Genomic DNA, 117,801 nt, shown 5'->3' with positions numbered 1-117,801 from the left:
GGTCATCAAAAGTCATACCCCCCCACTCTCAGTTTGCTTCTGTAATGAATACACCCCATTTCTCTATCCATTGTGATGAAGATGGAAGATTTGGCTTGGTATAATTTGTACATAGCCATGTTAAAAAATGGTCAGAGACTCCAGTCACCCAAGTCATAGAATGTTTTCTCTGATACCGCACGGCAAGCTGTACCGGAACGCCAAGTCTAGGACCAAAAGGCTCCTTAACAGCTTCTACCTCCAAGCCGCAAGACTGCTGAACAATTAATCAAATGGCCACCGGACTATTTACATTGACACTCCATCCCTCCATTTGTTTATACCCTGCTGCTACTCGCTGTTTATTATCTATGCATAGTCACTTCACCCCTACCAACATGTACAAATGACCTCGACTAACCTGTACCCCCGCACGTTGACTCGGTACCGCCCTGTATATAGCCCAGTTATTGTTCTTTTTTTGTGTTACTTTTTATTTGTTTACTTTAGTTTATTAGGTAAATATTTTCTTAACTCTTCTTGAACTGCACTGTTGGTTAAGGACTTGTAAGTATGGTAGTCTACACCTGTTGTTTACGAAGCATGTGACAAATACAATTTGATCGGAGTGTAATGTGTGTATTTATTTGAGATTAACCAAGGGCCACACTCAGCCCTGCCTTTGGCGGGTTCTTAATGTCGCGTGGCCGAGTATTTGGCTGAATTACGCATCCCCGTCCCCGAGAGAATATGTCACGTGGTTTCACGAAAGCCAATCAGTGTCTGCGGAACGAGAGACCAAAGCGCGTTCCCGTGTTTGCGGAGGAGAAGAGCATATAGCTTAAAGAGGTGCAAACGAAAACACAGCCAAAATTGCATTTTAACCAGCAAATCCTTTAAAGAAAACTCATCAAAATGTCGGAGGAGAAACCAAAGGTAAGGCTAGCCGTCTATCAGCATGTGGTGGGTATGTAAGGTGATTAGAACAGTCTAATGTCAAATAGCGCCTGAAATATGCAATAAAAAATGGCCCGGTTTGCACGTTTGTCTGAATCGGCGCACTGTTTGTTTCGTAGTTAAATGAATGGAGTGCTGCCTCCGGATACGATATTTAAGTTTATCAGATATAAAAACTATTAGAGATGTTATACGAAATATTTCGACCAGATAATAGAATTGTTGTAACAACTAACACTTACATTTCGAAGTTGAATACACCGATACCGTTTGCGGGTTTTTCTTTGTGGAAGCCATACCACGCTAGCAGCTAGCTAGCTAAACGCCGCAAGGCAAGCGGCACAAAATGTGACACCATTTGGAAGCCGTATTCGAGTGATTTTTAGATGCATTCGTCGGCATCCACTTATTGAAATGGCTAAATAACCTAGTTATTGCACTGTTTATCTTTTAGGCCAGTAAACACGCATGGCGTTGGCCAGGCGCCGGTAAGACCAGGTAAAGCTAGCTAGATCATAAGTGGTCTGTACGAAATGGTTCCTAACCACTGATTGATAGTGTTTGGATATAATTTGTTTTCGATTTGAGGCAATAGGACAAGCTGAACGTGGATTTTGCTGTGGATAACGCCCGGGTCAGGTAGCTGGCTGCCTCAGTCACAGCCTACAGGTTCCGCGCATTCCCCAGAACCAGTACCACCCACAAGGAACCCTAATTCACTGGACAAGAACACTACCTACCCCATGTCCAGATCTTACCAGAGACGTATGAGGAGGCCTAACAGTGGTTGCACAACTCATCAATTGTTTGGCTCTCCAAGACCGATGCATTGCAATGAAGACTGAAACTACATTGTTAATCTTTTAATTGCTGTTTGGTTGTGTTTCAGGAGGGCGTGAAGACTGAGAACGACCACATTAACTTAAAGGTAGCCGGTCAGGACGGCTCTGTGGTTCAGTTCAAAATCAAGAGGCACACTCCGCTCAGCAAACTGATGAAGGCCTACTGCGAACGTCAGGTCAGCACAGTAGCTAATCAGACACCTTGCCCTGCTGCCTCAATGGCGAAGACTGGAGCAGGGGCACACTGAACATTGCTCATAGAAATATTGTCAATAGAGCCGACCTGATTCCTAATACTATAGGAATATCTGTCCCATGTATTTCTAATGTGTCCTCTCTCTCCTGCAGGGGCTCTCGATAAGGCAGATCAGGTTCAGGTTTGACGGACAGCCAATCAACGAGACGGACACACCTTCACAGGTACACTGCACAGACAACTGGCAGCTCTCTCTAAACACCCTCTACTCACTCTATTCTCTTATCTCATTCTTAATCACTCTAAAGCACAGCTTCTCTGATGCCATTATCTTGTCTCAACTAAAGCACACCTGCTCTCAATTAACTTGATTACTTTCTCACAGAACTTCCCACTCACAGAATCTCCCCCCTCGTGGAATCACTCTTTACTAGATCCCTCTCTCCTTCCATCTCACATGTTAATTCTCTCTTTAGCTGGAGATGGAGGATGAAGACACCATAGATGTTTTCCAACAGCAGACAGGCGGCCTCTGCTAATCCCCTCCCGTTACAGTGATTGACATATCCAAACCACGCCCACTGCTCCTCTTCAGCTTCTGTGTTCCATTGTTGTTTTTTAAATATGTCTGTCTCGGTTTTGTCCTGAGGGGAGTGGGATAAACTTGCCCCCTAAACACTGATTTACGGTCAGTTATTAGTTTACCCCATATTGGATGAGGTTAAGTTTAGGACACAATGAGCTGATCCTAGATCTGTGCTAAGGGGCAACTTCTACTTTGAGGCTTCCCCATCGTCTGTTTCCTTGTTCTTATTTTAAAAGATGTCTGGCGCAGTTTTGGGTGGGGGTGCTCCCCTCAAATGTCTGTCTTAGTCAACATTGATCTCTTCAACAGTCTTGGACAGCTTCTGGGTCTTTCCAATGCTAAGAATCATGGGTTTTGATCTAGAAACAACTCCCTACACCTAAGCCACTTGTGTAGTGTTTTGTATTTATCCAACACCTCAAATCTACAAAAGGCCTAGGGGTTAGGGGTGGCTTCTGGATCCTCCCAATGGTTTGACATGGGGGGCGCCCAAGTTTTTGTCGAGGGTGAAAACCAAGGGTACATCTCAAGTCTTGTGTTGCCTCCATCTGGCACCGATGTGAACATTCAGGCTAAGGTGGATGCTGACCATGGAATAAGCTTTCACTTGTCCAGTTCTTTAGTGTCAGTTTTACAAGAATGAAGGAGAGAAGACCCATTGTCACAAGGAAGCTACTTTTACTGTTGAGATGCACCCCTAGTTTTTTAGAGGGCAGTCAAAAGGGAATATTCCCTGATTCCATATGGGATTTTTTTTTTTTTCAGTGGTCTTATAGCAACCCTGTCAGTGACTCTGCTTTTGGTTTTTGGGTGGGGGTTTAAGGTGGGAAGGAGAAGTCATCCTTAAACACTGATACAGGGTCAGATAATTTGCATCCCCGTAATGGTTAATGTTTTGGGGGTCCCGGTTTTCTGATCCTAGATCTGTGGTTAGGGGCTACGTCTACTTGGAGCATAAGGGGAGGGGCAGTTAAGTTCTTTACCCACATGTTTTGTCATATGGTATTAGTTTGGTTTCTCTACTGATTTGTACATTGTTTGGCGTCTTTTACTACTGTAAACAATAAATATAGTTTGGTACTCAGGCTCCCTGTCCTGCTCCTCCTTTAAATGTGTGTCAGGTAGAAAACGGGCTTATTCAGTGGACTACCAATTACACATACAATTCATGAATTGTATCTTCAATGTATTGTCTATAGTCGTTATGTTCTACCTATTGTGTATCTGTTAGACCCTATCCAGCAGTATTTCACAGTATGGTCACACATGTTTTCTTAGCTGCATAAAGAGACCGGCAGGGGGTGCTACTGTTTATTGTAAATCTCCTCCGAAATCCACTACACTCCCTTGAATAAGCTGCTGTGTTCTCGACGGACTAGATGAACACATTTAAAAACGATATACATTCAAATTCATTTTTACCACTTTGAACTTGTATTTTGGGATTCCTCTGTAAACGTCATCCTTGCGGCGGAGAATAATTAAATGTATTTGCGTTTGTTTCTTCTCGATAACCTTTGACCTTTTTCAAAAGGAGGAGAGGACCGAGGAGTTAGCAAAACCAATTAAATTACACCTGTGCCTGCGGTCAGCCATCTGTCAGGATGTTAGATCACTCTGTGATTGGCTGATGCAGTCAGATTAAGCACAGTCGATTGATAGCCTGATGGGATAGAGATACAAGAAGGGAGAAAGTTATATCATGATCCTGTCAGATCCTGTAGCATTTCATATAAATGGCTAGGAGAAACACACTAGACTAGTCTCTATATGACACTGTCCTCCTGCCCAGTGATCCACCAAAGCACACAAACCTGCTCTTGAAGAAAAGGCTAAACAGAGCAGTAAAAGGTATAGAACAGAAAGAGTGAACACCCCTCCTTTCTCTCCCTGATCTGTATCAGAATGGCTATTTGAAGCCTGGGCATGGCCGAAATACACGCGCACATTAGTCCACCCTCCCGGGTCTGCACCTGGGAGTTGTTCCTAGTTCCCCTCTACAATTTTTATTACATTTTCTCAATGTAATATTAGCAAATCTGTTATGAAAGCATGTGTCTTCTGTAAATAAACTCAACAAAAGAACACAATGCACAGTCATCCACTCAGCTACTACAATAATAAAGGTCCTAATAACAGGGATCTTGGTTAATATGGTAATAGCTTGGCTGGTATCAAGCACTCTATTGGTGGAGCAGAGATCACCAGTGGTATGCATGTTTTCAAATGTATTTATTTTCCTTTAAAAATGACTTATTCGACTCTATGGTGTTTATCTGATGGGATAGAGATACAAGAAGGGAGAAAGTTATATCATGATCCTGTCAGATCCTGTAGCATTTAATATAAATGGCTAGGAGAAACACACTAGACTAGTCTCTATATGACACCATCCTCCTGCCCAGTGCCACTGACACGGCCTGCAACGAAAACATGCGGTCTCTCCTTCACTGCAGCCGAGGTGAGTAAGACATTTAAATGTGTTAACCCTCGCAAGGCTGCAGGCCCAGACGGCATCCCCAGCCGCGCCCTCAGAGCATGCGCAGACCAGCTGGCCGGTGTGTTTACGGACATATTCAATCAATCCCTATATCAGTCTGCTGTTCCCACATGCTTCAAGAGGGCCACCATTGTTCCTGTTCCCAAGAAAGCTAAGGTAACTGAGCTAAACGACTACCGCCCCGTAGCACTCACATCCGTCATCATGAAGTGCTTTGAGAGACTAGTCAAGGACCATATCACCTCCACCCTACCTGACACCCTAGACCCACTCCAATTTGCTTACCGCCCAAATAGGTCCACAGACGATGCAATCTCAACCACACTACACACTGCCCTAACCCATCTGGACAAGAGGAATACCTATGTGAGAATGCTGTTCACCGACTACAGCTCGGCATTCAACACCATAGTGCCCTCCAAGCTCGTCATCAAGCTCGAGACCCTGGGTCTCGACCCCGCCCTGTGCAACTGGGTACTGGACTTCCTGACGGGCCGCCCCCAGGTGGTGAGGGTAGGCAACAACATCTCCTCCCCGCTGATCCTCAACACTGGGGCCCCACAAGGGTGCGTTCTGAGCCCTCTCCTGTACTCCCTGTTCACCCACGACTGCGTGGCCACGCACGCCTCCAACTCAATCATCAAGTTTGCTGACGACACAACAGTGGTAGGCTTGATTACCAACAACGACGAGACGGCCTACAGGGAGGAGGTGAGGGCCCTCGGAGTGTGGTGTCAGGAAAATAACCTCACACTCAACGTCAACAAAACTAAGGAGATGATTGTGGACTTCAGGAAACAGCAGAGGGAACACCCCCCTATCCACATTGATGGAACAGTAGTGGAGAGGGTAGCAAGTTTTAAGTTCCTCGGCATACACATCACAGACAAACTGAATTGGTCCACTCACACAGACAGCATCGTGAAGAAGGTGCAGCAGCGCCTTTTCAACCTCAGGAGGCTGAAGAAATTCGGCTTGTCACCAAAAGCACTCACAAACTTCTACAGATGCACAATCGAGAGCATCCTGGCGGGCTGTATCACCGCCTGGTACGGCAACTGCTCCGCCCTCAACTGTAAGGCTCTCCAGAGGGTAGTGAGGTCTGCACAACGCATCACCGGGGGCAAACTACCTGCCCTCCAGGACACCTACACCACCCGATGTTACAGGAAGGCCATAAAGATCATCAAGGACATCAACCACCCGAGCCACTGCCTGTTCACCCCGCTATCATCCAGAAGGCGAGGTCAGTACAGGTGCATCGAAGCTGGGACCGAGACCCTGAAAAACAGCTTCTATCTCAAGGCCATCAGACTGTTAAACAGCCACCACTAACATTGAGTGGCTGCTGCCAACACACTGACAATGACACTGACTCAACTCCAGCCACTTTAATAATGGGAATTGATGGGAAATGATGTAAATATATCACTAGCCACTTTAAACAATGCTACCTTATATGATGTTACTTACCCTACATTATTCATCTCATATGCATACGTATATACTGTACTCTATATCATCGACTGCATCCTTATGTAATACATGTATCACTAGCCACTTTAACTGTGCCACTTTGTTTACATACTCATCTCATATGTATATACTGTACTCGATATCATCTACTGTATCTTGCCTATGCTGCTCTGTACCATCACTCATTCATATATCCTTATGTACATATTCTTTATCCCCTTACACTGTGTATAAGACAGTAGTTTTGGAATTGTTAGTTAGATTACTTGTTGGTTATTACTGCATTGTCGGAACTAGAAGCACAAGCATTTTGCTACACTCGCATTAACATCTGCTAACCATGTGTATGTGACAAATAAAATGTGATTTGATTTGATCTAATGCAAAGGTTTTTGTAGTACAGCTTATTTCTGTATCTAAACCCATACAACTCCACCTTGGGTATTCATCTTGCTCTCTCTTTCTCACACACTCTCAGAAGAGTATGTGAGAGACACAGCTGGCTTCCGTTCTACTCTGTGAAATGATTGACAGACTGGTTAGTGATTTGCATAGGCCTGGAAAATAAGAGAAGGGGCTGGACCAGACAGAACTAACTCATTAGGAGCCTGCCTGTCTGCCTAGGGTGAAGTCAGATGATGTAGAGTAGTTTAGATCCAGGCTTCACTTTGTCATCTGGACTCTGTTGGAAGATTATGTTTTCTACAGATCCTCTCTAAGGACCATCTCTAGACACACCTCACACTTTCTACAGACACTCTCTAAGGACCATCTCTAGACACACCTCACACACAAACGTATATGCTACCACACACATACTCACACACACACGTGTTGGAGATGAGCATCAATTGGTGTTCGGATCAGTCACAGTGCTTGCGATTGGCTGGAGCAAGCTGTTATGTCATCTCTGATGCTGCTGTTGCCTCTGCTGCTGTTCCTCAGGTTAAGGGTCATCAACTCAGCTGCAGAGACATAGAGACCATGCAGAGGTACATTCTATTCTATTAAATGCGCTATGAAAATATCTGCGTGTGTGTGGGTGTTGTAACCTATCCAGGGACACATTTGATTGTGACACATAACACTGTACTTCCAGTCAGATAGCGGCTCTCTCAGGTTATACTGTAGAGTGGCATTAAACACACCACTATCTCTTTCTTTCTCTTGTTTGCAGTAGGGATGCTAGTTCAAATAGTAACTCCTTACATTTTCCCTGACACCCAAAAGTACTGAATGCTTAGCAGTACAGGAAAATGGTCCAATTCACACACTTATCAAGAGAACACGTGGTCATCCCTACTGCCTCTGATCTGACAGACTCACTAAACACAAATGCATCTTTTGTAAATTATGTCTGTGTTGGAGTGTGCCCCTGTTTTTCCGTACATTTTAAAAACAAGAAAATGGTGGTGTCTGCTTCCCTTAATATAAGAAATGTGATACTTATGTATATTTTAGCAGTTACATTTAGAACCAAATACTTTTACTCAAGTATTATTTTACTGGGTGACTTACTTTTACTTGAGTCACTTTCTATGAATGTATCTATACTTTTACTGAAGTACGACAACTGAGTAATTTTTCCACCACTGTGAGTTTGTGTGTTTGTGTATGTGTGTGTAAGACAAATAGCAGTTGTGTGTGTGAGAGTGTTTGGCGTGTTTAACTTGATTTTCCAAAACTTTGAGATGCAAATCACTCATGCACAGATAACTCTTCTACACATAGATAATTCTTCTACACGTATGTACAGATCATGCCAATAGCCTATCAGACATTTCCCAGCCATCCAGTAAACTCTGACTAACCTTACCTGATATCATGAATACTCAAGAAACTACAACACACGATCTTGCTGCTCTCACCACCTAAAGCAGTTTCCCACTATTTAGGAAATGCTAACTATCTCTCTCTCACTCCCCCTCCCTTTCTTCCTCACTTTCTCACTCTTTCTCTCTTTTTTTCTTGCTTTCTCTATCTGTTTCTTTCTCTCTCTCCGTAGACCTGCTCCCCCTAGACCTTCTGTCCCGTGTTCTCCCCAGGGCAGGGGTGAGGGGGTTAACGAGGGGGGGTGCATCTGATCCAGTCTGGGGGTGTGAGGGATGTCCTTCTGTCCCGTTCTCACCCTTCCCTGGACTTCCCGTTCACCCAGCACCTCGTCAACTGTCACCTCTTCCCCAGAGAGTTCTCCATCGTCACCACCCTGAAGGTCAGCCTCGTCGCCCCTAAGGTAAGGGCCAGGGGTTCGAAACACCTGCGGCAGCATTACAGCAGGAAGTGACATCATCGATGACGTGGGGAAGGTTCAGTTAATTTTTTTATATTGCCTCTTCCCACTGTTTGATGGTTACCACATTTCATTTACTCCATTCCAGACATTATTGTGAGCCGTCCTCCCCTTAGCAGCCTCCTGTGATGAGTTGCAATACTAGTAACTGGGGCGGCAGGGTAGCCTGGTGGTTAGAGCGTTGGACTAGTAACCGAAAGGTTGCAAGTTCATATCCCCGAGCTGTTTACAAATCTGTTGTTCTACCCCTGAACAGGCAGTTAACCCACTGTTCCTAGGCTGTCATTGAAAATAAGAATTTGTTCTTAACTGACTTGCCTAGTTAAATAAAGGTAAAAAATAACTCAGTTGCAATTATCTCTTCCTCTCCCTGCCCCCTCCCTTCCTCTAGGTAATACCAACCACACCATAGACAGTGTGGTCTACAAGTGGGACCGTGGTACGCAGCTATTTGAAACACACCAGTACAGTATATAACTTTAACATTAGTCACATTTGTTGCCTATCATTTTGTGAAAATTATTTATTGAGGTAATAGAAATGTGTAAAAAAAATACATTGTTTATACCACTTGAACCAACGTCCAGAAACCTTAAAGAGAGACTTCAGGATTTTGGCCATTTTTACATTTAGTTAATCTTTATTTAACTAGACCTTTATCTACTTCCCCAGAGTCAGATGAACTCGTGGAGACCATTTTTATGTCTCTGCGTGCAGTTTGAAGGAAGTTGCTCGTGTTTGCGCAATTGCTAACTAGCGTTAGCGCAATGCCTGGTAGTCTATGGTAACTGCTAGCAAACTAATTCTAACTTCCACCTACTGGATGCAGAGTGAAAGAGAGTGATCTGGCTCGAGGTATTTTACTGGTTTGTGACTCACCGACACCGTCCCAGGTTAGAGGGGAATAAAACTGCCCAAGAGTTAACACACAGGAACTTTAAACACACTGAGGAAGATGAACATTGGGATGAAAAGTGAGAAAGATAGTGGAATGGTAATAGTTCTGTTGAAGGAAATGAAAGGCAATGAATATACTGTACATATGATAACACAAGAGCATAATAACAGTAATAAAGGTGTGTAGAAATGGCATATAATCCCTGAACATGTTTATAGGTTACAAGCTATACATAATGCAACAACAACTAACTATTAAGAACAATACCAACGCCATCCCACAAGTCCAGAGATATGAGTGAGTCCAGTTGTTGATTGGCAGAGACAGATGTTGCTCTCTGCCGCTGCTTGAGGGAGACTGCAAGTATTGTGTGACCTGCAGTGTCAAGAGGATGGGTAGATGTCCTGCCCCCTAGTAACCTCCCTAGCAACCTATCAAGGCACAGGTCAGAGTTTTAGAGGCAGGTTTATGGTTCCCCCTAGACTCTCGGGCTCTGGTTGTGGTGGATGGGGAGGGGAGTTTGCTCAGGGTTGTGAGGTGCTAACAGTCACCGACAGGGAATTCTTAACACAGAGACAAAAATGCTATCCACAAGTTCATCTGACCCTGGGGAAGTAGACAAATGGCTTCATTGCCAAATTCCCAAAGTATACCTTTAAAATGTGTGGCTTGTGTCAGTGCTTTTACACAAAAACTGAACAGGTGGTTAAAAGACCAGCAGGTTTGTAGCTACGTACGAACCTTCTTTAAGATTGCCAGCAGAAAATGCATCACATTTCAGTTCAGATTTACCAGTTGTGTGTGTTTGAGACATCCACCGGATGACAGACAAGCCATGTTATAAAAACTACAAGAGGCTTGATGCTCTTGCAAAATCGAAGAGAAGACTTGGTGGACATGTAGTTTATTCAGCCGAGGTGCCAACCTGTGATTTCAAAACGACACTACAACTACCACAATGCCCCACTCTACCCTTTGGACATTATGGCTGCGCACTGTTCATCAATGGTGCTTTTATTTACGTTTTTTCGTTTTTTCTCTTATTTAAAACAGAGGAATGTAGACAGAGTTTGGTTTCGAGTATAACTTTCTAAAAAAGCATCAGGATATTTCTGGAGTTAAAGCTCTATTTGCGTCAGGAACGCTGAAACACGTTTTGCTTGATAGCTAACGAGTCAGATAGCCAGGTAGGTCTGTCACCGGTCCGAATTTAGCTGTTGTAAACTCGGTTCACACTAAATTAACTCGTGTTGTAAAGGCAATGATTGTATAGCTTGTTTGTTATCCACTACAATAATTGCTTTTACTCGAGCACAATACGGGAACGCACTATTTTTCTATTCATAGCTATGTTTACCCCTGTAAAGTCGTCTTATTTCAGAGTCAGCCCCACTACTATCAACAGAGAGCTAGGCAAGACCAAGATGAGATAGCAAGAGGAGTCATTGGTTAGCTAGCTACGCGATCGTGAACACAATTAGACATTCAATTCAGTCCCCAGAAGGTGCGTTTCACAGGAAAGAGAAACACAAGACGCATGCCCAGCCATGTTTGGGAGTCTTTTCGAGGAAGAGGGGGAGGGATATTCTCTGGCTCCCTCAGGAGGTAGAGTTGTAAAGGGGGAAGGGGAGCCACCTCCACCCCGGGGAAGAGTGAACCTCAGTGGGATTAAAAACCAGGGAGGGACGTGCTACCTCAACTCCCTGCTCCAGACCCTGCTCTTCACCCCGGAGTTCAGAGGTGAGAGGTCAAGTCAGGTCACTTGGTGTTCTGTCTTTGGTTCATACTGTATTTGAAATAGTGTGTGTGTGTGTAGAGGAGCTGTTCAGTCTGGGTCCAAAGGAATTGGGCTGCCTGGAGGACAAAGACAAACCAGAGGCCAAGGTAAAGAACCAACCATGGGAGTGTGTGTTCCTCACTGTGTTCATGTCTTTATTTGTATTGGTGTGTTTGAGTAGTACATTAACTCTGTCCCTCAGGTCAGGGTTATTCCATTGGAGCTCCAGAGGCTGTTTGCTCGTCTACTCTTGGTGGACCAACAGAGTGCCTCTACTACTGATCTCACTGACAGCTTCGGATGGAACAACAGCGAGGTAGTGTATGTGATCACGAGCATGTGAACGAGCGTGTGTATGAATGGCGGTGTGTGTGACGCAGGGACTAAACTAGAGAATGAGGCTTGCTTTATATAATGCTACATCGCTTTCTCCTACAGTATCTTGCTTACCACTCTCTCTCATCTCTCTCCCGTAGGAGAGCAGGCAACATGATGTGCAAGAGTTGAACAGGATTCTTTTCAGTGCCCTAGAGCACTCCCTAGTGGACACCAGCGGTAGTGCGTTCATCCAGCGCCTCTACCATGGCACCACTGTCAACAGCATTCTCTGCAAAGAGTGTGGCAACATCAGCCAGAGACAGGTTTTTATTTATTGAACCTTTATTGAACTAGGCAAGTCAGTTAAGGACAAATTATTATTCATAATGATGGCCTACCAAAAGGCAAAAAAAAGGTCTCCTGCGGGGACGGGGGATTAAAAATATAGGACAAAACACACATCACGACAAGAGAGACAACACCACATAAAGAGAGCCCTAAGACAACAACAGCATGGCAGCAGCACATGACAACACGGCATGGTAGCAACACATGCCAACAACATGATAGCAACACAACATGGCAGCAGCACGACGTGGTAGCAACACAAAACAGGGTACATACATTATTGGGCACAGACAACAGCACAAAGGGCAAGAAGGTAGAGACAACAATACATCACACAAAGCAGCCACAACTATCAGTAAGAGTGTCCATGATTGAGTCATTGAATGAAGAGATTGAGATAACACGGGTACATGTGTTTATCTGTACCTGCGCGTATCTTTGTGTTGCTTACACCTCATTCTCTTGGCTCTCTCTTTCCCTCTCAGGAGGACTTCCTGGACTTGACGGTGTGTGTACGTGGTGTGTGTGGCCTGGAAGGGGCGCTCTGGGACATGTTTGTGGAAGAGGAGATGTTTGAAGGCAGTAACCTCTACCGCTGTGGCCAGTGTGACCAACTAGTCACTGCTGCTAAGGTTAGTAGGAGTATTGGCATGGATTTAAATTGTACTTGTTTATTCTAGAATTGGTACTGATTCCAGGACTCTCTCTCCCTTGCTCCCTCTTTCCCTCCCTCTCCTCTGTTCTCTCTCTCTCCCCCTCTCCCTCTGCAGTCTGCCAAGCTGAGGAAGCTCCCTCCCTTCCTGACAGTGTCTCTGTTGAGGTTTAACTTTGACTTTGCCAGGTGCGAGCGTTACAAGGAGACTGGTCGCTACACCTTCCCTCTGACCATCAACCTCAGGCCCTTCTGTGAACAGGTACTGGACAACCACACACATGGATCTGCATTGCTTCACTGCCACTTACTCTTGTTTTAACTAAGTCATGTAGAGTACATATAATGTCAAACCATTTAAGAACATGTTATGTCGCATTATAATGACTATGCTATGTCACCCTCTCTCCCAGACTGAAGACGAGGACTCGGAGTACTCCTATGAACTCTTCTCTGTCATCATCCATAAGGGAGGCTGTTATGGCGGCCATTACCACGTCTACATCAAAGACATGGACCACCTCGGCTTGTGGGAACCGCCGGTGAGAGAGCGCGGGAGGGAGGAGGAGAGAACAACAATTGCATATCAGACAATCGAGGCTTAGAGTATGTCACTAAATATGCTAATAGCGAATTGTTTGTTTGTGTGTGTCTTTTGTATTTCCGCGCTTGCGTTTGTATCAGGAGGAGGATACCAATCCCAAGGTTCAGAAGAAGAAGGAAGTGAGAGCGTATACTGAGCCGGAGAAAGACGACCCTCTATCTGTACTCTCCTCCATAATAGCCCAGGTAACGCAAAGCATGCTGGTTCAACCCAATGGAACGAGAGCACCACGGGCCACATCATCAGTAGGTCCAGTGACTGTATCTGATCTTAATGTGGTGTTGTTTCCCTCCTGGCCTGTAGGAGGAGAGCAGGAGCGTGCTGCTGGACCAGCTGGGTCAGAGACTGATGGACAAGATCGGTTCTTCCTGGAGCAAGAAGTACAGGAAACTCCACGGCCCCATAGGCAAGGTAGGACATGACTGATGGGCGTCCCCCAAGAGCTCCACAACGCCACATAAACACTTCGCTTTCCTTATCTCCTCTACATCGTTCTACATGTTATCCTTCCACTCATCCCCCTCTCCCTCTCGCCTCCTCTCTCCCTCTGCAGTTCCTCCAGAACCACAGTGATGTGTTTGTGTTGGTCAATAATGGCACTTGGGTGGCCCTGAAAGACAACCCCCCTAGCCCGGTGACCCAGCCCTCCAGCCCAGCCCACCCAACCCCTGGCTCTAGCTCTACCCCAGACCCAGTCCACAACAACACAGCCAACCACCTACCAGAACCAGGACTGGAGACCGAACCGAAGACGGCACCAGAACCACAGGTACACTAGTTAGACCTCTCATGGTTCTGCTTTAATGATGGTGTGTCTGCTATGTTGATGCTGCAATTGGTTAGGTTTAAATCTCTATTCTGTCTCTCTCTGACTCTCCATTCATCCATGCATCTTTCCATCTCTCCACAGGGCAGCCACTGGTTTGATCTGAATGACTCCACAGTGACGTCGATCCATGAGAGAGACGTAGAGAAAATGTACCAGGGAAAGGAGAGTGCCTACATGTTGTTCTATAGGAAGACACTGCTACGCAGGCCTTCTGGAGGTACGTGGGTGTTTGTGTGTGGGAGAGAGGCGTAAGAAGGAAAGGGAGGGAGAGAGTGAGCGCAAGGAAAGGAGAGCCACATCCAAACTTGATGCGAGTGGGAGAGGAAGAGAGATGGTGAAGGAGAGACATGAAAACGTACACAGTCTTTCAAATTAGATTTTCCCCCTGGCAGCCCTGAGGAATCCTGGGTATCAGGTTCCCCCTCACCTCTTAGAGATGGCTGAAGAGGAGAACAGAAGACTACAACAGAGACGGTACTCACATGTACACACACACACACACACACATAAACGAAGACTAGAAGCACAAGCATTTCGCTACACTCGCATTAACATCTGCTAACCATGTGTATGTGACAAATAAAATTTGATTTGATTTGTATTTTGCAATGTTTTGCGGCTATCTGTGTGTGTGTGTACTCTGCTATAGGGAGGAGTTTGAGGCCAGCAATAACAATGTTGAGCTGCGTCTCCACCTAGCGCCATGCTATAGGTTGGAAAACGGAGCTCTTAAGCCAATCAGCATAGAGCAGAAAGAGGCCACCAACCTCACCTTCGACCGCTGCAGGACCATAGGAGACCTGCGAATGATCATCTACCAGGTGACGTCATCCCTCCGACTCATTAACGCACTTGGCACTGAGCAAAAAGCTCAAACCTGTGTGTGTGTGTGTTCAGAAGCAGGATCTCTGGGAGGGGGATATGGCTCTGACTGTGGCCAGAAGTCTGCCAGCCGGCCTTCACCTCTACAACACTCTCACAGGTGAGACATGCACACACACACTTAAACACACACACATTTGCAGCATGTCCATTCAGTGAGAGTTGATTCTGAACTTTAGTACGTGTGTGTTTCAGATGACGAGGTGTCTCTTTACAGTGCAGGCATCTTGTCCGGCACTGATCTGTTTGTGTGGAACGGCAGAGAGGTGAGGAGACACTCGAATCAACACAATCCACCGTTGTACATACTGCTACTGGACGTCCTAGAACCAAAACGGCTGTCGGGTCATATCATATCCCCTTTATTTCCTCAGGTTTGTGGGGCGACTGTCCAAACAGGAGCCGAGTGGGAACCAGTGTTGCTGACCGTGGTTCGCCCCTCTCTGGGAGAAGAAGAGGAGGGGGAGGGAGGAGGAGTGGGAGAGGAAGGAGGCTCGGGGCTGACGAAGCAGTCGAGGGGTTTCGCTGGGAGGGTGACTCTAGGAGAGGTGAGGGAGGCATTAGGGGAGCCACAGGAGAGCCTCCTGTGTCAGGAGAAGAGGGGAGGGGAGGGAGGGGGGGCCAGCGGGTGGAGGGTATTCCCTCCTGGAGACATGCAGAGGACCCTGAAGGAGCTGGCCTTGAAGGATGGAGACGCACTGCTGGTGCTGGAGCCACAGACACAGGACAGCAGGTGGGCAGCGTGGTGTGTGTGTGTGTGCGCGACATTGTGTCAGTCTGTGTAAGTGACTGACAGACATGGGGTGTGGTTGGTGTGTTTGCTATGGCTGTGTGTGTAATGTCTCTCTCCCCCAGTGTGTTCAGTGTGAGTGGTGATATGGTAACCGTGACAACACCATCAGACTGTCGCTGGCTTCTGGTGGAATACCGACCAGAGAGAAGAAGAAGAGGAGGGGGGGAGGAAGAGGAGGAGAGGATGAGGGCAAAGGTCCCTGCCTCTGGAAACATGGTGAGCTAGCAAGTGTGTGGGTGCGTGTGGCTGTGGTATGTGTGTTTAGTATGTTAATGTGTGTGTTCAGTATGTTAATGTGTGTGTTTAGTATGTTAATGTGTGTGTGTTCTTTTCTAGCTCCTATGTGAGGTGAAACAGAGGGCCATAGCGGAGCTGCAGCTACAGGAGCATCTAGCAGGTCAAATACTGTTACTGTTACCACTCCTACTAGCAGCAGCTATAGGTCAGATACTGATACCACTCCTACTAGCAGCAGCTATAGGTCAGATACTGTTACCACTCCTACTAGCAGCAGCTATAGGTCAGATACTGTTACTGTTACCACTCCTAATAGCAGCAGCTATAGGTCAGATACTGTTACCACTCCTACTAGCAGCAGCTATAGGTCAGATACTGATACCACTCCTACTAGCAGCAGCTATAGATCAGATACTGTTACCACTCCTACTAGCAGCAGCTATAGGTCAGATACTGTTACTGTTACCACTCCTACTAGAAGCAGCTATAGGTCAGATACTGATACCACTCCTACTAGCAGCAGCTATAGGTCAGATACTGTTACCACTCCTACTAGCAGCAGCTATAGGTCAGATACTGTTACCACTCCTAATAGCAGCAGCTATAGGTCAGATACTGATACCACTCCTACTAGCAGCAGCTATAGGTCAGATACTGTTACCACTCCTACTAGCAGCAGCTATAGGTCAGATACTGTTACCACTCCTAATAGCAGCAGCTATAGGTCAGATACTGTTACCACTCCTACTAGCAGCAGCTATAGGTCAGATACTGTTACCACTCCTACTAGCAGCAGCTATAGGTCAGATACTGTTACCACTCCTACTAGCAGCAGCTATAGGTCAGATACTGTTACCACTCCTGCTAGCAGCAGCTATAGGTCAGATACTGTTACCACTCCTACTAGCAGCAGCTATAGGTCAGATACTGTTACCACTCCTACTAGCAGCAGCTATTGGTCAAATACTGTTACCACTCCTAATAGCAGCAGCTATAGGTCAGATACTGTTACTGTTACCACTCCTACTAGAAGCAGCTATAGGTCAGATACTGATACCACTCCTACTAGCAGCAGCTATAGGTCAGATACTGATACCACTCCTACTAGCAGCAGCTATAGGTCAGATACTGTTACCACTCCTACTAGAAGCAGCTATTGGTCAGATACTGTTACCACTCCTACTAGCAGCAGCTATAGGTCAGATACTGTTACCACTCCTACTAGCAGCAGCTATAGTTCAGATACTGATACCACTCCTACTAGCAGCAGCTATAGGTCAGATACTGTTACCACTCCTACTAGCAGCAGCTATAGGTCAGATACTGTTACCACTCCTACTAGCAGCAGCTATAGGTCAGATACTGTTACAACTCCTACTAGCAGCAGCTATAGGTCAGATACTGTTACCACTCCTACTAGCAGCAGCTATAGGTCAGATACTGTTACTGTTACCACTCCTACTAGAAGCAGCTATAGGTCAGATACTGATACCACTCCTACTAGCAGCAGCTATAGGTCAGATACTGTTACCACTCCTAATAGCAGCAGCTGTAGGTCAGATACTGTTACCACTCCTACTAGCAGCAGCTATAGGTCAGATACTGTTACCACTCCTAATAGCAGCACCTATAGGTCAGATACTGTTACCACTCCTACTAGCAGCAGCTATAGGTCAGATACTGTTACCACTCCTAATAGCAGCAGCTATAGGTCAGATACTGTTACTGTTACCACTCCCTACCATTACTGGTTCACCAACTTCTTCTCTGATAGAGTTCAGTGTTGTCCGGGTCTCTGGCAGTCTCTATGGGGGTGCCACAGGGTTCAATTCTTGGGCCGACTCACTTCTCTGTATACATCAATGTTGCTCTTGCTGCTGGTGAGTCTCTGATCCACCTCTACGTAGACGACACCATTCTGTATACTTCTTGCCCTTCTTTGGACACTGTTAACAACCCTCCAGATGAGCTTCAATGCCATACAACTCTCCTTCTGTGGCCTCCAACTGCTATTAAATACAAGTAAAACTAAATGCATGCTATTCAACCGATCGCTGCCAGCACCTGCCCGCCCGTCCAGCATCACTACTCTGGACGGTTCTGACTTAAAATATGTGGACAACTACAAATACCCAGGTGTCTGGTTAGACTGTAAACTCTCCTTCCAGACTCACATTAAGCATCTCCAATACAAAGTTAAATCTAGAATTGGCTTCCTATTTCGCAACAAAGCATCCTTCACTCATGCTGCCAAACATACCCTCGTAAAACTGACCATCCTACCAAACCTCAACTTCGGTGATGTCATCTATAAAATAGCCTCCAACACTCTACTCAACAAATTTGATGCAGTCTATCGCAGTGCCATCCATTTTGTCACCAAAGCCCCATATACTACCCACCACTGCGACCTGTACTCTCTCGTTGCCTGGCCCTCGCTTCATACTCGTCGCCAAACCCACTGGCTCTAGGTCATCTACAAGACCCTGCTAGGTAAAGTTCCCCCTTATCTCAGCTCGCTGGTCACCATAGCAGCACCCACCTGTAGCACGTGCTCCAGTAGGTATATCTCTCTGGTCACCCCCAAAACCAATTCCTCCTATTCCTCCTCTCCTTCCAGTTCTCTGCTGCCAATGACTGGAACGAACTACAAAAATCTCTGAAACTGGAAACACTTATCTCCCTCACTAGCTTTAAGCACCAGCTGTCAGTGCAGTTTACAGATTCCTGCACCTGTACTTAGCCCAAACAACTACCTCTCCCCCTACTGTATTTATTTATTTAGCTCCTTTGCACCCCATTATTTCTATTTCTACTTTGCACATTCTTACACTGCAAATCAACCATTCCAGTGTTTTACTTGCTATATTGTATTTACTTCGCCACCATGGCCTTTTTTTGCCTTTACCTCCCTTATCTCACCTCATTTGCTCACATTGTATATAGACTTATTTTTCGACTGTATTATTGACTGTATGTTTGTTTTACTCCATGTGTAACTCTGTTGTTGTATGTGTCGAACTGCTTTGCTTTATCTTGGCCAGGTCGCAATTGTAAATGAGAACTTGTTCTCAACTTGCCTACCTGGTTAAATAAAGGTGAAATAAAAAATACTGTTACTGTTACCACTCCTAATATCAGCAGCTATAGTTAAGGTACTGTTACTGTTACCACTCCTAATATCAGCAGCTATAGTTAAGGTACTGTTACTGTTACCACTCCTAATATCAGCAGCTATAGTTAAGGTACTGTTACTGTTACCACTCCTAATATCATCAGCTATAGTTAAGGTACTGTTACTGTTACCACTCCTAATATCAGCAGCTATAGTTAAGGTACTGTTACTGTTACCACTCCTAATATCATCAGCTATAGTTAAGTTACTGTTACCACTCCTAATATCATCAGCTATAGTTAAGGTACTGTTACCACTCCTAATATCATCAGCTATAGTTAAGGTACTGTTACCACTCCTAATATCATCAGCTATAGTTAAGTTACTGTTACCACTCCTAATATCATCAGCTATAGTTAAGGTACTGTTACCACTCCTAATATCATCAGCTATAGTTAAGGTACTGTTACCACTCCTAATATCATCAGCTATAGTTAAGGTACTGTTACCACTCCTAATATCATCAGCTATAGTTAAGGTACTGTTACCACTCCTAATATCATCAGCTATAGTTAAGGTACTGTTACCACTCCTAATATCATCAGCTATAGTTAAGTTACTGTTACCACTCCTAATATCATCAGCTATAGTTAAGTTACTGTTACTGTTACCACTCCTAATATCATCAGCTATAGTTAAGTTACTGTTACTGTTACCACTCCTAATATCATCAGCTATAGTTAAGGTACTGTTACCACTCCTAATATCATCAGCTATTGTTAAGGTACTGTTACCACTCCTAATATCATCAGCTATAGTTAAGGTACTGTTACCACTCCTAATATCATCAGCTATAGTTAAGTTAATGTTACTGTTACCACTCCTAATATCATCAGCTATAGTTAAGTTACTGTTACTGTTACCACTCCTAATATCATCAGCTATAGTTAAGTTAATGTTACTGTTACCACTCCTAATATCATCAGCTATAGTTAAGTTACTGTTACTGTTACCACTCCTAATATCATCAGCTATAGTTAAGTTACTGTTACCACTCCTAATATCATCAGCTATAGTTAAGGTGCTGTTACCACTCCTAATATCATCAGCTATAGTTAAGGTACTGTTACCACTCCTAATAGCAGCAGCTATAGTTAAGGTACTGTTACCACTCCTAATATCATCAGCTATAGTTAAGGTACTGTTACCACTCCTAATAGCAGCAGCTATAGGTCAGGTACTGTTACTATTACCACTCCTAATATCATCAGCTATAGTTAAGGTACTGTTACTGTTACCACTCCTAATATCATCAGCTATAGTTAAGGTACTATTACTGTTACCACTCCTAATATCATCAGCTATAGTTAAGGTACTGTTACCACTCCTAATATCATCAGCTATAGTTACGTTACTGTTACTGTTACCACTCTTAATATCATCAGCTATAGTTAAGGTACTGTTACTGTTACCACTCCTAATATCATCAGCTATATTTAAGGTACTATTACTGTTACCACTCCTAATATCATCAGCTATAGTTAAGGTACTGTTACTGTTACCACTCCTAATATCATCAGCTATAGTTAAGGTACTATTACTGTTACCACTCCTAATATCATCAGCTATAGTTACGTTACTGTTACTGTTACCACTCCTAATATCATCAGCTATAGTTAAGTTACTATTACTGTTACCACTCCTAATATCATCAGCTATAGTTAAGGTACTGTTACTGTTACCACTCCTAATATCATCAGCTATAGTTATGGTACTGTTACTGTTACCACTCCTAATATCATCAGCTATAGTTAAGGTACTGTTACCACTCCTAATATCATCAGCTATAGTTAAGTTACTATTACTGTTACCACTCTTAATATCATCAGCTATAGTTAAGGTACTGTTACTGTTACCACTCCTAATATCATCAGCTATAGTTAAGGTACTGTTACTGTTACCACTCCTAATATCATCAGCTATAGTTAAGGTACTGTTACTGTTACCACTCCTAATATCATCAGCTATAGTTAAGGTACTGTTACTGTTACCACTCCTAATATCATCAGCTATAGTTAAGGTACTGTTACCACTCCTAATAGCAGCAGCTATAGTTAAGGTACTGTTACCACTCCTAATATCATCAGCTATAGTTAAGGTACTATTACTGTTACCACTCCTAATATCATCAGCTATAGTTAAGGTACTGTTACCACTCCTAATATCATCAGCTATAGTTACGTTACTGTTACTGTTACCACTCCTAATATCATCAGCTATAGTTAAGGTACTGTTACTGTTACCACTCCTAATATCATCAGCTATAGGTCAGGTACTGTTACTATTACCACTCCTAATATCATCAGCTATAGTTAAGGTACTGTTACTGTTACCACTCCTAATATCATCAGCTATATTTAAGGTACTATTACTGTTACCACTCCTAATATCATCAGCTATAGTTAAGGTACTGTTACTGTTACCACTCCTAATATCATCAGCTATAGTTAAGGTACTGTTACCACTCCTAATATCATCAGCTATAGGTCAGGTACTGTTACTATTACCACTCCTAATATCATCAGCTATAGTTAAGGTACTGTTACTGTTACCACTCCTAATATCATCAGCTATATTTAAGGTACTATTACTGTTACCACTCCTAATATCATCAGCTATAGTTAAGGTACTGTTACTGTTACCACTCCTAATATCATCAGCTATAGTTAAGGTACTATTACTGTTACCACTCCTAATATCATCAGCTATAGTTAAGGTACTATTACTGTTACCACTCCTAATATCATCAGCTATAGTTAAGTTACTGTTACCACTCCTAATATCATCAGCTATAGTTAAGGTACTGTTACTGTTACCACTCCTAATATCATCAGCTATAGTTAAGGTACTGTTACTGTTACCACTCCTAATATCATCAGCTATAGTTAAGGTACTGTTACCACTCCTAATAGCAGCAGCTATAGTTAAGGTACTGTTACCACTCCTAATATCATCAGCTATAGTTAAGGTACTATTACTGTTACCACTCCTAATATCATCAGCTATAGTTAAGGTACTGTTACCACTCCTAATATCATCAGCTATAGTTACGTTACTGTTACTGTTACCACTCCTAATATCATCAGCTATAGTTAAGGTACTGTTACTGTTACCACTCCTAATATCATCAGCTATAGGTCAGGTACTGTTACTATTACCACTCCTAATATCATCAGCTATAGTTAAGGTACTGTTACTGTTACCACTCCTAATATCATCAGCTATATTTAAGGTACTATTACTGTTACCACTCCTAATATCATCAGCTATAGTTAAGGTACTGTTACTGTTACCACTCCTAATATCATCAGCTATAGTTAAGGTACTGTTACCACTCCTAATAGCAGCAGCTATAGTTAAGGTACTGTTACCACTCCTAATATCATCAGCTATAGGTCAGGTACTGTTACTATTACCACTCCTAATATCATCAGCTATAGTTAAGGTACTGTTACTGTTACCACTCCTAATATCATCAGCTATATTTAAGGTACTATTACTGTTACCACTCCTAATATCATCAGCTATAGTTAAGGTACTGTTACTGTTACCACTCCTAATATCATCAGCTATAGTTAAGGTACTATTACTGTTACCACTCCTAATATCATCAGCTATAGTTAAGGTACTATTACTGTTACCACTCCTAATATCATCAGCTATAGTTAAGTTACTGTTACCACTCCTAATATCATCAGCTATAGTTAAGGTACTGTTACTGTTACCACTCCTAATATCATCAGCTATATTTAAGGTACTATTACTGTTACCACTCCTAATATCATCAGCTATAGTTAAGGTACTATTACTGTTACCACTCCTAATATCATCAGCTATAGTTAAGTTACTGTTACCACTCCTAATATCATCAGCTATAGTTAAGGTACTGTTACTGTTACCACTCCTAATATCATCAGCTATAGTTAAGGTACTGTTACTGTTACCACTCCTAATATCATCAGCTATAGTTAAGGTACTGTTACTACTCCTAATATCATCAGCTATAGTTAAGGTACTGTTACCACTCCTAATAGCAGCAGCTATAGTTAAGGTACTGTTACCACTCCTAATAGCAGCAGCTATAGTTAAGGTACTGTTACCACTCATAATATCATCAGCTATAGTTAAGTTACTGTTACTATTACCTCTCCTAATATCATCAGCTATAGTTAAGTTACTGTTACTGTTACCACTCCTAATATCATCAGCTATAGTTAAGGTACTATTACTGTTACCACTCCTAATATCATCAGCTATAGTTAAGGTACTATTACTGTTACCACTCCTAATATCATCAGCTATAGTTAAGGTACTGTTACTGTTACCACTCCTAATATCATCAGCTATAGTTAAGGTACTATTACTGTTACCACTCCTAATATCATCAGCTATAGTTAAGGTACTGTTACTGTTACCACTCCTAATATCATCAGCTATAGTTAAGGTACTATTACTGTTACCACTCCTAATATCATCAGCTATAGTTAAGTTACTGTTACCACTCCTAATATCATCAGCTATAGTTAAGTTACTGTTACCACTCCTAATATCATCAGCTATAGTTAAGTTACTGTTACTGTTACCACTCCTAATATCATCAGCTATAGTTAAGGTACTGTTACCACTCCTAATATCATCAGCTATAGTTAAGTTACTGTTACTGTTACCACTCCTAATATCATCAGCTATTGTTAAGGTACTGTTACCACTCCTAATATCATCAGCTATAGTTAAGGTACTGTTACCACTCCTAATATCATCAGCTATAGTTAAGGTACTGTTACCACTCCTAATATCATCAGCTATAGTTAAGTTACTGTTACCACTCCTAATATCATCAGCTATAGTTAAGGTACTGTTACCACTCCTAATATCATCAGCTATAGTTAAGGTACTGTTACCACTCCTAATATCATCAGCTATAGTTAAGTTACTGTTACCACTCCTAATATCATCAGCTATAGTTAAGGTACTGTTACCACTCCTAATATCATCAGCTATAGTTAAGTTACTGTTACCACTCCTAATATCATCAGCTATAGTTAAGGTACTGTTACCACTCCTAATATCATCAGCTATAGTTAAGTTACTGTTACCACTCCTAATATCATCAGCTATAGTTAAGGTACTGTTACCACTCCTAATATCATCAGCTATAGTTAAGTTACTGTTACTGTTACCACTCCTAATATCATCAGCTATAGTTAAGTTACTGTTACCACTCCTAATATCATCAGCTATAGTTAAGGTACTATTACTGTTACCACTCCTAATATCATCAGCTATAGTTAAGGTACTGTTACCACTCCTAATAGCAGCAGCTATAGTTAAGGTACTGTTACCACTCCTAATAGCAGCAGCTATAGTTAAGGTACTGTTACCACTCATAATATCATCAGCTATAGTTAAGTTACTGTTACTATTACCTCTCCTAATATCATCAGCTATAGTTAAGTTACTGTTACTGTTACCACTCCTAATATCATCAGCTATAGTTAAGGTACTGTTACCACTCCTAATATCATCAGCTATAGGTCAGGTACTGTTACTATTACCACTCCTAATATCATCAGCTATAGTTAAGGTACTGTTACTGTTACCACTCCTAATATCATCAGCTATATTTAAGGTACTATTACTGTTACCACTCCTAATATCATCAGCTATAGTTAAGGTACTGTTACTGTTACCACTCCTAATATCATCAGCTATAGTTAAGGTACTATTACTGTTACCACTCCTAATATCATCAGCTATAGTTAAGGTACTGTTACCACTCCTAATATCATCAGCTATAGTTAAGTTACTGTTACTGTTACCACTCCTAATATCATCAGCTATAGTTAAGGTACTGTTACCACTCCTAATATCATCAGCTATAGTTAAGTTACTGTTACCACTCCTAATATCATCAGCTATTGTTAAGGTACTGTTACCACTCCTAATATCATCAGCTATAGTTAAGGTACTGTTACCACTCCTAATATCATCAGCTATAGTTAAGGTACTGTTACCACTCCTAATATCATCAGCTATAGTTAAGTTACTGTTACCACTCCTAATATCATCAGCTATAGGTAAGGTACTGTTACCACTCCTAATATCATCAGCTATAGTTAAGGTACTGTTACCACTCCTAATATCATCAGCTATAGTTAAGTTACTGTTACCACTCCTAATATCATCAGCTATAGTTAAGGTACTGTTACCACTCCTAATATCATCAGCTATAGTTAAGGTGCTGTTACCACTCCTAATAGCAGCAGCTATAGTTAAGGTACTGTTACCACTCCTAATATCATCAGCTATAGGTCAGGTACTGTTACTATTACCACTCCTAATATCATCAGCTATAGTTAAGGTACTGTTACTGTTACCACTCCTAATATCATCAGCTATAGTTAAGGTACTGTTACTGTTACCACTCCTAATATCATCAGCTATATTTAAGGTACTATTACTGTTACCACTCCTAATATCATCAGCTATAGTTAAGGTACTGTTACTGTTACCACTCCTAATATCATCAGCTATAGTTAAGGTACTATTACTGTTACCACTCCTAATATCATCAGCTATAGTTAAGGTACTATTACTGTTACCACTCCTAATATCATCAGCTATAGTTAAGGTACTGTTACCACTCCTAATATCATCAGCTATAGTTAAGTTACTGTTACCACTCCTAATATCATCAGCTATAGTTAAGTTACTGTTACCACTCCTAATATCATCAGCTATAGTTAAGTTAATGTTACTGTTACCACTCCTAATATCATCAGCTATAGTTAAGTTACTGTTACTGTTACCACTCCTAATATCATCAGCTATAGTTAAGGTACTGTTACCACTCCTAATATCATCAGCTATAGTTAAGGTACTGTTACCACTCCTAATAGCAGCAGCTATAGTTAAGGTACTGTTACCACTCCTAATATCATCAGCTATAGGTCAGGTACTGTTACTGTTACCACTCCTAATATCATCAGCTATAGTTAAGGTACTGTTACCACTCCTAATAGCAGCAGCTATAGTTAAGGTACTGTTACCACTCCTAATATCATCAGCTATAGGTCAGGTACTGTTACTATTACCACTCGTAATATCATCAGCTATAGTTAAGGTACTGTTACTGTTACCACTCCTAATATCATCAGCTATAGTTACGTTACTGTTACTGTTACCACTCCTAATATCATCAGCTATAGTTAAGTTACTGTTACTGTTACCACTCCTAATATCATCAGCTATAGTTAAGGTACTATTACTGTTACCACTCCTAATATCATCAGCTATAGTTAAGGTACTGTTACTGTTACCACTCCTAATATCATCAGCTATAGTTAAGTTACTGTTACTGTTACCACTCCTAATATCATCAGCTATAGTTAAGGTGCTGTTACCACTCCTAATAGCAGCATCTATAGTTAAGGTACTGTTACCACTCCTAATATCATCAGTTATAGGTCAGGTACTGTTACTATTACCACTCCTAATATCATCAGCTATAGTTAAGGTACTGTTACTGTTACCACTCCTAATATCATCAGCTATAGTTAAGGTACTGTTACTGTTAGCACTCCTAATATCATCAGCTATATTTAAGGTACTATTACTGTTACCACTCCTAATATCATCAGCTATAGTTAAGGTACTGTTACTGTTACCACTCCTAATATCATCAGCTATAGTTAAGGTACTATTACTGTTACCACTCCTAATATCATCAGCTATAGTTAAGGTACTATTACTGTTACCACTCCTAATATCATCAGCTATAGTTAAGGTACTGTTACCACTCCTAATATCATCAGCTATAGTTACGTTACTGTTACTGTTACCACTCCTAATATCATCAGCTATAGTTAAGGTACTGTTACTGTTACCACTCCTAATATCATCAGCTATAGTTAAGGTACTGTTACCACTCCTAATATCATCAGCTATTGTTAAGGTACTGTTACCACTCCTAATATCATCAGCTATAGTTAAGGTACTGTTACCACTCCTAATATCATCAGCTATAGTTAAGGTACTGTTACCACTCCTAATATCATCAGCTATAGTTAAGTTACTGTTACTGTTACCACTCCTAATATCATCAGCTATAGTTAAGGTACTGTTACCACTCCTAATATCATCAGCTATTGTTAAGGTACTGTTACCACTCCTAATATCATCAGCTATAGTTAAGTTACTGTTACTGTTACCACTCCTAATATCATCAGCTATAGTTAAGGTACTGTTACCACTCCTAATATCATCAGCTATTGTTAAGGTACTGTTACCACTCCTAATATCATCAGCTATAGTTAAGTTACTGTTACTGTTACCACTCCTAATATCATCAGCTATAGTTAAGGTACTGTTACCACTCCTAATAGCAGCAGCTATAGGTCAGGTACTGTTACTGTTACCACTCCTAATATCATCAGCTATAGTTAAGGTACTGTTACTGTTACCACTCCTAATATCATCAGCTATAGTTAAGGTACTGTTACTGTTACCACTCCTAATATCATCAGCTATAGTTAAGGTACTGTTACCACTCCTAATAGGTGCAGCTATAGTTAAGGTACTGTTACCACTCCTAATATCATCAGCTATAGGTCAGGTACTGTTACTATTACCACTCCTAATATCATCAGCTATAGTTAAGGTACTGTTACTGTTACCACTCCTAATATCATCAGCTATAGTTAAGGTACTGTTACTGTTACCACTCCTAAAATCATCAGCTATATTTAAGGTACTATTACTGTTACCACTCCTAATATCATCAGCAATAGTTAAGGTACTGTAATATCATCAGCTATAGTTAAGGTACTATTACTGTTACCACTCCTAATATCATCAGCTATAGTTAAGTTACTGTTACTGTTACCACTCCTAATATCATCAGCTATAGTTAAGGTACTGTTACTGTTACCACTCCTAATATCATCAGCTATAGTTAAGGTACTATTACTGTTACCACTCCTAATATCATCAGCTATAGTTAAGGTACTGTTACCACTCCTAATATCATCAGCTATAGTTAAGTTACTGTTACTGTTACCACTCCTAATATCATCAGCTATAGTTAAGTTACTGTTATTGTTACCACTCCTAATATCAGCAGCTATAGTTAAGTTACTGTTACTGTTACCACTCCTAATATCAGCAGCTATAGTTAAGTTACTGTTACCACTCCTAATATCAGCAGCTATAGTTAAGGTACTGTTACTGTTACCACTCCTAATATCATCACCTATAGTTAAGGTACTGTTACCACTCCTAATATCAGCAGCTATAGTTAAGGTACTGTTACTGTTACCACTCCTAATATCATCACCTATAGTTAAGGTACTGTTACCACTCCTAATATCAGCAGCTATAGTTAAGTTACTGTTACTGTTACCACTCCTAATATCATCAGCTATAGTTAAGTTACTGTTACTGTTACCACTCCTAATATCAGCAGCTATAGTTAAGGTACTATTACTGTTACCACTCCTAATATCATCAGCTATAGGTAAGGTACTGTTACCACTCCTAATATCATCAGCTATAGTTAAGGTACTGTTACCACTCCTAATATCATCAGCTATAGTTAAGTTACTGTTACCACTCCTAATATCATCAGCTATAGTTAAGGTACTGTTACCACTCCTAATATCATCAGCTATAGTTAAGGTACTGTTACCACTCCTAATATCATCAGCTATAGTTAAGGTGCTGTTACCACTCCTAATAGCAGCAGCTATAGTTAAGGTACTGTTACCACTCCTAATATCATCAGCTATAGGTCAGGTACTGTTACTATTACCACTCCTAATATCATCAGCTATAGTTAAGGTACTGTTACTGTTACCACTCCTAATATCATCAGCTATAGTTAAGGTACTGTTACTGTTACCACTCCTAATATCATCAGCTATATTTAAGGTACTATTACTGTTACCACTCCTAATATCATCAGCTATAGTTAAGGTACTATTACTGTTACCACTCCTAATATCATCAGCTATAGTTAAGGTACTATTACTGTTACCACTCCTAATATCATCAGCTATAGTTAAGGTACTGTTACCACTCCTAATATCATCAGCTATAGTTAAGTTACTGTTACTGTTACCACTCCTAATATCATCAGCTATAGTTAAGGTACTGTTACTGTTACCACTCCTAATATCATCAGCTATAGTTAAGGTACTGTTACCACTCCTAATATCATCAGCTATAGTTAAGGTACTGTTACCACTCTTAATATCATCAGCTATAGTTAAGTTACTGTTACCACTCCTAATATCATCAGCTATAGTTAAGTTAATGTTACTGTTACCACTCCTAATATCATCAGCTATAGTTAAGTTACTGTTACTGTTACCACTCCTAATATCATCAGCTATAGTTAAGTTACTGTTACCACTCCTAATATCATCAGCTATAGTTAAGGTACTGTTACCACTCCTAATAGCAGCAGCTATAGTTAAGGTACTGTTACCACTCCTAATATCATCAGCTATAGGTCAGGTACTGTTACTGTTACCACTCCTAATATCATCAGCTATAGTTAAGGTACTGTTACCACTCCTAATAGCAGCAGCTATAGTTAAGGTACTGTTACCACTCCTAATATCATCAGCTATAGGTCAGGTACTGTTACTATTACCACTCGTAATATCATCAGCTATAGTTAAGGTACTGTTACTGTTACCACTCCTAATATCATCAGCTATAGTTACGTTACTGTTACTGTTACCACTCCTAATATCATCAGCTATAGTTAAGTTACTGTTACTGTTACCACTCCTAATATCATCAGCTATAGTTAAGGTACTATTACTGTTACCACTCCTAATATCATCAGCTATAGTTAAGGTACTGTTACTATTACCACTCCTAATATCATCAGCTATAGTTAAGTTACTGTTACTGTTTCCACTCCTAATATCATCAGCTATAGTTAAGGTGCTGTTACCACTCCTAATAGCAGCATCTATAGTTAAGGTACTGTTACCACTCCTAATATCATCAGTTATAGGTCAGGTACTGTTACTATTACCACTCCTAATATCATCAGCTATAGTTAAGGTACTGTTACTGTTACCACTCCTAATATCATCAGCTATAGTTAAGGTACTGTTACTGTTAGCACTCCTAATATCATCAGCTATATTTAAGGTACTATTACTGTTACCACTCCTAATATCATCAGCTATAGTTAAGGTACTGTTACTGTTACCACTCCTAATATCATCAGCTATAGTTAAGGTACTATTACTGTTACCACTCCTAATATCATCAGCTATAGTTAAGGTACTATTACTGTTACCACTCCTAATATCATCAGCTATAGTTAAGGTACTGTTACCACTCCTAATATCATCAGCTATAGTTACGTTACTGTTACTGTTACCACTCCTAATATCATCAGCTATAGTTAAGTTACTGTTACTGTTACCACTCCTAATATCATCAGCTATAGTTAAGGTACTGTTACTGTTACCACTCCTAATATCATCAGCTATAGTTAAGGTACTGTTACCACTCCTAATATCATCAGCTATTGTTAAGGTACTGTTACCACTCCTAATATCATCAGCTATAGTTAAGGTACTGTTACCACTCCTAATATCATCAGCTATAGTTAAGGTACTGTTACCACTCCTAATATCATCAGCTATAGTTAAGTTACTGTTACTGTTACCACTCCTAATATCATCAGCTATAGTTAAGGTACTGTTACCACTCCTAATATCATCAGCTATTGTTAAGGTACTGTTACCACTCCTAATATCATCAGCTATAGTTAAGTTACTGTTACTGTTACCACTCCTAATATCATCAGCTATAGTTAAGGTACTGTTACCACTCCTAATAGCAGCAGCTATAGTTAAGGTACTGTTACCACTCCTAATATCATCAGCTATAGGTCAGGTACTGTTACTGTTACCACTCCTAATATCATCAGCTATAGTTAAGGTACTGTTACTGTTACCACTCCTAATATCATCAGCTATAGTTAAGGTACTGTTACTGTTACCACTCCTAATATCATCAGCTATAGTTAAGGTACTGTTACCACTCCTAATAGCAGCAGCTATAGTTAAGGTACTGTTACCACTCCTAATATCATCAGCTATAGGTCAGGTACTGTTACTATTACCACTCCTAATATCATCAGCTATAGTTAAGGTACTGTTACTGTTACCACTCCTAATATCATCAGCTATAGTTAAGGTACTGTTACTGTTACCACTCCTAAAATCATCAGCTATATTTAAGGTACTATTACTGTTACCACTCCTAATATCATCAGCAATAGTTAAGGTACTGTAATATCATCAGCTATAGTTAAGGTACTATTACTGTTACCACTCCTAATATCATCAGCTATAGTTACGTTACTGTTACTGTTACTGTTACCACTCCTAATATCATCAGCTATAGTTAAGTTACTGTTACTGTTACCACTCCTAATATCATCAGCTATAGTTAAGTTACTGTTACTGTTACCACTCCTAATATCAGCAGCTATAGTTAAGTTACTGTTACTGTTACCACTCCTAATATCAGCAGCTATAGTTAAGTTACTGTTACCACTCCTAATATCAGCAGCTATAGTTAAGGTACTGTAATATCATCAGCTATAGTTAAGGTACTGTTACTGTTACCACTCCTAATATCATCAGCTATAGTTAAGGTACTATTACTGTTACCACTCCTAATATCATCAGCTATAGTTAAGGTACTGTTACCACTCCTAATATCATCAGCTATAGTTAAGTTACTGTTACTGTTACCACTCCTAATATCATCAGCTATAGTTAAGTTACTGTTACTGTTACCACTCCTAATATCAGCAGCTATAGTTAAGGTACTGTTACTGTTACCACTCCTAATATCATCACCTATAGTTAAGGTACTGTTACCACTCCTAATATCAGCAGCTATAGTTAAGGTACTGTTACTGTTACCACTCCTAATATCATCACCTATAGTTAAGGTACTGTTACCACTCCTAATATCAGCAGCTATAGTTAAGTTACTGTTACTGTTACCACTCCTAATATCATCAGCTATAGTTAAGTTACTGTTACCACTCCTAATATCAGCAGCTATAGTTAAGGTACTGTTACCACTCCTAATATCATCAGCTATAGTTAAGGTACTATTACTGTTACCACTCCTAATATCATCAGCTATAGGTAAGGTACTGTTACCACTCCTAATATCATCAGCTATAGTTAAGGTACTGTTACCACTCCTACTATCATCAGCTATAGTTAAGGTACTGTTACCACTCCTAATATCATCAGCTATAGTTAAGGTACTGTTACCACTCCTAATATCATCAGCTATAGTTAAGGTACTGTTACCACTCCTAATATCATCAGCTATAGTTAAGGTGCTGTTACCACTCCTAATAGCAGCAGCTATAGTTAAGGTACTGTTACCACTCCTAATATCATCAGCTATAGGTCAGGTACTGTTACTATTACCACTCCTAATATCATCAGCTATAGTTAAGGTACTGTTACTGTTACCACTCCTAATATCATCAGCTATATTTAAGGTACTATTACTGTTACCACTCCTAATATCATCAGCTATAGTTAAGGTACTGTTACTGTTACCACTCCTAATATCATCAGCTATAGTTAAGGTACTATTACTGTTACCACTCCTAATATCATCAGCTATAGTTAAGGTACTATTACTGTTACCACTCCTAATATCATCAGCTATAGTTAAGGTACTGTTACCACTCCTAATATCATCAGCTATAGTTAAGTTACTGTTACTGTTACCACTCCTAATATCATCAGCTATAGTTAAGGTACTGTTACCACTCCTAATATCATCAGCTATAGTTAAGTTACTGTTACTGTTACCACTCCTAATATCATCAGCTATAGTTAAGGTACTGTTACCACTCCTAATATCATCAGCTATAGTTAAGGTACTGTTACCACTCTTAATATCATCAGCTATAGTTAAGTTACTGTTACCACTCCTAATATCATCAGCTATAGTTAAGTTCATGTTACTGTTACCACTCCTAATATCATCAGCTATAGTTAAGTTACTGTTACTGTTACCACTCCTAATATCATCAGCTATAGTTAAGTTACTGTTACCACTCCTAATATCATCAGCTATAGTTAAGGTACTGTTACCACTCCTAATAGCAGCAGCTATAGTTAAGGTACTGTTACCACTCCTAATATCATCAGCTATAGGTCAGGTACTGTTACTGTTACCACTCCTAATATCATCAGCTATAGTTAAGGTACTGTTACCACTCCTAATAGCAGCAGCTATAGTTAAGGTACTGTTACCACTCCTAATATCATCAGCTATAGGTCAGGTACTGTTACTATTACCACTCGTAATATCATCAGCTATAGTTAAGGTACTGTTACTGTTACCACTCCTAATATCATCAGCTATAGTTACGTTACTGTTACTGTTACCACTCCTAATATCATCAGCTATAGTTAAGTTACTGTTACTGTTACCACTCCTAATATCATCAGCTATAGTTAAGGTACTATTACTGTTACCACTCCTAATATCATCAGCTATAGTTAAGGTACTGTTACTATTACCACTCCTAATATCATCAGCTATAGTTAAGTTACTGTTACTGTTTCCACTCCTAATATCATCAGCTATAGTTAAGGTGCTGTTACCACTCCTAATAGCAGCATCTATAGTTAAGGTACTGTTACCACTCCTAATATCATCAGTTATAGGTCAGGTACTGTTACTATTACCACTCCTAATATCATCAGCTATAGTTAAGGTACTGTTACTGTTACCACTCCTAATATCATCAGCTATAGTTAAGGTACTGTTACTGTTAGCACTCCTAATATCATCAGCTATATTTAAGGTACTATTACTGTTACCACTCCTAATATCATCAGCTATAGTTAAGGTACTGTTACTGTTACCACTCCTAATATCATCAGCTATAGTTAAGGTACTATTACTGTTACCACTCCTAATATCATCAGCTATAGTTAAGGTACTATTACTGTTACCACTCCTAATATCATCAGCTATAGTTAAGGTACTGTTACCACTCCTAATATCATCAGCTATAGTTACGTTACTGTTACTGTTACCACTCCTAATATCATCAGCTATAGTTAAGTTACTGTTACTGTTACCACTCCTAATATCATCAGCTATAGTTAAGGTACTGTTACTGTTACCACTCCTAATATCATCAGCTATAGTTAAGGTACTGTTACCACTCCTAATATCATCAGCTATTGTTAAGGTACTGTTACCACTCCTAATATCATCAGCTATAGTTAAGGTACTGTTACCACTCCTAATATCATCAGCTATAGTTAAGGTACTGTTACCACTCCTAATATCATCAGCTATAGTTAAGTTACTGTTACTGTTACCACTCCTAATATCATCAGCTATAGTTAAGGTACTGTTACCACTCCTAATATCATCAGCTATTGTTAAGGTACTGTTACCACTCCTAATATCATCAGCTATAGTTAAGTTACTGTTACTGTTACCACTCCTAATATCATCAGCTATAGTTAAGGTACTGTTACCACTCCTAATATCATCAGCTATTGTTAAGGTACTGTTACCACTCCTAATATCATCAGCTATAGTTAAGTTACTGTTACTGTTACCACTCCTAATATCATCAGCTATAGTTAAGGTACTGTTACCACTCCTAATAGCAGCAGCTATAGTTAAGGTACTGTTACCACTCCTAATATCATCAGCTATAGGTCAGGTACTGTTACTGTTACCACTCCTAATATCATCAGCTATAGTTAAGGTACTGTTACTGTTACCACTCCTAATATCATCAGCTATAGTTAAGGTACTGTTACTGTTACCACTCCTAATATCATCAGCTATAGTTAAGGTACTGTTACCACTCCTAATAGCAGCAGCTATAGTTAAGGTACTGTTACCACTCCTAATATCATCAGCTATAGGTCAGGTACTGTTACTATTACCACTCCTAATATCATCAGCTATAGTTAAGGTACTGTTACTGTTACCACTCCTAATATCATCAGCTATAGTTAAGGTACTGTTACTGTTACCACTCCTAAAATCATCAGCTATATTTAAGGTACTATTACTGTTACCACTCCTAATATCATCAGCAATAGTTAAGGTACTGTAATATCATCAGCTATAGTTAAGGTACTATTACTGTTACCACTCCTAATATCATCAGCTATAGTTACGTTACTGTTACTGTTACCACTCCTAATATCAGCAGCTATAGTTAAGTTACTGTTACTGTTACCACTCCTAATATCAGCAGCTATAGTTAAGTTACTGTTACCACTCCTAATATCAGCAGCTATAGTTAAGGTACTGTTACTGTTACCACTCCTAATATCATCACCTATAGTTAAGGTACTGTTACCACTCCTAATATCAGCAGCTATAGTTAAGGTACTGTTACTGTTACCACTCCTAATATCATCACCTATAGTTAAGGTACTGTTACCACTCCTAATATCAGCAGCTATAGTTAAGTTACTGTTACCACTCCTAATATCATCAGCTATAGTTAAGTTACTGTTACTGTTACCACTCCTAATGTCAGCAGCTATAGTTAAGGTACTGTTACCACTCCTAATATCATCAGCTATAGTTAAGGTACTATTACTGTTACCACTCCTAATATCATCAGCTATAGTTAAGGTACTGTTACTGTTACCACTCCTAATACAGCCAGTATTATTATGGTAGATATATGTTTGTTGTCTCTTCACTGGTGTGTGTATCTCTGTCCAGGTGTGGCATGCTGTCTGAGGCAGGTGGACCGTACAGGGAAACTCCTGCCCCCAGGTACTGTAACACCCAATTATGCTCACACATAAACATATCTAACTCTTACTTCGTCCTAATTGTATGTATGTATTGATGCAGGGCTCGACATACAGGGCTGCCTGCTGGCCCGGGTAGGTTTTGGAAGCCCTCCAGGCCAGTCAAACCTCCACGTCAATGCCCCCCCCAAAATAATATTGTAATAATTATATTTTCAATCTAGGTTATATGTATAATTGTTGAAAAAAACGACAAAATTCCCAAAGCTGTTAGTTCTTTATGTAGATTATCACACGCTCACTGACTAGTTCATCTGTCGGGCAGCAAGAGTGAGCAGCTCGCCACTGGTTGTTGTGTGGAGCTGCACACAGAAGAAGGACAGTAGTAGGGTTGTTGGTAGGGTATGAAGGAAATATGTTTCAACTTAGCATTTACTGGTAGATATTATAAGGCAACAATGGGTATGAAACACAGGTATTTAAGATGTTTGGCTTGGTTAAATCTTTGCAATGCACAGTTTTGTCATCATGCTCTGTTTGAATGAAAGTTTCTCAAGGCTTTCCATAACCTTCCCAGGTAAATGTTGACTACACAGGAGGCCTACCTGGCACAATTATTTCAGGAAGATTTGTATGAATAGGGTGGGCATTTGTTTTGCAAACTCTGCCATCACATGTATATTGTAGGCTCCATGGTACAGTAGCTCTACACCGCTAGACAAACACAATGGTCTCTTGCAAGGTGAGCAATTTAATTTTTAAAAAAACTTTTGGGATTTTCCCCAGATCTTAAAAGTGGTCTACCGATGTGGTTTAAGCATTGTTGTGGATTTAAAATATTCAATTTTTGTTGTTTTTCTATAAATAAATAAGAGTGATTTTGATAGTGAAAACCTGAGAACTCGGAAACTGGGGAAAATGTAGCTAAAGATAAAACAGATTTTATTGGCCCTACAACTGTAGCCTGCTGACTGTTCAAAATCGCAGCAATAACAACACCCTTTTTGAGATTGCGAGATGTTTTATTTTTCCATCCAATCAATTTAAATGTGATATTGTCAAGTAAATTGTAATTATTTGTGTATGGAGGGTAGGTTATTATGGGCTAGCTTGCTCAGCCCGCAAACTAAAGATAAAATCACCTGATATAGATTTTGTGGGGGAGGGGGGGGGCAGTAGCTTTCAGTTGGCAATGGCCCGGTGTGCCACTGGCAATTTACCTGAATGTATTTACCTGAACGTTAAGCCGTGTGTTTGTGTGTGTTGCCTTCCACAGTGTGTGAGGAGCTGAGTGTTCGTGACGCTGGGGTTAGGCTGATGACCTCCCTGTCCCTCTGTCCTGGAACGGCCCCCAAAGACACACAGCTGTTCCTGTACTTCAGTGTGGGGACAGCACCCTCATCTGGCTTGGAGGGGGAAATCATTGTAGAGCGGTCCAGCACAGTTAAACAGGTGGGGAATGACTGCTGGTATGCTGGTTGGTCGGTCTATCTGCCTGCCTGCCTGCCTGCCTGCCTGCCTGCCTGTGTCTGTCTCTCTGTCAGACAGTGTATCTGCTTCTCTGCTAATGACTGCTAATCCTATCTATACATTCTATTGTAGTGTCTCAAGAAAATGTTGGAGTCAGCAAGACTTGAAGGTAAAACTATTGGATTATAAGTGTGTCCCTTCTCTCTTGTGTGTGCATTTGTGTTAATTTTTTTATTTATTTTAATTTTTTATTTGACCTTTATTTAACTAGGCAAGTCAGTTAAGAACAAATTCTTATTTTCAATGACGGCCTAGGAACAGTGGGTTAACTGCCTGTCAGGGGCAGAACGACACATTTGTACCTTGTCAGCTTGGGGATTTGAACTTCCGGTTACTAGTCCAACGCTCTAACCACTAGGCCACCCTGCCGCCCCATGGTGTCGGGTTAATGGTGTCGGGTTAATGGTGTCGGGTTAATGGTGTCGGGTTAATGGTGTCGGGTTAATGGTGTCGGGTTAATGGTGTAGGGTTAATGGTGTAGGGGTAATGGTGTAGTGGTGTAATGGTATGTGTGTTGTGTGTACAGGGGACGGGTGGCATCTAAGGAGGCTGGACTGGTGTGAGGAGGTGGGAGAGGCTTTGATGGATGAGGTGAGTAACCAGAATTATAAAACTGGTTGTTTGGATGCTGATTGGTTGATACAGGGAGTTATTCACGACAATCCCCCAGGTAATGCCTGTTAACAGCTTAATTTGAATTAGCAAAGCTCCTTCAGCGTCCCACAGCCCAGCCAGGCAAATAATAAGCTTGATCTCCCTGGGGAAAAAATGTGTCTCAACAGTTGAGGTTTGTCTAAAACATATATATTTTTTATGAAAACAGGTTGTTCATCTTTTTTATATGCCGGCAATTGTTTTGTTGAAGCAATAAGGGCCCTGGAACCCGGGATTATCAGTGAATAACACCCTCCTAAGGGCTGTTCCCTTTGACCTCTGCTTAGCGTCAGGCTTAAGAACAGGCCATAGTCGGGTGTTATTCTCACGATAATCCCTGGGTCCTAATAAATGATTGCTTCAGCGAAATCAGGAAGTGGGATACATTTTCCGCACTCTTTTTCACTAACTGCCACAATCTCTCTTGTTTCTTTCCCAGGAGGCGTCTCTCTCAGAGCTGAAGATGAGTCATGGAGACGCTCTGGTGATTACTGAGGGACGACTTCCTCCCAAGGTACACTCAACTTCCTGTTCTCTTTCAACCCCATTTACTCTCTACAGACATGTATTCCCTCTCTCACGTCCCCGTTCTCTCTCTCAGGGTTTTCTGAAGCTGTCAGTCTGGCTGTATGTGGAGCCGAGCGCCTACTCTGTTGTCTCCATGGAAACAGAGGTCAACGGCATGGCCGCGGGGTCCACGGAGGGTCAGAGGTTGGAGGATATGACTACAGGTGAGACACACACACACACACAGTATGAAACTAAGTCCACTGGTTAAAATGTGTGTGTGTTTAGTGGGCGGGGCCATGGTGGAGCTGAGGACTGTGGGACAGGTGGAGATCTCAGAGGAGGCTACACTGGAAGAGCTGAAGACTCAGGTAGTGTGTGTGTTGATACTGCTCCTTCCAGTCTGTGTCTGTCCATGCTGTGTGTGTTAATACTCTGTGTGTTAGGTGCTGACCCTGCCGGAGCTGCAGTATGTTTGTGTGCCCACTCCTGCGTTTCTGCGTGTGTGGCAGCTGGAGGGACAGAGACTAACCCGTATCCTCAGAGGACAACAACACACACTCAGGTACACACACACTCCTCCCTCTCACTTCTGTCCATCTCCTCTCGCCCCTTTCTTTTTCTCAACAAGTATCTGTTCACAGGAAGTTGAAGTTGAGCAGTGGGGTGGAGTTTTGTGTGCAGCAGCTACTGAGAGAAGAGGATCTTGGGTAAGCCTGGGGTTATTCTACTCTCATTGGTCAGTTAAGCAGATACCGGAAGCATGATTTCTGATCTGTTGTTATCTCCCTCCATCTTATTGCCCCATTCCTCCCTCTCCCAGTCCCAAGGAGGTGTTGCTGCGTGTCCAGATGGGGGTGCCAGGGGAGAGGGGTTATTACCCTCCAGAGGACCTGGTCTGGGATGCTTCTCGAGACCCTTCCCCCAGATCGCTACGCTCTGCCCTGGCCTCAACATACGGCCTCTCTCCTGACTCCCTGCTACTGGCCAAGCACCAGCCACACACACACACCTGGGAGACTTTCTCCAACTGGGTAAGAGATGTGGAGGGAGGAAGGGAGGGAGCCTGATGTTTTGTTGTCACTCTCCTGTGGTTTATTTTATGACTCTTCCTGGCGCTTGTTGATGATGCGTGCACACAGAGCCAGCAGGTGTCCAAGCGGAAGAAGAAGAAAAAGGCGGAGTCTCTGCTTGGAGCACCTTTCCACCTTAAAGATGGTGACATCATCGGTGTCAAGGTAACAAATGCACCTCTGTGGTTCATCGTATTGGTTGCTTTCCAGCCTGCTCTGCTTTAATTGGTCAAAACTTGCTTATTGAATGTGACATGGTTTTCTGATTTAGATAATACGTCGACAGTAACATGGTGTTTTTCTGATTGGACAGAACCTGTTGATTGACAATAACCGGGACTTTAGCACACAACAGGATGAGCAGAGGTTGAGGGAAGAGAAGGAGCAACGCAGGAAAGGGTGGGGCTTCTTAAAATATCCAATGAGACTCAGGTCACAGTGTTGGCACTGCTTTTCGTGTATGACATTAGCTTTAGAAGAAAGTGTATTTATAGTTAAAGTTAATATAAATACATAAGTAAATGTCTACAGTTTATTTTGATACTATTTCCTCTTTACTCCTGTAGAGGGCAGGGTGTGGGGGCTGAAGTTGAGACCAACCGAGGGGTGGGACCAGAGAAGAAGATGGGGCCAATCAAGACCAGGAAGACAGAGGTGGCCCTGTCAATCAACGTGGGGGTGTTCCGATAGCCTCGCCTTACACACACAAACACATGCGCACATACAGACTTTCTCACCGTGGCATTGCTCAACATAATGAAACATCTTCGGGACGTGTTTGTGTGCCCCCCCCATACATCTGCTATCTACTGCTAGTGTAGGTCTGGTGGTGGGATGACTTACTGGTTCGCTATACAGACCTCTGTCTACTCAATGTCACGAGCTGCAGTCTCTGACTTTCCTTCCATCTCTCTGTCACTACACCTGGATCCCTTCTCCCCTCTACATGAGATCCAATAGGAACCAGTATTTCCACTCATAGTACTGGGTGTATTACATATATATTGGTATGTATTTACAGTATCTGCTGACTAGTTTGCAATGGTACACACCATAGAGGTATAGATATGTACCAGTAGATTATAGATAATATATACACCTATATTTCTAATAAGAGTTAGTGGATTTATATCCATGCCTTAACATGGACGAGCCACAATTCAGCTCAGTCCAGAATAGTCCTCCCTACCTCATTTCTCTACCTCTCTGTTGCGCCCTCTCTCTCTCTCTCTCTACCTTTCTTTCCCTCCTAACTTCATCTTCGCTTCGTGGTCTCACCCTCTCGCCATTTTCCTTACATGGGAAAGAGTCCAATTCTTTTCTCTGTATCCCATCATGCCTCTGTACCAGAGTTGATCACGTTAATCATACGATAATTATGTTTGTTTCATGTGCATGCGGTGGGGGTGTGTGGTCGGACTTCAGGGAGTTACAATAATTCATGGATCATTTGACTAATACGTCATACATAACTTTTAATCGAAATGACGGTTGGACAATGAATACGAGCGACTTTGTTTTGGATTATGAGATTATGGTTTCCTAACTAATCTGATGTTTTTATTTGTTAATTTGCTGTAAGAATAACTTAAGTTAGTTTTGAGTACAGTTTGACTTCTACTTGTGGTGAGGGTCATTGCTAAGAGGCAAGGTTTGACAGATGTGTTTTGGATTAAATACAGAATAAAACCGATCAAGATGCATGTTTGCAAATCTTGTTTTATTTCTTTTGAAGTCATGATGCATGTTTACAGACCTTTATCATTTGCATATTCTCTGTAGCAGCCACGAATCATAGTAGGCCTACACATTTGAATTTACAACTTGTTGCCAGTACCAAGAAGCAAATTCTCCATAAAACCATCATATTTGGCTATACCAAAACAATGCTTATCAAACATGCTGAACAATTAATCAAATGGCCATCTGGACTATTTACATTGACTGACCCCCCCCCCCCCCCCCCCCCTGTTTTTACTCTGCTGCTACTCGCTGTTTATTATCTATGCATAGCCACTTTACCCCTACCTACATATACAAATGACCTCGACTAACCTGTACCCCTGCACATTGACTCGGTACTGGTACCCCCTTTATATAGCCTCGTTATTTTTATTCTGTTACTTTTATTTTATTTTTTACTTTAGTTTATTTAGTAAATATTTTCTTAACTCTTTCTTGAGCTACATTGTTGGTTAAGAGCTTGTAAGTAAACATTTCACAGTAAGGTCTACAACTGTTGTTTGTGATAAATACGATTTGATTTGACATAAATGATGTGGGTGTGTGTGAAACGGACCTGTCCTGGGTTAGGTGGTGACAGGGCCGTGGGAGACATTGCTTTCAGCATCATGTTGTGCATTCTGCATCAACATCAGCTCCACCATGTCTAACACACACATACATGAAAATGAACATTATGCACACACACGCACACAAGTAGCTGTATTTGGCATTTGTGTGTGTGTGTTTACCTTTGATGCTCCCAGACCGTGGTGCATGGTTTGGCTGAGGAGGGGGCATCTGTTGTATGAGGGGCTGTTGCTGTGGTAACTGCTGTATGAAGGTAGTAGGCTGCTGGGGCAACTACAGACCAAGAGAGAAATAGCATCAGCTGTCTGTGTAAGAGAGAAATAGCATCAGCTGTCTGTGTAAGAGAGAAATAGCATCAGCTGTCTGTGTAAGAGAGAAATAGCATCAGCTGTCTGTGTAAGAGAGAAATAGCATCAGCTGTCTGTGTGTAAGAGAGGATCAGAATTAGGAGTAACATCAGAAAACACAGTCACACAAAAAGGAACAATCAGGGTTTGCTTGTACTTCAACGTTTCATTACAATATTTATTTTCAAACATTTTATAGTCTTACTGGTGGATAGGGCAGACTCTGCTCTGCTGTCCTTGTTGTCCCTCTCATTCTCCAGTCACTGTGGACATGAAGACAAGCAGGAGGGGAGTAGTCAGCAGTCAATGAGGCCATGAGCAGCCAGAACTCACAACATCAGAAAAGATTGCCTCTTTTACTACTTTTTGTTTCACTCATAAGTTAAAAACATGGCATTTTTGTCTATCAAAGTAAATGATCAGATGATTATTTGATATCCAGCAGCCTGAGTTTGAGTCGGGTCATCTGGTCAAGCATGAGATTAGTCATTCGGAGAGTACTGTATTCTTCACACTGTGAAGTTGTCCACACACACACACACACAATAAGTGACTGAGGGTCACCACTGTACACACCCCCACTCCCCCGTCCCCAATTTACCTGTAGCTCTTTAGCCGTACGTCACACACCTTTCGATCAGCTTTCAGTCTCTACGCCAAACTGAGACCACTTACCTGGTTACTAAGGGACGCCTACTGCTTGGTTACCTTTCCAGGGGCCTGTTGCACAAAAGTAGAATTAAGACATCCGGGATAAATGACTCAGCTGAGCTCAATGAAGCCAAAACATGTGCGTCCAGGCTTAATTGGTTGCACAAAGACCAAGCCAGGATGAGCAGACACGGATTCATTAAGCCAGGTGAAACCAATCCTGGATAGGTGCGCGCTCACGGCTCACTCAAATAGACCCCGCCACAGATCACAGATTAACTGATTTACCATGGCAACTAGAGCCGCGTACTTTTCCCCGTCGGAAGCACAAATCCTCATGGAGGCATACGAGGAGGTAAAAGATATAATTAAGAAGAAAGGCAACACCGCCACAGTGATAAAGCAAAGAGAAAAAGCGTGGCAAAGTATTGCAGACCGCCTGAATGCGTAAGTAGTGCACAATTACACACTCACCGCTCCGCTGAAACATCACAATTACAATTCAAATATTTAATTCACATCTCCAAAAATGCAGTTGTACTGTAATTATGAAACGGTTAAATTTGTTATTGAAATGCACTGCAGATATGAGTGAAATTGTGTAAAGTAACTCCATCACACTGTATAAAGCTATGATAAAAAATTTGATATTTTTACTGAAAACAAGACAAAAATACCAAGTAATTTTTTGCAGTGTGACTCCATTAAATGTGTGTGTGTGTGTGTGTGTAGATTAAACATGAACGGGCCAAAACGGACATGGCAGCAGGTCAAAATCAAATACAAGAACATTCTGCAGAATGGTATGGTCCCTGACTAATATTTAACAAAGCACAAGCATATATTGTACCCAGAAGGTGCCTGCTCACACATTGTCTGTACTGTTTTAGCAGTGAAAAAGAATACCCACAGACAAGGCACGGGTGGTGGGTCACCAAAGGCTGACCTTACCCCAGCAGAGGACATGGCCTTGGAGCTAAATAAAGGCAGGCCCGTCTTAGAGGGGATCCCTGGGGGGAAAGAGACGAGCATAGGTTCCTCCCAAGATGCCACCCGCTTCATTCAAGGTATGTCCTTCCATCTCTACATGGGATACAACCACATTCATATTGAATCAATTTGGACTGTCTGACTTTGGTTTACCTATTGCCTTGCAGTGTCTGGCAGCACTGTGTTCCTGTTAGAGCCACCAGCACAAGCACCAGACGATGCTGATCCAGTGAGTACTCCATCAAAGGCATACTGTAGGCCTGGCATGTCTTGTCTACTAGCTTCAATATGAATCCGATTAAATGTGATAGGGTGAAGGCCCCAGTGCAGCAGCAACAGCACATGATGGAGACGATGATGAGGAGGAGACCATCTCTCTGGATTCCAGAAGGCATGAGGTATCATGTTAAGACTGTGAAAGTACTATTTACTCTACAATGGTGAGGAGTCCTCATCAAAATCAAAAAATCTAATTTCTTTCACAGGACCCAGATGCTATACAGTGGGAAAACCAGCCTGGCAACATAGTGCGTATTAATAAAAGGACACCACATCCTGCCAAATTCCAGCTGCGCTAATTGTATTGTGTTCACAGAGCTCACAAGCTATCAGAAAGTTGTATGGCAACCACCTCCGGCGCCAAATAGAACTGGCAGACATAGACATTCAGTACAAGAAGAAAAAGATGGAAAATCTTGCACTGGAGTTCGAAATAAAAAAGAGGACAATTAGGAAACTGGACCTTGAAATAAAAAAACTTGAGAGGGAGGTGAGATATGCCTTCAATGTACACTGTATGCTAACTGTAACACAAATGTATTAATCATTATTTTTCTTTCCTCCCCCAGCTCCAAGAAGATGACACAGCTCAAAATAAAAATTAGGTATATTCTCGTAAAGTCAAGTGAGCCATGACATATGAGCTCTTATTGTGAGCACACAGGACGGTGGCATCTTTCTAAGTTTTTTTTTATTTTCCCAGCAATCAGTACAACCAAGTCATCGTTATAAGGCATCGCCCTCTTTTGCCCACCCCCCCCAGCACCAGGTGTGGCCACTAGCCTATATGAAGGCCCAAAATTGTGTGTTCCTTTCTGCTCTGACAATGGCATGCCCATTCGTGCGAGATGTGGTGGATGAAGAAGCACTTGTGCTGAGGAGAGCCTTCAGGCGAGAAAGGGTCTTCAGGGACCGGTTGGACCCACTGGCCTTCCCTGATGACCATCTATATGAAAGATACAGGTTTTCTGCAGATGACATCAGGTATCTATGCAGACTACTGGGTCCCAGGATTAAGCACCGTACTGCACGGAGCCATGCACTGTGGTGGAGCAAATGGTTTGTGTGGCCTTGCGCTTTTTTGCTAGTGGAGCCTTCCTGTACTCAGTGGGGGATGCAGAACAGCTGAACAAGGCCACAATTTGCCGCACAATAAGGAGTGTGTGTCTGGCTATCAAAGCATTAGCAGATGTCTTCATCTCCTTCCCTGCCCACAGAAGACTCTGACATCAAAGAGGAGTTCTATAGGATTGCAGGTAAGAGGATCTACAAATTACAGGACAACTGTTAACACATAGTAGGATACTCATTACTTTGTGTGACAGGTTTCCCCAATGTCATTGGTGCAGTGGACTGCACACACATAAGGATAAAAGCCCCCTCAGGTGCCCATGAGGCCGATTTTGTGAATAGGAAATCCTTTCACAGCATTAATGTTCAGGTGAACATAACTTTTTGATATTGTCCATTGACGAACACTCTGCATTGCCAGTGATGTGCATTGATTGGTGTAATATTCCTCATCTTATGATTTCAGATGGTCTGCAATGCTGACTGTGTGATCAGCAATGTTGTGGCAAAATGGCCTGGCTCAGTCCATGACTCCAGAATCTTTCGGGCCTCTGAAATCTATCACAAGGTAAGCCACACAACCCCTATTTATAACCATCATGGCTGTGTCAAGAATATCACTGTGTTTATGAGGTAGTAATGATGAGATTTTGTGTTGACAGGTGAATTCTCTGGTGTGTTGCTGGGAGACAGGGGGTATGGCTGCCAGCCTTTTCTCCTGACACCTTTCACAGACCCCCAGGAAGCACAGCAGGCCTACAACCATGCCCATGCCAGGACCAGGGCCAGAGTTGAAATGACCTTTGGCCTCCTGAAGGCACGCTTTCACTGCCTTCACAAATTAAGGGTCAGCCCTGTTAGGGCATGTGATATTACTGTGGCTTGTGCTGTCCTCCACAATGTGGCCTGCCTGAGGAAGGAGAGGGCCCCCAGAGTGCCACCAGCCATGGACTGGGACAATCCGGCAATCTTCCCTGATGACGACAGTGGTCGGCTGCTGAGGGACCAATATGTGTTGAATTATTTTAGTTAGTATGTGTGCTTTCAATTTTGGTTAAATATGTCCTGCGGTGGCAGAGGAATTTGGGTTTTTTTGGGTTCGTTTTTTGACGAATTTGGCCTCTTATGATGTTTGTGCGGTATACTGTGTGTAATACAAGGCTGCAGGGAGGCTACTGCATCCATTCATTTGTCTGTTCAGTTGATGTGTATGGATTTGTCCTGCGTTTATTTTAGTGTGCAGACATGCAGGGTGTGTTATACACATTCAAAGGTCTGTATATGTATCATTTTGTATAATATGCTTGGATTCTGTGCTTTCCATCTTGTAGAGTCACTGTGACTTCAGTTTCGAAAGGAGCTGATGGTTTACCTGCTTTGTTTTGTCCTTATTCAATAAAGGAACATAATGTTACACATTGTGTTTTTATATTCATATGGAATGTGTATTTGTTTATATGACAGAGTACTAGGGCCACACTGAAGAAAAAGGATAAAGTCATAAATTTATGAGGCTGGTTCTTTCTGCAGAAAAGCTACATATTGTTTTTACAGTTTTGATACTTATGACAATGTGATACTTAATATTCTGGCACATCAGCATGTCTTTGTTTATGAAACCATACTGAAGTACAATTTCACAAAATGCCCCACATCTGTCATTTTAACAACTGTCCTTTAAAACAACTGGTTACAATATTATGACTTGTGTTTTTTTCCCCTCTGTGGCCCTAATATTCTATCATTTTATATATAGCCTTATAGTCTATGGGAAACTAAATTATCTAATAGCAACATCATCTAAAAATCTTTTTTTTATCCAAAATCATTGCAATTAATGATCAAACGTTTAAATAATAACAGTGGGTCTAGTTATATGTGATAACAATGTATAGTGAGCAGTGAAATAACTATTGGTTTCCATTTGTGGTGACTGCTGACTGACATTAGGGATGAGATTAAATAGATCCTGGAATTTAGCCTGGTCTGGAGCAGGCTAGCTCTACAGAATAAATCTCCATGGTAATTTATACCATAACATATCCTCCTGCCCCCTATCCATCTTTAGTGCAACCGGATTACGGATCAATTGAGCCAGGATCACCAAGATATCCTGGCTTAATCCTTTATCCTAGTTTTGTGCAACAGGCCCCTGGTTTTGGTCTTGATCCTAGGTGATTGTTTACCATCTGAGCCTACACAAGCTGTCTATTTCTCTTGAACAACAACCCAGTCAGGTAATTAAAGAAATGTAAAAGCAAGGGTCAGTGAAATTGTTTGGGATAAGAATAGAAAGTAATATATGCAATCAACATACAGACTGGTAGAAATTGGTATAAACTTGGGTGGTCATTTAATCATACCAGATTGGCACCCAAATAGGGTCTGGAATGAGAAGCTCTGGGCTGAAAATTTATAAATTGAGTCTTTATTTTGGAGAGATTGGAAGTCTTCTCCTGTCCAAAAAGTTGGACCTGGACCCAGGGACAAACGTAATCATTTGGAGGCCCCGCTCCACCCCTCCTCGTTTAAAAAAAAGATTTATAGTAAAGACATCATTTAACTGTAAAAATATATGACCTTTTATCCCCCTCGAGTCTATGGGCCCGGGGCTAGGTTTCTACTGAGCTAACATATGGAATTGTTTTAAGATGGTCATACCAGGGATCATTTAGCTATTTACTTTAGATTATTAGGACCCATGTAGGTATCAAAAATATATTAGATTTTATTTTATTTTATGGAACATTGAATTTGGCCTTACTGCTGTTTTTGTATTATTTATTTATGCCTCAAGCAGAGATTTTTATTTCTCTTTAATGGTCAGTCCGCCTGTGCCCGGACCTGAAAACAATCAGACCCATACCCGAATGGACCCGAGGACAACCCGAGCAAGACACGACCCATACCCGAATGGACCCGAGGGCAACCCGAGCTAGACACGACCAATACCCGAATGGACCCGAGGACAACCCGAGCAAGACACGACCCATACCTGAATGGACCCGAGGACAACCCGAGCAAGACACGACCCATACCTGAATGGACCCGAGGACAACCCGAGCTAGACACGACCCATACCCAAATGGACCCGAGGACAACCCGAGCAAGACACGACCCATACCCGAATGGACCCGAGGACAACCCGAGCAAGACACGACCCATACCCGAATGGACCCGAGGACAACCCGAGCAAGACACGACGCATTCCCGAATGGACCCGAGGACAACCCGAGCAAGACACGACCCATACCGAATGGACCCGAGGACAACCCGAGCAAGACACGACCCATACCCGAATGGACCCAAGGACAACCAGAGCAAGACACGACCCATACCCGAATGGACCCGAGGACAACCCGAGCTAGACACGACCCATACCTGAATGGACCCGAGGACAACCCGAGCTAGACACGACCCATACCTGAATGGACCTGAGGACAACCCGAGCTAGACACGACACACACCCTAACATACCAGAGTGACAAAAAAAATGATCCGCCAAGTTGCTCTTCTTCTTTCAGTCAATAGATTCACCTTAATAGCTTAAAATAAATATGCTATAGGTCAGAGGTATTCAACTCTTACCTTATGAGGTCTGGAGCCTACTGATTTTCCGTTCTACCTGATAGTTAAATACACCCGTCTGGTGTCCCAGGTCTAAATCAGGCCCTGATTGGAGGGGAACAAAAAAAAGTAGTGGAACTGGTTTTGAAGTCCAGCGTTGAGTTTGAAGGCTATAGCTCATATAGAGCCATGATCGTGTCCATTCGGGCCCACTCTGGTCTATCGGCTGTAGTTACATAGACCCAAGACCAGATGACAATCAAAGGCTGTGTTTACACAGGCAGCCCAATTCTGATCAAAATTTACTGGGTGAGAGGGGCTGGTTTCGGTGCCAATGCACCACACAACCAATAAACAAAGCATACTGACTTCGTGCACTTCAATGTCATGGTTTGCATTTTCAACACCACAATAAATAGACTAGTCCCCAAGTCCAGAACAGAGGCTGGGAAATGCACAGTATTAAATAGAGCCATGACTACATGGAACTCTGCCACAACAGGTAACAAGTTTTAAAAAACAGATAAAAGAACACCTTACTGCACAAAGGGGACTGAGAAGAGACACAGACATGTTATATATGCACTTTGTATTAGTCCTAGATATTGTGTGTATGTACTGATATGTAAACTATGTGTGACATTTGAAATGTATTTCGGTCCTTGACTAATAATGTTCTGTACTATGTCATGTTTATGTGGACCCCAGGAAGAGTAGATGATGCTTTTGCAGTGGCTAATGGGGATCCTAATAAATACCAAGTGTCAATCTGGACAAACAGAAAATACATTCCTCCCTACCTTGTAGGCGTACTCAGTATAGAATGTAGGACTTGACTTTTTGGTGTTTTGTAACAGATGTCTCTTTCCATTCATCAATTTGGCTGCTGCACAGTTTGGATTGGTTGATTTTATTTGTCAGTAAAAAAAATCTGATATTGTGGTCCCTATTTTTTTAAAACATAAATACATAGATAGACACAGAGAGAATCGTGAAAAAATGCTCATCCTCCAGATAGGTATGAGGGGGGAGTTTAAGTTCAGTTCTTACAAGCTTGTTTGGCTGGTAGCTTATTCTTTAGATGTTTGGGGCTGCTGGTGAACCGTGATGCACAGGCATATTCAGTGACACTGGACTTGCACATTAGCTAATGTTAGGTTTCCATCCAATTGGAAACAGATTTTTATGCGAATATTCAAAAATCTGAATAAAACAATATGCCTAGGGCCTCCCAAGTGGCGCAGCAGTCTAAGGCACTGCATTGCAGTGCTTGAGATGTCACTACAGTCCTGTTTCGAGCTGGCTGTGGCTGGGAGACTCATGAGGCAGCACACAATTGGCCCAGCGTCTTCCAGGTTGGGGGGAGGTTTGACTGGCCCGGGATTTCCTTATTCCATCACGCTCTAGTGAGTCCTTGTGGAGAGCTTGCAAGCTGACTTCAGTCACCAGTTGGCCAGTGTTTCATCTAACATATTTGTGTGGCTGGCTTGCGGGTTAAATTAGCAGTGCGGGTTTGGTGCTTGACAACATTAAAATTGTAACAAATATTTATAGCCTCTAGAAAAGAGAGAAGCTTAGGCCCAACCCGAGAGAGAGGTAGAGAAATGCCATTGGCATGCTACGACACCAACATGCATTTCTTTATGTCAGATGGCTGCTGCGTCTGCTATACAGATATACATACCAAATATTTAGATTAAAAAAATAAAGATAAGTATTATATTGTTAGATTACAGGAGTAACTCGCGTAGGCCTGAAACAGTCTTCCTCCCCTCAAGTTCACCTGTAGGAGTCAGTTGGAGCTCTGGGGCGCAGTGCCGTCATATCATAGGCCTGCAGTGGCTAAAGCTTAATAATAGCCACACCATACCAAACCTTCACAAACATTTCTAAACTTGATTAGCGTAATATCAAAAGTAAGTTCAACCATTTTTTATAGGGAAAGTATGAGCAGAAGAGCAAATGTAAACGAGGGGAAAAACGCACTACCCTCCCATGTGCTCAATAAAAAAATAACAACACCCCCCAAAGCAAAAAATAATAATAGTTTGACAACCCTCCCTATATTTTTTTTTTTTTTTTTTTTTTTTTAGAAGTAAAGGTGGAAGGTCACCGTATATTTTATTTTGTCCTAAAGGCATTGTGACAAAGGCAGATGACAACTGAGAAAATACGTGAAATTTGACAGCTTAGTTGTTGTGCTAACAGAAATCAACCCTCCCTATTTGTCCCACCCCTCCCCCAGTACATTTCGATGTGTCTATTTTGACCAATCAGATCAGCTCTGAAAAAGACCTCACTTGAAAAGAATAGAGGGAAAAAAATCAGAATTGTGCTGCGTGAATGCAACTAAACCGGAACCAACCCGCATAAGTTTGAAATTTGGACCCGGACCTGGTCTCGGGTATTCGTGTCCGGGTGGACCCATGAAGAGCTCTACTATGTAGTTAGTGGACAAAATCCATAGTCAAGATACCTCAGTTGATAGTTGAACTTGTGAAAGGCAACGCTATGCTGCTACTGGTTAACTCATTTCCCCCGGGCATTTAGTGCGCCGTTTGCATAGGTGGAGTAGTTGGTTTAAAAAGCTTCATGATCCAATCAAAAACAGGCACACATTTTTAAAATAGAGGTGTATGGGTGGACTATTTCTGTGACTCTCTACATGTATTGGCTAATTCCCTTTTCAATCAAAGTTTAGCTTCACCATTCAGTCCTCTGATTGGTTTGTAACTTGTCAGTCAGGGACCTGTAGAATGTGGGAGGGAGTTTTTTCAATGTAAACAGAAAGAGAACATGAATGCTATTGGCTGGGAAATTCGCTCCGAGTGTGTTGATTGGCCATATTAGCGGAGGAAACTTGATAAGGGCGGTGCTAAAACGACATGGCGGCCATATTGAATTTCATATTGACAGTTGTTCCGAAGATTTTCCATCCGCGGTACAAGAAAGTAAATGGTTTTAGTGGAATAATCAGCGATTTCAGGACATTTGTCCGTAACCTTTAATGGTTGTGTTTCAATCAAGACATGGACGAAGATGAACGACAGAGGAAAATAGAAGCTGGAAGAGCAAAGGTTTGTAACGATTTATGGGTAATGCATCAAAGTAACTATCTAGCCAACAAGCTAACCTAGCTAAACGTATCAGTATCAGCAACATTGTCGTACAATAAAGTAATAGGTTGCAGTTGCTTGATAGAGGGCTTTGAGTAAGTTAAAGTTTTAGCTACAAATTGAATCGCTAACAAAGCTAGCTAACTACATTACATGTAACTATGGTTAGCCGAGTCTAAACTAGCTACAGTATAGTTACTAGCTAAACACTTTGCTATTCATGAATTATAATGCCCCACTTTGTGGCTTGCTAAACAAATGTTGGTATTGTTCTATCGTTGACTCACCAACCCAGCTGACGTTATACTGCCCATTTTAACTACCCTATTGTCTCAGCTACTATTTTAATAACTTACTTTGATAAATGACTTAACTAAATGCACCCAGATTACTACTGTTTATTAATTTAGTTAGTATTTGGCTTGTTGCTGTAGAAACGGACTCCTATTCAGTCTGCTACCCTTCTGTTTACTGACTAGTGTGGGCCGCTTACTGGGAGAGTATCAGAGTAATATAACGACCCTATAATCCTCGCAGACCTTAGCGAAAATGTCTTGACCTGTCACCTGAGCATCAATTCTTGCACTCAGCGCGCATCAACCCTACCGTTCCCCACAACGGTGTCTATATCGCTTCAGGTATGGCCTCTGCTTGGGGTGGCATTCTCCCAGCAGTTGTTGTTAATTTAGATAAGCATGTGCTATAGATTATGAGGAATCTGACCGCCTCACCAGAGTCTTGAACGGATGCATGACCTACCTATTTTTGGCACACCTCAAACCTGGGCGATTCTCACAGCTGAGTTGGTATGACTTCCTTCACAATAACTTCATTGATAAACCATTGTTATACCTTGTGACAGAAATCCACCAACACGCAGCGCAGTCAGTTGGTAAGTGGTGTGAGATACAGGCTCTTGGGTTGTGGTGATTCTGTCTATTGATCTAGAACAGGGGTGGCCAACCTTCATCCAGGAGAGATACTGAGTATTATTCAGGCTTTTGCACCAGCCCTGCTACAACACATCTGATTCAGCCAATCAAGGTCCTGGTGAGCAGTTGATTAGAAGCAAAAAGCCTGTGGTAGCTCTGCATGCGGAGGGTTTGCCACCCCCTGGTCTGTCTATGGGCTCTATTCATCTGTTTTGGGATGTTGTTGACTAGTCACTGTCTTTCATCGCTGTCTTGCGTCTCTATCTCTTTTTCAATTGGATTCTTTTTTGTGGATGGGACACATTTATAAAACTTTGCAAATAGAAATGCACCACTCAGAGACTTCTGTTCATTTATTTCCACATGATTGGACTTGTCCCCCTAGACACTGATCCACCAGCAGTCTTCAGTTGTCCCCCTAGACACTGATCCACCAGCAGTCTTCAGTTGTCCCCCTAGACACTGATCCACCAGCAGTCTTCAGTTGTCCCCCTAGACACTGATCCACCAGCAGTCTTCAGTTGTCCCCCCCCTAATGGTTGAATTAGTGGAGGGCTCTCTGGTATCATAGCAGATGTGTCATTGTGAACACACACCATCAGATGGTGCCATGACACTAAAGCTGGCCTCTGGTCCTCCAGTACTCCCAACAGCACACATTTTTAATGTAACCCTAGACAAGCACACCTGATTCAACTTGTCAATTAATCATCAAGCCCTCAATGAGGTGTGTTTGAGGGCTACAACGAAACTGTGTACTGTTTTTCGGGGTACTTGAGAAACAGGGTTGGGAAACATTGGTCTAAAATAGTATAGAAAAAAGGGTGCAGTTTCAGACATAATCGAACACATTGGATCCCAGTAGGCCTTCTTGCAGTTAGCATCCCAACCCTGACATGGCACTTCTGAAGGAGCTAGTATGCCCTCAAATATAGCAACAGTATTAGAAAAGTTGAAAACGAATCAACAAATGGGCATGACATAGGCTGCAGTAGGCTTTTTCATGCTTGTCTGAATTGTGAAATCGTCAGTTGGCCACTTATGGCAGCTGTTGCTATGGTGACATGCCACGTCTGCATCAGTTTTCTTTTGCTTTGAGGCAAACCAAGCTCCCGTCTTCAGTTTGAACACAAATAGCCTACATACGTACACACACAGCTGCCTGTCTGATTGTATTAGTGTGTAGAGCAGCATGTTCGACTACAGCCAAGTCTAGCCTCACTTTAACACAGATACAGACACAGGAGGCTGTGGATGGTGAGTGGGTGTGTACAGTATCTGCTGAAAGCTGGGCAGACTTCAATCGAGTAGAACCGCCCACATGTAGAGATCAGGCATACACACACACACACACACACACACACACACACACACACACACACACACACACACGTGGGTCAGTAGCACTGCTCAATGCAACATGAGTCCTGGGGCTGGACATGGCATGGGTCGGCTTGTTACGGGTTTGCTTGGGTTAGAACAAAGCACGTGCTACCACCTTGGCACACACTTTGGGCTCGGGACAAAGCTCCTCCTGCGTTCTCTGCATTACACTGCCATCCCAACCCTCGGCAGGAGGTTGAAGTGTCATATTGAGACTAGTGTGCTTGTCTGCCGTGTGTGTTTGTCTCAACTGTGTGTGATTGATAGATTGGTCTGATGGTTTGAAAGGGAGGGAGTGTGAGGGAGAGAAAGGCTGTGGGTGGGAGGGAGAGAGGGGGAGGGAGCGAGAGTCAGAGGTGGAGCGTTATACGAGGGTCTCTGAACCACTGTAATCTGATTTAAGCTGCTTATAGAAGAGGGGGGAGAGAGAGAGAGAGAGACCGGGATGCTGAAAGAGATGCAAAGTGAGATTGGATGCACAATTACACTGACTAAATCAGTGCACTTGGACTTCAAAATGTAATGTTTTTCTGATCGCTCTGTTGGGAACCTTGTTGTCCAGTGATAGTGGTTTTGGGAGATCTATGGAGCGATGCTGGGAGGTTGACTGTTAGGACTAAGTGGAGACTGTGGCTGGTTGACTGCTTTGGACTGGCAATGTGCTGGGGCTTTCATTCTCTCTGCTGGTTCAATCAGGGATGTTACCTGTGTGCTGGGAAGATGATCTGAATCAAACTCTTGTTCTTGCTTATTGGGAGGATGAAACCTTCACCCCTTAAACCTATAGCCTTTTCTGACTTCTTAAGTCACTGGGATGATTTATTGAAACTTTGACCTTTTTATTCCCTGATCAGAATGATGGATTTGAACTTTGATGGACTTTTGGTGGACTCTAACCCCTGACTTCTAAGTTAACCCCTGACATGCTGATAGTGTGGTGGTGTTCAGCCCTCCTGACCTACTTGTCCCTCTACCTCTCCCTGTCCTTCCTGCGTAGCTTGCTAGCTTCCGACAGAAAAGGGCGAAAGGGGACGGTCAAGTCGCGCAGAAAAAGACGCAGAAGAGGAAGGGCCCGTCTCCAACGCAGAATGACGGCCCAGCGCAAGGTCGCCCCCTAGGGATGGACCTCCAGACAGACGGCAGCGCCACACAGCAGGACGACATGTGTAACAATGAGGTGAGCCTCTGGCTGAATGAATGAAAGGAATGTAAATATCCACACTGTTGCATAGGCTGACTCTATAGTTTAATGCAGCATTTCGATCATAAGGTCTTTGTCAGATTTGATTGTATGCCAATCCCAACTCTATGAGCATGTATCTTTCCATGGGTCAGAACATGTCATTCGTTTCTCTGTGGAGTGAAAACGATTCAGAAGACTGATTGGCTACGATGTCTGACCCATATGTCTCAACGTATGGATGTCAACTCAGCAGCCTCCTATGCTTTAGCAACCCCCCCACATACAGGGTAAAAATGGGTCACTAAACACAAAGATGCTTCTGGCGGCTGGTTGTCATAGCAACATGAATGTGATTACTGTCAACTCTATGTACAGGCTTTAAAGGGGAAGTCCATCTAATTTCATGGAAATAATAAAGCAAGCCATCTATTGAGTTTGTTCAATGAGGTGTGTTTGTGCAATGCTAGAACAAAAGCCTGCACCATCTGCATCACCATACAGCTCTCAGTGACTAATATTAGATGGTCACGGCGGCTTTAAATGAATAGTCCACCCAAATTATCAAACCTGTCTAATCTTATAGGTAGCCAAGCAGGTAGTCTATGAATATGTGCAATATGACTAGGTTTACTTACCCCCCCAAATGTAACCCTTTAGGAACCACAACGTTTTGGTGAGACAGATCCGAGCCAACTTCCAGAGTTCCAGGGGCACTTGGAGCAACACCATCCCCAGGAGGGAAGCAGTGTCCTGGGCGAGCAGGCGGTCGGTGGGCAGCCTGAGGAGATGGAGGTTGTGGGAGACGAGGTCCTAGTGGTTCACACTGGAAAAGATCAACTCAAGGTACTTAACCGTACATACATACAGTTTATTTAATCAATAAGGCCTGAGGAGGTGTGGTATATGGCCAATATACCACGGCTAAGGATACAGTGCCTGGATACAGCTCTTAGCTGTGGTATATTGGCCATATACCACAAACCCCCAAGGCGCCTTATTATAAACTGGTTACTAACATAATTAGCCAAGTAAAACATTTTTTAATTTTTAATTGTCATACACATGGTATACGGTCTGGTATACCACGTCTTTCAGACAATCAACATTCAGTCTTTGTCTATAAATGAGGAAATATGGAAAGCTTTTCCTTTTGAAGAGGATGGATGGGAGAGAAACGGATTGAATTCGATTTCCATTATTGCTGGAGAAATTACATAATCGTGTTATAAATACGTACCAGGAGAAATGGGTTAGCTGTGTGTTCATATGCATGCCCTGCAACAAAAGTTACACACACACACTTCACTTGTGTGTTGTACCTCGTTTCCCTCCTCCAGGAAACAGTAATTATATTCTTAACTTTATGGTTAGATGCACTTGTTTGACACACACCACCCACAAACACACACATACACACCACACACACACCACTCCTAACTGGGTTGGGTATTTTCTCGTTTGGAATCATTTGTTCTCATGCTTTTTACCCATAAGAACCCAGGGCTGCTTCTGAATAATTAGAGATAGAGTGCCTTCAGAAAGTATTCACACCCCTTGAGTTATTCCACATTTTGTTACAGCTTCAATTAAAAATGGATTAAATAGATTATTTTTCTCACCCATCTAAACACAATACCCCATAATGACAAAGTGAAAACATGTTTTTAGAAATGTTAGCAAATTTGTTGAAAATTAAATAGAGTAATATCTCATTTACATAAGTATTCACACCCCTGAGTGGTTGTTTACCATTGCTAGAAAACCATTTTCAAGTCTTGCCATAGATTCTCAAGCAGATTTAAGTCAAAACTGTCACTTGGGAACATTCACTGTTTTATTGGTAAGCTACTCCAGTGTAGATTTGGCCTTGTGTTTTAGGTTATTATCCTGTTGAAAGGTGAATTCGTATCCCAGGGTGTCTGGTAGAGAGCAGACTGAACCAGGTTTTCCTCTAGGATTTTGCCTGTGCTTAGCTCCATTCCATGTATTATTATTTTTTATCCTGGAAAAACTCTCCAGTCCTTAATGATTGCATACCCATAACATGATGCAGCCACCACTATGTTTGAAAATATGGAGTGGTACTCAGTAATCTGTTGTTGGATTTGCCCCAAACATAAAACTTTGTATTCAGGACAATAAGTGAATTGCTTTGCTACATTTTTTGCAGTATTACTTTAGTGCCTTGTTGCAAACAGGATGCATGTTTTGGAATATTTTGGGGTTCCTTTTCACTCTATCAATTAGGTTAGAATTGTGAAGTAACTAAATCTACAATCCTACATTTTCCCCTATTACAGCCATTAAACTCTGTACCAATAGGTGCCCTTCTTTGTGAGGCATTGGAAAACCTCCTTGGTCATTGTGGTTGAATCTGTGCTTGTAATTCACTACTCATCTGAGGGACCTTAGAGTTAATTATGTGTGGGGCACAGAGATGAGGTAGTCATTTAACAAATAATGTTCAACACATTGCACACAGTGAGTCAATTCAACTTATTATGCGAGTTGTTAAGCAAATCTTTACTCCTGAACTAATTTAGGTCATAACAAAATGGTTGAATACTTATTGACTCAAGACATTTCAGCTTTTCACTTGGAAAAATTTGACTTTATGGGGTATTGTGTGTAGGCCAGTGATGACAAATCTTAATATAATCCATTTTAAATTCAGGCTGTAACACAACAACAATGTCTAGTGAATACTTTCTGAAGGTACATCTTTCTCTCTGCTCTGTCTCCCTCCCTTCCTCCCTCCCCAATTTCCCTCTCTTTCTGCTCAGTCTCCTCACTCTGCTCTGTCTCCCTCCCTTCCTCCCTCCCCAATTTCCCTCTCTCTCTGCTCAGTCTCCCTCACTCTGCTCTCTCTGCTCAGTCTCCCTCACTCTGCTCTGTCTGCTCAGTCTCCCTCACTCTGCTCTGTCTGCTCAGTCTCCCTCACTCTGCTCTGTCTGCTCAGTCTCCCTCACTCTGCTCAGTTTTCCTTTCACTCACTCTCTGTTCAGTCTCACTCTGCTCTCTCTCTCCATCTCTGCCTGTTCCTCTCTCTCTGTTATACTTTGCATTCCCCTTGCAATCAAATATTTGCCGTTTAACAGACACTTTTAATCCAAAGTGATCAGAATCAAATGTAATAAAGTAAGGTGTTAAGAATAAAATGTGTGTTTATGTCTGTGTGCGTGTGTCTGACTCTGGTCTCTCTCTCTCTGCAGCAGTTACAGGCAGCAGTAGAGAAGCGTAATGAGATCATCAGCAGACTGAGCTGTAACCTGCAGGAGGCGCTGGAGAGCAGAGACCAGGTACAGCAGGAGGCCTTCTCCCTCACTGGACAGATACAGGCCCTGAAGATGCAGCTACAGCAGGTACACACACACACACACACACACACACATACACTTCAAAAAGTCTAAACACTCTTTTTTTTTTTTTACTGCTAGCAATGAAGTAGTGAATGTAAGCTCTTCGATGTCCCTGTTTTCTTTTCCAGACCTCTCAGTTCTTTCGCTCCAGGACACAAGGGGGCTCTGAGCTCTCCCTAGCCCAGCAGAAGGCCTCCCAGCCTGACCACAGCTCCTACGACCTCTCCTCACTCCCCAACCACCTGGAGGTCCCAGTAGCAGAACCAGGGGAGCAAATACGCACACTCCGAATGGGACATGAACAGACTGGAGCTGGGTGTGAGAGCCTAGAACAATGTATTGATCCTGAGATGGATGCAAAGATACACACATTGAGGAGAGAGCTGCTAGAGGAGAGGGAGAAAAACCAGCTCATGCTTTCCCAACTAGAAGAGGAGAGGACAGGGAGGGAGGAGGAGAGGAGAGAGATCCACCAGTACAAGGAGGAGAAGGAGGTGTTGAATAGGGAATTGCAGGAGCTAAGGAGGAGACTGGAGGAGGAGGCGAGGGAGAGAAGGAACGAGAGGAAGGATGAGCGAGAGATCAGGGAAAGACAGGAAGAGGAGGAGAGGAGACTTGGAGAGGAGGTGCAGAGAGTCAGACCGCTGTTGGGGGAGAGAGGGAGAACGAGGGAGGAGTTGGGATTCAAGGCTTCTAAAGACAAACTGAACCAGCCAAAGGCCAGTGTGGAAGAGGAGGAGGAGGAGGGAGAGGAGAGAGAGGAGTGCCTTCTGGACGTGTCCCTCCCCACTGATGGCACCCCGCTGTTGGAGCGCTACCTGTCCTCGGCCCTCCCCTCACACTCGTGCTGGGCCAATGAAAGTCTGGAGGAGTGCAGCCTTCTGGGAGAGCACAGCATTCTGGACAACTCTGGCAACTACAGGTTAGAGGGACATTGCTGTGCGTGTGTTTTTGCCCTTATGGTGGATTTTCCCCCCATATGAATCACCTCTCCTAATCTCTCTCCTTTCAGTCCTCTCATCTCTCTCTGCCTCCATCCCATCACAGGTTTGAGCTGGACAGTGATATCGTCAGTGGTGGTGACCAATCCCAGCTGTCCTTTTCGCAGGAAGAACAAACTCACTTTCCCGTCCCACCATCCACTGCACGGTCCCCTGACCCTGAGAACGAAACCTTGCCCTCTTTTGCCTCCCAGTGGCAGAACAACCCCCTCTCTGTCTCACGAGACACCAGCGAGACCTCTGAGAGACTTAGTGAGACGTCAGAGAGTCAGGAGATCTCAGACCTGGGCAAGGAGCTGCTCATCCAGCAGTGTGGAGACCTCAGGGAGGAGGTGGCTCTGAGGGAGAGGGAGAAGGAGGTGGTGATGGAGGAGTTGAGGAGGAGCGCTGAGGATCTGGAGGAGGCCAGGGCCAGGTGAGTGTGATATAGTGTGTGCCTGTCTACCATAACTTTGTGTGTTGGAGAACTTACAGCTCATGTTCATCGTGTGTGTAGGTGGGCCCAGGTCTCTGAGGAGCTGCAGGAGGCGCACTGGGAGCTTGAGGAGGAGCGGGAGAAGAGGAGGCGAGCTGAGGAGGAGGTCAGCCTGAAAACACACGAGGAGGACAATCTGAAGAACAGACTTTGCACCTTACTGGAGGAGAGAGAGAAAGATATGGAAAGTCTCATCTCCTCTCCTTTCCTAGAGGAGGGAGGTACCTTCCTCCCCAGCCAGGAGCGAGTGATGGAACAGCTAAAAGAGGAAAAATCTCTCCTCCTCTCTCATCTAAAACAGCAGGAAGAGCTGCTCTCCTCTGTCCGGTTGGAGAAAGGAAGCAACAAGGAGAAAGAGGGGGAGCTGAGGGAGGTGGAGGAAGAGAAGAGTGTTCTCCTCTCCAGGTTGAGGCAGCAGGAGCAGCTGGTCTCCTCTCTGCAGGAGGTGAAACAGGCGGGAGACTCGGTCTCCTCTGAAGTCCATGCTCTGTTTGGACGACAGCTACAGTCACTACAGGTAGCTAGGAGCTTTCTTCTTCCTCCCTCATTACTTCTCCCTCTTTTCACTTTTTCCTCTCTTCTTCCCTCTCCTCCCCTCTTCCCTCCTCATTCTTTTGTTTCTACTTTTTCTCACTTGCTCAATTCACTATCATCCACTAGCTAATCCTGGTGTTTTTCTCTCTCTCTCTCTCTCTCTCTCTAATTGGTTTGATTGGTTCTAATTGGGTCCAAGCTAATAACCTCTCCTCTCCAGACCCATCGTGACCAGCTTCTAGCCCTGCTGGAAGAAACTAAATCCAGGCACAAAACCACCACTGCCCTCCTAGGTCAGAAAACCCTGGAGCTCGACACCGCTCAGAAAGAGATGCACAGAGTCCAGAAGGAGGCGGAGACAGCGAGGCAGGAGGTGGAGGAGAGGGAGAGGAGGATAGAGCAGACGGAGAGGGAGAAAACAGAGGTAGAGTCTGAGTTGCTGTGTCTGAGACAGAACCTGTGTAACCTGGAGGAGGTGCAGGCCCAGGGAGTGAGGGAGAGGGAGGAGGGCAGAAGGAGAGAGGAGGAGATGGACAGAACCATGCGGAGAATGGAGAAGGTGATGGCGGAGGAGCTGGAGGAGTTCCAGAGACAGCTCCGAGACAAGGAGGAAGAGGTGAGGAGGAGGGTGGTTGTGATGAGGAGGAGGAGGATGATGATTAGACTATATGTATTTGGACCTGTTCAGGAAGTACTGAACAGACATGATATCTCTTTTTCAGGTAGAGGAGGAGCGGGAGAAGTGGGAGGAGGAGAGGCAGGAGAAGGACGGGGAGGTGCAGGGGGTGAGACGCCTGCTGGAGGAGCAGCGGAGGGAGAGGGAGCAGGAGGTGAAAGCGCTCCTGGAGCAGCAGATGCGGTCTGTGGAGGAGGCCACAGAGAGACTGAGAAGATCTCACAGTGAGGACGTGCAGGAGCTGCAGGAGAAACACCAGGAGGAGGTGTCTGAGCTGAGCGGCCGTCTGGAGAGAGAGCTGTGTGAGCAGAGACACAGTCTGGAGGAGGAGCAGAAGAGACAGATCAGCCTTATCAAACAGGTACACACACACACTACAACAACAACAACAACCTATTCACATACCTGTGTTCTGCTAGTCACCCCCCGTCGTTTTCTGTCTCCAGGTGAACGAGAGAGAACACCAGAGGATGCTGTCGGAGATGATGTCACAGCAGAGGGAGGAGCTTAGCCATTTGAAGGCAGAGCTATCAGGGGACCAGAGGGAGAGCATGGAGGCAGCCCACCAAGCAGAACTACTACAGATACAGGTACACACACAACTACCCCTACCAGGTTTTCTGTTAGACAGTTTTTATTAAACTGGCGCCGGCCAGTTGTCCCAAAAAATAAATAATAATCATTGCAAAATGATTTTTTTTTAAATGTAAATACATTTGACCGGTTATGCTTATTGGTCTACAGGTAAATTTGCATAATTTAGTAGAATTGCGTTAGCGCGTGTGTATTTTCATTGGTCGTTATGTTTATCACACGCACAGCATATAGATGTAGAGCCTATATGAGCGGAAAATCTGTCAGTGGTGAGAGCTGCTGCTACAGGTCCTCAAACAGCTCATTCCTTTCTGCTGGATTGAAACATGCTTTTTTAATAACAATATTATAACAATTCTCAATGAAATTTTGTGTTTAAAAAAAAATGTTTCAATGGCCACAATTTAAAAAGAGCTACTATTTGTATTTCTCAACTGATAATTGAAGATCGCTTCCCATTGGCCATTCAAGTACAATGGTAGGCAGGCTTCAATCCATCACACTCCACTTTACAATGAGCTGGAGGCAGTTTGCATTTGGAAAAAATATAGTTAGTATTTTAAAACCTGAACGTTTTACTTCGTATTATGACTTGGCTTCAAAATATAATCCCACCATAGAAACGTGGAGGCAATTATTTTACGAAGACTTTGAAACCAGTAGCCTATATGTTTTTGTTGTACACGTTCTATTGGTTTTCAAAGCCACTTTATTTGTCCAGTAGCCAAAGGCACAATCCTAGTCATATTACCAACCCATGATAGTTGTTGCATCTTTAGATCTCCCCCTTTTCTACATTTCTAACAGATATTTTCATCTCTGTTACATGAAACTGTTTACATTTGCGGTGTGCTTTTGACAACTGTGTTCTCCTGCTAATTGCATTGTGGAACGAACATGCGTAGCCTACTGCTTTGGTGTGTTGCTGCGCTAATCATCTGAATAAATAATAGTTTATTAAAATGTTACGCTAAATGTTCAGATCTGTTGCATTGACCTCATTGCTTTAAAAAAAAAAATGTCACTTAGCCTACTGGTTGTATGAATTTAGGATCTATCATCCCACAACTGTCCCAGAGTCTGTTTAGTATCGTCTTTCTTTCTCCCACAGAACGACTAGGTGAAAAATAGATTAGATTATCTTAACTTTTATGGGGAAGATTGACATACGCTAGTGATTTTGCTGTTCGTTGTTGGCTGAGGAAAAGTAATTGTGGCAGGTAATCTATCATCTCCAAAGTGCTCATCGGTTTTTGGTAAGGATGCGTGTCGTTGCATCCTCAAGTTGCGTGTTCTTTTAAAGCTGCAATATGTCACTTTTTGGGAGACCAGACCAAATTCTCATAGAAATATGTGTTAGAGATCTGTCATTGTCATTGAAAGCAAGTCTAAGAAGTGGTAGAACTGTTTTTATGTGCGGTATTTCTATGCTTCCCATTATGATATTTCACCGTGGTTTAGATGGTACAATGATTCTCTACACTTTACTTGCTTTGCTACATAAACTGAATTTTAGCAACCAGGAAATGGCGGAGTGATTTCTGCATAGTGCAGATAATAACCATAATCTAAATGTGTCATTCTGAGCACCGTGGGTGCAGGTTACACAACCAAAGCATATGGGTCCGTTAAATTAAAATGCTTCCTTCAAATGTCCGGCTTCACATTTTCCTAATGGAAACCCTACCCCCTACCTACCTCTCTCTCTTATCTATCGCTCTATAGAGCCAACAGGCTCTGGAGCTGGAGGCGCTGCGTCTGAGCCTGACCAACCACCAAACGACCCAGCTAGAGCTCTCCCAGACCAACCTGCAGCGGGAGCGGGAGGCCTCTCTAAGCGAGCTCCAGGCTTCCCTCAGGGAGAAGTGGGCCCAGGAGAGGGCCGTGCTGCAGGCCAGACAGCAGTTTGAGGTGGAGAGGCTGAGAGCTGAGAGTGAGGAGAGGATCCAGCGAGAGCAGCAGGAGTATCACAGGAACATGGGTGAGGATGATGGTAGTAGAATAGGGCCTTCTCACTCAGATGCTCCAATGCATAGCTCTGTTTAACAAATGGACCTTCATCTGACCTGATTGAGTTGGTGTGTGTGTAGATGCTCTGAGGCAGGAGTGTGAGAGTCGTCTCTCCCAGGAGAGAGCGTCCATGGAGGAGCGGCAGGCTACAGAAATAGTGGCCTTGAGATCCCGGTGGCAGCAGGAGTCAGAGAAGGCCCAGTCAGAGCTCCAGACACAGCTGTCAGGGGCTTGGGCATCACTCTCCACCCAGGCAGCCTTCACCCAGACTGGGGCAGATCTGTCTGAGGCCCGGGCTAGCCTGGAGGAGCTCCAGAGGCTGGAGGGGGAGCTGAACCAGGCCTGGACCGAGAGGGACACTGCTGCCCGTGAGTCAATTAATACGTTTTATTGATGTTGTCCGTATGTTGTAAGGACGTTATAAACACGTGGTAAGGATGTTATGAATGTGTTACTGCTACTCTCCAGGTGCAGTAGAGGATCTGGTGTCCAGACATCAAGTGGTGCTGCAGGAGAGAGAGGAGCAAACACGGCAGCTACAGCAGGAGGTGAACACACACACTTCTGTTTCTGAGATTTGCTTTATGCTTTGGATAGTGCCTTTCCTAAACTCTCTCTCCTTCCTCTAGGTGTGTCGTCTGCATGGAGAGCAGGTGACTCTGAGACATACTTGTGACCAGGAGGTCTCTCAGCTCTGGGCTCAGCTAGACAACATGAGGACCAGCCGCCAGGAACTGGGAGGTGAGTACACATACACACACACACACACACTCTCTGGACCTATGCTAGAACATAATTCGTCAAGTATTACAAATTGGTTTGATTGGTCAACCAACAGAATTTCAGATACCTTGTCTTTTTCCATCTCTCTTTTCCCTTCGCCTCTCTCTCCAGAGTTGAAGGAGCAGCTGCTAGCTCGTTCGTCGCGGGTGGATGACATCGAGCGTCTGAAGGCGGAGTTTAACGTGCAGAGGCGGGAGATCAATGAGCAGAATGAGGTTGAGCTGGAGAACCTGAGGAGGTACACACACACACACACCTATGCAGCTGAATGTGCTCTCCTACACACACCTATACAGGTAGGTACATGCACAAGGTATACAAGTGAACACACACTTACAGCCCATTAATGTATATCCGGTCAGGTACTTTGAGCAGCGTCTGCGAGTAGCAGAGGAGAGCTACCGGGAGGAGATAGCCCTGCTGCAGCTGAGACTGGTGGAGGGAGCCCTGGAGGACTCTGTACTCAAGACCCAGGATGCTAGGTATGCTAATGCTAGAGGCCTCGCTCGGCTAATCTGCCCACCAGCCGCCAATTACACACAATCTATAAGCCTGGGCCAGTGGTGGGCCATGTTACTGACCGCTGTCGTGTGTGTAGTTTCCTGTCTGAAGGGAGAGGGGAGGAGGAGAGGAACGATGTTCTGGCTGAGATCACACTGAAACTGGAGAAACACCAGGAGGCGTTTGACCAGCTGCGTGTCCAGTTGGAGGAGAGACACACTCAGGAACTGTCTAACCTACGGTCCTCTATGGCCCTGTCCTACAGAGAGGAGCTGCTACAGGTACACACACCAGGGTTTTACCGTTAACCTGTAAGGTCAATTCATTGATTGAATACAGGCATTTTGGGGCCATATGCATTTTGAAAACATACTGTTTGAAACTACATATTATGAGGCATGCCTTACCTTGCTTCAAAGTAGCCTAGCCAAAATCCAACCAAATGTGCAGGCAATTATTTTATAAAGACCATATGCCATTTAAACTAGTAGCCTATTTCTCTTATGTTCTATTGGTTTTTAAATCAACTTTCATTGTCCAGTAGCCAAAGGCACAATCCTAGTCATATTACCAACCCATGATAGTTGTTGCATCTTTAGATCTCACCCTTTTCTACATTTCTAACAGATATTTTAATCTCTTGAAATCGCTGGCATGTGAGGTGCACGGAAATGTTTTCCGCTAACTGCATTATGGAATGAACATTCACACGTAGCCTACTGCCTTGTGCGCATTGCTGCTCTTAGAATGTAAAGAAATGATAGTGGACATGTGGACAGTGATTCTAACATCTTCAAAGTGTCCATCGGAATTCGTTAAGGACACAAGCCATTGCATCCTCGAGTCTAAATGGGACTTCTGGAATTCAGAGCACTGTGGGTGGGACGCCCTAATCAGGTTACACACCCAATGCATATCGGTCCGGCAAATGCAATAAATGTAAATTAAAATGCTGCCGGTCAAATGTCCGATGCTACATTTTCCTAACAGAAACCACACACACACACAGGAGCAGGAGCAGTCTCACCTATGATCCAGCATGATCAGGCCTTGTCTTTCCTTCACTATTTTGTTTTCTCTCTAGGTGCGTTCAGACCTGACTGATCGTTACTATGGCGACCTGCAGGAGCTGAAGACTCGCCACGCCCTCGAGATGGAACAACTCCGCGCTAGACTGTCAGACAGCCATGTCAGAGGTATACGGACTCTCTTTCTCACACACACATTGGAATATTCTTCAACATATAAAAATATTTTCTCTTACCCTCAATTTATCATTTTCCTCTTCAGAGCTGACGAGGGTGCGTCTGGAGGCTGCCAGACAGGTGGAGGTAAGAATGATGATAGTGAATTAATTAGATTCTGTAAATCGAAGTGAGTCGAAGTTCTGTTAAGTTTCCAGTGGGAGTAGGTTTGCTAATGTGATGTGAACAGGTGGAGGTGGAGCATAGAATGTGGTGTCACTCTGAGGAGCTGCAGACCAGAACGACCATGATCCAGAACTTGGAGACACGACTGGCTGCCCTGGCAGACACACACAACATGGAGCTACGCTCCCACACTATGAAGGTACACTCACACGTACACTGAAAATACACACACACACACGGAGAAACACAAACTCACAGCAAGTACATACATACATAATTGTGTGAGTATGTGTGACAACGTAATGAGTGTTGCCACATGTTGACCCGGAATGACTGTATGTTGACCCGGATGTTTTTAGCTGAAGCAGAGCTTTGCTGAGGAGCTGGTTGTGAAACTAGCAGAGGAACATAAGGAGGAGAGGGAGCGAGTGATGGAGGAGATGACCCTGAGGAGAGCGGAGGAGGTGCAGAGGCTCAGACAGGAGCTCCAGGAGGAGGGGGAGGCACGGGTCTCTGCCCTGAGAGAAGCGCTGGAGAGAGGGATGGCGGAGGAAAGAAGCGCTCTGGAGAAAGGGATTGAGGAGGCGAGAGCGGCGCTCAGGAGTCTACAAGCCTCACTGGACAACGACCTGAGTAAGTACATGAAAAGGTTTCATGTAGTTCCACCTCCCTTATTTCACTGTCACTTCTGCATGGTCTTTGCCCTTCGTCTCACATGTCTCTCCCCCAGACCCCCAGGCGGTGGCAGTGAGACAGAGACTAGAGGCCCAGTACGAAGCTGAGCTGACCAGGGCCAAGTCCACCATGGCTGCTGAGGTCAAGGAGCTGACTGCTCTGCTTCAGGAGCAGGGAGACCAGAGGCTGTGCCAAGCCCAAGACAGGTGAGACATGGCTGGGGTAAAACACCCAAAGAGACTAGGGGGGTCTGGAGGTTAATACAGTGTGTTTCATGTAATACCAGAGATTCTCACTAGCTAGTGAACGTTTGCCCCATTAGTAAACGAATGCATTCACAGAGAGAGTTAACACTCTCTGTCCTTTCATCTTGAAATGAATCTGGCTGACTTGTTCTGCCTGTGTGTAGGTTCCAGGAGGAGAGGGAGGAGTTGGAGCATCGTCTGGCCCAGCAGGGTGAGGTTTCTCTGGGGGAGCTGAGGGAGGAACACATGGCCGCCATGGAACTCCTGAAAACCACGCTACTGACCAACCACACGAAGGACATGGACACGCTACGAACCAATCACAAAGCAGAACTGGACTCTTTGTTGGCCAATCACAAGGCTGATCTCAAAGCAATGGCAACAGAGATCGCAACAAAACACGAGGAGCTTGTTGTCTTGGAAACCAGCCTAGAATCAAAACGCAAGTCTGAGCTCGATCACCTGGAGGCAGTCCTACAGGAAACCAATCAGGCTCAGCTAGAGGCACAGGAGGCGGAGTTAGAACATAGGCATCAGGAAGAGAGGGAGGAACTGGAGAAGAGGATGCTGGGTAATATGGACACACTGGAGACCACGTACCTGAGGGAGATCCAGGTGAGAACACACACACTTTTAAATCTTGTATATCTATATTCTACATTTCACATCTATTTTATCTTAATGTTCTCATATCTCAGACTCTGCGTGATCAGAAGTCTGCGCTTGAGGCGAAGCATAAGCAGGAAGTGGAGCGTGAAAGGTCAAGGCTCAACCAGGAAGTGGAGCGTGATGGGTTGGAGCAGCAGTCCGTCAGGGAGGAGCTGAGGAAGGAGCTGGCTCAGCTTCACATGGAGAAGTTTAGCGCCATGGCAACGGAGCTCAGCCACACCCACCAGGTGAGATAACAAAGTGGTCATTTGAAGTCAAGAAAAGATGCAAATTCGCAAATTCATGAGACAATTCTGATGTTCTCTCATTCTTGCTCGATCTCTCGCTCTCTCAGAATGAGTTGACAATCCAGAAAGAGGCCTTAGAAGCTGAACACCACACGGCTCTGGAGGCCCTCAGGAAAAAGGTACTCATCCCTCCATCTCTTGGTTGGTCTATCCATTAATCTGAGCATCCGTCCATCCATTCAGTTGTGTTTGATCTGGTTGTGTCTGTCTCCAGGTCTTGGAGTTGGCGCAACAGCACTGCACTGCCTTAGAGGAGCTCACGTGCACCTACACCTCAGAGACACAGCAACTCAACACACAGCACCAGCAGCAGCTTCAGGTCTGACACACTTACACACCATCCCAGAACATCCCATTCCCCTTGTCAGTAGTCTTATAAAAGTGAAGGGATTACGCTCTCACTGTGCTTCCACACACTATTAGATGAGGGGTCAATGTGTGTGTGTGTGTGTGTGTGTGTGTGTTTGTGTAGGAGCTAAAGAGTGCGTCTGTGAGAGAGCTACAGGCGTGTCGCCGGGAGCTGGAGGAGGAGTCGTCACGACAACGGCTGCACTTCCTGGAAGAGGTTGAGCTTCTGAAGGCCCAAGCAGAGGAGAGACTTGAGCAGAAGATCAGCCAACTCAAGGTGAGAGGAGGAGAGATATGGAGAGAGGGAGGGATGACAGGTGGAGGGAGGGTAATGAACTTGCTGTCTGACAGGCTAGAGGAAATATTCATTGTATTGCTTGAAGCCACCAAATCCTTTCATAACTATACAAATACCTAGGGCAGAGGGCGCCGAAGAGGAAGAGCGAGGGTGGGGGAAAACGGCGTGAGGTCTTCATCAGCCTTAAACATTGTAATGAACTATACAGGAACGTATGGAACAGTGGTGGGTGTCTTTTTAGGATACATTTGGGTTGAACGCATTCAGTTGTGCATCTGACTAGTTATCCCCTTTCCCTGTCTTGATGTCACAGTAGTCTGCCATCGTGCTCTTTGTGTCGATCACTGAGAGAAACTGAATTCGGACAGATTACATGATATAATGGGGCTGGATTTTGGAGGTCTGCCTGGCCAGCCCATGCCTGGCCAGTGTCCCATGAGATTTACACAACCATCATAATCCTTTCTTCATATAGGACAGTGTGTTTTTCGCATCAGTATTTCTGTGGGTGTGTGTTGCTGCCACGTGAACAGTGGCTAAATGGGATGGATTTGAGCCTTTGATCCTCTGATGCAGAAGGTTTTATTTTGTACACTTAACAAAAAAAATGCATTTGAGCTGAGCGTTAGCTAGCAGTCTGTTAGTCAGTCAGTCTGAATCAGCTTGTGAGTTTTTGGTTGTTAGAGCTGTTAGCCAATAACCTTGGCGTGAGTTTTAGAACAAGTTCTAGAACAGAAGTGCTGGCAGTTTGGACAGCATTACCAGCATCTCTTTCCTCTGAAGGCGGAGTTTGAGGAGCAGAAGGAGGCGGAGCTAGCAGAACAGAGGCAGAGCTTCAGTTCTGAGCACGAGCAGAAGGAACAAAGCTACGCCGACAAGATGAGCCAGCTCACTGCACAACTGCTACAGCTGGACACTGTGGTGTCACAGGTAACCCACCACACACACTGGAGTAATTGAGCGCGTCCAATATGACTGGAGCGCCGAGCGAGATTCCCAACGGCTGGAGAGTCGGCCTTCTTGCCCGCTCCAATTTCACTCCAGTAGCACTTACTTCAGGAGCTCAGGGCATGCCCGGCCCAGCATGCACTTGTAGTCTACTTGAGTGCTGCTATAGCCCCTTGCTTTAGCTACTGTCTGTTTGTTGAATATTTTCATGAAGAAACTGATGAAACACACAGGTGCAAAATCGAGGTGACTTCTAAAGTTGAGGAGCAATAGAGATGATGTAACGTTAATGTCCACAACTAAAAAGTCATTGTAGAACCTGAGAAAGCATGATGGTATACTTACTACGTGCACATGCTAAAATAATAAAGTAGGTGGGTAGATATCGAAATGTCTTTGTATCAACAAAGAAATCGGACCTTTTAAACGTCCCATTAATCATACAATCGACCGTAATTGATTTTGGCCCAATATGCCTGGCATATTCCCACGTTTAAGGAGCTTTGTTTTGATTGGGTTATTTTGCCTAAAAACCTTCAGGCCTACCGATATAAAAGTAAAAACAAGCCTGCATCCCCAGAGGATGTTCTCTGCTGCTGACCTGTTCTCCAGACACCATCGTATGAGCCTGAAGCCACAGACTGGCCAAACTCAGGTTTCTAAAAATGAAGGCACTAATAAGTCATTATTTAATTTGTATTTTATTCTATGTAAGCCTATTTGCACAGTTTTAAGACCATAATGATTTAATACACTTTGTCCCTGCCAGCCTATTGTGCCGCACTAGCAATGTATTTCTTTGTAGGCTTTAGCCTTGAAATAATACAAATAATAGAGCCTAAATAATTATTTTCTGTTCCTTCTTAGACTCCCTGTTTGTCTCCTGACCTATTTAGAGTGTTTATGTGTTTAACATGACATGTAGCCTGTTTGAAATTGAGTGCTTCTTATATTCACCTTTTCATGTTTATTATAATACTTTTCATTCAAATCATATGGTTTTGTTTCAATACTTCAAAACCAAATGGTTGGTCCATGTAGTCACAAAAATGGATGGGTGTTGGTTAAATAGGGATTTTAATGAAGGGAGCAAGAGCAGTTTTTTTTTCCCTGTGAGCGGTAGGAAAGGACATGGTGCACCAGAGTGTTTTTAGTGGTAGGAAAGGACATGGTGAACCAGAGTGTTTTTAGCAGTAGGAAAGGACATGGTGCACCAGAGTGTTTTTAGTGGTAGGAAAGGACATGGTGCACCAGAGTGAGCGACTTGCGGGATTTCCAACCACTCAACCTCCACTCACATACTCTGACACACACACTGTTAGTAGGAAATTAATCCTGTGGGCAAGACCAGACAAGCCCAACTATCCACAGACCGAGGGGGGGGGGGGGGGGGGGGGGGGGGGCACGGCACAAAGGGAGAAAGAGAGAACAGGAAAATGAGAGAGTATGGGGCAGGAGATAGTGATATATATGTAAGAGTAGAGGAGAAAGAGAGGGAAGAGGATGATTGTGGTGGGAGACTTGCAGGAGGAGAATAAAAAGAGTAGGATGTTGTTTTTCATCACTCTAAATGTCTAGAAACACACTCACAGCCTAGTGGCTCTCCTAAAGGGATTATCTTCTTCATTAATCTCAATACTAATCCCGTGTGTTTTCTGTCCGGCGTGCACACACTCTGCTGGCTGGATGTAAATCTCTCATCTCTCATCATGCAAAATGGCATTTCAGTTACATGCACATTTGTTTATTCAAAAATGATTTTCATTCATCCATCCATTCCACCCAGTATGTTCATCATGGCAGAGTTCCCATGCGAACTATGACTGACAGTTCTGCCTCCTATCCAACCTTATTCACAGAGACCATCCGTTCTATGCTAATGCTATTTTAGACCCCCCCCCCCCCCCACCCCCAGGGGTGTGGGTGTGTTTGTTTCCATAGTGTTTGTTTCCATGGATCAGGTAGTGTGGGGTTTTTGTGCTACAATAATCCCCCCCCCCCCCCCCCCTCCTTAATCTTAAGGGATATAGGTGGGGGGGAACTGTTGCTAAGGCAACCAGTGTTGGTTGTTAGACAGAGGGAGGGAAGGAGGGGGAAAGAGAGGGAAGAAATTGTAAGAGAACGAGCGAGACTGCGGAAGACGTGGCGAGAGGAGCCAAGTTAAAGCTTTGGGAAGGAGAGGTAAAGGGATTCAGAGGGAGAGGGAAGAAATGGGAGGTAAAGGGAGGGAGGGAGTTCAGATTTCGACTCACTCCCACTCAAAGTTGGTGTTGAGGCAGAGAGCTGCTGCCTGCCCGGCTCGCAGGATTACACCATCTTTTGTGTTTGTGTAGCTCTACGTTTTTGTTTGAGTGCTTCCTGGAGGCTAAACAGGCAAATCTCAAACTAATGGTGACTGAAAATGGAGACTGTCCATTTCACTTTCTCTGATTGGGCATTACAAGACACATGGTTTTGCTTTTGGTCCTGTTATGTAAAGGGAGTGTGTTGTTGAATGCAACTGTCGTATCTATGACTGGGAGGACAATTCTTTGATCACATCTAGTCATGACTGGTTTCCTGTCTCTGGTTTCTCTGCTCTCTGGCTCTCAGCTGCGAGCGGAGGTGTGTAGTCTACAGGGGGAGTTGGAGGGGAAGAGGTCAGAGATGGAGACCCTGGATACACTCCTCCAACGGCGAGAACGAGAGAGTCAGGAGGGAGGCAACCTCCTCAACATGCTTACTGAGGACCTACACACTGCCAAGGAGGAGAGGTGAGGCTGTCTGGATGAATGTAGGCCTGACAATGATCAGCTAGTGTGTAGGCTTCATTATTTTTATTTTTTTTATCAAAGTTTTTTAAAATTTGTTAATGGAGTGATTTTGTTGGTTTTGTCTCACTTTGACCTGTGACCCCTAGGCAGTCTCTCCAGTCAGCTAATGAGAGGCTGAGGAAGGTTCTGGTTGAGGTGGTTTTGAGCACAATGGCAATGGAGGAGCTAATTGGCCGCCGGGTCTTCGCCTGTGTCGGGGTCAACGGTCATGATCAGGGTGAGAGTCCAGGAGAGGGAACAACCAATCAGGAGACAGGTGGGTGGAATCTAACAACTGGACCTGTGTCCTTGATACATTTATGACAGGAAGTGAACAAGTACACACTTGGGAAGAAAGGACTGATAACTGTGTGTAATACCTGACCGGTCTCCTCTCTCTCCACTAGGTGTCTCTGTAGCAGACATGTCGACCGGCGATCTGGATCTCTCTCAGCGTGTGTGTGAGAGCCTCCTACTGGCAGAGTCCCAAACAAACTCTGGGGGGGAGGAAGCAGCCCTGGGAGAGGAGGCAGCCCTGGGAGCCTGCAGCCAACTACGCCACTCTGTGGACACACTCCTGGAGCTCCTCACACGGGCTCACACACAGGTAACACACACACACACACACTAGCTTGTCGGCATGCAGTGAACGCTTGAGGTTAGTGGGGGGTCAACACAACATTCTATGAATTGAATTTGCATGAAGCTCAGCCACTGATCTTTGCGTTCATCTGTCTCTCTGTCGGTCTCTCTCGCTCTCTCCTTTTTGGTCTCTAGTTGGAGGAGTCTTGTTCTGTCCATCTGTCTCTAGAGGAGAGATTTTCCCAGGGCCGTTCAGACTCCTCCCAGATGCTGCGCCAACACCAGCTCGTATTGGATCAGCTGGACCAGGAAGCGGGGCTAAAGAGCAAGCTCCAGCTGGAGCTCCACAAGGCCGAGGGTCAGTGGAGATACTGTGCGTCTCCATGTGTTTTTAGAATCTTTGTTTGTAAAAAGTATGATATTCATGTATCTGTGTGTGTAGGTCTGTTGGAGGGCTATGTGGCTGAGAAGGCAACTCTGGAAGAATCACTACAACAAAAGGAGGCTCAGGAAGAACGGCTTGTTGAGGAGCTAGAGGGCCTCCGGGCGCAGCTGCGCCAGAAGGAAGGCCTCACCTCAGAGCTAGAGAACCTCAGGGTGCAGCTGCAGGAGCTCAGCGAGGAGCACAGTCTCCTCCAGCGCCAGAAGGTCCATCTCACTGCCGGACTGGGAGAGAGAGAAAAGGGTGAGGGGAAGTGATAGATGAGAGAAATTGTGGTTTAAGCTTAACTGGGATTGATTATGTTGCGTATGTTTTGTGTACACGTTAAGTCCTATTCTTAGTTGTCTGCTCTCCCTGTAGGGTCCTGTCAGAGTATAGAGGGGGACACAGGTTTGTCGCTCAGAGTCCTGTGTGTCTGTGTTTTAAAAACTGCCCCGTCTCAGACCGAGGCCAGTTGGGGACTAGTGTGTGAGTTGGTTTTTAGTGTGGTTGTATTTGTTTGCTATGACTTGTGGTCAAGTTTTTCTTTTCTTTTTCTGACCAATTCTATACTTCCCCTTATCTATAGGAAGTGCATGTTTGGAAGGATTGTGTGTGTGTCATTGTGGATTTTGTGAACATTTGTGTGTGTGCATGTCTGTGCCTAACTCTGTGTGTGTGTGTGTGTGTGTGTGTGTGTGTGTGTGAAGGCCTCCTGGTTGAGGCAGATCGTCTGGGCCAGGAGAGGCTGTGTGTGCAGCGGCAGGCGGAGAAAGACCGCAGCTCACTGTCTCTGCGCCTCAGGGCTCTGGAGACCGAGCTAGAGGAACAGGAGAACAAGGGCCTCACGGCGGAGCAGCAGCACAGGGCTCAATCAGAAGACCTCCTGCAGCGCGTCCAGGCCCTCGAGAAACAGCTCAAACACGACAGGCAGTTTATAGACGTAAGTGTCACGCTGTGGGGAAATGTATGGATGTGTAACACACTTGCACACACTCAAGTTTATCTCTGTGTGTCTCCAGGAGCAGGCAGTGGAGCGGGAGCATGAGAGAGATGAGTTCCAACAGGAGATCAGAAGTCTGGAGGCTCAGCTCAGACAGCCAGCCAGACACTCTGCTGGGACCAGCAAGGGCCAACGGGTAAGATGCGCACACACACACGCGCGCATCCTTACCTTAGTGTATTGGCATGTGTTAAGTCTTTAATACTGTAGTGTTCAGTCAAGACAATATCTGCTGTTGAGTCATTATAGATATTGAATGGACCTGTTGCTGACTGTTTGTTTTGTGTTTTATTTCATGGAATGCTCTAGATTGAGGACTTGGTTCTGCAGGTGTGGAATCTCACCAGTGACTCCTATAGCTACACCTCGACTCTTCTGCATGCCCCCACCGTGTGTGTGTGTGTGTGTGTGTGTGGTGATAACACCTGTGTGATTAACTTACATAATCATTGAAGATGCATCTGCCGTTAGTGCCGCTCCGTCGCTCTCCTTTTCATCTCTCCACCCCCCTTTTCTCCATCTCGCTCGATCATCCTCCTCTCCCTTCCCTTCCATCCCTCTGTGCTGTGTGTTTCTGCTCTGTCGCATGGCTTCAGTTGTTGTCGTGGCTACAGACCCGGATTGGCTTTAGTAAACCCGTCGTACAGCTTAACATGGGAAACCCCATAGTGACCCGGCAACTGGAGCCCTCAGAACCAACATTCCTCCCCTGTGTTTCTTTCTCAGGTGGAGAGCCTTCAAGCTCTCATCAGGGACAAGACAGAAGACCACACCTGCCTGCTGGCAGCCAATCAACAGGTCCAGCTCGAGGTTGCTGAGCGCAATGAGGAGATTGACAAGCTGGCTGGGCGAATTAGGGAGCTGGAACAGGCGTTGCTGAGCAGCTCCGAGAGCAGCAGAGCTGTTTGTCAACTGGAGCAGGAGCTGCACAGAGCTCGGCAGAGAGAAGAGGAGCTCACACAGGTAACTCTCTCACACTCTCACTCATACACACACACACACACACACACACACACACACACACACACACACTAAATGACGCTCTCTCTCCCTCCAGGATAAGGAGTCATTGCAGCAGCAGCAGTTGTCAAATCGTCTCCAGATTTCAGCGCTGCAGTCTAAACTGGACGAGACCCGTCACCGTTACCGTGACAACAACGCTAGCACCCCCGACCCCATCCAGCTTCTCCGAGACACATTGGACACCGCACAGCAAGACCTGCAGGACAAGGAGCAACAGGTGTGTTTCCAACCTCAACACCTGCTTTAGTGAAAGGCCTAACAGAGCTTAACTGCTACCTGCTGCTAGTGTATCGAGATCTTTGGCCAGAGAAGATTAGTTTGCTTGGTTGGATTAATTTGTTAACTTGTGTGTGTGTTCTAGGTGTGTGTGTTGGTTGGTCAAATGGAGGAGACTCAGAGAGACCTGACCATAAAAGAGGCGGAGTTAAAACACCTCACTCTCCAGCTGGAGCTCCTGACCAATCAGAACACGGATACCATCACCCAGCTTCACGACCAAGTCGCTTCTCTCAAAGTGGGTCTGCTACAGTTTTCAGTCATGCTAGTACTTGTTAGTCCTCTCTAATGCCAAGAATAATTGTCCTACTGTGTTTTAAATCTCCCCCCGTGTCTTTCTCTGTTTAGGAGACAGTTTCAGCCCTTACCTTTCGCCTGGAGGAGAGAGAGATTGGAGAGGAGGAGAGTCTCCCATCTGCTCTGTTAGAGGAGAAGAATGAGGAGATAGACCACCTGACCCAGGAGATACACAAGCTAGAACTGGAGCTGGAGACAGCCAGGGACATCACGGTACATAGACACCCACCCATACACACACCTCCATAATCCAGCCCCGTTATATAATGACAATCTCTCAGAATTCAAACTACTGTGACGTCTATGTAGTACACACAATGGAACTCGTTATTTTTGCCTGAACTGGAAGCCATTCTCCCGGTCTCTCTACAGGCCATCCAGACAGAACTTGAAGACGTCCGCTCCCAGGTGGAGCATCTCCGCTGTGACATCATCAGGGTGCGTCAGGACAAGCAGGAAGAGGAGGAGCGGCTTCACGAGGTCATCAGCACGCTACAGGCCGAGCTAAACACCCTTTGCCCCGCCTACCACGAGGTCAGCGACCTATCACAAGAGGGCGACAGTGTTAACCCTTCACCTGCTCCTAGCCCGGAACCTGCCAAGTACCCTCAACCAGAGAGAGGAGGAGCGAGAGGAGGTGAGGGCGACAGTCTTAAGCAGGAGATGCGTCTCTTCCATTCCTCCTCTTCCCGTTCTCTCCGTTCCCGTGTGGAGGCCCTGCAGGGGCAGCTGGAGGTGACGGTGGGAGAGAAGGAGGCGATGGAGAGACTGCTGCTCTCTCAGGAGGAAGAGTACAGAGGACAGGGGGAGGAGATGGGGAAGAGGCTCAGGGAAGAGAGGGAGAGAGGGGAAGAGGTAAAGAGGGAACTCCATCTAAAAGAGGCAGAGTTTGAAGAGGTGAGAGCCAGGAAAGAAGGGCTGGAGGAGGAGAGGGATGCAGCTGTGGAGGAGAGCGGTCGCTGGCAGGCTCTTGCCCAGGAGACAAACTCCCTGCGAGGGGAGAAAACTCGGCTAGACTCCCTGGTCCTGGAGCTAAAATCAAGGGTTGAAGAGCGGGAGAAGGAGACTGAAGCCCTGCTACAGACTGTGGTGGCTGTCGAGACGGCGAAGGCAGAACTTTCGTCAGAACGTGAGGCCCTGCGGAAGAAGGAGTGCAGACTCCAAGAGGAAATAGAACGCCTCCAGCAGGAAGTGACCTCTCAGAGGGCCTGCCTCCAGGAAGTCAGCCGTCAGCTGGAGGAGAGGCGAGCCAACCAGGAGGAGGCTCAGAAGGAAGTGCTGGTAAGTGGCGGCAGTGGCGGGCCAATCGGATTGACTCAACATGTGGCATGAATTTAAACACATTTCTCTCTAGCCATGTAGGAGCGGTGACATCTTCAGTAGTATTAGTTATTTGCAGATTTAGTTGGTAGATTGACACAGAAGAGATAAGTTGTCTGCTTTGAAATCCTGCCTTTGATGTTTTCATTCAAACTTGAGTAATCCATTCCATTTAGCCTCTCTAAGCCTAACTTGCAACACTAAGTAACTTTCACTTTTATTTAGGTATTTTGCGGTGTGAGCTCCCTCTACCACAGCTGGCTATGGTTAGAGGGAGAGAGTGAACGAGAGATTGAGTCTTTGGAGAAAAAGCATCTGCTAAATGGTATATTTATAGTGGGGGAGAGACTAAGAAATGGCGTAAGAGAGAGAGCGAAACTACGAGATGTTGATGTGTTGGCACCCAACAGAAGAGTTACTCACAGAGGAAGTGACCTCATCAGAAAGAGGAAGTCAGGAGTGGTCAGAAAACAGTTCTGTGTTGTGAAGTTCTTTCACACTGGCATTTATTTACTTTCTTTCTGAACATGGAGTATAGTTTTCTTGCCATGTGTTCTCGAATGGGAGTTTCCAAGCACTATTTTAAACACTCTTGGTGAACAATTTGCTATAGATTTGTGTTTGGGGAAAATAATGATGGTGTTGAGTAGAGTTACTCGCTCAGTGTTATGCACTGTATTTTCAGTGTGGGTAGGAAGGGTAAGGGATTTGTGTTGGTGAGTTTTGCACATGTTTCTTGTGTAGTCTTTTCAAGGTTTTTAATGCAGTTCTTGAATGAATCAAAGCCCTGGATAACAAATTGCAAGAAAGATTTTGTGCAAAGTAGACGGATTACATATTTGATGGTGCTGTTGATATGGATCATTCTGATGCTGATGATGAAGGCTGTTCTCTTACAGACATGTGCTGAGGAGACTCTGGCGAAGGCTGACGCTGCCCTGAGACAGAGGGAGGAGGAGCTACAGAGACTAGGGGCGGAGCATCAAGCCCTGGGGGCAGAGTTAGCAGCTGTGAAGGAGGGTCTTTGCTCCAGCACAGAGAGAGCTGAGAAACTACTGGAGGAGGGACAGGTACAGACAGGCGTGTGCATTTAAACGCAACGTTTTTTTGAAAGGACTGTAAATAACACTTTATTCTCTGATTATTTCACTCACCTGTCAATCAGACCAAAGACCGGGCCCTGGCTGACCTGGAAACCAATAACCAGCATCTGAAGGCGGAGCTCCGGGGCCTACAGGAAGACCTGGCCGTGCAGGAAGAGGAGCTGGCCTATCAGCAAGGAGAACTGCTGCAGCTTAGACAGACCTGCAACCCGCACAGCAGACAGACACACTCATTGAAGGGTGAGTACACATTCAAGCTGCTACACAGACAATGGTGTTTCTCTGAGTGCAGAGCTGTTGGATGACCGTGATCATCTTTCTCCTCCAGACATCACGCCCAGAGGATTCCAGGACGGTGTGTCTCGCAACGGGTCCCTGAGTTCTCCTGAGGTTCTCCGTCGACTGGACTGTTCTGAGGAGAGAACCAGAGAGGACAGGTTCCACCCCTCTGTTCTCCACGGTTCTAGACTGTCTGACCTCAGTGCTTTAAACAGCACAGGCCTGGAGCTCCAGGCTAAAGCCTCCCCCAGGGGACGGCAAGACCAGCCCTGTCCAGGGACAATCAGCCCAGAGCTGGGCACACACAGCACCCACTCCCCTGGGTCCATCTCTGCCTCGGACAACCTCTCCATGTTGGACTCAATGGACGATGACAAGGTGGGTGGAAAAAGGGTTGAGAAAGTGTCCACATACACCACACAAACACGCACACACATTAAACCTCTCTCACCTGTCAGGTGCATGAGCTGGAAGCCCTGGACCTGACGGCCCCTCCCTCATCTCTTGGCTCCGCCTCTTCTCTGTCCGCAACGGAGTGGGCCAGTGATGGATATGGCAGCAGTAAGTCTGTTTGTCTGTCATTTTGTTGGTCTTGTCTGTCATTTTGTTGGTCTTGTCTGTCTATCTGTGTTCATTTGTCTAACCTCTCTCCCGTCTCTCTGTGTCTGTCGTGTAGATGTCAGTTCAGAGCTCGGTGTAAGACTCAAGGTAGAGTTGGAGCAGACAGAGAGGCTGGATGCTCAGTTCTTGGAGTACCTGCGTTGTCGAGGCATGAACCCCGCAACCAACACACGCACAGACAGCGCCGCCGGGAGTATGAGCTACAGCGACGAACTGTTGTCTCCTGAACTACAGGTATGAACACAAAAACACACACATACCTTAAATGTTACAAATGAACCCTATACCAAACTGTGTGTGTGTTTCCAGGGTCTGTTGAAGAGAGTGTACCAGGAGAGCTGCAGGGTTCTCGCCCTCTCCCAGCGTAACGTCCCCTCTAACCACCTCTCATTGGACCAGACAATCTGTCAGTTAGACTCTAAAGCTCCTCCAATGTGTTGGGAGCAGGAGAAGAGGGCGTTACAGGAAACTGTCATCGCTCTGAGAGAACTGCTCTGTCGGATGGCACAGAGACCGGTGAGTGTGTGTGTGTGAGATGTGTGCTTAACTTCTACATGTGTGCATACTGACCCTCCTGTGTGTTTTAACAGGAGAACTCTGTGGATGCTGGTTGGAGCAGAGGGCTGCAGGCTGCAGTAAGGGGTGTGTTTGACTGTGAGAGGGCAGGGCTTCCCTCTGAGCTGCAGGCTTTTCTCTCCTCTCACCCTGCGATAGACTCCACCCACCTTCTCCGTCAGCTGGAAACACTGCTACAGAGACAGGTGTGTGTTTACGTGAGCGTGTTTGGAGCGGTCTCCACTAAGGAAGTCCTGTATACTGTAAAAAAATATATAATACAAAAAAACCTGCATTGTATCTGCTTAGCTTCATTGAGGGTAGAAAAAAATTCTCGCTTTCCCTCATCTCTCCAGGAGGAGCAGCACCGTATTGTGGTGGAGCGTCTGCTCTCTGCAGACAAACACGCTCTGCAGCTGCAGCACTCTCAGTGGGAGGAGTCATCTAAAGGGGAGGTGTTATCCAGGCTGAGGGCGGAACTAGAGGAGAACAGAGAACGACTTAACTCCTCCCACAGCACCCAGCAGGAACTACAAAACGAGATCCGCAATCTCCGGTATACATACACACATACATTATTGAATGCACACACACATACACGTAAATAAATACTGATGTGTGTCCTCTCCCAGCCTGTGTATAGAGGACTGTGAGGAGGCTGTAAGGAGGGAGGAGACCAGAGTCCAGGAGCTACAGCAGGAGCTGTACCAGGAGAGAACTCACACACACCTCCGGGAGAAGGAAGAGGAGCAGCAGAGATCAGAGGTCGTGACCCTGAGGGGTCAGCTGGACCAGGAGAGGACGACCTCTTGTAACCTCCGACAGGAACTCCAGATAGAACTCTCCCGCGGCCACCTCCTCCAATCACAGCTTGACACACGTCTAGCCGATGCCCATAAGGAGCTGGAGGAGGAGTGCGCCCGTTCTGCCCGGCAACTCGACACTTTCCAGTCACAGGAAAAGAGTCGGCTGGAACACTTCCTGAAAGAAGCTGAGTCCCGCCTAGCCGACGCCCACATGAAGAAACTGGAGGAGGAACGCGAGCGCTCCGCCCGGTGTCTCGATGACATCACACGCAGACAAGAAGAGGACGCGTCCCGAGACAGGAAGTTCATCTCGGAGCTCCGCTCTCAGCTGGAGCAGGAGAGGAGGCAGGGGGAGGAGCTAGCCACCGTGACAGACGGGCTGAGGGCGGAACTTCTGCAGAACCGGAGGAGAGTAGAGGAGGAAGAGAGGAAGAGGAGAGCGGAGGCACAGAGAGATCAGGATGCTGCAGCCCGCCTCCGAGTTACTATGGAAACACTCAAGGAGCAGCAGCAGGAGGCTAGTCGAGCATTGGAGACAGAGAGAGAGCGTTCTGGTCGCTTAGGGGCGGAGCTCAACGTGCTGAGGGAGAGGCTTCGATCGGTCAATGACAAGGAGAGGGAGCGGGAGGAACAGAGGGAGAGGGAGAGGAGGAAGGAGAGACGGGAGCAGACGGAGAGAGAGAAGCGACATGAGAGGACCAGCAACAAACTGGTGAGATTTACACACAACATTTTAGCATTGCCTGTCTGACTTGTAATACAACTGTGTCTCAGCCACTTGTATGCCATCTTTGTCCTGTTTTCTCTTCTCTCTCTCTGCAGTGTGAATTGGAGTTATTGCGGCAGCAGGACCAGCAGAGGATGAGAGATCTCCAGCAGACTCTGGCTGAGCTAGAGAGGGAGGAGAGAGAGATGGCCACAGAGAGACTGTCCAACCGACACCAGTACAACTCCAGCCCACTCCAACCCAAGAATAACACATTGACTGGGCCAGACCAGACCAGCACAACCCAATACAACCACCAGGTACCAGAAATGGCTGATCATAGCTTGGCCCATGCATAGCAACATGAAGCACTGGGAGACGAGCTAGACGGCAGTGTTTAAAATGGATTTATGGTGTTTGGGGGAGATTTGCGACAGTTTGATAAGGACCATGATAACCAATTTCTCTCTCCCTGCAGTCTTCCTCTTCTTCCTCTGCGCTGGGGGAGAGGTTGTCGAGGGAGAACTCTGACCTGTCGGCCCGCGTGAAGGAGCTGAGTCAGGAGACAGTTAACCTGAAACACACCCTGTCCTGTCTGGAACGACAGCTACGACAGGCACAGACTGAGAACCGGCCCAGCACTGACCTCAGCAACAGCAAGGTGAGCCACACGCGCAAACTAACAGACTGATTCACGCACACACACACTCGATCTCTGGGCTGAAAGTCCCCATGGATCGTCTGGTGTGAAGTCCCTTGTCTTGACGTCCCTTTAACCCAGTTTGTGTCTCTGTCCCTCCTCTAGTTCCAGCGACTGTATGAGCGCTATCTACGGGCTGAGAGCTTTAGGAAGTCTCTGGTCTACCAGAAGCGCTACCTCCTGCTGCTGCTGGGGGGCTTTCAGGACTGTGAACAGGCAACTCTCTGTCTTATCGCTCGGATGGGGGCGCACCCCTCGCCCCCCCACGCACACACACACTCTCCCCTCTCGCGCTTCAGAGCAGCAGTACGAGCTGTCATCGCCATCTCACGGTGGGTTGGGTTGGACGTGTGTGTGATATAGAGCTATGGGTCATTGTGTTATGCATATTAACCCTTCCCTGTCCTTCTCCTCCAGACTGAAGTTCCTGACCAGGAAGTGGCAGAGAGTCGTCAGGAGAGGAGTTACAACTACTGTCACTGTCAACGGACACAGCACAGGTGCGTGTGAGAAACATCCAGAGCGATGAAGATAGGATTACCAACGTCACACAGGCAGGGTACATCGACAGTTCAGTGTGTCACCTTTCTATTTCTCTCTCAGCTTCCAGGACTGAGGTTTTGAGGCAGCAGCAGCAGCCACTGGCCAATCACAACTCCTCTCCACCTACTAGAGACAGCAGCCCCACCCGTAAGGGTGTGGTCTCACCAATGAAATCACCCTTCAGGCTCCACAACCGGTACTGCTCCTTACATAGTAAACATCCATTAATGTGAGGGGGAAACTAACGACATACCTTGATTTAATTTATTTCCTTTTCTCTCTTCTCCCCCCTCTTTCTCTCCCCTCTCTTATTCTGTCCACTCTTTTCCCCCCTAGAGTGTATTCCAACCCGGTCCTGTCCTCTGAGCCTGCTTCGTCCAGTGTTCTGTCCCAGGATGCCGAGCGATCTCTGACAGACTACATCCACCACCTGGAGAACGTACAGCAACGCCTGGGGGCTGCACGTCCAGGTACAAACGCACACTGGTTGCACTTACTGTTTGAGCACACACTCACTGAATGAGATGGGGAAGATCAGAGAGAAAGTGGGGCTTTAGCTTGGCGATGGCATCGTACCACGGCAAGTACACTACCCACAATCGCCTGGGTTAGGTGACGGCATTGTTACCATGGACATACTTCCTCTCTGACAAACTGATCAATCAATCTCACCACCTCCAATCCCATCTCCTGACCCAGTTAGCAGGGCTTATTTAGCCCCACCTCCAAGTTCCCCTGATATGATTGGCTATTGGCAGCGGTGGCTGCAAAAGAACAGGACATGGCTGTACCTCAGCTGTCTGTCCCCCATCTACCGGTACGGCCCAGGTGAGGACCTAACTACAAGTACCAGAATACACTGCTTCGTTACTATCTCCCCACATCACCCTCACCGTATTGAACAAACTACAAGTACAAACTACAAGTACCAGGATGTACATCTCAGGGTAGGGCACAATCTGGTGTAAGCAGGCACACGTGGGTAGTCACTACATAGCCATTCTAAAATGGACAATGGTCCATTGAATAGTTTTCTTCTGTACTGGGTGTGTTTTTCCACAGACACCTGGGTGTTCATATGTTTGTGTGTGTGAGAGAGCGAGAGATTGTGTTGCCCTTATCTGATTCTGACACATTTTCTCTCTCCTCCAGACTCTCCATCTCTTCTCTCCTACCACAAAAAGTCTGACCGCTGAAGGAAGGAATGAAGCAGTGTATGAATGGCTCCTTTCAATCCAACATCCTTATGATCCATCTCTGTGTTTAAATATACAATGGAATGTATTTGTCTATCTGATTTAGAAAGTTAGAATTTAAGACATTAAATTATTTTTTTACGGAAAAAAAAATTATCCACATTTCTGTCGACCTCCGAGTAACTCCCTAAGAGGTCTTCTCACCCGAATGCATGTGTTTTTGAAAGTATTAGATCGCTATTTTTCTACCTGAGTTTTATACACCTTTGTATCTCTGATTCTGTATATATGTTCTTGGGTATTAATATTTGCTAAAGTTTCACGTGGATACATGTGCAAAGTTTCACACTGGAATTCCGATCTATAGATCAAAGCTGGTGGACATGTTTTGTCAATGTTTTTTTATCGATCACCATTTCTACAAAATAAATATTTTAATTGTGTGATTACTTGCCTTGCGCATCTTTTAAAGGCAGGGCCGAAAATAGGCAGGGTCAGACATGCACAGACTTGCATCAATACTTAAGAGTATCGTTAGATTGTGTGTTGATCAAAAACTGATGGTGGCACAAACACCCCTCCATTTTACTTAGTTAATCATTCATTAACACTGGTGATTAATTAGTTCTGGGGTGCTTTGGACGCACATATATTTACCATCTCAAAATGTGTCCGGCAAGAAAAATAGTAACTACTAAAAGAACTGGCCTACATAGAACGGTCATTCCAGTCCAGTGTCATTTGAGAACAGTTTTACAGAAGGGGGAAACCAGTCTTTGGTAGTTATGTCTTCAGTTACACTGCAGATCATGACAGTTCACATAGGGGTCAAATCACTGATATGCCATGTACTGGTGCTCTAGTAATTATAAATTAAACCATTTCTATACTATATTAGAATGTGTTATATCAGCAACAATTTCAGCTGGTTCATCTGGGGCTTTAAATCACTGAGATGCCCATTAAATTATGTAATCATTTGGGGCATACAAGGTAGGAGGTACCGGCTGACCACCAGTTCCACACTACTAACTAATGACCACGTTTACATGAGCACAGTTTTCCCAATAGTAGCTCATATCCCGCTTAAGGTCTTACTCGTATAAACTGTTTACATGCACCTTTGATATCCTGCTCACGATTAACCCTGTATACATGAATAAGCAGAATCTTCCTCATTTAAATTCATATGGGTTAAATAGAATGGTAACTGAAATCTAGACACTGACTGCATATAACCTCTCACATACCATAATATATAAACTCCTGCAAATGTTACATTTGCCTCGGGAACAGAAAAGGAGAACTATACTGAACTAAAATATAAATGCCACATGTAAAGTGTTGGTCCCATGATTCATGAATAAAATATCCTAGAAATGTTCCATAAAGAGTGTATTTTTCCTGAATTCAGTGCACAAATTTGTGTACATCCCTGTTAGTGAGCATTTCTCCTTTGCCAAAATAGTCCATCCACATGACAGGGGTGACACTAGTGCACCTTGTGCTTAGGAAAATAAAAGGCCACTCTAAAATTAGCAGTTTTGAAACAAACTGCCACAGATGTCTCAAGTTTTGATGGAGCGTGCAGTTGGCATGCTGACTGCAGGAATGTCCACCAGCTCTGTTGCCAGAGAACTGAAAATTAACATAAGCCTCCAATTTGGCAGTGGGTCCAACCGACCTCACAACCGCAGACCACGTGTAACCATACCAGCCCAGGACCCCCACATCAGGCTTCTTCACCTACGGGATTGTCTGAGATCAGCCACCCGGACAGCTGATGAAACTGGGTTTGCACAACCAAACAATTTCTGCACAAACTGTTAGAGAAGCCTAAGGGAAGCTCATCTGTGTGCTCGTCCTCCTCACCAGGGTCTTGAACTGACTGCAGTTCAGCGTTGTACCCGATTTCAGTGGGCAAATACTCAACTTCAAAGGCCACTAGCACATTGGAGAAGTGTGCTATTCACACATGAATCCCGGTTTCAACTGTACCGGGCAGATGACAGACAGCGTGTATGGTGTTGTGTGGGCGAGCAGTTTGCAGATGTCAACATTGTGAACAGAGTGCCCCATGGTGGCGGTGGGGTTATGGTATATGGGCAGACATAAGCTACAGACAATAAACACAATTGCATTTTATGTTGTCAATATGAATGACCCATTGTCGTGCCATTCATCTGCCGCAATCCTAACCTTTCAGCATTATAATGCACTGGCACATGCCGCAAGGATCTGTACACAATTCCTGGAAAATGTCCCAGTTCTTCCATTGCCTGCATACGTACAAGACATGTCACCCACTGAGCATGTTTGGAATGCTCTGGATCGACGTGTACAACAGCGTGTTCTAGTTCCCGCCAATATCCAGCAACTTGCAATGCCATTGAAGAGGAGTGGGACAAGATTCCACATGCCATAATCAACAGCCTGATCAACTCTATGTGAAGAAGAGTTGCATGAGGCAAATGGTGGTTGCACCTGATACTGACTGGTTTTTTGATCCACTCCCCTACCGCTTTTTAAGGTATCTGTGACCAACAGATGAATATCTGTATTCCCAGTCATGTGAAATCCATAGATGAGGGCCTAATGAATGTATTTCAATTGACTGGTTTCCTTATATGAACAGTAACTCGGTAAAATCTTTTGAAAGTGTTGCATGTTGCGTTTATATTTTTGTTCAGTGTATTTCTTTCTTTCACCATATCTTGAGAAAATGCCAATGTGTTATCTTCGACACTGTTTTGCTAGAAGACAGTGTTTAAACCACATCAAATATGGTTCCAAAACGTACTGAAGTCTTCTCAGAAACGTGTTTCATCAGCTTTTAATTTTCTTAAACCCGGTCAAATTGATGCCATTTGGAGACTTTGCACAGGACCAACCATTCCCCCCCTTGTTTTGTTATTGTGTTCTCCTCGTGTTCCTAAACGAAACCCGCCCACTTCGGCAACAAGCTGAAAATCGTGTTCTGTCCTCTTGAAACGACCGGAGATGCCTCAGAGGCGGAGCAACCATATTTGGATCCCCGGCCGCGGGATACAAAGCGCCACACGACATGCAGGCCGATCTAGGCAACAATCGTTAATTAGTTGAGGTCCAACCAATAGGCTTCTTAAATTGTACATACAATTTATATACTAATTTCTATCCAAAGTTAGCATCATCTGTATCAGTTCATTCTATCCAGAACTTGAATTCGAGATGAGGAACCATATTATAAATGGTGTTAATCCATCTGTTTTTCGGGCCTGTCTCAAACATTCCTGGGGAGAATTTAGCTTGAGTATCCAGTGTCACTGCCGACACTGCTTCGAGTGCTTTAGGTACTATTGCCCTTGAGTAGAATCTGTCTCCCATCCATGTCTGACTTGTCTGCAGGTTTCACGGGGTTGACTCTGCCTGAGGAGTCGCTGTGTCACCAAAATCAAACACACAGGTATTTGTGGGTCTCCGGGTCCATTCTTTAGTCGGGAAAGCAGCGTTTGGTTACAACAGTACTTTAATGGTGTTAACTAGATTAATGCATTCATCCTATCGATGTAAGACATTAGTCTGGCGATCACTACTGTATTTAGTCTTCTCGGGCAACAAATTATGACATGTATAACTATAGTTGACAAACAAATGGCCACACCAAATGTTGGAAATTATAATATGCTTACCAAATGTCGGAAATTATAATATGCCCTACCAAATGTCGGAAATTATAAACATACATTTGTGTAAATTATCGGTGAAACTAGCCAGTAGGCTTTACAGTTCAGTACAGAGTATCAGCAAAATAAATTGTTATAGTGGCTCGAACTGCGCAGGTAGCCTAGTTTTTGAAATGATTTGTTTGACAATCCAACGGAAACATAATCACACAACACCCATGATATGCAAAACCGAGCCCTGGCAGGCCTTTTCACGGGCTAAGATGTTTTACATGCCACAGTACCAGTCTAATTCCGCGTTCAAATACTAGTCGGAACTAGAAAACTCCGAAGTGTTCGCTAACTGGTTGTATTTTTACATGTGCGGATGTCAACCGCTTAGCAAGTCATACATTTCAGAGTTTCCTAGTGGCAACTAGTACGGGAAAGCGGAATAAGATTAGCATATCCAAGTAGAACGTACGAGGAAGTCTGACGTTTTCCCCCTACGGTTTACGGTCTTCACGTTTGTGTACATTCACTTCAGTCATTTCAACACGAAGCTAAATGCTAGGCTAACTGTGCTAGATAGAATGTGAATGGTGGTTTGGCGCAGGTAGAACATTTGTGCCCACTGAGCTTGTATTTTAAACCGCAGATAGTCCTGGCCCGACCGTACGAGGAAGTTTCCATTCTCTCGTATCTGTCTGTGATGTACGGATGGGTAGTTGACGGACTATCGTCGCTCTTCGAGCCTATAACCGGGCAAAAACATTCCGGTTGGCCTGGTTTGAACGTTGGCGGGGAGATAGACTCGCAACGGCAGGATAGCAACGCCAGGCCAACCAAAAGGAACTACCAGAGGTCGGTGACTGGCACATGTACTGTCTTTGGTGCTAGTGTGCTCTGTGTAGCTGTTTATGTAACGCGTTAGTAAGCTGGCTGGCAAACGCTAGCCAGTCAACTAGCTAACAGCTAGTTTAACATTTAAACACTTGTCACCCAAGCTCGCTAACCTAGCTAGCTAATTATTAGCAACAATTGTCATTCATTCCAGTTGGTGTTAGCTGCTTCAAAAATAAATAAGGCTTTCCTCGCGCCACTTACCAGACATTAGCTAACTATTTCCTAACGTACCAAATAATAAGGTACTGTAGAAAAACGAACTGTAGCTAACAAATGTAACTACTACCTGGCTAGTTACGTGTTTACATTCTGTTACAGCGTTCATGTTTCAGAAAATGTTAGCCAGAGTGAACCAGTGGCGATCAAGAGACGGAGAAAAGGTATGGTAACCTATTACCAATAACTTTTAGCCATTGTTCTTATAATTCATGTGTGTTGTACTCTCTCATATTGTCATAGACATCATTAGTTTTGTGAAGAAGACTGTAGCAGGGGTGGCTGGGCTGCTGAGACTGAGGAACCCACTGTCTCCTGCCAGTGAGAGAAACAGAAGGTACACAGCAAGCCAGGTATGAATGTGTACCAGTGGTGCGTTCTTGTACCGTACACAACACACTCATAAACCACTGCTCTGACTGAAAGACACATACCAGTACATAAACTTTAAAATGTTTGTGCAATAGCTGCACAATATTCACATCTGACTATGTCCTAAATCACTCCTATTATGTAGGGCCCCGTGGGCCTGATGGGAATAGATGAACTCCACACCTCATGGATGAGCAGCTCTGATTGGAAAATGGGTGAGTAACGAGGGTTCTGATTGTTTGATCGATAAGGGAGGAGGACAGCTGTGTTGTACATTACAACATCAGTGTATATAATATGTGTAACAGCAGAGGGGACAGGTCAAGTGGTTGCTTCAACTTGTTTATCCCTCTTTCCTTGTCTCCAGAGAAACCAACGGTAGGAGGACAGAGGGAGAGAGGGGGGCTGGGCCTCCTCCAGGGAGCCTCTCCCCCTCTGAGGAAACACACGTAGGTATCTTCTGTCTACTGCATACTTTCAGTTCTGGGGCTTTAACACAAAGGTTCTACATATGTGGGATGTTCCTCCTGTAAGTGTTGTTCTCGGTCTTGTTTTCAGTGGCTTAGTGCTGGGTCCAGGGAACCCAGACAGAGGGAGAGATGGAGACAAGCCCCAGAGATGCTCACTCCAGCTCCTTCCCAGTCGGTCTACCCAGGGGGTGGGGGTTGGGACAAGACCCCCCAGCTCAGACCTGCCCACCCCAAACCGCTCTCACAGACAGTGCTTGGCAGTGGAGGAGGTGAGTTTGAAATGAAAATCAACCCTGTGATTGATCCTGGTTTTTATTAAATGCCACGCCAGGTATGTCAGTAGTTGTCAGGTTTGTTCTGTTTCCAGGCTCTGAAGGAGAGTGATAAGGAACACTACAGACGGCTACTGGAGATGGTGTCCGATAAATACAGCAAGAGCCAACCGCTGCCCTTCACCCGCACCAAACCCCAGGGGTGAGTGGTGATGGAGAGTGTGAGATTATAGTTTTCATTCCAGTGGTTCCGTTAGCTAGTTTTTACAAACCTCTGTTTTCTTCGCTTCATCACAGGGAAACATTTACACAAGATGTACATAGAATGGCCATTTTGGGAAGAACCTATGAGTCTGTGACCCCAAAGACAGGACCCTTCAGAGGTAGACTACTATCACAGCCTCTCTCACCCCTCTTCTCATGTATTGGAAGCTGTTGTCCTAGGCTAATGTTTTCTCCTTCTATCTGCAGCCAACCCCAGTGTGTATATGTGGAGAGATACATCCTCAGCCAAACAAACCAGAGACATGAGAGGAGAGTTGTGTCTCAGTAAGCCTCTCAGCGCATCTGTGGATGCCCAACCTGCCAGCAATGCAACGGTAGGACACACACTCATGAACTGTAGTAAGGGTGCTAGGAAGAGTCATAAGCCTGCTATGAAGCATCATAAGGTTGTTAAAAAGTCTCTCTCCCTCCAGCAGAAGCAGCCAGAGCTGGATCTCTCTGCAGAGGTAGCAGCAAGACTCAACCTGGTGGACAGAGAGACGCCAACACACACTGACACACTCAACAGCACTGAGGAGCTCCCCAGGTTCAGCAAGGTGAGTGTTCTTTTTCCCTGTTATGGTATGTCTGTAGTGTGTTGACATATGAGTGTTCGTATTCTATGGGTCTGTTTTCATTCTGTTTATTTCAAACTGTGTGTGTGTGTAGGAGATGGCTGTGGAGGTGAGTCGTGCCCTGTCTCAGAGGGATCCTAACCTGGTCCTGAGCTCAGCCTTCAAGCTATGCATCACACAGAGAGACCTTGCTTCCCTACAGGAAGGGAGCTGGCTCAATGATGAGGTGTGTATGGTTGTTGGCTGTTAAGTTTGAGGTTGTTGGTGTGTGTGTGTGTGTTAGTGAGGTTGTGTGTGCCTGCATGTGAGAGAAAGAGAAGGATAGATGTGTGTGTGTGTGTGTCTAACAAAATAACTCTCCCTCTGTGTCTCAGGTGATTAACTTCTACCTGTCCCTAGTGATGACTCGTAGCAGTAGTGCAGGGCAAGGGCTGAAGGTCTACTCCTTCAGTACATTCTTCTTCCCCAAACTACATGGAGGGGGGCACGCCGCCGTGAAGCGATGGACCAAAGCTGTGGACCTCTTCCAGTATGACATCATCCTGGTTCCGCTGCACCTGGGAGTCCACTGGTCACTGGCTGTAAATCTCCCCAGATTGACGGGGCTTCATTCACTTTAGAATAGTGGTCACCAACCGGTCGATCACAGCCGACCGGTCAATCACCAAACATTTCTGCACTTGATTCGGCAGCCCTAGTGCTGAGAAGGCTGTGTTCACATTTTGAACCATTTAATGTGTTTGAAGGTAGATCTCCGCTTACTGGGTAGGCCCATAGAGCAAATCAAGTGCACCCCTATAGGCAATGTTGCCTCTGAGCTGCACGCTGAAATATCAGCCTGCGCAGAGAAGCACGAGATTGAACTTCACTCAACTTTCTAGAGTTTACACTATCAACGTTTCCCTTTACTGTGGGAATTGTGATTGAATCAATGCAATACTAGCCACTTTCAATGCAACATACTGAAATAAAACTAACTATGCAAGTTGTCGGCAGAACGCGTTTGTTGTCGGCAGAACACGTCGTAGTAGGATTCTATTGCATTGACTCGCACGACTCCGCCCATACGCTACACAGACTGGTGCGGCATAATCAATCAATCAACCAATCAGCAATGCAGCAGGCCTATTTGCAAATAGACCATTGCCATAAATGGATCTGTGCCATTCACTTTGAACTGGACTGTGTTTACAGCATGAGGTCGTGAGTAGATCCACTTGTTTTGAAGCAAACGTTTGAAATGTCTGAAGAACATTGGCAGAGCAATTCAAGCATAGCCAATATGTAGTAATGGTGTGTTGGGCCTATAGCCTACTTTAGCACAACCCTCATTGCTACATAATTGTTTTTAGTTGGTTAATGTTGCACAGGCTGACGTTTTTTTAAGTAATGTTAAAAATAAAACAAATCTGAGCGGGAGATCTTGTCTTGCATTTTGACTCAAAGTGATTGTGATTCAAAAAAGGTTGGTGACCACTGCTTTAGAAAGTCCACAGGTCCTTCTCTGTGGTCATTTGTAGATACCTGTGGACTTTATTTCCCTTTCCCTGTCTAGGTGATAAACTTTAACTCCAGGACCGTGAGGTCCTATGACTCTATGGGACAGAGACATGATGACATCTGCAGCCTCTTACTGTGAGTCCTCAGTCCCCTTCCAGTAATCATTTGGTTTGACAAAAGTACCTGTAATCTGATGACCATCTTTTTTGTCATTTCATTCTGTAATCCTGTTACATGTATTTGGTTCGTCCAACACTGTCCAGGCTGTACCTGAGAGAGGAGCACAAGGCCAGGAAGGACCAAGATCTGGACGCGTGCAAGTGGACAGTGGGCAGCTTGAGGGCCAGCGTAAATTACCCAGACAGAAATGCATATCTAATCATCTTTGTTGTTCTTATTTTGTCTTGAATGTATACAGAGTGTGTCTAGGGCTGTCAGAAATAGCATCCGTTCTCTAGTGATTTGCTTTTCACCAGGATCCCTTGTGCGTGTGTGTGTGTAGGAGATCCCTCAGCAGAAGAATGGCAGTGACTGTGGAGTGTTTGCCTGTAAATATGCTGACTACATCGCCCAGGGATGGCCTCTCACCTTCCGACAGGTACATAGGCTGTCATAGGCTATCATACTCACTCGGTGTACACTCGTACAATCTCCTTTTCACTCACACACTGTCTCTCACTCTCCTCAGTGTCACATGCCGCTGTTCAGGAAACTGATGATCTGGGAGATTCTCAACCAGAGGCTTCTGGAGGACTACACAACTACATAAAAAGAAATTACTGCTGCAAAACAACCATTACAACAGAAATGATAACAAACAACAACAACAGGCATGACTACTACACAGCCTCCAAACTACAACAGGAAGGACAGCTACAGCGAACAGCTAAGCACAAAAGCAATAAATAAAAAATAAAGGACTTAAAGGACCAAAGCTATGGACCACAGTATGACCTCTTACCCTCTATCAGTGGGTAGAAGTGCAGTCCTTGTAGTGAAGATTGGGTGGGTGTTCTCCGAAGCATAGAGGTTACAAAGGAATGGTTTGGAATTGATTGTGTGTTCAGATACATCCTGAAGTGCCTTGGACTCATACTTCTAGAAAACACTAAATGGGGAATCAGTTAGACACTTGAAAATCCCTGCTGTCGTTGATGCGAACTTAAATTTTAAACAAGCTTTCTGTGTGAAACCAGAGTGTTTGTTAATGTTGTGTGTGTATATTTATATATAATGTCTATATTAGGTACTTTATTTTTATGACTAGTAGAAAGTGGAGTGACAACTGAGGCATATGAGTGTTATTGAATGTCTTAATTTATGGTTGAATCATCATCGAAGGCAGACAGAAGAGTGCTGCATGTGTGTGTACTATATTTATGTAAATAGATATTTTTTTGACTGAAAAGTTTGTGTGCGTAGCTGCTTTAATTTTGTCTGGACTGGAAGAGAGACCGGTGTGCGAGGTGCGCCATCTCAAGCAGATCAGGACACCATCTTAATCCCTCACCACCACTAACAGATATGGACAAATAATTTAAATCCTAAATGTGTAACAATAGTTTATTTATTTGATGCGGAAGGCTTTTCTTTTATGGCCTGTATATAATTTAATCCAGCAGTAACAGCATCCGTGTAGATGTTTTTGTCATGAATTTTATAACAGTTCTATTGGATTGTATGTGTTTTCGTTTAAAGGCATGTAGAGAAGAATTTCTAATGAGTCTACTACTTTAGCTTGGGTCTGCCTCTGAAATTGCTCCCTATGACTCAAAGTGGTGCACTGTATAGGGTTCCATTTCCAATGGGCCCTTGGCCTATAAAGCTGTATGTGCTTTAGCTTACTCCCCTGTGGTGTTCAGTGTGATGGTAACCCTGTAGCTAACATGTCTGGGACGGCAAAGGAAGCTGAGTTGGCTAAAGCGCGTACAGATCTGGGACCAGGCTAGTACTGCTTATGCACGGGTCATTACACTGCGTATTACATTGCACGTATTTCTGCTGCAATTATTCATGTGTGTGCATAGAGCCGTGCTGACAACCTCAGTCATATTTTTGTATGTAATAAAGGTCAGAAGGAAAGAAATGGATCGGCTTGTGTTATTGACTAATCACTGTCAAATGTAAATTACGAGTGTGAATGGCATGTAATGTTTTGGTGTGTGTGTATATATCCTTTGTTTATGGAGGATGTATACAAGAGCTATGTTTCATTATACTCCAAGCCTAAAGGTGGCAGTATTGTGACTGGACGTCTAGTCAACCATTTTTTTTTTGTAGGAAGGAGAAGCCCAGCGCATGCGTGACTGCACAAAAACGGACCATCGAAACACATTGACTTCTACGCTATATTACTTTCAAGAGTTATCCTACCTAAAGTAGTTTGAAATGTAATGTATTTGCCTTAATCTATGTTTGATATACTTTATAAAAGACCGTATTTGTGTGATCGCTAGTGCAAATTCGTTCTTCTGTGGTACTGTAGATTGTTGGCAATATTTCGCATGTAGCTGGCGGGAAGTGAAAATGTTATCATATATCTCCCTTTACGATATTTCCATCAATTAGCCACTGGAAGGTGTTTTTTTAACCAGGGCGTTCTGCACTTAATGTTTTTGAAAATCACGGTCGATTAATGTGAGGAAAGTACTTACACCGGGGCTTTTTCTGGATGGTAGCGTCCCACTGTAAGGATCCGCTGTGAGTCTGCTTTGTTTCTCAAACCATACATTTTATCTGCTCCCCCACAGGAGAATTGTATGTTTAACAATTGCAATGTGAGTTTTATTAATAGGTTACCAGTCTTCGATTAACAACCATCAGCTCCTTTTTTGACCCCTTTGAAGTGCTGTGACATTTCCACCACAATGTCTCAGTCAGAGACGTGTTGCATTTGTGGGGTGAGGTTTGTGAGGGGACCCAAGGGTTACAACAGGAGGAAAGTCACCACGCTGACCAGCCCCAAGACCTTCCAGCTAGTCTTTGACATCACTCCTGATGACTCCTCCTTCCTCTGCTGGGTCTGTCTTGGTGTGCTCAGAAGGAAAACCAAGCAGGATGGGAAGCTTTGGACTTGGTCAGATTTGCCAACAAAAGTTGGCAGACCTCGAAAGCCCCGTGCCGAAATACCAAGCTCATCCACAACTTTACCCAATCAAACTCCAATTATAACCAACCCATCCTCTTTATCCATAGAAGAGGAGTGCATTGCTTCTAAAAAAAACAAACGGAGGACAGTTCGTCAGTGGGACGGGGAAAAATGGACCACCTTGACTTCTTGTTCCCCAGAATCCCATTCAACAACCATCAGACGACCTCCAACGCCCATAGCCCCAACCACACACTCTTCAACACCATCAAAACAAGTAAATTCCTCAGCATTATCAAGTCAAACTTCAAATCAGATCAGTTCCCTGTTCTCCTTTGGAGAGCGGACAACAAAAAGACATCCGAAAGCGCCCCAATCTACACCACACTCCACACTCCTGTCTCCGGTCCCCGTTGACGATGGTATAAGGCCCAAGAAGAAGAAGCTCCCTTTCTCCAAGACTAAGCAGAGCTATGGGTTTGGACCTCATGCCAAGGCCCTGTATTACATGAACAGCCACCAGCACCTGAAGGCCTTCAGGTCCTTGATGAAGACCAAAGCTAGAGAAGCCATGACCCTTTTCCTCGCCGAGGTCATCGCCCAGGAGGTAATTGTTGTCTTAACATAATTCATTTAAATAATGAATTTGTTTATAGGCTACCTGCAGTGTATGGCTCATCAGGTGTGAGTGTGTCGTTGTTGACGATAGATGTGTTTGGCAAAGAAATTTATGATTGATCCATTTGTCTGATTTACCAGAGTAAGGTATTGATGAAGGACCAACGTGGGCCGCTGCGTCAGCCGCTGACTGAGGCGAGTGTGAGTGGGTTTTCCTGGGACGCGGTTCTAGCGTGGGGGGAAGAAAAGGCCCCTATGACCCTGGCCTGTCTTAGGGCCATGTTCCCCAAACCCAACACCATCAGGACACGGGTTATGATGGGAGCAAGGAAAACGAAACGGTGAGATGATCAAAGTATTTATGATCAAAGTATTCCAGATGATCAAAGTATTTGTATTGTATGGGGGTCACAACAGTTAACTGGCTTTTATTAAAATATATACATTTAAAATTCTGTTTTGTACTTGAACTCAACCCTGGAAAATGGAGGGAAAAACAGGTCCCACAGGGCTGAATTATGTGACTGCTGTTCATTATTGACTTGCTCTCTGTGTGCATGAAAGGTTATAACATGTTCTCCGTTGATATCTTTTGAAGCCCGAGGACAGAAGAGGAGGCAGGTGATGTCATCAGCCAGAGGGCGGGGCTTATCTTGGCCATCGTCCTCTACACCTCCATGCAGAAGTGCAACTTCATCCAGGCCTCTCTGGGGGTCGAGTTCTGGAAACAGGGTTGTCCTCTCAGCGTGTTCAAAGCCCTCAGTGCCCTGGGGGTGTGTCCCAGTGCTGCCTCCACCAGGAGACACGCAGAGAGGCTGATAACCGGCTTTGATCCACCTCAGCAGGACCGGACAGAGGGGGTGGAGGAGGAGCCTGGGGTAAGTTTTACTCCCTCAGGAGAAAAGGTGTTCTGTTTGTTTACTTATGTATGTATTAAATGAGCTTTGAAAATAATTTCCCCTTGATTTGTTCTGGTGTGGTTCTAATTAATTTGTGGTCCCTGCAGGACTCCTTTTGTAGATCTGAGGATGAGAGTCGGACTCTGAGTTGTTCTGAAGAGTATCCCAGTTCCTCCCCAACCCACTCTCTGAACTGGTTCTCGGACCAATCCCACTCCAGAGACGTGTAAGAACTATTTCCTGGAGGGAGGGGCTTCTAGTAGTGTAGTTGCTAAAAATTAGCTGTCCGTAGCTACACTTTTGGTAACCACAAAGTCTGTCCATAAAACTACCTCGCACAGAAAGGTGGGATTAACTGGAGCTAATTTTGTGATTCTCATCTATTTATCCATGTGCGCTCAGGTCCTCATCCGATCGGAGTTCCAGACCTGACTCCAGATCTCGCTCCAGGTGAGAGTCTGTGTTTTTGATGTGTGATGATGTTCCCTATCTCCTTGTGCTCCCTGACCTTTGCCCTCTGGTGTTCACTGCAGGAGCGACGACTATCAAGGCCCTACTCAGAGGCCTGACTCCCGGGAGTACCAGAATCTGATCAAAGAACATGGTTACCACAAAGTCCAGAAGTAAGTTATAGAGAAGTGATCCTCTATGGAGCTGTAGCAATCAAACTGAATTTTGGTTGAGGACCTGTGTATATAGGTTCACTTCAACCATTTGCTCTTATCTCAAGGCACAAACCTACTAGTATCTTCCTGTCCCTCTCATGCCTTCACAGACCTACATTGAGTCGATGGACGAAGAACAGTGAGGACAACAGGGAGGCAAAGGAAAAACCTGTTCAAAATCTCAAGAGAAGGAAGATGACGAAAAGGAAACCTGCTTCATCGCCTCCAGTAGTAAACGCAACTGGCACGCACCAGTCAGACACGGAGACTTCTCAAGTAAGTAAGGTAAACATGGAAGTCGTTGAAACGTCTCAAGTAGACAACACACACATGGAACCCATTCAACTCAGCGATACAAACAAGAAACCTTCTCATATAAGTGAGACAAATGTACAACTTGCTCAAATGTCGGAAATGAGCGAGACAAACATGGAACAAATTAAAATGCCCAAAAGAGGCAGGCCAAGAAAGGAACTTGCTCAAATGTCTGTAATGAGCGAGACAGTCATGGAACAAATGAAGATTCCTAAAAGAGGCAGGCCAAGAAAGGAACTTGCTCAAATGTCTGTAATGAGCGAGACAAACATGGAACAAATTATAATGCCCAAAAGAGGCAGGCCAAGGAAGGAACTTGTTCAAGTAAGTAAAACAAACCTAGAACACACTCAAACTCCACAAATAACCGACACACACTTGGAACCTGTTCACAAGCTCAGAAGTCCAAGGAAGAAACCTGTCCAAACGCCCCAGGTAACTGACACACAAAACAAACCCATTCAAGTAACCAATACAGATATTAAACTTGCTGAGACAAACAAAGAATCTGTTGTACAGGCCAAGAATGGGAGGCCAAAGAAGGGATTTGTTCAAATTCCACAATTAACCGACACTTGCATGGAACCCATTCCGGTAAGCGAGGTAAATGCGGACACCACTTTAATGCCCAGTAACATGAGATCAAGGAAGAGACCCAGACGAGTTCCCCAAGTATCCGGCACAAACCAGGAATTAACTCAAATGCCCAAAATAACCAAAATGAACAAGGAATCCTGCAAAATGCTTCAGAAAATGGACACACGCATGGCACCTGCTGTAACATCTAAAAGAGGGCGGACAAGGAAGGGACCAATTGAAATGTCTCAAGAAACCGACTTAGACACAGAAGCCGGTCTAATGCCTCAAGCTGGTGAAATTAATCAGCAATGTGTCGAAGGACGGGAAACAAATAAAGAACCCGCTGATCCCCAACAACTCGCTGGAAAGGCTAAAGTAAATCAGAGCAATAAAGTACCTGCAAAGACACCTGAAGAACTAGATCAAATGGAATTAATTCCAAAGCGCAAACGAGGCAGGCCAAGGAAAGAACTTGCTCAAGTGATCAACACAAGCAAGAAAACCCCTTCAATGCATAAAATAAGCAAAACAGGCAAAGAACCTGCTCTTACCCGGGAAATAAAAATTATTGTCAATAGGATGGAAAGCTGTAGTGCTGCTGAAATGCCCCAAATACGTGAGATGAACAATGAACCTGTTCAAGTAAGTGCGGAAAACTTTGAACCTGTTCAAAGACTGAGTGGGAAGTCAATGGAGGGACTCGTTCAGATGCCCCAAGTAAGCTGCACGGACATGGAACCTGGTAAGTTAGGCAGGACCATCATGGAAACCACTTCAACGGCAAAAAGGACTGACAAAGAATCTGTTCCAAGGCCTCAAGCAAACGAAACAAAAGCAGAACTTGCTCAAACGTCTCAGATAATGGAAACGATAAAGGAACACGTTCAAATAACCAACACAGACAAGGAAACCGCTTCCGTGCCCAAAAGAAGCTGCACAGACGTGGAACTTGCTAAAAGGTACAAAATGAGTGACTTTCAGACCCGGGTAATAAGAATAGTTGACACTAGGATGAGGGCAAACAAAGAATCTGTTTCAATTCCTCAAGTACACGACCCAAACCAGGACCCTGAACCTGCTGCAACACCTGAAATAAGCGACACAAACAAACAATCCACGCGAGTGATCAGAATAGTTGTTAACAGGAGGATACCGGCAGACATATGTAGTCACACCCGGAAAAGCCTGGAGTGTCTGGCTGAGGTAGCAGCCAAATGTGCTCCATTAGATGTTAAGTCTGCCGAAGAAGATGGATAGGTAGGTAGACGCATGTTACTTATCATTATAACAAACTTCACAACATGACGTCTCAGGAAAGAAAATACAAATTGTGGAAGGGTATAACCCTAACCTGAGGGGTGGGGAATAGTCTGCCTCGTCTTCTTCTGTATTCGTTTTACTGTAATTGTACATACCAGGCCTTTGTTTTAGCAATTGTCTTCTCCACCTTGTTCATTTAATATGTACATAATCCCAGAAACCTTCGTGTTTTTGTCAGTGTCCACTGTGGATTTAGTGTTAATCTTATCCCATTTTGTATTTAGTTGTTCTGATTGTACTTCTGTGGTTGTTGACAATGTAATAAAAATGTATGTGTTTTGTACAAAGGGAATTACTGCAGTCTTAGTATCCATGCTCATTTCAGAGTATTTGTTTTCATTACAAATGTCATTTGACTAAAAGCAGAGACTGTAAACCAAAACAGATTTGCCCACCAATCTTTTAGAAAATAAATTGTTATAAAACAACCACAGCGTTTATCTTGACTCAAGGCTTTTCCTTTCATACAGTTTTTGATGTATACATTCTTGCAATAATATCCTGTGGTAATACCTGTGATCATTTTGTGTATATTACTGTTGTCTCGTAAAAATGGAGCTCACAGAATAAACAGTACAATTGTATACATGGATATCAATGCTTCATAATAAAACATATTTGAAACTAGAAAAACAACCACAGTGAGATTCAAGCCTCAGGCATAAACAACAGAACCAGTGGCCTGGTCCATATCCCTGGAGCTAATCCACGGCGCCATCAAGGGTAGGGGCAACCTTGTTTTTTTTCACATATTTAAAGTTGTTCAATCAGTTAGTCATTTCGAATTTTGTTAGGTTAGAAAGTGATAAGTGAAGTGTATATTGGGTAAGGTTGGAAAACAACAGTTGAAATCCAGAAGGTAAATGTTGACCTTTTGGTTGCACACATCCAGATGATGCTGCGTACCATTTTGGGCAATGACGCTGTAGGTGTGATCTAGGTGTAAAAGCCTTTCCTAATATTTGACTCAGACCCTCGATCACACCTACAGCAGCATCAATCAATCCAATGTATTTATATAGCCCTTTTTACATCGGCCAATGTCACAAAACCCAGACTAAAACACCAAACAGCAAGCACCGTGGCTAGCAAAAACTCACTAGAAAGGCAGGAACCTAGGAAGAAACCTAGAGAGGAACCAGGCTTTGAGGGGTGGCCAGTCCTCTTCTGGCTGTGCCGGGTAGAGATTATAACAGTACGTGGCCAAGATGTTCAAACGTTCATATATGACCAGTAGGGTCAAATAATAATAATTACAGTGGTTGTAGAGGGTACAACTGGTCAGCACCTCGGGAGTAAATGTCAGTTGGCTTTTCATAGCCTATAATTCAGAGTGTGAGACAGCAGGTGAGGTAGAGAGAGACAGAGTGTCAAAAACAGCAGGTCCGGAACAAGGTAGCACATCCGGTGAACAGGTCAGGGTTTCATAGCCACAGGCAGAACAGTTGAAACTGGAGCAGCAGCACGACCAGGTGGACTGGGGACAGCAAGGAGTCATCAGGCCAGGTAGTCCTAGGGCTCAGATCCTCAGAGAGAATTAGAGGGACCATACTTAAATTCACACAGGACACCGGATAAGACAGTAGAAATACTCCAGATATAACAGACTGACCCTAGCCCCCCGACATATAAACTATTGCAGCATAAATACTGGAGGCTGAGACAGGAGGGGTTGGGAGACACTGTGGCCCCGTCCAACGATACCCCCGGACAGGGCCAACCAGGCAGGATATAACCCCACCCACTTTGCCAAGGCACAGCCCCCACACCACTGAAGGGATATCAACAAACCACCAACTTACTATTCTGAGACAAGGCCGAGTATAGCTCATGAAGATCTCCCCCACAGCACAAACCTGAGGGTGGCGCCAACCCAGACAGGAAGATCACGTCAGATCTCACACCTCGTAGGGACAGCATGGAAGAGCACCAGTAAACCAGTGACTCAGCCCCCATAATAGGGTTAGAGGCAGAGAATTCCAGTGGAGAGAGGGGAACTGGCCAGGCAGAGAGACTCACATGGGTAGGCAGACCATTTCATAAAAATTGAGCTCTATAGGAGAAAGCCCTGCCTCCAGCTGTTGGTTTAGACATTCTAGGGACATTAAGGTGGCCTGCGTCTTGTGACCGTAGCGTACGTGTAGGTATGTACGGCAGGACCAAATCTGAAAGATAGGTCAAGGAGCAAGCCCACGTAATGCTTTGTAGGTTAGTAGTAAAACCTTAAAATCTCTTGTTCAGATATCGGTAAGTGGACTGGAGTTAGTGCATGAAAGGGATAACGAATCCAGTTGTTTGTGTCATCCGTTTCGGGAAAGTTCCTGCGTAATTGCTCACCCAACTCACTCATGTGCTACACTATATGACATTTGACATTGTCCGTAAACTTGAGTTAATTTACACACAAAAAAAGTCATACAATGATGGAAAGACCTGTGTGTTGTCCTTGTTAATGCAGACAAAGAAGAGCTCCAACTTCTTAATCAAAGCCTGAATTTTGTCCCGCACATTGAATATAGTTGCGAAAAGTCGCTGTAATTCGGATCATTCAAGGGAGGAAAAACATCACCCAGATAGGAGAGTCGTGTGAGAAACTCGTCATCACGCAAGCGGCCAGACAAGTGAAAACTTTAAACTAGTCTCTCAATAAAAAAATAAAAACTGTCAATACTTCTCCCCTTGATAACCAGCGCACTTCTGTAAGATGTAAACGCGTTACATGGTTGCTGCACATATCATTGCATAGTGCAGAAAATACACAAGAGTTCAGGGGCCATGCTTTAACAAAGTTAACCATTTATACTATAGTGTCCAAAACGTCTTTCAAGCTGTCAGGCAGCAAGAGCCTCTCCGTGGATGCTGCAGTGTGCCCAAAGTGGCGTCGGGAGCAACTGCTTGCACGTGCGCTACCACTCCACTATGTCTCCCTGTCGTGGCTTTTGCGCCATCAGTACAGATACCAACATGAGCAGCAGCTACGTTTCCGGTGAGAGTAACGGTTAATGTGATTGGATGTTAATTATTTGACTAGGCTACCTGTATTTGACATTATGTTATTTCGCTGAAGACTAGATGGTTTAATTTTATTTTTGGCAGTGAAACAAGGCTACTCAGGCGGGAGAAAAAAACTCACCCAAATGTATAGCCCCGTTAGAAAATATTAAATGGACTGTTTGAAAATGTGAATCACATATTTATTTGGCGTACCCTCGACAGCATTGGGGGTACGCGTACCCCAGTTGGGAATACCTCATCTAGGTTAAATTGAGTTCCTCAGCTAGGTGGTTAGGTGGAGGGAGTCTGGAAGGGCATCTAGGAATCTTTGGGTTGTCTGAGAATTTCTAGCACGGCTTTGATGATCCTTGGTTGGAGTCTGAGCAGATTATTGGTTGCGATTGCAAACGTAATAAAATGGTGGTCCGATAGTCCAGGATTATGAGGAAAAACATTAAGATCCACAATATTTATTCCACGGGACAAAACTATGTCCAGAGTATGATTGTGGCAGTGAGTAGGTCCGGAGACATGTTGGACAAAACCCACTGAGTTGATGATGGCTCTGAAAGCCCTTTGGAGTGGGTCTGTGGACTTTTCCATGTGAATATTAAAGTCACCAAAAATTATAATATTATCTGCCATGACTACAAGGTCCGATAGGAATTCAGGGAACTCAGTGAGGAACGCAGCATACGGCCCAGGACGCCTGTAAACAGTAGCTATAAGAAGTGATCGAGTAGTCTGCATAGATTTCATGACTAGAAGCTCAAAAGATGAAAATGCAGTGTTTTTTTTTTTTTTTTTTTGCTATTGTAAATGTCAGCAACATCTCCACCTTTGCGGGATGCATAGGGGAAATGGTCACTAGTGTAACCAGGAGAGGCCTCATTTAACACAGTAAATGAATCAGGCTTAAATCATGTTTCAGTCAGGCCAATCACATCAAGATTATGATTAGTTCATTAACTATAACTGCCTTGGAAGTGAGGGATCTAACATTAAGTAGCCCTATTTTGAGATGTGATATCACAATCTTTTTCTATAATGACAGGAATGGAGGTCTTTATTCCAGTGAGATTGCTAAAGCGAACACTCTATGTTTAGTTTTGCCCAACCTAGATCGAGGCACAGACAGTCTCAATAGGGATAGCTGAACTAAGCTGGCTAACAGCCTGCTGCCTGGCCTGCACTCTATCTCATTGTGGAGCAAGAGGAGTTAGAGCCCTCTCCATGTTCATAGATAAAATGAGAGCACCCCTCCAGGTAGGATGGAGTTTGTCACTCCTCAACAGGCCAGGCTTGATCCTGGCTTGGGCCAATTATCTACAAATTATACCAATTAATTTATACAAATTATATTTTGGGAGGGGCAGAAAACAGTTTTCAACCAGCGATTGAGTGTGTGATCTGTCGGTATGATCGAGGCATAAGCTCCACCCCACTGATAATTGTGCTAGAAAACAGATAGGCCGGTATTCAAGGCGTCACACAGAAAAGCAGTAAGGTTTACCAATTCCTATAGCCTTACACATTCTTCACCAGTTTGCAACACACTAAGTACAGGAGACATTAAGAAAGTATTGACGGACAAAAAAATTGAAAAGATGCAGTTTTATTGCTTGGAATACTGCAGACTTAAAATCATGGTACACCCATACACACAGCACTGAACTAGGGTAGAGCTTCTCGCTCTTGGCTCTTCTCCCGAACATACAGCAGGAAGAAGTTACCCCCTAACCACTGATAAAGGGTGAGATATTTTTTTATCAACCTAAAGGTTAAGGTTAGAATTGGGGTTAAGGTAATCCGATCCTAGAGCTGCATTTACCTTGGGCCCTCTCCCCTAGAGCCTATCGTGCACTAAATATCACTGTACTTCAACACATCTACCCAGTAAAAAGGAGCCTGGTGATACAAAATACAGATCAGATGGATTAAACAGGGTTCTCCCTAAAGAATGTAAGAGGGGGCGCTGCGCCACCTTGTGGTCTGGCAGCGCCACTATATAAAAAAAACAACCCCACCAACATTTGCTAAAGATGGCAGGAAATGGGAATTACAGGTGTTCGCTGTACTCAGCAGCACCACCGTCTTTAAAAATCCTGGGGAGAACCCTGGATTAACGAATCGACAGCTTCTCTCAACACAACTGCAAGATTGACTGAAAGAACAGAAATCCACCAACTGAACATATTTAACTAAAATAAACAAAAAAATGACTGTTTATCAAGTTCACAATTACATCCTTTACCATTTCCCTAAACTCCCCAAATATGCACCCCACATCCACCCCCCCTGGCCCTAAACCCACATCCACCCCCCCTGGCCCTAAACCCCACATCCACCCCCCTGGCCCTAAACCCCACATCCACCCCCCCTGGCCCTAAACCCCACATCCACCCCCCCTGGCCCTAAACCCCACATCCACCCCCCCCTGGCCCTAAACCCCACATCCACCCCCCCTGGCCCTAAACCCCACATCCACCCCCCCCTGGCCCTAACTCCACATCCACCCCCCCTGGACCTAACCCCACAAAAAGTATAATCTTGCTCCTCTTCTCCCTCTGCTCAGTAGTGGCCTGTGGAGACAGGAGGGAGACATTTAGACATTAAGGCCCAACCACTGAGTCACTAGTATATTAGCCGTCAAGTGAACCATGTTAAGCGGGGCTAAGTCTGGTTGACTTACGTGGGGAGTAAGACCGCGAGCGGGAGCGAGACCGGTAGGCCCCTCGGCTGTAGTACGGGGACGGAGACCTGCGTCTGGAGAGACAACACACAATAAGCATCCACCAACCAACTGCCCCAGTCCTGCTTAGCAACCACTAACTATAAGATCCAGGCCAGGTGTCTCACCTGTAGGACCTGTAGCACTCTCGGTCGTCATAGCGATCGTAGCCACGGTCGTAGCCTCTGTCGTAACCACGGTCACCGCCGCGATCGTAATCCTTCGAGCTACGGCGAGATGAGCTTGAGCTGGGGCCGCCACTTCCTCCTCCTCCACCGCCTCCTCCACCGCCTCCGCTGCTGCTGCTGCCGCCGCCGCCACCACTGGAAAACAAACACAGTTAGAGGATTCACTGAATGTAGAACATGTGTGCATCACGTGGGCCATCCCAGATGCGTGAGTCTAAGAGAACCGGTCACTCACTATGTGGGCCGTCCCATGTATATCCCAGGAGTGGGAGTGTGTGGTCGTTTAGTGATGGAGAAATCGACCCTGATCCTCCGTCCATCCAACTCCATTCCGTTAGCTCTCTCCTTAGCCTGAAACAGAGAGGGGGGGGTGGAGGAGTGGGACACAGATGTTTAGAGAAGAGTATTCCCCTTCAACACCATGCTCACTCAAAAGTTCTGATTCTTCTCTGTTCTTCCTTTGCAATATCCCCTTCCTCCCTCCCTGTATTCCTACCTCATTGGCGTCCTCTCGGACTTCGAAGTAGACGAAGGCGAAGCCGCGGGAGCGTCGTGACTGCTGGTCGTAGACGATGCTGACGTCAGCCAGGGGGCCGTACTTGGAGAACACATCTCTCAGGTCTCTCTCTGTGGTGTACAGGCTCAGACCAAACACACCCAGGCAGCAGTTCGGGTCCGGGTTGGCCTATAGAGGAGGATTGTGACAAGGATAGAGATTGTGTGTGGGGTTTGCCGAAGAGAGTCTCGTCTCGAGGTGTGTGTGTGTATATACGTACCCGGTTGCCAATGTGCCTGCGGCGGTTGGACATGGGGGAGTGGCTGTGGCTCCGACGACGGCGGTATTCCCCGCTTCGGGAACGGCTACGGGAACGGCGGCGGTGGGAACGGGAGCGAGAGCGGGAATAATGCCTGCGGGAGCTCCTATGGGAACGAGACCTGAGGAAAATAAAATAAAGGACACGTTAAAAACATTTAAAGCAGGGTTTCCAACTGGTGGCTGATTTATTTAGATTTTCCCATGAAATACATGCACAGTTACACCTCCAGTTGACTCAAATGATGCCAATTAGCCTATCAGAAGCTTGTAAAGCCATGCCATCATTTTCTGGAATTTTCCAAGCTGTTTAAAGGCATAGTCAACTTAGTGTATGTGAACTTCTGACCCACTGGAATTGTGATACAGTGAATTATAAGTTAAATAATCTGTCTAAACAATTGTTGGAAAAATTACTTGTGTCGTGCACAAAGTAGATGTCCTAACCGACTTGCCAAAACTATAGTTTGTTAACATGAAATTTGTGGAGTGGTTGAAAAATGAGTTATTAATGACTCAAACCTAAGTGTATGTAAACTTCTGACTTCAACTGTATACGTGATCTTATAGAAATGTATCATCTGTTTGGACTGCTTGCGGTCAATTTGCAGTCTACAAATGATTTGTAATTATGTTCCGGCCCCCTGACCATCCGCTAAAGAAAGAAATCAGCCCACAGCATAATCTAGTTGATGGTCCCTGATTTAAAGAGTTTAGATACAAAAACAACATGAATAAAGCCATAACACAAAACAAGCTCTTTATGTGGACCTGAACAAAAATACACGCTACGCTACCCAGCAGCTCCCACAAAACCTCCTTGGAGCTGGGGTTCTTACCTGGACTTGGAGCGGGATCGGGAGTGGGACTTAGACCTGGAGTGTCTGGAGCCATCTTTGGAGCGGGCTGGGGAATGGGCTGGGGAACGGCTGGCAGACTTCCCAGAACCCCTTGGGCTCACACTCCTGGAAGCGGACCGCGAATCCTGATCGGGCCAGATACACATAAATACAGGTCAGAATCAAAAACAGAAACAGTCAGGATAGAGAGAGAGGAGGTACAGAAGGAACCTCGCTCAAACCTGCTACAGGCCCCTCTTATATTTCAGCTCCAGTAGTTTGAGAAAAAAAAATCATAGCATTTCATTAACAACAGGTATTTGTTGTAACTAGATCTGCCTGTTACAGGCGACCAAAGGAAATCATATAGGCTTAAAGTAGGTGTTAATCTAATCTAGTTAATCTTAACACAGTTCTATGATGAGCGGATTGTTCTCTTACACTCTAGGCAGCGTAGCAGAGTTTAACCTTGCGTGTTGAGGACTAGGTAATGTGTCTGAGATGGAGGAACAGTTGGCATGCATGCTTAAGAAGTGTTTCTCACGCCATCCCTCAGGGAGACCAACTGTTGCACATTTCCATTTTAGTACACCTGATTCAATTTGAGAAAGAGCTTGAGATTTAGTTGAATCAGGTGTACCAATGGTGGAAGAGAACCAACAGGTGTAATGACTGGGGGTCCTTGAGGGATGGCTTGGGAAACACTGCTTTAGAAAACAGAAGGAGAGGGAGAGAGAAATAGGATTGTAGTAATAACATAGCAGGCTATAGGGAATTAACCATACCCCCGAACACTTCTCATAACTTCATCACTTCTTTAACTTCATAACTTCAAAACAACCATCTCTTTTCTTCTTTCTTCCGTTTCACACCATTTCTGACTTCATTTTTCTCTCCTCTTCCCCCACTTCCTTCCTCCCATTTGATTTCTGCCATTACATCACTCTACCAGTGGACAGCGTGGCCGCTCGCTTCTGCCAGCTTCATTTTACATTAGCATGCATCAACACCATCAGCTTCATCAAATATGCCCTTTAACAACTTCAAACTTCATATCTGAAACTTCTTCCGCCATTTTGCTTCTTCCCAACTCAACCTTAACGAAAAACAGACAAGGATGATAAAAAGGGTTGATTTTTTTATAAGAGCTACAGAGGTCAAAATGTGCAAAAACCAGACTCGTAAACACTCAAATCAGACTAAATAAGTTGTCTCACCTGAAAAGCATTAAATCAAAGCAATGTTAAGGAAATATGTATACTGATTTCTCTGAAATGCACAACATCAGAATATGATGAATGAAGACTAAAAATGTTATAAAATCATGGTGTTCTTTAATCCTAGTCCGAGGGTCACACAAGGTGTGCAGGCTTTTGTTACAGCCCAGTACTAGCACATCTGGTTCGTCAAGCCCTTGGACCAAGATTGAAGAACTGCTATGGTATATCTGAGCAAGGGTTTAAAGTAAATTAGCTACTCCTTTCAATGCCCCACTCAGTATAACATTTGTTCATGTGCGACTTTAAAGAAAAATGGCTTTTGCAGAAGGACCATTACAGTGCAACTAAATATAGGACTAACAACTTTAGAAAATAGACAGTACTCTCACATGGGTGGTGCCATGTTGAAGAGCTTGATACATTATAACTGGCTAATGAATGGCTACAGAGTTTACGCCGGATAATGTGATATAACCAAAGATTGTTGGTGTCCATTACTGGGCCTATTGAAGAGGCCCTATACAAACCCACGCCATAGATTTTTCAACTAACCTGTTCTCTGTGATACTTTTCCCCTGAATCGAGAACAAAGAAGTATCTTTAGAATGCCTGTTTTGAATTGCCGGCAGCTCTACAAAAACCAGCGAAAACTCAAAAGATAATAAATCCATGTTCTATACCGTGCAAGATGGTTCCTCGCCAGCTTAGCTGGCGCACATCTAGGATTTCGCAGCATCTTTGCAGAAACTAGTAGTTTCTATGCAACGCGGCCATGTGTAGAAGTAGATGACAGCGCATTATATAGCGCGACCAAAACAAAGAACTACACACATGCTAAAAGCATATCTCACTCCATACAAAACATGGATTTATAATTTTTCTGAATGTGTGTTTTTTGTATAACCACCAGCAAATGACATTTCTAAGATACTTTCTTCGTTCTCAATTCGGTGGAAAAAGTATTGCCAAGAACAGGTCAGTTGAAAAATCTACGGTGGCGGTTTGTACGCACAGGGGCGGCAGGTAACCTAGTGGTTAAAACGCTGGACTTGTAACCCGAAAGGTTGCAAGATCGAATCCCCGAGCTGACAAGGTAAAAAATCTGTCTTTCTGTCCCTGAACAAGGCAGTTAACCCTACTGTTCCTATGCCGTCATAGTTAAGAACAAATTCTTATTTACAGACTTGCCTAGTTAAATAAAGGTCCAAAAAAATAAATCACACTCCAATAGGGCAGATGTCCTGATGTGTGTTGTTGAGATTCTGGATGGCCATTGGTCAGATTGCTAACAACAATAAAAAGATGCTGCCATGTGGGGAATCGTAGGTTGTTATTGCTACCATGTCTTGTTTTGACTCATGTCACATCTATGCTAATATGGCTAAAATTCCCTAGCTAACCAACAACTGTTGCATGAGAGACAAGTGCTCATTGTGCAAATATATTTGTTTTCAATAAACAGTGGAGATGAAATATAGTTTAGATGTCAACAATCTATAGGCTGGTTTATACTTTGTCTGTCAACAATATATAGGCTGGTTTATACTTTGTCTATCAACATGTCTTTAGACAATTTGAATGCGACAAGTGTCGCTAGTCAAAACACTTAATTTATACTCTGTGGACATAGCAGCGGGAAGATGTGTGTGTGTGTGTGTATATATATATATATTTTTTAATATACAATTTGCCCTCCCTACAGCGGTCCGCTAATACAGTACTAGTAAAGGCCAGTGTACTACTTTTGTGGAAAAAAATCTCTATATATAAAAAGACAATGTTTCCATGGTGATTTAATGGGAAATACTTAGCAATAACTATGAAAACTGCCACAGATTGTCTCCGGGGAAGGTAGATATTAAAATTAAGTCTTAGCTTTGTAAATTAATAAATATATAGACCCAATTTAGTTTGTATTCCGCAGATTTCCTTTCAGAAAACCCCATGTTATCACACAGGAACCTGCAGCGACTAGCTAGCTTGTCCGTTGACGTTTGAAGGCTGCGCAGTGAGAGAGTTCTATTGAGCAGTGACCACTTTTTGACCATGGCCATAATAACATTCTATTCACTCTAATCATTCAAATTTCTCAGAGTAAATAGCCTACCTTGTGAATGATATGGTAGAAACAGAGTTTGGACTATTGATGCAATTCTCTATTGAATGCATATATATTTTATAAACATTGAATAAAATAATTATGGATGTACACCCTAAATAATGAATAAAAATGTGCTTTATTTAAGACATTGACAGCTATGACATGGTCATTATTTGAACTGGCTAGCCAGCTAGCTAGCTAAAAAGCTAGAAACTAACAAAAACATTGTTTAGAAAGTTACTTTTAGTTGCTTGGTTTGCTAGATTGAAATATACTGCATTACATTTTTAAAGAGATGGGTTTATGATTGAGTGTAGTCTGGCACAGGAGTGTGAAGGTGAACAGAAAGGCTCTGGAGCAACGAACCGCCCTTGCAGTCTCTGCCTGGCCGGTTCCCCTCTTTCCACCGGGATTCTCTGCCTCTAACCCTATTACAGGGGCTGAGTCACTGGCTTACTAGGGCTCTTTCATACCGTCCCTAGGAGGGGTGCGTCACTTTAGTGGGTTGAGTTACTGATGTGATCTTCCTGTCTGGGTTAGCGATCTTTGTGGGCTATACTCAGCCTTGTCTCAGGATGGTAAGTTGGTGGTTGAAGATATCCCTCTAGTGGTGCGGGGGCTGTCCGGGGGTGTCATCGGATGGGGCCACAGTGTCTCCTGACCCCTCCTGTCTCAGCCTCCAGTATTTATGCTGCAGTAGTTTATGTGTCAGGGGGCTAGGGTCAGTTTGTTATATCTGGAGTACTTCTCCTGTCCTATGCGGTGTCCTGTGTGAATTTAAGTATGCTCTCTCTAATTCTCTTTCTTTCTCTCTCTCGGAAGACCTGAGCCCTAGGACCATGCCTCAGGACTACCTGACATGATGACTCCTTGCTGTCTCCAGTCCACCTGGCCGTGCTGCTGTGCTGCTGCTCCAGTTTCAACTGTTCTGCCTGTGAATATTATTATTTGACCATGCTGGTCATTTATGAACATTTGAACATCTTGGCCATGTTCTGTTATAATCTCCACCCGGCACAGCCAGAAGAGGACTGGCCACCCACATAGCCTGGTTTCTCTCTAGGTTTCTTCCTAGGTTTTGGCCTTCCTAGGGAGTTTTTCCAAGATGCCGTGCTTCTACACCTGCATTGCTTGCTGTTTGGGATTTTAGGCTGGGTTTCTGTACAGCACTTTGAGATATCAGCTGATGTACGAAGGGCTATATAAATACATTTGATTTGTTTATTGGTGTTAAAATACATACAGCAGTTATGCTATTTTGGACCACCAGGCAGCTATTGTCTTGCAGCCGGTCATTATTGCGATTGCTGTCAAGCAGCCTGTTATTTTGCATTTATACTTTTTCATAATGACAAGTTTGATGTCAGACAACAATCGGATGTTAATGATGTCACTGCAACAACTGTCTCCATACATGTCGATAGACATTGTTGGTTGTTTTTGCGACAAAAATTACGCGTGCGCAGCTATGTCGAGACCAACTGTAAACCAGCCTTAAAATTAAGCCAACCCCTTCTATTTCGCTCCATAGCTGCGCACGCGTCAGTTTTGTCGGGAAAACAACCAACCCGTCTATTGGTGTCTATGGGAGACACCCAGTTAAATCGACCGGTACTGACTTTTTTCCCCCCTTATGGTAAACGGCCTGGGTGAACCATCTTCATTTATCCACCATTTTTTGTTATGTCACATTATCTGGCGTACAATCTGTAATTAGCTAAGTGACTGCAGCAGTAAGTGAGGACGAAGTTAAACATTCTAGCCGTAAACCACTCCGCTAGTTAGCTACTAATCTATAGTTAGTTATATATTCCATTCACCTGCAATGATGAGTAAATGTACATTGGTAACTTTCTCGACAGCAGTCTCAGTAGACTCGTTAATGCAAAATGTAACGTTACTTGATGTGAATTAGCTAACGTTACAACAGCTGCAAACCACTTGGCCTGATTGGGCTAACATATGCTAGCTTTAAATTACAAAATGCCCTGAAAATACATTCAATGTTAACATAAATGAGTAACTGGACATTAAATTAGAAAATGTAAACGGTACAAAATCCATACAGTCGATGCAAATCAATGCTATTAACTACATCATGGTTGTGCTAACTAACGTTAGCCGCCTAGCTAGGCAAAATGGCGTCGTTGAGCTTGCTCAGTTTAAGGCAAGATAGATCTTCGGTAGTTCGTGGTTGATAATACGCACCCGCTCGCCAAAATCCTTTTCGTTGTCGCTCATTTCTCGTCGATAGAAACTTAAATGATAGATAATTAACTGGTTTATTTAGTTAGCTAATAATGTTATCAAGTGAAGCGAAACACTGCTACTCGCCTCCGTTTCGTTAGAACCGTATTCAATGAGTCAAAAGCGGATGTGACGCTTGTACAACCACAATGAGTAGACGGGAAAGTCTAAACCAGATAGGAAGAGTGGCCCAATTTGGCGGAAAAACAGTCTCCCTCCAACAGGTGGAGTTTTTTCCTTGTTTCGCCCACCAAACAAGGAGTTTTTGTATGGAGGGCAATGAATGGCTCATTTAAGTTGCTACGAGTGTACGGATATAGCAGGCCACGTGACACCCCAGCAACTTTGAGAAAAAACACTTTATATCGGATATGGCTATGCATATTCATGTTATAAGGCTAGTAGCATAGAGTGTCCCGACATTAAATACCCGAGATTTACATCAACAACCCTCATCAAATACTCAAAAACGGATTACAATAATGTGATGTCTCCTCTCCACCAATCCGAAGAAAGGCGGGAGCTAGACAGCCCACGTTGCCGCTTTGTGGACAATGACATTGTTAGGGTAGAGAGACGTATATCAGTATATTCATAATCTTTGGTAGGGCCGTCCCAAGGATCCCAGATAGCACTAAATGTGTTGATCCAGAGATAAACTACACAAAAATATGTACAATGTTTTTATACAAAATGTTAGTTTTTCCAGCTGGATTAACATTATTGACCCTTCATTAAACGACAAGTGCAATGTTCAGGATGTAATAATGTAAAGTGAACTGATAATCACATTCTTCGAGTTTTCTGAATGTTCAGCTTTAGTGCAGGCACTTTGAACAGTCCCAAGTCGTTGCATTTACCAGGGAGTCAAACTAAGAAAATACGTTTGAATACATTTAAAACTGATACCAAGGTACCACAACTGACCATGGTCTTAACCAGTGGAGAACAACCTCTGCTTGAGAGACTTTTTTAATAGAAATCAAATGTAGACATACAGTATCTATGTACAACTCTTGGTTCTGAAATCTATCGTTGTTTTATGAAATATTATTCACCAACATAATTTTACAAAAGAAACACAACAAATAAAGAGAGAAACCATTACTTCAGCAAAACGTCTGGTAAAAAAATATTGAAACATGAGTCTTTGTGTACTGTGCACTGGTGTGTGTGTGTAAGTATCCATAGGATGTCCGAATCTGGTAGGTCAGAATGTCCGCTGCGTCCCATGTTTCAGTAGCCTCCATGTCCACTTCCCTTATTGGGGGCATTTGAGAGACTTCTTTGTTTGTGTCTGGGGTTTGAGGAAAATCTTTGTTTGTGGCTGCTATTTGAGCAAATTCTTTGTTTGTGTCTGTATTCTGGCAGCTTTGTTTATCCTCCTCTTCTTGGGCTTGCAACTACAGTGTGATTTCTTTGCCTGTTGTGTTTTGTGCTTCTGAGGTGGTTCATTGTTTGTTATTTTTTGGGATGTTTGAGCAAGTTTCTTTATTGTCTTTCCTTTTGGAGGCTTTGGTTCTTCAGCGGGTGTTTTCCAATGGGCCAGCAAAGTCCTGAGGAGACATGGGGGAACAGTGAGACATGGGCAGACGTTTTTCCTGGTCAAGTCATGTGGTCAAGGAAAGACTCTGGGCACTACTCATGAGCAGGAACAACTCTGGGCCCTGCACATGAGGAGGAGAGCAAGACTTATTTTTTAGTTTATGAGCAGATGTCCAAAGACATCTGGAGAACTACAGGATTAATAAACACTGACGTCTGTCCTCTGTAGTAGACTCTGTCTTTGCACGTTGTGGTTGGTCAGATGCAGAACGTCATACAATACCATGCAAAAGTATGGACACCTACTCATTCAAGTTTTTATTTATTTATTTGTACTATTTTCTACATTGTATAATAACAGTAAAGACATCAAAACTATGAAATAACACATGGAATCATGTAGTAACCTTGCTTCCACAGCATTCTGCAGCGATACGCCATCCCATCTGGTTTGCGCTTAGTGGGACTCTCATTTGTTTTTCAACAGGACAATGACCCAAAACAAACCTCCAGGTTGTGTAAGTGCTATTTGACCAAGGAGGAGAGTGATGGTGCTGCATCAGATGACCTGGCCTCCACAATCACCCAACCTCAACCCAATTCAGATGGCTTGGGATGAGTTGGACCGCAGAGTGAAGGAAAAGCAGCCAACAAGTGCTCAGAATATTTGGGAACTCCTTCAAGATGGTTGGAAAAGCATTCCTCATGAAGCTGGTTGAGAGAATGCCAAGAGTGTGCAAAGCTGTCATCAAGGCAAAGGGTGGCTACTTTGAATAATATAAAATTGAAAATATATTTTGATTTGTTTAACAGTTTTTTGGTTACAACATGATTCTATTTGTGTTATTTCATAGTTTAAAATATATATATATTCTACAATGTAGAAAATAGTTAAAATAAAGAAAAACCCTTGAATGGGTAGGTGTGTCCAAACCTTTGATTGGTACTGTATGTCTTAGGGTCGTTTTTGCTAAATGGACACATGAGGGATTAGGGAAGGGATATCTTCCACTACCTCTCTTATCAACTGAGGTGCATGAGGACAATGGAACTAAATAAAAAAGCATATTCATTGTTAAAAGCAGAACCAATGCATGAGGCTTTTATACATTTCATGAGAGATTAGGAACATTTCGGGTAATTCTGATCTCATATACAGTTGAAGTCGGAAGTTTACATACACTTAAATTGGACTCATTACAACTAGTTTTTCAAGTTTACATACACTAAATTGACTGTGCCTTTATACAGCTTGGAAAATTCCAGAAAATGATGTCATGGCTTTAGAAGCTTCTGATAGGCTAATTGACATCATTTGAGTCAGTTGGAGGTGTAACTGGGGATGTATTTCAAGGAATACCTTCAAACGCAGTGCCTCTGCTTGACATCGTGGGAAAGTCAAAAGAAATCAGCCAAGACCTCAGAAAAAAAATTGTAGTCTGGTTCATCCTTGGGAGCAATTTACAAACGCCTGAAGGTACCATGTTCATCTGTACAAACAATAGTACTTAAGTATAAATACCATGGGACCACGCAGCCATCATACCGCTCAGGAAGGAGACGCGTTCTGTCTTCTAGAGATGAACGTACTTTGGTGTGAAAAGTGCAAATCAATCCCAGAACAACAGCAAAGGACCTTGTGAAGATGCTAGAGGAAACAGGTACAAAAGTATCTATATTCACAGTAAAACAAGTCCTATATCGACATAACCTGAAAGGCCGCTCAGCAAGGAAGAAGCCACTGCTCCAAAACCGCCATAAAAAAGCCAGACTAAGGTTTGCAACTGCACATGGGGACAAAGATCGTACTTTTTGGAGAAAAGTCCTCTGGTCTGATGAAACAAAAATAGAACTGTTTGGCCATAATGACCATTGTTATGTTTGGAGGAAAAAGGGGGAGGCTTGCAAGCAAAAGAACACCATCCCAACCGTGAAGCACGGGGGTGGCAGCATCATGTTGTGGTGGTGCTTTGCTGTGCAGGAGGGACTGGTGCACTTCACAAAATAGATGGCATCGTGAGGGAGGACAATTATGTGGATATATTGAAGCAACATCTGAAGACATCAGTCAGGAAGTTAAAGCTTGGTCGCACATGGGTCTTCCAAATGGACAGTGACCCCAAGCCTACTTCCAAAGTTGTGGAAAAATGGCTTAAGGACAACAAAGTCAAGGTATTGGAGTGGCCATCACAAAGCCCTGACCTCAATCCTATAGAAAATGTGGGCAGAACTGAAAAAGCGTGTACGAGCAAGGAGGCCTACAAACCTGACTCAGTTACACCAGCTCTGTCAGGAGGAATGGGCCAAAATTCACCCAACTTATTGTGGGAAGCTTGTGGAAGGCTACCTGACATGTTTGACCCAAGTTAAACAATTTAAAGGCAATGTTACCAAAGACTAATTGACTGTATGTGAACTTCTGACCCACTGGGAACGTGATGAAAGAAATAAAAGCTGAAATAAATCTTTCTCTCTAGTATTATTCTGACATTTCACATTCTTAAAATAAAGTTGTGATCCTAACTGACCTAAGAAAGGGAATTTATTCAATAATTAAATGTCAGGAATTCTGAAACTTGAGTTTAATTGTATTTGGTTTGGGTGTATGTAAACTTCCTACTTCAACTGTAGCAAATTTTTGCATTATACAGGCAAGCTTTAACGTTGT

The 117,801-nt window shown here is 44.0% G+C and overlaps 6 protein-coding genes across 16 annotated transcripts; 5 read left to right on the top strand and 1 right to left on the bottom strand.

Moving 5' to 3' along the window:
- Positions 1–758: 758 nt before the first annotated feature.
- Positions 759–3,645, top strand: LOC109890574 (small ubiquitin-related modifier 3). Its single transcript, XM_020482507.2, has 4 exons — positions 759–915; positions 1,826–1,954; positions 2,127–2,198; positions 2,451–3,645. The coding sequence occupies exons 1-4, from the start codon at positions 895–897 to the stop codon at positions 2,511–2,513; spliced, it is 285 nt and encodes a 94-aa protein (XP_020338096.1). The 5' UTR covers positions 759–894; the 3' UTR covers positions 2,514–3,645.
- A 6,627-nt stretch (positions 3,646–10,272) lies between these two features.
- Positions 10,273–41,626, top strand: LOC109890395 (ubiquitin carboxyl-terminal hydrolase 40). Its single transcript, XM_031824280.1, has 31 exons — positions 10,273–11,464; positions 11,541–11,608; positions 11,704–11,817; positions 11,978–12,142; positions 12,653–12,799; positions 12,938–13,081; positions 13,233–13,361; positions 13,504–13,608; positions 13,727–13,834; positions 13,977–14,192; positions 14,334–14,469; positions 14,645–14,726; positions 14,902–15,073; positions 15,150–15,234; positions 15,330–15,400; positions 15,509–15,867; positions 15,990–16,143; positions 16,264–16,324; positions 36,128–36,181; positions 37,436–37,611; positions 37,762–37,798; positions 38,216–38,280; positions 38,783–38,857; positions 38,945–39,074; positions 39,139–39,221; positions 39,297–39,415; positions 39,495–39,560; positions 39,674–39,884; positions 39,993–40,088; positions 40,237–40,322; positions 40,490–41,626. Exons 1-31 carry the CDS (start codon positions 11,272–11,274, stop codon positions 40,611–40,613), a joined length of 3,831 nt encoding a protein of 1,276 aa, XP_031680140.1. The 5' UTR covers positions 10,273–11,271; the 3' UTR covers positions 40,614–41,626.
- Positions 41,627–52,032: 10,406 nt separating this feature from the next.
- Positions 52,033–85,197, top strand: LOC109890394 (pericentrin). Of its 7 annotated transcripts, none has more exons than XM_031824274.1 (59): positions 52,033–52,218; positions 53,120–53,149; positions 55,570–55,749; positions 56,413–56,598; positions 58,968–59,117; positions 59,243–60,036; positions 60,162–60,530; positions 60,612–61,107; positions 61,345–61,740; positions 61,847–62,161; positions 62,247–62,390; positions 64,120–64,375; positions 64,485–64,772; positions 64,873–64,952; positions 65,034–65,145; positions 65,299–65,425; positions 65,550–65,669; positions 65,786–65,969; positions 66,773–66,884; positions 66,979–67,019; positions 67,123–67,257; positions 67,418–67,691; positions 67,789–67,939; positions 68,143–68,593; positions 68,677–68,874; positions 68,982–69,053; positions 69,149–69,253; positions 69,407–69,559; positions 70,364–70,510; positions 73,121–73,281; positions 73,428–73,597; positions 73,728–73,927; positions 74,098–74,260; positions 74,345–74,587; positions 75,034–75,266; positions 75,346–75,462; positions 75,636–75,656; positions 76,053–76,289; positions 76,384–76,566; positions 76,711–76,863; positions 76,974–77,135; positions 77,295–78,203; positions 79,142–79,312; positions 79,408–79,585; positions 79,674–80,002; positions 80,083–80,185; positions 80,301–80,479; positions 80,555–80,761; positions 80,836–81,006; positions 81,157–81,356; positions 81,433–82,318; positions 82,429–82,632; positions 82,791–82,973; positions 83,118–83,344; positions 83,430–83,512; positions 83,616–83,751; positions 83,892–84,025; positions 84,255–84,383; positions 84,708–85,197. In XM_031824274.1, exons 1-59 carry the CDS (start codon positions 52,171–52,173, stop codon positions 84,749–84,751), a joined length of 12,630 nt encoding a protein of 4,209 aa, XP_031680134.1. In that variant the 5' UTR covers positions 52,033–52,170; the 3' UTR covers positions 84,752–85,197. The 7 variants fall into 7 exon arrangements, with proteins under 7 accessions (XP_031680134.1, XP_031680133.1, XP_031680136.1 ...); XM_031824273.1 differs by having other exon boundaries at positions 61,324–61,740; XM_031824276.1 differs by lacking the exon at positions 53,120–53,149 and having other exon boundaries at positions 61,324–61,740.
- Positions 85,198–88,009: 2,812 nt separating this feature from the next.
- Positions 88,010–95,058, top strand: LOC109890570 (sentrin-specific protease 2-like). 3 transcript variants are annotated; one of them, XM_031824272.1, is made up of 17 exons: positions 88,010–88,196; positions 89,054–89,259; positions 89,620–89,681; positions 89,761–89,870; positions 90,035–90,104; positions 90,257–90,338; positions 90,448–90,628; positions 90,727–90,833; positions 90,929–91,014; positions 91,103–91,230; positions 91,330–91,452; positions 91,565–91,696; positions 91,845–92,051; positions 93,026–93,105; positions 93,234–93,318; positions 93,473–93,568; positions 93,659–94,463. In XM_031824272.1, the coding sequence occupies exons 2-17, from the start codon at positions 89,108–89,110 to the stop codon at positions 93,737–93,739; spliced, it is 1,782 nt and encodes a 593-aa protein (XP_031680132.1). In that variant the 5' UTR covers positions 88,010–88,196; positions 89,054–89,107; the 3' UTR covers positions 93,740–94,463. The 3 variants fall into 3 exon arrangements, with proteins under 3 accessions (XP_031680132.1, XP_020338093.1, XP_020338092.1); XM_020482504.2 differs by lacking the exon at positions 89,054–89,259 and having other exon boundaries at positions 88,012–88,196; XM_020482503.2 differs by lacking the exon at positions 88,010–88,196 and having other exon boundaries at positions 88,878–89,259; positions 91,333–91,452; positions 93,659–95,058.
- A 216-nt stretch (positions 95,059–95,274) lies between these two features.
- On the top strand, positions 95,275–100,887 carry LOC109890569 (uncharacterized). Its single transcript, XM_020482500.2, has 8 exons — positions 95,275–95,670; positions 95,817–96,665; positions 96,818–97,017; positions 97,275–97,554; positions 97,683–97,801; positions 97,978–98,025; positions 98,109–98,198; positions 98,351–100,887. The coding sequence occupies exons 2-8, from the start codon at positions 95,838–95,840 to the stop codon at positions 100,389–100,391; spliced, it is 3,606 nt and encodes a 1,201-aa protein (XP_020338089.1). The 5' UTR covers positions 95,275–95,670; positions 95,817–95,837; the 3' UTR covers positions 100,392–100,887.
- Positions 100,888–105,047: 4,160 nt separating this feature from the next.
- Positions 105,048–113,735, bottom strand: LOC109890393 (transformer-2 protein homolog alpha-like). Of its 3 annotated transcripts, none has more exons than XM_031824270.1 (8): positions 113,550–113,735; positions 108,021–109,116; positions 107,144–107,303; positions 106,864–107,052; positions 106,603–106,718; positions 106,308–106,502; positions 106,141–106,214; positions 105,048–106,030 (listed from the first exon to the last, which is right to left on the bottom strand). In XM_031824270.1, the coding sequence occupies exons 2-8, from the start codon at positions 108,185–108,187 to the stop codon at positions 106,020–106,022; spliced, it is 912 nt and encodes a 303-aa protein (XP_031680130.1). In that variant the 5' UTR covers positions 108,188–109,116; positions 113,550–113,735; the 3' UTR covers positions 105,048–106,019. The 3 variants fall into 3 exon arrangements, with proteins under 3 accessions (XP_031680130.1, XP_031680129.1, XP_031680131.1); XM_031824269.1 differs by having other exon boundaries at positions 108,021–108,166; positions 113,550–113,734; XM_031824271.1 differs by lacking the exon at positions 113,550–113,735 and having other exon boundaries at positions 108,021–108,166; positions 108,806–112,528.
- Positions 113,736–117,801: the final 4,066 nt, after the last annotated feature.

Source organism: Oncorhynchus kisutch, linkage group LG5 (assembly GCF_002021735.2).
Source record: "Oncorhynchus kisutch isolate 150728-3 linkage group LG5, Okis_V2, whole genome shotgun sequence".
Classification (NCBI taxonomy): Eukaryota; Metazoa; Chordata; class Actinopteri; order Salmoniformes; family Salmonidae; genus Oncorhynchus; species Oncorhynchus kisutch.
This window is presented reverse-complemented; position numbering and strand designations above follow the sequence as displayed.

Bases quoted from the DNA above. Each gene is read 5' to 3' on its own strand.
- LOC109890394 (XM_031824273.1), top strand. From the start codon at position 52,171: ATGGACGAAGATGAACGACAGAGGAAAATAGAAGCTGGAAGAGCAAAG. The intron at 62,391-64,119 runs GTACACACACAA...ATCGCTCTATAG, and splicing joins CAGAACTACTACAGATACAG to AGCCAACAGGCTCTGGAGCT. The intron at 67,258-67,417 runs GTACACTCACAC...GGATGTTTTTAG, and splicing joins TACGCTCCCACACTATGAAG to CTGAAGCAGAGCTTTGCTGA.
- LOC109890393 (XM_031824269.1), bottom strand. From the start codon at position 113,582: ATGAGCGACAACGAAAAGGATTTTGGCGAGCGG. The intron at 106,719-106,863 runs GTAGGAATACAG...TCTCTGTTTCAG, and splicing joins TCCGAGAGGACGCCAATGAG to GCTAAGGAGAGAGCTAACGG. The intron at 106,215-106,307 runs GTGAGACACCTG...TTGTCTCTCCAG, and splicing joins GAGTGCTACAGGTCCTACAG to ACGCAGGTCTCCGTCCCCGT.
- LOC109890395 (XM_031824280.1), top strand. From the start codon at position 11,272: ATGTTTGGGAGTCTTTTCGAGGAAGAGGGGGAGGGATATTCTCTGGCT. The intron at 15,074-15,149 runs GTGACGTCATCC...GTGTGTGTTCAG, and splicing joins TGCGAATGATCATCTACCAG to AAGCAGGATCTCTGGGAGGG. The intron at 37,612-37,761 runs GTGGGGAATGAC...ATTCTATTGTAG, and splicing joins GGTCCAGCACAGTTAAACAG to TGTCTCAAGAAAATGTTGGA.
- LOC109890569 (XM_020482500.2), top strand. From the start codon at position 95,838: ATGTCTCAGTCAGAGACGTGTTGCATTTGTGGGGTGAGGTTTGTGAGG. The intron at 97,555-97,682 runs GTAAGTTTTACT...TGGTCCCTGCAG, and splicing joins GGGTGGAGGAGGAGCCTGGG to GACTCCTTTTGTAGATCTGA. The intron at 98,199-98,350 runs GTAAGTTATAGA...ATGCCTTCACAG, and splicing joins GGTTACCACAAAGTCCAGAA to ACCTACATTGAGTCGATGGA.
- LOC109890574 (XM_020482507.2), top strand. From the start codon at position 895: ATGTCGGAGGAGAAACCAAAG. The intron at 916-1,825 runs GTAAGGCTAGCC...GTTGTGTTTCAG, and splicing joins TGTCGGAGGAGAAACCAAAG to GAGGGCGTGAAGACTGAGAA. The intron at 1,955-2,126 runs GTCAGCACAGTA...TCTCTCCTGCAG, and splicing joins AGGCCTACTGCGAACGTCAG to GGGCTCTCGATAAGGCAGAT.
- LOC109890570 (XM_031824272.1), top strand. From the start codon at position 89,108: ATGTACGGATGGGTAGTTGACGGACTATCGTCGCTCTTCGAGCCTATA. The intron at 91,015-91,102 runs GTAGACTACTAT...TTCTATCTGCAG, and splicing joins AAAGACAGGACCCTTCAGAG to CCAACCCCAGTGTGTATATG. The intron at 91,453-91,564 runs GTGAGTGTTCTT...GTGTGTGTGTAG, and splicing joins AGCTCCCCAGGTTCAGCAAG to GAGATGGCTGTGGAGGTGAG.